Genomic DNA, 126,313 nt, shown 5'->3' with positions numbered 1-126,313 from the left:
CACACAGAGGGGAGGAAAAAATTTAAAAAAAAAAAATATCAAGCCCAGTTTTGGTCTCAATTACAGACAACAAACTATTTAGTTGGTGGATGGATTCTATACACTTTTACAGCGATACGAAAGGACAAAATATAAGGCCTAGAAAGAGGTATTTTAACAGTTAGAATTAAAACCAGGGCACAAGCTAACCTTTAAAGCTGTCTACATGAATTCTAAGAGTATTAAAGAATTTGTTAGACTTGTGACCAAGGGTCAACAGAAATCTGGGAAAACCTTAAAACAATTGAAGTTCATTTCTTGCCCTCCAAAAAAGTAACTTAACCGAGTAGCAATGAGCTGTAAGTGATCTTGATTGAGTGAGGATATTTGTGATGAGATAAAATGCATGTATTTGTGGTAAAATGGACAAGGCCTCCAGTCCTTTACAAATGTTAGAAGAGGCTACACAAAGGTAACCCAAATACCTACTGTAGCTTAAAGGCAACCTTAAACAGGTTTTAACTGAAAACTCAAGTACATTAAGGATTCCAATACATTCCACCCTCTTCAGCTTGCTTTTCTTGAAAAAGATAAAAAGTGAAAAAACAACTGTAACACAGAATTATATTAATATTTTAAATACTGAGTATTATCTTGCTGTAGAATGAGATTTAATTTGTGGAATGTTTCAGTTACTAATATTCATAGAATTATTTAGGTTGGAAAAGACCTTTAAGATCATTGAGTCCAAAGAGCTCTAAATGTTTGTCATCTACCAACTTAAAAGTGTCCGCTGTTGTAGTCTTCGGATGCCGTTTTCCTTTCACTAACTGCCTTTCCACTTTACATCTCCCAAATACCCAGCCTGAATTGCACATAGATCATCATGTTTCTGCTGTAAGGACAGTAATAGCACACCAGAAAGATCAGCATAAGACCCACGACGCTTCCGCCAGAGTGACCTCTCAGTGTCTCGTCCCAGAAGTCAGCATATTTTGTGTCTTACTTTTCAAAAGAAAAAAAAAAAAAACCAAAACCACATCAAAACCTTATGTCAACTATAGGATGGCATAACAAACAAAAAACCAAACGCCAAACCTGTACCAAATGCAAGGTAAACTGGGTAGCTTAGTTAAGTTTCCACAGTTATTTAAAAATGAGAGGGATTTTCTCCAAAATACAAGAGCTGGCAACGTTAGGATCCCCTGCCTATCAGCACACACAGAAAAACCCAGAAGGATGGATAGCACAGGGAAGTTTATCAAACCATACGGGTCCACTTTAGTCCATTTGTTCTCTATAAGTGTCAGTAAAGCCATCTACTAGCTGTCATTTAATTTGTGGTTTATTTTATGAAGATGCATGTTTATAAATCAGCTGAAAACTACAGATTCATCCTGCTTGCAAGTGGAAAAAAGTTTGCAGCATCTACCCGATTCATTTCAAAACACATTCTTCCTTTTCATCACTCCTGATTACTTTTACCCAAAGAAAAAAATGAAGAATTTGTTTACTTATACAGCATGAGTACTTTCTGAGGTTTCTTCTCCGCTGTTTTCTTTCCTTCCAATTAAATTTTGTATTCTGCTAAATGTTAGCACAACTTGGAAAAAGAGCACCTGGTTGAGCTGAACAGATTTCTGTTGACCCCGTTATATGAAAATTATACCTATAACAGTAAGAGATTAAAAGTCTTTGGCTCTTGCTTCCATTATTGGAAGCCAAATGATTTGTGACATACAAAACCTTTTATGCAAACCTTGTATTTGTTGCAGGAATCATGCCAATTTGTGCTAAACAGTTTTCTAGAGTCAGTAACTAGCTTAATGTTTCAGAACAATTACAGTATTTCACTTAAAATCTTAGCAACCACAATTTAGCCTAATCTTAAAAGTTATATTGCTTCTAGAGTTCATTCTTCTAAGAACTAAACCAGCAGCTCCACTGATATTTCCTTACGGTTATACTATGGTAATATACACATTTACATCAGAAGTCTTAATAAAACGTGTGTGTTTTAGTAAGAGGCTTATTGTAAACATTAAATACCACACTCCACCAAATTAATTTCTTGTGCAAACTGGCATCAAACATGGAATTAAGGTTATGCGTATTAGAAAGCATATCATGAGAAAGCCATGACTATGTATGTTTTACCACTATTAACTTTAAAGAGCACTATTTAATGTCATGGAAATCCGAACATGACTATTTCACGGGGAAAGGTAGTATTTCCTTCTTAGCATCACGAAATTCTAGGGTTTGTATATGCATACGTATTGTATATTTATGTATATACAAATATACACAAACACACACAAACAATTTTTTTGTCTTTGGCAGCTGAGTTTGACAAACAAAACCCAACAACAACAACAACAACAACAACAACAACGAGATTTGAACACGAGTGACCCCCTGTAGCACCACAGTTACAACCTCCTGGTCCAGGGCAACAAACTCACGTGCTTTTGGTGAACTAGGCTTAACCCTGCAAGCAGTCAAGTTAATGACAGTTGTTCCTGACTTCAGCGATGGCAGAACAGGACCTTCTATACAGCTGAAAATCTCACATTCAACCTAAAATGCTTTCCCCTCTTCCCCTTGGATTGCATTCTAGAGAAATAGCAAAACTGCCAAAACCTTGTGAAATATTTCTACACAAAAAAGTGATGTTATTCTTTGTTCCAAAACATCCACTGGCCCTTTTTTGTTAAATGCTCCGTGAATCAATAGGGAACATTTTAATAAATCCTTAGAGATTTAGATTCAAAGTTTAATAGCACCGGATACTTCAAGGACCTATTTATAAAATCAACACTAACATTAGTTAATAAAGAAGGGTAAGGCAAAGACAAAGTGTCAAATTTACAGAACTTTAACGTCATTCCATCCACTCGTTTTCCCCAAAATAATCACTGGAACTGCCCTATAAAGAAGTGAGTGAAACAGGCAGTGGTCCCTACTAAAAAGTACTGTCATTTAATGCTGGTGTTTAACACGCCCATTGCCTGCAATGGACTTTCTGCTAGGAAATTCCAATCCCCAGCATGAAAGAAAAAGTAATGTTTTGACTATTCAGTATAATATGTTTAATTTCTTAGAAACACAAAGTTAGAGACCCTGGGAAAGACTAATGTTACAAACAAAAAAACCCCAAATCTATATTACCTACATGCTAGGGGTGAGCAGACTTTATTCCCCAAACCACTAATTTTAGCTAGAACTTTCAGTTTCACTGGATTGCAACATAGACCAAACACTCTTGGGTACACAAAAAAATTGAAAGGAGTATGCCAAAGGCAATTTAAGAAAGTCTAAAACCCATTTTTAAAAGGTACTTTAATTTGTTCATTTGTACCTGTAATGACTACTGCAGTTTTAACATTAAAAAGTCAGTACTTTTTTTCTTCAAATGGAAATCATCTGTGGCATGTACAACTATTACAGTGTTTTAATATCTATATGTGTATATATATATATAATTTTTTTTAAGACACCAATGTTCATTCCTATTAAGCAATAGGTCAGGTTTGGCGAATTCCGGTGAAGAAAGTCACAGCATGTCTTCTCCCCTCAGAAACTGGCATCTCAAATAGTAACATTAAAATTGACAATAGCTCTTCACGTAACTATGTCCAAGCAGTCTGTTCATTTCATTTTCTGAAATGCTACATTTGAGACCAAAAGAAAAACAAAATAACTGAAGTTTCAACAAACATGTAAGTGATGACTAGAAATATGCCACAAAATTATTTGTACAATACATTTCTGCAGAAATAATCCCTAGGTGAAGCCTTTTTTTTTCTTTTTTTATACACATATACAAAATTTAGACAGCAATATACACATAATCACAGTGAAGACGCTGGCAAGTTCACCAATTCGTAGTGTAAATACAAAATGCAAAGCAGCCTTCAAAGAGAACAATGCTACACAGCGAGCAGAGCTAGCTTGTTAAATAGCGAACACCAAAAGTCCCCTGCAAAAGGGACGCAGTGCAAGAGAAGCAGCATGCACTTCCATACAAATAGCAGTTTATGGCTAATGGTTGACATAACTGTGGTAACAGTGACTCTCGAGTGGCTGTGCATAGTTAAACTCCTATGTCATCTGTTTTCCTTTATACCATTCCACAAACTCATCCAACAACACTGGCCCTGTAGAGAGATCAAATAACTTGCATTTTACAAAATTCTGTAAAAGGACACTGAGTGATTAAGCTCAGAAAAATAAATTATTTTAGAACACCAACATATGGTAGTACTTACAGGCTCCATCTTCATCATAGTTACTGAGGTCAAGGTTAATTGTTCTGCTGAATTCAAGAACGTTACACCATTGGTCCTTATTGATAACTTTGTATTTTGATTGCTGCTTAAGGCAAGAAACAGAAGTTACTAAAATGCATTTTCAACTCCCTCAAACTCAGATTTTCTTACAGAAAATTTAAACCTTGTGATGAATTACTATTTTAATCTCGATGCCATCTAAAACTAAACAGGATTAAAGAAACCACTAAGTAGTCAAACGAGTGTTGAATAATACATGTTTCTAATTAAGACATCTCTTAGTGGACAAAGACACAGCAATAATATTTTTTTGACAAAAAAAGTTCAAAAGCAAATCAAAACCAGATCTAGACTTTGTCCTGCATCAAATAAACCTTAACACCATAGGGATTAGGGGAAAAGGAAGAAAGGAGAGATAACCAGTTGTAAGTGCTGCTTTGGGGGTTAGTATATTCTAAATTGGAACAAAAAATTCTTAGCTGTTCATTCTACTTCTAGTTGAAGTATCAGAGAAGACAGATCAAAAAAATGTAATTCTGTTGCAAAGTTCGTACCTCTAGAAACTGGTGAAATACTGGAAAAAGGGACCATGTTTTTCCTAAAAGAAGGCCCAACATACACTTGGCAGTATTGATATCTAGGCTGCGCTGGTCCTTTTCCTGCATAAAAAGGAAAAAAGGTCAAAAAGGAAACAAGAGCACGATTTCAGGATTTTTTCACTTCCTCGACTAGCTGTACCACAGCTCACACACATAAAATAAATTAACAAATAAATAATAAATAGCAGTATCTAACAGTGCTTTTTAATAAAACACAACCTCCTAGTAGAATTTCCTTCCTCATAGCTAACGGCTTGCTATACAGAGATCCTGCTTTCTATACGCTTTCCCAAAAGACTGTCACCACAGTTGAGGCACACTCTCCTGTTTGCGACTTCAGACCTTTCTAGAAAGCGATGGTCATTAGACCCATACCCACGTGTCCACGTGTGCCTCTGCACAGCCATACGTCTCCTAAAATAGTATCCCTGCAGGTTATTTCCTGCACTATTATTACAACTACGTGAACTGTCAATAGATAGCTAAGTAGCCATCAAGTAATAGTGATCACACAAGAGAGAGCCAAGGAGGTTCTCTGTTCTGTTATTCTACTGATTACATGAAATTCAGATTAAACTAATTATCAAATGGGCAGAGGGACCATAATATACTAGCTCACTGAGACCCCTCTCAGAACTCTTCCAGTTTTAGTTCAATGTAGCAGTAGTACATCAAGGCTTAAGGGGTGATTTTTTTTGTTTCTGCTAAGAAAAAGAAGCAGCATCTGTACCCAGCAGATGGCCTAGACGATCTCCAGAGGTCCCTTCCAACCCCATATCATTCTGTGATTACATCGAAGCAGTGAAAAAGTTAATATATTTGATAACACAACTTCGGCACATCTCAAAAGTAACGTGTGTACATGTAAGATTCCATTTTGTTATTTTAAGTAGTTCATCCATCTACATTTATTGTCTTGAAATGAAACAAATTTTGGACATAAACCCAAGAGAGATGGGACATAAACCCCCACTCTTTTAGGCCTTGGTTATAGCATTAAGCTAAAAATTCAGAAATTAATGAAATCCCCAAAAGTAAAATTCCATATTAGCTACTGTAGACCATGATCTCTCTGTATGTACTCACAATTGCACACTGCAAAGTCTAAATTAAGAAAAACCAGGGATATACAGGAGTGCCTAACAGAACAGTGCAAGAGAGCTACCCAAGGCAAAGGGAATGGAGCCCTCTGCCTCACCTCTACAAGTGCAGTTGTATGTGTTACAGAATACACATCTTTATTAAAAAAAAAAAAAAAAAAAAAGCTCAAAACATGACTGAGTTGTCTTCTGTCACGTAGGAAGGATGGGGTAGAGAGAGATCCCATTTCTCAGACAACAACCGAATGCCTTAGCAACAAGGTTATCCTCTCGTCTTGCAACCCATTTCATACAAAATATAGCTCAATTCTAAAACTGTATAGACAGAATTTAGTGCAGATTTGTTTCGGAAGGTAAGTGGGGAGGCCAGCAACTCTGAAAAAATCAGAAGCTGTTTTACATTCTGGTCACTAAATCCTAGAGGGACTTCACTCAATCTGATCTAGAGGAAAAAAGTAAATTCCAGGATGAACAAAGCTTTTCAATTAGTAATAAAGCTGGAAAAAAAAAACCTGCAAAAGCATTTTTGTATTAATATGATACAACTCTTTCACTTATTTCCAACACCAAATAATTCTATAAACTAATCCTCTTTCCAAAGCCCATTTACACCTCTGTCACAAACACCTTTAAGCAGGAATCATACCGCCGTGAGAATACATTTTATTTTCCATACTTTTTGTACTCTGAATTCTCCACACACACTCAACTGTCAATGAAATCAGGCTCTGCCGCCTTTACTTTGGCCATGGTGCTTTTACACTCCTTAACAATTTAAGTTTCTACATTCTCCCTCTCCAACCACGGTTGAGAACAAACTGTCCAGATAAGCCCTTTACACCCACCTCCAACTGCCTAATGGCACATCTGCCATGACAGATGCTCCAATTTCATTCTTAACATACATTCCAGATACTCACATTCTCCTTCTTGGATACAGTGAAAAGAATATATTGACAAACTCTGATAGATGTAAAACAAATAATGAAATTTATGACAGCCTATTCTGAGATTTTTTCCTCAATATTTCAGACTTATTTAAGCCATGAAATACCCGCATCTGTATGTTCTCAAACTTGGCAATGACAGTGGCAAACAGGGAGTGAGGAATGTACTTGTGTTTAATACCAACATATGGTGTTTTAAACCACGTCCTAAAATCCATGCTGACTTAAATCGCGCATGCTGCATAAAACCTCAATGATACTTAATTTTTATTGACAAACTGACCCTAAATACCAAATCACAACAGACGCTTTCAAAAATTCTCTCTTAAAACTTCAGAGTTTAGACAATTGCATTTTGCCATGGTGCAGTTCCCTGAAACGATTACCCTCAAGATGAAAATTACACAATCTTCTGAATCAAAACCCAAAACTGCTCCCATCAGCTTTTTTCTATGAATAACTTCATTTTTTTCTGATAAAAATTACATACAGATTCACCTGCCACATCTAGATAAATCAGCCTTTGCCAGCATTCATTCTATTCTTACTGGATGCCATTCTCCTATAGACTTCCCCTGGCTCCGCAGTATTAAAAGTTCAATAATTCTATTAATCTAATATTGCTTTGACAATTGCCCTATTGATGTGCCTTTGACTTGCAGTTCTACAACCTGGGTTTTTTTTTTTGTCACAAATGATGTCACAGTATCTGTGTCTCAATGTTTAAGTTCTCTTTCAAGGCCACTATTTGTCACATCATTTTGGTCCCTCTTGAAAAAACTCCACCCACTATCTACTTTTTAAGTCTCTGCACTTACTTTTGACAGGCCATCGGCTGGCGCAGATTTGCTACTAGCAAAACATTTTTTAGTTTATTCCAAATATTTCATCAGTATCTTCAACTTCTTCGGCAATGTTACTTATTTCCAGCCTTTACATTTTATGCTGAGCGAAACTGGCAGAATAAATCTTCACAAAGCAAAGGAGGAACTAAGATGTTGATAGGGCTTTTTTCCCCTCTCATACCAATACCGTGCATTGTTATATTCAGCTGTAGGTTTCCCTGATTAAAAATGAACTACCGCGAATGTCTCTGCATGCTGACACATGGGAAGCACTGATGTACCATCAATCTGAGTTACTTATGACAAATTTCACTATCAGAATTGCCGTCAGTTCAATTTCTTCTTATTATTTTCATCACGGTTTTTTTTTTCCCTGCAAATTTTCTTGGTGCTTTTGGTTCTCCTGCAGTGAAATCTGAGCTTCAGTTTTGCTTGTGATCATTTTTATGTTAAATCTTCTGTACATTCCATCACGTTAGCTAGATGGATGTCCAAACTCCATGTCAAAATGTTAATTCAGAAAATTCACGTTCTTTTATTGCTCCCTTTAAGTAGGAATAGTCTGATGCATATTATGGGTTCCAATGCCAGGTACAATTTTATCAATATGTGTTTTATAGTAGGAAGCCTGGTATCAGGATATTGTCTAACAAATATTGAGAACATTGTTAATGACCTTCCAAGAGCCGTCTGAACCAGTATTTGTATTCTATCACATCCAGCTTTTATCATGTTCGTTATTTTTACCATCTGCAGAAATGCCTGAATTGCCTTCCTGTTTTAAATATGTTTATGCTCACAAAATTCAAACAGCAAGAAGGAAAACCAGGGTAATTATAAAGCCAGTGGAAGTAAGTGGCAAAACTCCAATATGCAACAGAATAGGGCCTAAATGATTTCCTTGAAGTCACAAAATAGCTTGAAGCAGAGGCAACAAGACATCGCAAAACACTAAACCACTGAACATCAAGCATCCTATACACTTTTCTTTCCCAGTTCTGGCATTTTGCATATATCTTTTTAGAGCACAAACAGTTCCATTTGTTAGAAGCAAACTTGAGTGGTATCTGAAGAGAAACATACTTGGAAGTACACAGTCTTTCAGTTATTACTTGTGAAAATAAGGTTTTAATTTCAGAAGCTGGTTTTCCACAGTACTTACCCGTGCAAAGTCAAACGCATATCTATAAATAAGTTTAAAATTGGTAGGCTCATTTAATAAAGATCTCAAGTAATCCAGAGAATTTCTCAATTTTTCTGTAGTGTCACATCTACAAGAAAGCACAAAGTGAATTTAGAGTCTGAATTCTTATACAGATGTCTGATGTTTTAGAAAAGAATCTCTAACATGTATCCCCATCAAAAATATAAAATACATCAAAATACAAAATACGTCACTCTGTACAAAGGCGTGTTTATGAGTCTGACTGCATAAAATGCCTTGATTAAACCCACAATGTGAAACGGATTTAGATAAAATAGCAGTCTTATGCTGGTAATCTGATAAAAATTTGTTTGGCTTTGTTGAAAATGCACTCTCCAACAGATTAAACTGAGAGCTTGTCTACACATGGCAAACAACCAGCAAACCACAGCAGCGAAACAATACTTCTATAGTTTTGCTGAAACTATAGAACTTTCTACAGATGTTTTAGTGATTACTGATTCTGTTCTGGAAGATAAGTCAAAACACAGTTCTGTCTCCAACTCTCCATGAAACGTGATTATTCCATTACATTTATGTTAATTATGCCATGAAGATAAGCTCTCAAGTGGAGAAAGCAACTCTTAGGAGGAACATAACAATGCAGAGTCACAGAAAGGGTTTGTATTATTTGGCATCTTAAACTACATCATACCAATATCTAATAGACAGACGTCCTGGGGAACAGAAACAACATCGAACTTCATGGCATTTCTGTTTTCTTGAGACTGCAGACATTTTAATCCAACTATATTTAAACATGTAGCTGTCAGGTTTCAAGTTATCCCTAAGTGGCTGTATCACCATAAATAGGACCAAAAATGTATGGCTTCCACTCCATTGTAAAGCTGTCTGCTTTCCGTGTTCTAAGTCCAAACATCAAATTGTGTTTTTTCTAAAAAAACTGGGTTTACTGTAACAAACTTAAGAAATGTTTCAAAGCACTTACTGCAGTGATGTCATTCCTTTTAACCATTCTTGTAACGTAAAGTAGCCCATGTTTTGTGCATCCAACTTCCATGCTAGTACGAGCATAACTACCTGTTTCAAAAAGAGAAAAAAAATTAAGACTGCAAAGAATTAACAAAAAGATCCACAGTTTTCAAAGAACTACCGTTTAGTAGGCTATAAGTGCTTTACTCATATAAGCAGGATGTTCAGACCTTTGCTACACTAATTTAAAAGTTAAAAAACCTGAAAGCGACAAACCCGTCCATAATGCAAACAAAGAGAAGATAAGAAAGTGCAAAGATACAGAGTGGACACCCACCCCAGTTACCGGTAGCCACTTTACTTCAAATGAGCATGCACAGTCACCTAGTGAGCAGTGCAATAAGAAAGATGAGTTGGTGCAGAAGCTACCGAAAATACAGAAAAGGTTTCCCAACACAACTACAAAATTTAAGTACCAATTTGATGACAAGTTACATTTGGCATTTGTTAAAACTCTCTAGTTGAACATCAGTTGCAATCCATGAGCTCCATGAAATCCACGTATTCTAAAGCTAACAGTGATCCCACCTGAACCCAGCTACCCCAGGGGACCACCAGCCTGCCTAATTTTGCAGGTCTGAACATGCATGTATAATTCAAGTAGATGTCCAGTAAAGCCAGGTGAACTAACGTTAACACTCATCGAAACAGAGGCTGATACATAAATACTTTGGTTTTGCCCAAAAGGAAACAGAGTCCTTTTCACATCTCACACAGGAGACTGAAGCAATAAAGAATTTAAATAAAGTGATACCATAAGATCGCTATCTTATTCAGGAACTTAAGAAACCACTTTTGATATATACATGGAAAAACTTGCAGGACAACTGACCCTGCAGACTAGAAATAAAAAATAATCAAGTCATTTAAATCTGCAACTCAGCCATTAACTTGCTAATGTTAGTGCAGCTAATCAGAGTACCTACTTATACACCCAAATGTCTGCATAAATCTCAAGGGTTTATTACAGTCATAAACTCCAAAATTAGCAAACTACACCATGTATTTCCAGTAAATCTTTCAAAACCACAATTCTCATTTTACTTAGTGAGAGGTGATGCTTTATGAATCCTGAAAAAGATGGGACTTGCATAGACATTTAAAGAGCAAAAACTGGGCACTAGGAAAAATCCTGTAAAAAGCACAACTATTCCTTTTTAAATTTTATTTACTTCTATATATACGTACATATAAAATATATATATAATTATATATATTCCCTATTTGTGTTTTGAAATGGCATAATGGGAGCGCTAATAGTGCTCACAATATTTGAAATCCCTTTCTCCCCTAGAAAACCCAAAGAAAACACTACTTTATAGTTTTCTAGCTGCTACTTTAAATCTCCAGTGTTGTCTCATTGTTTCAGACAAGAAAACAATCAGCTGGGGTTTTTTTACTTTTTTTTAAATCCCTTTCTTTTTTGGGTGTTGAGGGGTGAGAAAGTGAAGAAGAAGGGGTGGCAGCAAAAACAAATTGAGTTTTTCCAGACTGACAGCTTAGGGTTTAAAATAAAGGCAAGTTGTTTCCAAAGGTACATATAAACCTCCCTGATTTCTATTTCTTTAATTTTTAAAAATCTCCCAAGAATTTTTTAATTCTTGATGGAAAAATAAGAGATATAAGACTGGCTCATGTACATCATAACAGATTAGGCACCTTTCAAATGGACTTTGAACTTACATTTTCTGGTTCAACTCCAATGTCTTCACAAAATTTCTCCATTCCTTCTGGCCCTACAATGTCATCAGTGCCTGCAAACAAAATGCATTTTACTTGTCTCTGAGAATCAAAACAGTCCGACCTTTACAGCACAAGAGAAATGCAATCACGCAGTACAACCTGAACTTCCATACAGGGTTTTTTTTGGTTTGTTCTGACACGCAATAAATATTTCCATCAGACTTGGATACACTTAAATCTTTATCTCACCTTTGGAACAGAAAAACTGTAAAACAACTTTTCATTCCTGACAATTTCCTTTATTATACCCATTTACTGAAATAATCTTGGAAGAGTAAACTAGTAAAATCTTTAGGAATGCATTTTAGACTAGCAAAACACCCACATAATACTACCACAGTTAAATGAGTGGTTGATGGACAGTGAGTGTCATTTCTTGGCTTGGATCTCTACTGTTATCAAAAGATCATCACAGTTTTATGTGGTATTTCTTTGCTGACTTAAAAGCAAAAAAAGATTTGAAATAGAGATGTTATTAAAATGCACTACTATTAAAACACACTGTTAAATCAAGATATTTGTAACTTCTACAATACTCTATTGCAAAAAACTATATAGGTCTCAAGAACTGTACTGTGCAATTCTATTTTTTAAGTACATTTTAAGTATTTGGACTATTTTGTTATAATTATTTTACTCATGTTTGAAAGAGGTAATTTGGGAAAAAAACATTAGAGGCTGAAATGCCTACTTTCATCCAACATAAAGATCACACGTGCAAGAAAAAAGTTCTATAAAGAGAAGATCAACCTATGTTTTATTATTAGGTGACCTACTATTCTAGAAATAACAAGGTTTAATTATATCTTTTCCCATCTTCTCATGACATTGTCTCATGGTTCTGAGTGTACGCAACAATCTTGAGAAAGACTCATTCTGTAATGTAAAGACACACTAGGGGAAAAAAACAAATGGAGTCACAACTGTCTGCATATATAAAGACTCATGAAACAAGAACACGAAAGAGATTATTATTTGAAAATTCATTTTTTCAGAATGTTACTCAATACTGTAAACAGAATCATACTCTCCGCTTTTCTGTTTTATCTTGGTGTATGCATCCAAGGGAAACTCAAAAGTTCTTTCATATACAGCCTTCCTTTCATCCCTTCTTTCCATGAAAGTCTTGACAAAAATGAGTTATCCCTGTTGCTAGAGTAAAAAAATAAATCAAGCTGGTCAGAAAAGCAGAGAATCTAACAGGTTAGATTTGGCTTGAATTTGTCTGAATCTCCTCTCTCAGACTCCCACAGACAGGTGAAATCTCAAAGTATTTAATTTAGTTTATATAATCTCACTACAAGAAAAAAAACATATTTTATTACATCAAATTACATCACTCTTCACTGTGCTTAAGAAGTAGACAAAACACAACTAGCTGTGAGCAATGCTATCTAAGACAGCATCAGAAAACTGCAAGATGACCTTATTTTCTTTATCAATCACCTATTTCATTTCCTTTTGGTCCTGATGGTCATGAGATCATTTTTCCCCATACTTCAAGTTCTCCCCTTCAGAAAATCATGTGTAAAAAAATGAATATGACCAACTCCACTGTTAAAAGACCGCCTTTTGTGATGGCAGATTAACACTGCTAGAAGTAATGTCTGAAGAAAATTCTCATATACAAGGGCCAGAATAAATAGTTCAGTCTACCTTCCCTATACCTTGCGATGGAAAACTATATAAAGGCAAGACTAGTATCAGACACTGGAATTTATTCACTTACTTGCTTGAAACCATAAACACCAGGTTCAGCACAAACAAAACTAATGTTACTACCTCCCTCACCCTTTTTTTCTTCTTTTTTTTAATTTAAGATACACTTCTCCTGAAGCATAATTCTGTACTATTCAGCACTAATGTAGCAGACGACAGAAGATAACAACATTTTGGACATAATTACAGCTTTAACTATAGATCTGAATAGTAAAAGTATACATGTTCCAGAATATTTCAAGTTACACACCTTCTGTATTATTTTATAGAACAGAGACAAAGACAAAATTGCCCCTTGAACTCTTCAACTTGACGCTACACAGAACACAAGAAAAGCTTCTTTAAGACTTTCACAAAAAAAGCCTCTATATTAGAAGCTCAGTTAATGCAGCTTAATGTAGATTAAATTGTTATTAGGAGGAAAGTTGCATTTCACCCTTACCTGCATATTCATAGAACCATTCTAAGCATCTCTTACTTGAAAAAACTTCTTCCTCTGCTTTTATTCTAGTTGAATCATATTTTCTATACATACTTAAAAAAAGAAAGAGAAACAAGTGATTAGTTCATCATTTTTTTAAAAGCAATCTTTTAGTCAACAGCCACTGCAAACAGAAACGTTTCTCCTTTCATGAACCAGTGTACCCAACATTCTGCCCTTATACACACTTATTTGGAACTCTGCTTAACGGAGTAAGAATCACTGAACCTACATACTGTGTTTGCTCAGCCTGCCACACTTCAACTGATTCATAATAGTTATCCAAGCGCATGAACTTTTCCTACCACAAATACGGACTAGTTCAAATTCAACCCCAAACTGCTTTGTGTAAGTTCAAGTAAGGGTTGTGCACACCATAAGTTACCACAATCTACTGATGGGCTGCAACGTGGCTGTGGGTCTAGATCCAGAGTAACTCCATGTCACAGTCAATAGAGGTCCTACCTGTAGGCACACACATACTTTGCACATTTTGAATTACTAAGGAGAACTGCACGTACTTTTGTTGCCTCCTCAAAAAATTCTGTAAAAGGCATGAAGGCCAAAATAGACACGACCCACACGTACATTATTCTTAAGCCAGTAAGTTGGTAGCACAAAAGCACCACAGAGAACAGGTTACAGACAACAGGTCAAGAAACCTCACTCATCATGGGGTAGAAAGTTACCTGAAAAGCTAGATCCCCAGCACCCCTTCCCCCAGAGATGACCAGCAAGGTAATGCCCTCCTTCAACAAGAAGCATAAGGCATTTTAACAACATTCAGGACATCACTGAAGTACCAGTCTCCTGAACTTAGTATCCAAAACACCTAGAGCACACAAGGCACAGCAGAAGTTGATGAGTTAGTTCATAATTTAGATGAAGTAACTTCCCCATTTAGACTTTTCTGAGAATTTGTGCCTGTGAGAGGAAAGAGACTCAGCAGTCCAAGCAGCCGTTCACTGCTGCATGTGCATTCTCTGATCCATTTCCACCACTCCACAGTAGTTTGGCCGAAAAGAGCCGAGCAACAAATGGCTTAGACCAGAGGAGGTAGCCAAGAATAGCTCTGTAAGCGTTCCAGGCACGCAGCCCTTCCTCTTAGGGTGTCGATCCCTGCTGGGGAATACAAAGTGGCTAGTTGATTCAAGGAGAATCCTGAAACAACCTGACAAAATTAATTTGGAGTTGATTTCATCACCGTTTTGTCCTTCTAGAAAGACGTGTAGAAGATGTCTACAGTTATGAGCTTAGAGTACGCTGCACCCAATATCCTCCACCAAGCTCGGCTACCAGCTATGAGGAACTGTATCTAGAAGTTAAGAGCGCACAGGTCGTTCTGACAGGAATTCAAAGAACCACTTCAGGTTTATTGTCATAATTCCTATAAAGCAACTAACCATTAGAAAAGTAATACTAGTCAGAGCAAAATGATAAATTGCTACATGGAAGACAGATGCAAATGAGACTCTTCAGAAATTTCAAGATGGAAAAAAAAATTAACACTGTACTGAAACACACTGATCTGCAACAAACTGGAACACCGCAGAGAAATGCCAGCCATAGGTGTCTCAGAAACACATAGATTCATATACCTACAATTGGTAGGGTTGGGGTTTTTTTTAATTTTGAAAACACTTTTTTTTATATGAATTATCTATTTTGTATAAGCTTTACTGCAGTTGCAAAGGAACAGGCTGACAGCACTGCCCAACTAAGCCAGAAGGTATAAGTCAAAGTTGGAACAATTTTTTAAAAAAAATAAAAACAAAACCAAAAAAAAACAGGTCTGATAATTTAACATTCTCATACTTGCAGAATGAACTGTGATTATGAAAGACCTAGCCAATAATTTTAGGCTATTCCGAATTCAGAGAAATAGAAAAAAAAAAATGTCTTGAGACAAAGAAAGGAGGCGTTCTGCCACGTTGGCAAAAGTCTAATTATTCAGTATCCCCTTGTTTGTAGCAAACAAACGTGACAAACACCAGCTGGAACACCAAGAAGAAAACTGACTGTAGCAGGAGCTATTCAACATCTTTATTCTATTCTATTTATTCATGAAGTCTGCAAGAGCACTGCTGGGACCTAGGAGAAGCAAAGCTAATGTGGTTCCCAAAGACAGACATTCATCACAAGACCCGATGGTTTTTTTCTTCCGAAGGGATGATAACCAAGTGCCTCACCCGGCTTGTTCACGTAGTCCATCAACACGGTCGCTGCCAATATGCGAACAGTGGATTTGGGAATGAACCCTCAAGAAACAAATTTATTGACAGAGCTCTAGATCATCCAGGTATTTCAGAAAAAGGATTCCTGCACCTGCAAGCAGCAGAGCTAAATGCTGCAGCGAGAACCAAGACACCAACGACAGCAGCATGTGCAAGAGGAATGGTGAATGAAAACAGAAAAAACCCAGCCTTTTTTATACACTCACTGCATCTACGCACAGCAAGTTTTCACAGGACTGATATGGGACTGAAAGTCATTTGTTGTGCTTACGGCTAAGTTCATTGTTTAGGAACTGCAGGAAACAACAATACTCGTTAGTAAGTTCATGTGCCCAATGTACAGCCAAGTAACTCCAAGCAAAACGCTCCAGCCTCAAACTCATCATTGTTCAAAAAGCTCAATACCTTACCACTGGAGTTTGATTTTTGAGAAAAAAGAACTGACAACAAATCTTCCAACCTGTGCTGGTAAGAGAAACTACTTCACAAATTCAGAAAATAAAATCAGAAGGAATATGATCTTGAGCTATCCCAGTCTCTGCTACAAGTTAATTAGCCAGACATTCATTAAGAGTGCAGGTGGCACTGTATCACATTTATAATGAAAATAGACTGTGGCGTGGCCAGAAGTGTAAAACCATGCAACAAAAATGGCTGGATGATTCTCAGATGCCTTTCTCTCAACCTAAATGAACTAACAGCAGATCTCACATTCCGCAAGACAAAGGTTGTTTGAAAAGGAAGATGAGAGAAACAAGTAACGCCAATGCAGACCCAGTATTAGCGATATCCCAGGTATAAAGATGAAGCCTGTTCCCTCTCTGCTTACTCCAAACACCAAGTGAGCTTCTCTCCCAGTCTGGCCAAACCAGCAAGTTTTATTAGCAAGAGACTCCTAATCCCTGAAGTGCTGGTGAAGCGAGATGAGCAGGGAGATATAAGCAAGCAGACAAGTATCTGAGATTACAGCCTGGGACAACCTGGCTCAATTATCACTGCAATTACCTGGCAGCACAGGGTAAAAGTGATTCCAAAGACTGTCCTCCAAACTATCATTAATACACATTTGATTGTCTCAAGAACCATAGTGCAGAGGAGAAAAACACAACCTACCAGACACGTCTGGCATCCATTTTGTATCTCAGAATGTTTCTCCTATCTTTGGAATTTCTCTGTACATGCTGCAATATGATGTGCCTTGTCTTTGTGCTAAGGACAGTGTCTCTTCCTACACAGATAAATACAAATTGCCAGAGCGCACAGGGTAGGTGTCTGAATATTCTGGGAGCTCCACACACCTACTGAACAGACACCAGTTTCAAACAGCAAGTCCTCAATGCCCCACAGCTTCCTCAAGATGACCAGCAGCAGCACCTTCAAAGAGATGCACAACCATTACAGCGACCATGCTATAGTTCGGTAATTTGCTTATTCATTGATGGTCCCATAAGAAGAACTTACAGGAGCTTCAGTCACACACCAGAAGTGAAAGAACATGCTGCCCCAGAGTCTGTAGAAGGTAAAAAAAAAAAAAAAAAAAAAGGAAAAAGTAGTAAAAACCCCACAAACACCTTCCATACAGGAAGGGCCAACGAGTATACCCTGATAACTTTTGGTACCAGAACTTGTACCACCATCAGAGAATGCCAACACCAGTACAGAACTGCTAAAGGGTGTTTTCTCCACCATCAGAGCTAGAAAGGTGTGTGCAGAACTTTTTCCCAGAGTGTCTGCTATGCCTGTCACTACTGGGCAACAGCGAACTCCCAGCCTTTGTGTGTAGAATCGCCCTTCCATTTCTGAAACCCGACATGCTGCCCATCAGGAACAGCAAGGAAGAAAGAAATTACCTATGGGCAAAGAGTATATATTTGTCTCTCAAATGAGACACACACGCAGGTACAATGACACAGAAAAACATTCACTTGAAAAATAATAGTTTTTGTTAGTTTGGTGTGACACTGTCAGTGTCAGCCAGTGAGACAGTCTCCAAAAAATGTTTCTTCATATTATAACCAGTATCTTAAGGAGCATTTAACTTTTTCTTTATTATCTCTTTCTAACAGCCATTTTGCCAACTAGAGAGAGGAAAGAATGTGGGACAGGGCAGGAAAAGCGCAACACGAGATTAACCTGCCTAAATTTTATAAAAGTGATATCCAGTACTTAACCACATTTAAATGAAGTTGTTTTCTCAGAAATGCTTGCTTCTCATCATGACCTAACAGCTGACTCATAACATCCATTTTTAAATTTATCTTTGAAAGAGTCTTATAAGCTAGGGAATTTTAATATCCCTGCAATGAAGATGAGACAATGTAGTTTATAATTGGAAGTGCTATAAGTAGATGTAAACAAAATAATTAAAAAACCTGAGTGTCTAGGCCTTTCACGTTTCTTTAAATACATGATCATCCGTGTATTTCCAGATTATTTTCCTCCATTTGTAAGTAATTTGGTGGGAAAGCAAAAGCTTGAAAATTCCACCCAGCTATTATGGGTGGAAAAAGAACAAGGTCACGGTAATTCTCTTCAATCTACTGCAGTCTTCAAAGCTGGGCATCTCCTCCTGCCCTGAGCACGCTTCAGCTGTACCAGAATTTGTTAGAGCTCCACCTACCACAGCAGCAACTCCGGGCTGTGTGGCTCCGGAATATTCAAACTGAGATTAGTGAAAGCACGGAGCTTAGGTCACACAAAACATTCCCTTGATTGTGAAAGGTGTTAATAGCTCATTTAAGGGAAAAAAAAAAAAAAAAAAAAAAAAAGGAAAAAGAAAAAGCTTTTTTAAAAAGGCACCGTTTATTATGGTAAGTCAAAAGTTAAACCCTCATGAAGATTTACAGCCTGCTCACCTCAGATGGCCAGTGTCTAGTGAATGAAAAAATTAAGAAATTTATTAAGAGTAGCTTTGTTTCTATGCAACCAGAACCTATTCAAAGCCTTTGCCTCACTTTGTTTGAGCTTCAAACTGAGTAACTAATTGCTTTCAGATTATTTATATTCTGAAAGATGCAAATTTCTGATTGAAGATGCCCCCTATTACTTCCATTAATTCTAATTAATTAACTTAAAATTTTGGCTGAGAATTTTCATCAGTGCAGCACAATGAAAATACTTTTATAAAGCCTTACCTATTTGTTCACACTTATGACTTTAGCAGTGGTTTCATAAATAGTTTAGTAGGAACAAGTTGGGGAGACGGAAAAGAGATGTTTTACGATTTGCAAGGCATGACGAAGACTGTGTAAAGCAACCCTCAGGACAAATTTACTTTACTGAAAATCTCTACCTCGAGAAATAAGGACTAGACAGACATCTATGACAGCTGGAAACACAGGCTGTCTGCATGGGGCAGGACCAAACCAATTAATAACACTTAACACTAAAGATTTTGAAAACTTTCAAGGTTAGTACACTCCCGTTTTACTTTCCCACATTAATAATGTGTTTGACTATGTTTTGAAAACTTACTTTTTTCCACTATAGAGCATGGACCTTATTCTAATAAAGAAAAAAATCTATTTTTCATGTTAACAGGCCCTTATGTGGTGTCCAAACACGCATCCAGGATAAATTAGATCTAATTGCTTGAGAACGTAACTTTCAGGGAAGCAGATATAAATACTCCTAGTTTTCATCCTTTTCAGGTCCAAATACCCATAACTGTAAGATTTTTGCCCTCAGTCTGATTCTGGAATAAGAAATAGAATTATTTTCTAAATGAGACCGTCAGAAAGAAGAGAAGACATTACGTTATCCAGCTCATCTTTCCCTAAGGCAAAAGCCAGTATTTGGCTAGAGATTGCGTAGCAGATACACAGCATCAGATAATTACACAGTGAGGACTATATTCTTACCTAGCAAGTATTTTGACATTAAACTTGTCTTGCCTTTCCTAAGACTCTTAATACAGTGACAGAAAATAAATGTAGAGAAAAGGTATTTTTAACTCCCATTTGAGAATACCCTATACCGTGAGAGTTATAAGTAAAACAAAGTCAACACTGTGACACTGAGAAGAAAATACAAACTAATTCTTCAAGTCATTATGTTCTGGCGAGTGTGTGCTAAACTGTTTAGTTCCCATAGCTGTTCTTTAAAACAGAATAAATCTTACTGTGAACTAGAAATGAATACACCAAGTTCTTTTCATTATACATCATTGGGTATAAAAATTCCCTCCTGCTGATGGTTCAAGGTGACGTTATGAACACTGATTAAAAGAATTCAAGCTCTTCTTATATAAGGATGGGATGCTAAAGAACGTGTTCGGAATCTTTGTTTTCCATAATCAGTCTATGCATGAGATCAGCATTTCCACATAACTTCACTAACAACTAGATTTGTTCCTATAAATGTTTTTCCTCAATAGCCAGTGTCATTATTCCACTAATCCTTCCAAGATGAGGCTGTATCCCTAACAGCCTGGAACTGAGGGTGAAGTCTATTACAAGCTTCCTGGTATCAGATGTGTCTAAATTTATGAGTTTAAGAGCCTGTAAAAATTATCTTCTCTTTCAGCATAGAGCCCTGCTGAAGTAAACTTTCTGGAGAGAATACATATCTCAAAAATATTATGATCATAGTTGAAGAGATTATAGGAACTCACTACAAATAGTGAGGACTGAAAATACCATCCAACAAAACTACCCATGTAAGGATTAAAAAAAATAAATTTCCTTTGTATGGACATACCAGGAGGAATCATCAACATTTGGTCTCAGCTGTGATAACATCATTAATGACACTCCTTGGATAATCTTCAGACTACTACCTAACATTTTTGCACTGAAAGCAAACAGGAGACTCCCAATTACTGAATGTATTTGTTCATGTTGCCCCTATAAGTTTGCCACTGTAACTAAGAAAGATAAAAAACTTACATCATTCCGTAAGCATTCGAAGTGACAAGTCATCTCTGTTAGGAAATACAGTCTCTTCCAGAGAGCACATGTTGTATTTTTTTATTTAAGGTAGACATGCAAGAACAGACAATGACTACCTTTTTTGCTTAATACAAAATCCGCACAGGCTGATGTCCCTTGAAGATCTACCCTGAGTTACTAGTACACAGCTTCTAGGAAGTCTGCCTCTAAAACAGAAGCAATAGTAAAGAACTGGGCCAAGAAGCCCCTTATTCCATAAACTGGCACTGCACTATCCATACCATTCTTATTCTATACAGCATTCTCTGCATACGATGTAAGAGGAAACGGCTTTGCAAATAACTAGGTCTGCTACAGCACGCTGCTGCAGTGATTCCTGATTTCAGACAAACTGGGATGTCTGGCGACACTGGGAAACAGGAAAAAGCCCAAAAACCTTCAGAAGTTAAGAAGCAAGACAGATAAAACCTGGAACCACAGCAGTGAAGGATGTTCCCCTGTGGTCCATCACTGGCACATCTGGTTTCACCTCCACTTGTAAAAGCAGGCTGAGGTCTTCCTTTTAATAAAGCCTTACACGGCAGGAGAACAAAGACTAGATACATTAATTATAAATTGAAAGGCAGATATAAAAAAAACCCTTCCAATTATGCTTTCAAAAAGCTCTTAAAAATTATTATATTATTATATCTATACTACTGACAGAGTAAGAAATCAGTTTCTCATAATCTTCTTATTTGAATCACACAAATCATTATCTCTTCCTCACAGACAACCTTACTTTCTAGGGGTTTTGTGTTGTTTTTACCACCAGTGTCTTGGCAAAGTGAGGTAGAGTTAGATTTCGTGAACCTCTCTACTTAGATGCTAGAAACACTCTGTCCTCATTTCACTTCCACACTGTATGCAGAATTTTTAATAAGCTGTAATGTCCTCTGTCTACTATTTAGCTTTTATATTTTATTTTTTCTGAAAAGCAACAAAAAAAATATTAGGAACATGTACTGCTCTTTTGTTCTTGCTAGTGTTACGTATGCAAAGCAATGAAAGGGAGAGTTGAAATCTCTTTCTTCTTCTGCATCAACAGATCATTTAATAAATTCCAGTGCAGCTACAGTTGTGCAACCCTATTAAACACAATGGAGTTATAGAGGCATAATCAGAGGCTTAATTTGGCTACCAGCATTTTTCTTACTCATGCTAGAGAATAAAAAGGAAAGCACCCAGCCTGATTTCAGGCTGACAGTTAGGAGAGAAATGAGTATTTTTTACCTTCCAGAAGATACGTGTTACGGAAGCATGTGTTTTCTGAGTCACCGGTAATACATGAATGTAATAAGAGTTCAAATTCTACTGACTGACGCAGTGGCAACCAAACTTTCTGGCTGTATACGTCACTTTTCAACGTCAGGACAGTCCTGCATCTATCATGCAGGAGCGTGCAGTCCTGCACTCCCACAAGTTCTCAATTTAGCACAGACAAACAGCAGCTATCTTGAACCATTGATGATTTCTGAATGACTGAGGCTGACTGAACACACACGTACTGAAAATCCAACGCTTGCAGAACTCTCAGCTATGCAGCACCTATGCTGAAAGAATACACTGCTCGTGCAGGCGGTTATAACCCCCTTGCGCTTCTGCTGCCCAGAGGGAAGCTGAGCAACACACTTCAATCACCGCTCCACCACTGGCCATCACCTCGCCTGGACAATCTTCACCTTTCCCTTACGTGACCAGCATCAAACCATAACGTGACAGGGAGAGAGTAGCAGGACTTCCAGTACAACTACATTTGCTCTTCTGACAGGCTGTAGACTGACAATGCCCAATCCAGGTCTTATGCATGTATACAGGGAGATATTACTGTATTTCTTCGGAGTTGTTTCTGAACAAGCAAGTGTGTCTACTTTGACAGCTGGCAAACTAAAGCAAGGGGAAGTTCCCTACAAGTTTCTTGTACGCCTAGAAAAAGGTGAGATGCAAACTGAACCTAGATGTGCTTATCAATATCCCACAGTTCAACCACAGGCTACGGTTCCACATTGAGAAACCAAGCAAATTTGAATACCATTTCCATTAGTATTTAAAACACGATCATATCAGCTATTCAAGTTTAGATATTCCATCATTCTTAGCTCACAGTAAGATGACATACCCATCATGTCTACTTTTCTTAGCAGATAAATCATCTCCTGCTGCAGGTCTCCTCTTTTTCCTTGGAGGCATCACTTTACTAAAGCAGTCTGATGAACTGCAAGACCGGAGACTTCCTACAGAGGGAATTAAAAACACCAGTACAAGAAATGAAACTCTTGCAGACCAGTTAAACTGTGTCCACTAATAGGCATATTACAAAGGGAAGGGAAGGGAGGAAGTTAGTGGATATAAAAATTACAAAAGAAATGGTCTCCTTTTAACAGCAAAATCCATCTCACTTTTACATGGTGCTCTATGACCAGATTTCAGTTCAGGCCAGAAGTACCATACCAAAACGTACAGTAGTGCTACTGCAGTCTAACGAAAGGCAAGAACTGAGACTATCCTGAAGAAGTATTCAAGGCCTCAAAAAAGGCATCCTTTAGTCATTTATTCGTATCAGAACTTCTGAGAGTTATTCATTACTTTTTGAAATACAGATGTGACTCAAAAACTAGAGCACCTACCTCTAGAAAACTGAAACTTTATATTTTGAAGCCCCAAGTTTTTTGTGATACAGAGAGCAAGGGGTAGGAAATTTTGTTTGTTTGTTCTTTGGGTTTTTCGTTCATTTTCTTTCTTTTGGGGAGGTGGGCAGGGGAAGAGACATTCAGCAACCACTAGGGAAAAAAATAAGTGGCTGGCTGTATCATTTGAACTGGATAGTTCTCAAAGAACGAGGTCCTCAAGCAGGAAACAGCCAATTCAAGACACTGACGCCAATCAAGTGGCAGTCTTTCCCTCCCCTTCTCTCAGCTACATACTCCTATGTCTCTGGTGACTCTTCAGTGTGCCAATCCAGCTCAGCAAACCTGTAGATAATTAACCCAAGCAAAAAAAGAATAACAACTTTCTGTATATTAGCACAAGAAAGAGCACAGGACCAGTCCTTCTGACCACAGCAAGTTGTTAAATTGCCTTTGCTGTCTCATGAAAACAGTAGGCTAACGCTCCAGGCAAAATTTTGTACTACTTTCATATACCGAAGACCACATGGACACCTGAGAAAGGTGTGTGTAAGAGCAGCTCAAAGAGCTATCAAAGCTCTAGGTGTTACACAGAGAATTTTAAAAGGAAAGGAAGAGAGAGGTGAGGTATAAAAATCAAGACACAAAGCGATGCCAAAGAAACTTGCAAGAAAACACGAAGAACTCCAGCATGCCTAAGCTACCTTCTCCTAGCTTCAACAGCATCCAAGTTTAGCTTTGCTTTATTAAGATGCCCACAACATCTTTTATTTTAAATCACAGCACAGAAGCAAGCAATAAAACTTTGACTACTTTTTGACACCAAGGGAGCAGACTGAAATCAGAGGCCCAATTCCCAACAAATACTAACAGCAATCTTTTGCTTACCTATTCTTCGTATCTTTGAAAGTCTCTCTCCTGTTATAGGAGAAACACATGTAAGGAACCTTACAGCCCCACAGGCTTTGCTACATGTACTTTATTTTAAACATGCACTGAAACTATTATGCATATGAAAGTATGGATTTTTCTAGCATTAGGCAAGATGTTCAAACCAGTTTCTACATCAAGGTGAACTAATTTGGTTTCAATTAATAAAGCTTTTGCATTTAGTATGCCTTCTTTGTTCTTACCTTTATATTCATTTCTATTAAGAAAATTAACCTCTCTAGTTCAAGAAATACTCTTGCCAATTCAAAAATTCTTCCTATCTATTCCTTTTTTTTTTTTTTAACCCTAAAGCTCCCCCACTCCAGCATCCTCCCCAGGAAAGTACGGCCATACCTACACTATCTTTCAGAAAGAAGGTTTTAAGAGTATTCTAAATTCAAATTATAATTTAACTAGTTATTAAAAAAAAGTTCCAAGCATTATACTCCATAAACTATTAACACATCAAAAAAATCATAATGGCTGTGTCAGAAGAAAATAATTCTAGAAGCACTGTTCAGAATAAGTTACAAAAGGAAATTAACAATAATAATGTTTATCTTCTTCTCACCAATATCAGATGTAATTGAAACAAATAAGCCAGAGACCAGAAAAAAATTCACATCAAAAACACCTGATGCATTTTACTACTTGGACTAAAGAAACTAAGGAACCTGACTTGCTGAATGTCATTTGTTCCATCTGATTATGGCTGCAAATTAACGATACCACAAAACGGTGTTCCCCTAAGTTACTGAGAGTGTGATGCTTTATGGTTTTTTAGATGAAGTTTCTAAAGACTCTGCCAGTAAGTATTTTTTGAAAGCCTACACAAACTAAAAACACTTAAGATGACAGCAGAACTTAACGAATGGCTATAGACAGCCAACAGACTCAAACACACACTATACTTAATAAATGAAAACGTGTGCTAATGAACCCCTTGTTCTGGAAGGTATGTACTTGAGTACAACTTGCAGCTATCTCATTCCTTACAGAGCAATTTGATTGTTTTTAAATGCCTTTCTATTAAATTAAAGTCTCCATTTATGATGGCCATAGGCATTGGATGCTGATAAAATGCAAGGAAAAACACCAACCCCCCCATAGGGTTTGTCCAGTTTACTGGTTATTTGATTGGGAAAAGAAAAATGCAAGGCCTCTGTGAAAAAAGCAGCATAGCAAAAGACAAAAATAAAATAAATAAAAGTAAAAACGAAACAGTTATAGAACAGGAAAATAATTTTGTCAGACCTGCAACTCATACAAACCAAAGAATTTAACCCAAGAATTCCTGCTTGAAGTCTTTTCCTCAATAAATGATAGGACATTTTTAGGAAGATTGCTCAACTTGCTTTGAAGGCTTAAACTGGTAATAGACTTCACCATAACTCAATTTCTCCAGTGACTCATATGAAAAACTTGTTCCCTTTTCTTGGTTTGAATGTATCTAGTTGCAGCTCTCAAACTGACAGAAAAGGGAAGAAAAGACATAGCTCGGAAACTGGGAAGTAGCTATTAAATGCACACGTACACCCTCCTCACACACAAATACACACAGACACCAGGTGGACAAATATACGGTACACGCTTTCAGAGATTTAACTTCTTAATAACTGAGGTTTGGACCAAGCCTTCACTATGTTTTAACCTCTGAATGATCTCTAAACTACTAAAAAACACAGTATAAGAATGTTACTTTAAAAGCATTTCCTTTTGTTACCAGAATCAGTATACTGGATTTGACGGGCAGTTATAATTTCCCTCTAACAAACTCTCAAAGTTAAACCAGCAGAATATTTTTATTTTTTATATCTACCTTCCCTATACAGAGCTTTCTAATTCTGAATGTAATTTCTAGGTCTAGCCTTTCACAACTAATTACACACTTCTCAAAGGTCTGACCATCTGCAAACAAACATGCTGCTCCCTCTGACTTCATGCAAAGTTTGACAGGAACTTTACTTACCAAGTGCAGCTTCTCTGATGTGATTATCTTCAAAGTTTCTTACTCCTGGGTCTCAACTCAAGACTGGCAGAACCCTCCTAGTTCTCACTGTTTTTTTGACACTTGAAGCTAGCATTTGCAAGGTAGAGTCTCCAAATGGCTGCTGAATAGGCCACCATCAGCCAAAAGCCTGCCGAGTATAAATGTTGTTTGCCAAACGTTCTATTCAGTACTTCCAAATTTGCAGGAGACAAAGCTACCAAAGAGAAATAGCAGCTCAAGAGCTAAAATTCACCCTAAGAAATTTAAAACGATATGCAAGATAATCACCACAAGGGAGGGACACTCCTAGAATAGCAACAAAACCAGAATAAAAAAGAAAAAACAGAGGTCAATAAATAAGAATTCTATAAGCTGTGTCCCTACAGAAGTGATTTACAGACATGTAATTTTCACCTTCTCTCTAGATAATGCCTGTGAATAATCCTGCTCTCCTCTGATGCTTAAGTAGAGGGATGTTTCAAAGGAAAAAATAATTAGAAACTGTGAATGCTGAAGCAATTGGAAAGATACAGCTGCTCACTTAACGATACAACAAGACCACCACAAGCACAGTTAACAATCACCATTTTACAGATACAAGATGAGAAAACTACGATACTCATCAAAACATCAAATGACTTGCAATCTTGTTGTAAAAGGAAAAATCATCTTCTCTATCTTGAATTCCACACTACGGAATTGCTTTAGTCTCAAGTGTGTTTTCTTCTCTAAAACAACAAAAAAATAGTAGAGGCAAAAGTAATTTCCCCACACACACACAAGCTGGAAGAACAGCAATGAAGCTTGGGTTTTGTTGAAGACATCACCTTGTTCTTTTAAACGAGCCAAGTGACGACAGGAAGTGTACTTTTACTTTAGAGACATTTTAGTCCGGATAGGTAAGTCAGTCACAATTTGGTAGGTAAGTCAATCACCAAATCATGACTTTAAGCTATTAACAAGTTGCTAGATTTGTACTTATGACACAAAAACAACTATTATTTCAAATTCTAGAGAGAGAGTTTTCCAAGTTAATGCATATACATACTAGAAGAAAAAGACATTGTTTACGGAATCTGAATGCCTGCTTTTCTTACCCCTACAAACAGCTGAAAAGGCAAAGGCCCATCACGCATTTACAACCTACCTTATTGTTCAGATATATATGCACACTGAATGCTAACACATTTTATGAGGCTGTAATCATTACAGGTGACTGGAATTTTGAAGCGAGGTCCATCTTAGCTCCCAAATCACTGAAGGAATTTTAAAACTGCCACCCTCTAGCTCTTAGATATTTACAGTCTGGTTCCAGAAAAAAAATCTGGCTAATACATAGAAAAGATATAATTTGCTTAAAATAATTTAGCTGTCCAGGACATTTATTGTTAGGTCAGAAACAACTGCTTTGAAATAAGTGTAATATTTGAAATAAATGTAATATGCATTAAGAGCCCATTATAAATATTAACCTAAAATTGAAATACTCAGATTTTTTTAATTAGCTTTTAGCAATCTCAACCAAATTTAGATATGCATTTATTAATTCATCTCAAAAGCAGGGCCCACAATGTCATAACATTAACCAGGACAGTTATGTCAGAAAACAAATAGTAATCTTGAAGGATAAGGCTTGCTCCCAAAGATCCAGAATATAAAAAAAATAAATAAATAAATTTACAAAAAAAACCACCAAACCTCAAAACTAAAAAAATCATCTTTAGATGGGTTTGTTGACACTCAAAGAATCTTTTGCAACAGAGTTATTAACATGACTTTCAAATTAGTTCTGGATATAGAATCTCAAACTCACAGCATCTATGCAGTTCTATAAACTGCATAATAAAATAAATAGGTTTTGACACTTCTTACTATGCAGTCAGTAATACTGGAAAATACAAGTTCCAAAAATTTAAGCACATCGAAATCAAACAATTTGCAAAAGTAATCTTTTTTAGATGTACGCAAGGGTCTCCAGTAAGATGTTTCAGAAGTGTCAAGTCCCCTACAAAATGGACACGGCAGACTTCACTGTACTATGCTCACGATGGCCAAAATACCTCCGTGCATGTGTATTTGTCCTCACATGAGGAAAACCAAGCACACATTTCAACTGTATTTGCCTGGAAGTTATGCAAACGTCGGGGCTCCATCTTCTTCTACAAGGAGACATAAAACAGGGCAGAAGCATAAGAAATACTGGAATGAAATCTGAAGGTAAGGAGCCTTCCAGGATCAACCTCTGCTTTCGGTTCTCATTTCATATTTGTTTCTGGTTTGAGAGGTTCTTTTACAACTATCATGAAAAATTACACTCTTTACTGGGATTTTGTGCCCAAACTCATTTGATGGGCACGTTTAAGCTTTTGAAACAGCTTAATTCCAACACCACAATGCAGGCAACAGGATAACCATGAGTGTCAGTATAAAGCGGTTCATCAAAACCAGTAACATGCTCAAACACCTTCCGATAGAGATAGTAGGAGCTCTGAGGCTAATTTCTTATACTGAGCTTTATGGCAGAAGTGCTAGGCAAGAGATACCTTAAGCACGCCTGTTCTTATTGATAGATTTGTGACAGAAGGGAACTACCTCAATGCTTCACAACAGCTTTTTGTGATCAAAAGTAAACAAAGATTACAGAATGTATTTTCATACATGAAAACAGTATGTGTCTGTGTTTAGTTTTGAGCATCTGGATCACAAAGGGGAAAATTCCAAGTGTCCATCAGAAGATGGGAGAGGACATCGGTTCTAACACCACACAATAAAACATCTAACTGTCTTGAATTACCTGCCTCAGCCTCTTTTGCAGAGGTTTTTCATTTACATGATCAGCTAATTTCAAGTATCGAACCACTGACCACACCAAAGAAAAATATTTGATAGAAGCCCTTTGTGGCTAGGGTAAGATAGTTCAACCATGAAACGAAGTCACCTGTCACAGTGTGGAGGAGGGCACATAAGCCCTAAGCGAGCTCTGTCCCATCCCAAACAACGCAGTCCTGTGCATCTCTTCTCATTGCTCTAGGCTAAGAGTGTGCTAGATTTACAAGCAAGTCCCAGAAATCTCCAGGAGAAGCTGACAGCTCTCTCCACTTTCTTAAGCGCTCAAGGTAACATCAGCAAACGCAGCCAGCACCTCAAGATAGAGAAAAAAAACTTTGAGACAGATGGTAGGACAGATATGGTCAGTTTTAAAGAACAGTTCTTCTGAGTGATCAGGGCTTGAAGCCAGTAAGTTATTTTCCTTCCTTCTTAGGTATCATGCCTGAAACACAGAAAGGAAGGAAGAAAAAGAAATCAAGGAAGACGCCAGCTCACAAGTAACAAGCGCAAAAGGAGGTAACGAATGTTGCGAGACATCAAGTCACAAAGCACAACTCCTGATGAATCAAGGATGGCAGCAGGCTAGTACCAGGCACATGAGATGAAGGCCTCGAGAAATGATGACATTTTCTTGAACAGAAAACAGATCTGGACTAATAAATAGCCCGTGGACAATGACTGAAAATCTGCACAAGGAACAGGAAGAACCTGCATCAAAAGCACTGCAGGAAAAAGCTGGGTTGTTGGAACACAGCATTTACACTCGGTCACAGGCACCACAACAGCCACCAGAGCTCTTGCTTCTGCTCGGTTCTCACCAACGCTCTCTCAAGAGTCAAAACACCGTAAGAACATGGATGTTCTGCTAGCCTAAAGGGTTGAGTCCAAGGAGTGAGAGAAATCTTTCATGAAGTCTTCTAAAGTACTTATGCTAAGAAACAGTGAAACGACAGATAGTGCCGAAACCTGTGCAAGTCCTTCACAAATGGATAAAGGCATGAGCATCTATTGTGAAGATAACTTTAAAAAATCCTGGCACTTGTTTTCTGAATCTCCTTTAGCTTTCTAAAATATAATTTGCTGTGACGTTAGGAAGACTTCTTTGATGAAGCATGTTTAAATTGTTTCAATCTATTTCTGCTACATCCCTATTAAATACCTGTCTGGCGATCGTCTTGACCAACGTCCTCGGTCAGATTCTGCAAGAGAGTAGGAATGATACGGTTAAACAAGATGATGACCTTCTTTGTTCAGTAATTATTTTAACCTTTATTTGATATCAATATTAATCTTAATTACTTAAGGAGCACCTAGCTAAGACTGCAAAGCCTTTGTGTTTTCAGTTCATATTTATGTAAAAAGTGACCCTTGCAAATTTATCTAAAAAGTTCAAGGATATTCTTTAAATAATTTGAAAAAATATATTTTTTTAATCAAAACCATAATAAAACTATGTTTCAAGAATGGAAATAACTATCCATTGGATGGGGAATTTTGCATTGTTGATTGAACAATGCCATTAACAGATGCAGCATTAGAAATAATGAATTTACCATTTACCACAGAAATGGCTTTGCTAAAGGATAAATGCATATACATGTTCTAAAGAAAACTGATTAAAACCCAATTGAAATCTTGGAAACGAGTTACCCCCTTTTTTAGGCAGTGTCTTTTCCACTAAATTTGCAGGGTACAAAGAGAAGCCATATCGGCATTTCCAGCTATGGCTGCAACACAACCAAACCAATAGCAAAGCAAACAAGCAGGGACAGTCTTCAAAAAAAATCCTCTTTCCCTCTTCGCATGGTTCTAAGAGGAGAGCTTGCTCATTCAATGTTTTCCACAAGAACTGTAAGAAATTGGATAACGATGCTGATTACCATTATTTGATATATCTAGGAAAGCTTCTTCTATGGACTCAACATCTAAACCCAAGGTTAGAGAGAACACTGCTCAAACTCTGCTCTGATCCCTGGAGTATAATCTTTCACCTTTTCCTAACACTGCTTATCTCTTTAACGGATTCAAAACCAACAGCCTCTCATACAAAACGGCAGTGACAGGTTGCTTTTTTTTTTAAAGTGTAATCACTTAATGATTTCAATCCCAAAACATTCTGGACTAAAGTCCTAGCTATTCTGTTGAGAGAAAATGGCAAGTCATTACCAGCCTATTGAGGGTGTGGTAAATCTTGTGAATATTTGCCAGTGTTGATAGGTGAGAATTCAGTTGAAAATCTAGAGAGGAAAAAAAAAAAAAAAAAAAAAGAAAAAGTTTTAAACACTCTGGTTTCCAGCTGTAGCAATACAAGATCTTCATGTGTTCTGGACATTTAATAAAATCACCACACAGCTATGAAATAAAAGCCATCTCAACACGTTTTCAGCATCAACATTTTCAACATCGAGTAGAATCAGTAAGTTAAATCTGCAAAAGATAACCTATATACATTTTTCTTAAGCCATGCATGACCCTCAGCAAAACAGAACTACAGCTAAATATAAAATTATATTAAAAAAGTAAAAAGAATAAATATTTACAACTTTCTCCTTTTAAATTGGGAACCGTTATAATTTCCATGCTACCCAGTCCTTCTGTTCCATCTATTCCAAAACCAATTTAAGTACCATGTAACATTCTAAAAATGCTAGCTTTTTAAAAAGGATAATTTTAATACAACACACACACTTGCCTTTATACTAATTTCCTTGCAGAAGTAAGTTACTGGAATGCACTCACACAGTTGAAACATGACTTTTGTATAATGAACCAAACGTCACAATACAGCAGCTGCTAAAACCACAGCAAATAAAACCAAAAATAAAATATTCTGACACTTCATGAAAGAAGCCATAACATAGATGTTAACTTTGCTTCCATGCTCCAAAAATAAAACACTTGACTTTGCTTCGGTTGCAAAAAAGTTGCAAAACTAATTTTTCGCTATTCTCTTAAATCCCCTATTTTTGCTAGAAACGTGTTGAGGACAAGACTGGAAAATAAGTAATTTACAAAAAAGATCAACTGTGATCCAGCCAGAGAGCACACAAACCAAGGAGAACCTCAGAAGCTGGACACAGACCAGCTGACAGGGATCAAAGACAGCCAACTACTATACAATATTTCCATTTAAACGAAAAGTAAATTAGCTATCCCATTAGAACTTGTGTGCAAAACCACTCTAATTAAATAGAGACATGTACTACATAAGCAGCAAAGTATTTCAAGCAAAATTCTTCCGTACTTGAAAAGCTGTATGTGCCCAGTGTCACTGCCCAGTTAATGCATTAGAGCATTTCTGATGCAAGACATTTAATTTGGCTTTGCTCAGTAGCTGATGCTTGTACAAGATACAAGTAAGGTCAAAAACATAACTCCTACATTTCCATTCCTACCATTTCAAATGAAAAATACACTGAAGATGACCGAGAATCAAAGGATAAACAAAAGTCATCATTAAATATCAGATCCCCAAATCAGTGAACCACACTGCTATTAAGTTAAAAAGTGGATCTGAAGGAACTGCCTGCTGTAATTCTACTTGTCATACACATTGTTATGGAATTCTCTTGTCACATTGAATAAAAAAAAATTCAAAAGATACCTTTAGGAATCATACAATCCATTTATTATGTTTGCTACAGAGTATCATTTCACTAATTGCTACCTATGTCTTAATCCACCACCACAGCAATTCAAATTCTGCATTTCCAACTTTAGATAGACTTATCCATATAAAGACACAATCCAAATCTTCTCACCAAGATATGATAACAAGATCTTGCATCCTGAACAGGGTGCAAGATTTTCTGCTGCATTAAGAGCTCAATTAAGTTCCATTTTTGCTAGTCAAAAGATACTAAGCAGAACCTTTCGGCAAAAAAAACAACCCAGAGTTGGGTTTGCCAACCTTCAATTCAACATAAAGTGGGGGGACGGCAGGACACACCATATAAAAACCATTATGAGAAGGGCAAGATTAAAAGGTAAGATTTATTTTGTTACCTGCCAGATCAGACTAAGCGTTCTGGAATATGAGTTTTAAAATTTCCCTTGTTGCTCAGCCTAAAATCTACAAAGAACATGAGTCCTCGGAGAAAACACTTATACCTGGAAACAAGAAGCTGAAAACACTGAGCAAATATTTTATTCTAAACTAACATTAAAAAATAATTTTAGATAGCAATCTTAAAAACAAGAGAAAAAAATATTTTAAAATTATGATTATATATATTAGGTGTCGCCTTTGAAATAAAACATTCCCAGGCACTTCAAAACACATAATTCATACCAGTATGTTTCGCACATCCACTGGAAATATCCTTACAATTTTACGCTGTTACTTCAAAAGTAGGTTACATAATTCCGATGGACTCGGAGGGGTTACACAAATAAATTTTACAGCTCTTACACAACAAGCATCACACCTTAGTTCCACAAAGACTGGTTTATCCACAGGAATACTGAGGACCAGAGTCCAAAGTTTTCTCTCTTCCACAGGGGAAGCTTGCAAAGCAGGGATATTATCCAAAACCGAAAACAGCCTTCTTTTATAGCAACTGTTATAAAAGTAAACGTGAGCAGTAGCCAATGAATTAGGGAACTTAAATTACAGCTCAGGTCACCATGTTTGCTCTATCTATATTGCAACGAAAATCTCGGAAAATCTTGAAAAGGTGAAAAAAAATATTATTTTTTGGATTCTGTTTCTTCAGAAATATATCCTGTGCTCAAATAACACCATCTTGAAAATTAGCAAAGGGACAATGGCGTAGCCAACACGAGACAAGCAAGTGATTCAACATCTGGCTGCAACTGTGCACTCCGGGAAGACGCTCTCCCCCTCCACCTCCCTGACTTCCACGTTGGGGTACAGGGCTCCAAGCGGTGCCTGCCTGACCCCCGCGCTCAGCCCACTACCCCAGGGATCTGATCCGCAAAAAAAAAATCTAAACAAACCAACCCTGCCAGCTCAGCTGTCTGAACCAGGTCACCAAGGAGATGTAACACTAGAGAAGCAGAGTTAGAGCGAGAAACAGCAAAGGTCCTCCCAAAGTTCCTCCCAAAATAGTCTCTTGTGGCAGCAGCAATGTGTTAAATCAACCCAACTGTCCATCCAAGCCCCGCTACGAGAAGAGTGATACAGCACATGAAGCTAAACGCTCAGCAGCTGGTTGCATGAACTTTACACGAAGAAAGCACAAGCATGTGTGAAGCTATTTTTCACCTGAATACAAGAATTTCAAAGCACATGAACCGGTCTCAAAATATTTTGTTTTTTTTCCTTCAGAAAAAAAAAAAAAAGTATATATATAATATGTATATATAAGTGTGTATGTATACATATATATATACATACTTGTATGTGTGTGTATATATATAACATACAAGTACCACACAGTTTATTGACCTGGGATCAGAAGAAGGAAACCTGCTTGCTTCGTGAATACTGAAAAGAGATGTGCTGGAATGTTTGCTAAGACTTTAAGAGGTGTATGTCAAACCAGTGTCGGTTTTTTTCTTTAAAAAAAGAAAAAAATTTTGTTCTTTTGTTCTTTGTGTCATTTTGTTCTTTACATTATTTTTCATGCAGATGGAAGCTTATCTTTAGCAAGTACTGAAGCAATGGAAATTCCAAATGGCACTAAATACTTTGCAAGAATTCTGAATGTAGTGGCTAAAAAAAAAAAAAAAAAAAAAAAATCTGAGTAAAGTAATTGCAAATCCAGAATCTGAACACATACGCCAGAGCCAACCTGATATCATGGAATTTAAACCTTGGCTGCAGTTTATCATTAACACTTGATGTTAAGTGTAGAAGTCTGGGTTAGTCCATTAGTCACGGTCATATACAATTCAAAAGTAAAAAGAAAACAGTTTTAAAATAACTTTAAAAATAATATAGATGAAGGTTTACACTATGGACCTGACAGTTATGAAGAAACAAAAGAAACACCAGCCAGTTGGGCTTGCTTCCATTACAAACCAGACAAAAATCGTTCTACACCCCCTCATTAAGACAAATATATGAAATACAATGAACAAACAGAAAACTCAATATATCTTAAATATAAACGATATGATACAGGTGAACTGACCTTGGATACTCTTACTTTCCTATCTGAAATGAAAAAACTTCAAAGGCCAAGTCCAATTTCTTTTTTATCAGAGGCAACGATATGTTGCCAAACTATTAAAATGAATCCACAAATGAATAATAAAAAGACATTACTTCTGCCTATGCGCCTACTCACACATAGGCATGTACCTGCCTGAACAAAAACTTTAACTTAGTTCCTGCTGTCCAAATTATAACTTTAAAGCTTGGACAAAACACAGCTACAGGGTGCACTACAATCTACTAAAAATCTAGTAAAAAAAAATTAACAGCAGTACTAAACCAGATCAGCAGCTGACCCCAAGTTTCCTTTAAAAGCTTCTAGATTATTTTTCTGAGTAAACAGAAAATCTATACAAAATCTCACAGTAATAGCAGGTCTAAAAATATTTCTCCTAGACAGACATGCCATATAAATGCTATAGATAGAACTCTATATTAAAAATTAAGTATGGAAGTAGTCATAGTAATAAAAATTACTGCTAAGATACATCTGACAGTACAAATATCATGGGTAATTTTCTGTAGCCTTCTTAAAAAAAAAAATTAGACAGAAAACACACAGTAGGCATACTCACTCCTGAAAACTAAAATGGAATGTTTATGCTTTTACTTTTATTTAATTGGTCTCTTCGGTTTCAAATAACAGAACTGGGGAAAACTTGTAGTAGTACTGGAAACAATAGTTCGAAGTACTGTCCTTCTTAATCAGTTTTAGATAAACTTTACTTATCCAAAAAAAAAAAAAAAAAAGTGTCATTTAATCTTCTATGAACTACATCAATTCATGCTCAGTAGTCTACTTATGCAATTATCCTAACAGTAAGACAATTTATATTGATTAATGAACTTAGAAGTTCAGATGTGAAAGCTACATTTGGTGAAAGCCTTCAGTACTTATGTTTGGGAAGCAGAATTTTTAATCTCATCCATTACTAAATGCAGAAAACAAAAGGAAAACGTGCATCAGTTTTATTTTCATGTACACAAAAACATCACAACACCCCTGAAAACTGGGATTCCCCAAGGGCAGTGCAGAGCAGCCAGGAGCTGACTCTGCGTCACTGTCAAAGCCAGGATTAGGAATTCATTTCCGAGGTGGCTGTAGCTGAAGTGACACCCTTTAGTGGGGACAGCCCCTGCAGAAGAGACTCTCCCAGTCCGTGACACCAGGGCAAGCGTGTGGCGGAGAAGAACTGGCTGGAAAGTTGGGTCTCCCTTGATTTGGTGGGGTTGAACATCGGGCATGGTTCAGAAAGTACGGAAAACAGAAGTGAATTCCAGCCTGCACAGGAAGGACATGCAGTTAAACGGGAAGAGAAGTGGGATGATCCATCCCAGCTTGAGGAGCAGCAGGACCCAGCCACTAGAGCTAAAGACAGGGTGCAGCAGGAGGTTTCTCCTGCACACCTGCACACACAGGACCCCACCAAGCTCACAGCTACTGATGACACCAGCTGCATCCAAACCCACAGCTGCAAATTTGTGTACATTTTCCAAACATAACAGCCTAAAATATTCTGAAGCAAATCACAGAGTGATTTTTAAGCTATTAAAAACAAACAAACAAACAAACCGACCAACTACAAAACACCTGAACAACAAAATGTGGTTGGAATAACAACACACTGAAACCCACTTATTTTGAGGTAAACATTCACATTCAATTCTAACATAATCACTCAATTTATCTGCAACAAAATATTTTAAAATTACTGCATGCTACATAGACGGGAAAAACATTAATCTTTCCCCCCCCCATAGGAACAAATCCTTATTCTACTTTGGTATTTAAAAAGTACCCTGATCTGAAGGCTTGTTTACAAAAAGAGCTACTGCAGTTTAAAGCTCACGGAGGATTTTAGAGCAATTTAAGCAGTGCAAAAGTTGTGTAACGCTTTAGCGTGAATGCATTTCCATTTACCTTAAATTGACTCTGAACAAACAAGAGCTATGCTAACATATGCTGCAGCAACACAGAGGATAAAACCCCTGCACGCTGCCTCATGGGGGCTTTTAGGGTGTGTTCTGGTTTGGGGGGGGGTTCGTTGGGTGCTTTCTGTTTTGTTTTTTTTTTTTTTATAGAGAAGACCTAAGTGCATTTCTGGTGCAAAACGTTTGTTTCTGTTGCTGCAAACACCACCTGGGTACTTACTAAATGTATTTGATAAGCATTCCTAATGGAGACTCTTGCCAGAATATAATAAAGCTGGAGTGACCAGCTGTAGTTGGAAAAGAATGAGTAAAAGCAGTGGATAATTATAGCTAATTTAAATCTATTTCCAAAGCATGTATTAGCAAATCAAACAGCATTTCAGTGATTCCATCTGACTCGGACTGTGAACAGACATTCTTTTGGTCTCCAATTCAAGAACTCAGGATTGAGCTACAAAGCATTTAATGCAAAACCTAATTTTACACCCATTTAATGCAAAGCGTTCACCCAGTCTAACTCTTACTCTACCATCAAATTAATTCCAAAAAGCGTCAGTGAGTAAGTTTTGCATCATTGGCTGCTATGGCCTGAGAGTCGTTTGCCAGCACTACTCTTAACTCCATGCCAGATTAGGTGTCATCTCTCACCCTACAAAGGGCATAAAGCTAATAAAAACTTTGTCTCTCGTGCTCTAGCTAATTCAGCAGAAATGCAACCCCGCCAAGTACGCGCTACAGGGTGTCGAGCACGGTGCGGATCCCGTATCCATCACCAGGGCTCTGCAGCAGCCCAGGAACGGCGATGCCAGGCAAAAGCCAAAAGTTAGACACACACCAACCCCTGCCAGCAGCACAGCTCAGGGGCACATTCCCTAACCCACCGCGGGCAAAAAACCCAACCCTGTCAGTTGAGACTGTTTAAGTGGCAAGAGCTAACCCAGACCCGTTTGACTGAGTGGATTAGAGGGTGCTCTTACAAACCATTTCACCAGTTCAGCCAGGGAAGCGGTAATCTACATCTAATGGGCAGTAATGAGCAGCTGCAGTAGACAGTCCCACAGTCTGTGCAGCCACACATCTGCATCAAGTGACACAGAAGCATGTCACACCAGCTGGTTCCCGAGGGCCACCTGAAGCCTTGTAGCTGTAACAACATATATATATATATTTAATACACATCCACAACTATCTATATACACAACTATATATATATATAAAAAACACAGAGCAAACTGGTAATTATTTCTACTTCTTTATGAGCCCAAAGTAGAAATTGTGTTTAACCTCAGACGTATGATCTTAAATAAAACAACTTAATTGGATAGTGTAAGAAAAACGCTGGCACATTTAAAACAAGGGTTCTGCTTAAAGTCTTTGTTAGTAGTCTTAGTTACTGTAGAAGAAATAACCACACTATTAAATGCTCTAATATTTAAATTGGATACAAGAGTTGCACATTTTCATGGGATGTACTGTACTTCCTCATGCAATGCTTTTTGGCAAGCACAGGACAGACAAATTAAGCAAGCTTTCCTCTTCTGCTTGAAGACACAAACAAAACTAGGAAATAATGCTCTGAAAAAGCCCAAAGTCTTTGTTTATGATATTCCAAAGTAAGGGGGCAAAAAAAGTAAAGAAAATACAGGATTAATAATTCACTTAAAGTTAGCACAACAAACTACTCAGAAAAAGAAATTAAATCAAGTGCTGTAATTACACAAATGAAATCTCATCCTGAAACAAAAGAACGAAGAGAAGCAGTGAAAGGAAGACTGTTCACTCGCCCAACTCAACTTACTGCACGGCTTTGCACAGGGAAGACATTTCCAATTTTAGCTATTGGACTTGCAAGAAACTTTTAAGCAAACGTTTGCAACAGAAAAAAGGAAAGTCGATGTTTCTCATGTAATGTGAAATATATTCAGTATCAGAAAGCAGACTGAGCAAAAATGTATTGACAGTAATATCGTAAGAGCAGGTAAGAATCCAAGAAGGATCAAAAAGAAGGCTCAAAACAAATGTTCAGTCAAGAAAAAATCATAAGCCAACTTCTGCACGTGTAAAGACACGCTATGAACACTTCTTGTTTCAGGTGTTTAAATCAACGAGGAAAAAAACAACTACTGTGAAGCTATAGGTAATGAAGTTAGTTAATTTAAGAAAACATTCCTATTTAAAATAAAATACATATAAGGCCATGAACTACCAAAAAAAAAAAGAAGAAAAAAGTATTGAGGTGGAAGATTCAGTCATTCCATGGGACATTTTTAAAGAGAAGCCAGTAACAGCTGAATGCTGAGGAACAGTACTCTTCTTGTTTTCTGCAGAGAAATTAAATAATAATTTCAAAAAATCACTACATAGCCTTAATATCCTGTATGAGGGAGCACTGGAATATTTGTAACTGTAGCTTACGTGTGTGCATAATGAAGACCTGCACCTTTTTTTTGGACAGGGCACATGACAAAAGACACTGAACAGAAGGCATTTTCTAGAATAATTATCCTTCCAACACGAGGCAGTTATTTGGGCTGTAATGGCAGCTTTCACCCCCAACATCTAACGGTCCCGAAACATAAAGGTAAAATAAACCAGAACCACTAAAGAAATTATATAACCTTATTAGTTAAGAGCCTTTACCAGGCTGCCCCTGTCCAATCTCTCATTTTGAGAAACACGGGAGGATACAGGAAAATCCAGGCCTTACGCAGCGTTTCTGCCCGTAATTGCTTCCAGGACTCCGTCCAAAAGTGGGACCGTCATTCATTAACGCGCAACCAAAGCTTCCATTTCCATTATTATCTCCCCCACACGCAAGTTCTGCAGTAACGGAGCATCTGGCTGGTTTCACGGGGGGGGGAGGTGGGGGGGGGTGGGGAGGTGGTCCTGCCGGGCCGGCTCGGTGCCGGGGGTGACAGCCTCACCTCGCCTCCCCGGCGGGCGGGGACGGGGCCTGCCACCGCACCCCCACCGCCACCCCACGCAGCTATGGACCTCCCTCCCCCTGCCCCCCACGCCCGGCAACCTGCCCACAGCACACGCGAGAAAAAGCTCCCCCAGAACGGGCGGCGTGCCTCTCCCTTCACCCCCGCCCCGCCGCGGCCCAGCGGCCTTGCCCCGGTTCCCCCCCCGGGGGCTCCCCGCCGCCGGCGGGGCAACGGTGTCGCGACTCGCCGCACAACAAACCCCCCCCCCCGCAGTGCCTGCTGGGATTGGTAGTCCCTCACCCCCCCCGCCCACAGCCCGGCGCCCGCAGGAGAGACTCCACCTCCCACAATGCCCCGCGGCCCCTATTCCCCTTCACAGCCCGGTTCTCCCGCACCGGCCCGGCGGAATCCGCTAAATCAGCCGCCACCCCCCTACGCTCCCACACCCCCCCCGCCTCCATCCCGGGCAGCCAGCCCGCCGGGAGGCGAGGCCACCCGCCCTCCCCTCGGGCAGCCCCGGCTCCCCCACCCCTACTGAGGGCCGGTCGCGGCCTCCCCCACTCGCAATAGCCGGGTCGGGGGAAACTGCGTCACACCCTCCCGGCGCCCCCGGCCCCTGCCGCTCCCCGACCCCCCATCGGCCGCCCCACCCTGACACCGGCCCCTCCCGCCAACACCGCCGGGGGAGGCTGCCGAGGGCCGCGGGGACCCCCGCCCCCCGGTACCGCCTCTCTCCCCGCCGGTTCCCCACCCGCAGGCAGGCCCGGCGCCCGTCACCGGCAGCCTCGGCAGTGCGTTTGGGCGAGCCTCCTGGGTGAGGGGCAGGAGGAGCCGCCCCCAACCCGGCAACGGAGAGGCCAGGCTTGCGGCGGCGGGGGGTCGCCGGTGGGCGGGCGGGCGGGAAGGCGCGGCCCGGCTCCGCCGCTACTCACTGACAGCGGCGGCATCCGAGTGCATTTTCGTGCAGCGCACACACCGCCCGGCCCGGCCCGGCTGCCGCTGCCCCGCTCCCAATCACGGAGCCCAAGCACGGACACCTCCCGCCCCGCCCACCCGCCGCGCCCATTGGCTCGGGCTGCCCCCAGAGGACGCGCGTCCCGCTCTCCTACTGCGGGAGGCTCCTGCCATTCACCCTCGGCCTGCCCCGCACCGCCCTCCGGCCTCCTATTGGCCCCAAGGCCGAGCCGACCCCGCCCCCCTTCGCTCTGACTGGGCTTTGCCGCTGCCAGTTTTCCCTGGCCTTGAAAGCGCGTGCAAGGAACACCACTTTGTGTCACCCGTGGCTCCGATTGGCTACGGAAGCCCAGGGCCGCGCCCACGCCCGGATACCATTGGAGGAGCGGAGAGGAGGGCGGGGCCACCGGGGCTGACCCGCCCCGCGGAGGGCAGGCGGCCGGGAGGGAAGCGCCCCGCTGCCGGCCCCGGCGTTCCGGCCCCGCAGCGCGGGCGCCGGCGGCAGCGTGGCGTCCCCGCCTACGCCCTCAGGAGATGGTCGTCAGCCTCGGTCCCCAGCTCAGCGCTTCGCGTCCTGTGAGGGGTAACAGCCCGCCCTTGCCCTGCGGGAGGGTGAGGAGGGTCTGCTACAGCCCCCTCTGTGCGCGACGGGGAAGCATTACGGCAGAAATCACCCGTGGAAACAAAAAAAACCCAACAAAATTCCTCTAAGAGGTTAAGCTGAAAGAAAGTCGAGGCCTCAGAAGTGAAGAAGAGCCAGATTTCAGGTATTTGTGTCTCGCGAGCAAAGCAGCAGTCCTGAATTACGGCATCACACAGCTGTTCCGGGGGGGTTATGACCCCCTCCCCGCAGTCCCTGAGCCAGCCGCAGCCTGCCAGCGCAGCCCCTCACACCCAGAGCCACCGCTCCTACAGAGAAGCCTCGTTATTTTACTCTTAGGAATTCATGCACTAAGACCATGTCAGAGCAGTGAAAGGCCTCATTATCTGAAATTCTTACTTGTTTCACTAACTCCTCCAAATTATTCCTGTAGAACTTCCTGCCCCTCTCTCTGATATTTTCCTATTTGCACCATCTTTTCTTTACCTTAGCAATTGTATATTTTTTTACACTACCACCTTTAAAAAAAAAAAAAAAAAAAAAGTAATTATATCCTAAAGCAGTACAAGGTAGGTATCGCTTCTCAGGCCGTTCTGACATCCCACATGCCAGGCATTCGTGCCTGTGCGTGTCATCCCAAGCTCTTATTCCCAATAGGGGCACCATGGAGTCGCAATTCATCTGATCTGTTCTAATTCTGGATTGAGAGGAACAATTCCTTTAGGGGTGCCCGTTTGTTCACACTGACCATAAAAAGCACATAGACCGCTAGTTTGGAATAAAAACGTATACAAAAATAAATCTGCTCCCATGCCTTACGTAGTGGTAAAGTGATATAGATCTAGAGAACAGTGACGCAGAGAAACCCTGTCTGGTTGTATCCTGAAGTCAGAAAGGTTGGGGTTTTGTTGGGTTGGGTTTTTTTCCCCATTTATGTTAGTCTAAAATCAAAGACACTATTCAGCTTTACAAATCGTTCCTTAGACTATACCTTCTGTAACTACCTCTATCCGTAAAAGTGTAAAGCAAACAATGCTGTAGAGGTCTGGCAAACAAAAGTTCAAAATATTTTTGAATAGTTGAACGCACAGGTACAACCTCTGACCCTTCAAAAACTACATCCGCAAAGAAATCCATAGGGAAACACAGAAGAGACTTTGTTTTGTGCAACGTATGCTTCAGTCAGAAAAGGCCTGCCCCAGAAGCACAAGGCCCATTACAACACGCACCTTGGGACCCAACCTCCAGAAGGTATAAATATCCCCTTTGTTACCACTAGTTGCAGACTCCTGTCCAAGCCCCCAGGCTGGCAGAGGTTACCAAATCACGCCTGTATTTTCTTTCCGAAGCCCGAGTTTACAAAACACAGACACACTTCATTTCACAGAGGTCACCTCATGGGTGACCAAGCATTGTCTCAAGGACAGAGACAACTTAAGCTGTTCCAGCATTTCCCTCTCAATCCCAGCCCTCCTGGCATCCTTTCTCTTGTGCCAATGCAACTATTCAGACAGATAGCAAGGTTTATCAAAGGGCAAGACTTCCCCCATCGTCCCCAAAAAGCCTAAAAAACCCCAAGAAACTCTCAAGACTCTTTTTGGTTTTGCTCATTTGTTTGTTTGTTTGTTTTCCCAGCTGGATGAATATCCTGATCTGGCTCACTGTAGGTATGTGCAAATGCTCCCATCAAAACGCGGGAGAGGAATAATATGCCAAGAACTGCAGAGAAGCAGGAAATGCTTTTACACAGCCAATTTACACACCTAACACTGTAGACATTTATTTTTATTTTTTTCAAGGAGAAAGATGGTCACTGTTTGCATTGCTCTTTTTAACTGGTAGCTAAAATGGCAAACAAAAAAAAATCACCATAGACTGTGAAAGATACTGGCTAATATGAGAAAGGGGAGCCATTTACCTAGTTTTATCTTCTTCACTATCAGAAACATAGTGTAGAAGCACCTTTGAGAAAGAGGATCCCCCCCTCTGTTTCCAAAGGGTATCAGACTCCAAATTGCTAAAGCCACTGCATCTCTCAGATACCTTTGTGCCTCTTGCTTTGCTCGGAAACAAGCTTCAAAGTTAATTTTAGGCACCAGAATCACAAAGCTTTACGTCTTTTACAAGTCAGAGGGGGAGGAAAACTGTGTTGAAAATAAAAAACATTAGCGAAGCAGAATTTGCTGAACATGAACAAAGCAGATAAAGCTGCAACAAAGCACAGTCCAGGGCATTGTAAGAAAAGAAACAAATTGTCCACCAGAAGCCCAGCAATCGCAGTTCTAAATCATTTGCAGATATGAAAAAGTAACTGATACCCAAGTCAATACAAACAGCTCTATGTAATGCTTCTGAAAAGATCTTTCACCCTCAGAGTTACAAGGAAACACCTCAACGATGCGTTATTCCTGCCTGGCACCAGCAGAACAGTACTGATCGGGGATAAAAGAGGACCTCAGGTGGCAGAAAGTCGCAGCTGCAGATTAGCTAACTGCTTTCAAACCACTCCTCATTAAGCAATTCAGCTCATTTTAATTGCCCTGTCACAAGGACTCATACTATGCTCCTTGTTTAAGTAAAAAGGTGTGTGACAGATGTATGACTTTGACCCTGAGGGTCCTTTTGCAGCACACTGCAAACAAACATAATTTTACATACATGAGAAAAAAAAACAAACACGTTTCAGGGCTGTTGGTAGCTCATATTTAAATCCTTACATTGGATTTATAGGTGTTTTTTCAGCTTCGGTTTGAAATTCTTTAAAAAATTCTGCTTAATTCATAATTAGGAAGCTCTAAGCAACCAAGCTTAAGGGAGCAGCTCAGAATTTCTGCCTGAACCCTGAAGGTGCATCAAAACAACCATCAAAGCAACCAGTCCGGGGCCACAAAGCTCTCACACTGTCAGTAGAGGACCCTGAACTTTTCCCGTGTTCTGTTTCAGTGAGACATGGGGGAGCTGGTCACTTAAGCTGCACCCAACTTGTTTCAGTGACATCAACTCCAGTTCAAAACCAAAGGCTGTGTCCCACTTTTGTTTAATAAGCTTGTAGCTGCGACACCCCTTTTTGAAAATGGGAAATAAAAAATTCAGGTCCTTCTTAGCCCACGAGGTCTGAACTGCAGCTCCCAGGTTCAGAGCGCTCTGTGACAACACCAAGGCTGCTGGTCCTGAAGCTGAGCTTAAAATACACATAGAAATGCCTGAGTTAAGACCCCAAAGCAGGAATATATGCAAGAGGAGACTTGAGTCTCCACCCCGCTGAAGAATCCAGTACAATTACTCTCAGAAGTTGCTCTCTTACATGTTCCCGAGAGTCCTTCTTATTCTGAGATACGCACTGGGAAGCTCCTGATGTACTGCTGTCTCTTCCTGTATATTCCCAGAAACTTTAACTGACCTGCACAGAATGTCAGAGAGGATGGAAATAGGAGCACATCAGAAAAGATACTATTTAGAAGTCATATATATATATAAAATCTATACTTTTTAGCACCAGGAAAAGTTCAAACGTTTAGAAAATAACGTCTATTTTATACATTTTATCTTTTACATGCTGTATCTGAACACACAGTTAAAGACATTCACAAACTACTTCTTTCATAACATACCACCTTATGAAAGCTGAGATGAAGAGAGTACGATTAGAAAACAACAAGATTAGTCACATGCCCCTGCAGCAGGACCTGTTCTAGCACATTTCTCTCATAGTTTGAAACACAGCAATTGCGACTGAGACGTACTGCACATTTTTCTAAAGCGGGCAGATACAGGGCAGATTCAAGGACAAATAAGGTGTAGTTTTAGCTTCCCAATTCTAACCACAGTAGTAGAAGCAGCACACAAACAGATCGTGGTCGTAGTTTTCTTAGTTGTTCCGATAAAATAATGCAAACACCAACAAATAATGTACTAATCATTACATTTGCACAGTGTTTCCTGATACTAGGCATTATGAGTTCTGGATCCACCAACATTAAATTACACATGCTACGCAGAAGAAGAAGCTATTCAAACTTTAGATTCTGTCAATGTCTATGTGAATATTTCTAAGGGGGCAAACATTTCTAAATTTTGTGAAAATCCATCCAAGTATTCTCAAAGACTTAGAAGATTGCACCCAGAGATGACACACTGTCTGATCCGTTATGCAAGTCACGTTTTGGGGCCCGACTTCTTGAAAAAATACCCTGATTCTCTTTTTTAATTGTTAAAAAAATAAGGGGTTTTCAAGCTTTTTGTGTTTGTGAGTATCATTACCTGCATCTCAGATGAATAAACTACTCACATGACAAGGTATTTGCAGAGTCAGCCTGTGGAGAACGTTAAGTAATGTGGCGAGTTAATGTTATGTTTCGTCCAGGCTATGGAAAGGCAAACCTGTGGCTGGATGTGCGTCAGAGCTCGCCCAAGAGCACGCTGCAAAGAAGCGAGGACACTCAGAGCCGCTGCGCAATGCTGGTGCCAGTGCCAGCTGCTGCTGCAGGCTGGGAGAAGGGAGAGACCAGGGCTACTGGTATTTGCTGAAGAAAACTGCTGAAAGTGCAAGAAAGTCACTCCCATCACTCTGAAACTTAATTCATCCTGTCCTGCTGCAGAGCCACACAGAGAATAAGTTTAGAGGACTTCAAATCCTACCTAAAGGATACCTAAACTGGAATGTTTAATTAGATTTCTTTGGGCTTGTAAAGACAAACATAGCACACCTAGGTGAGAAGTAAATTAGTTCAACAAAGTCTGGTTGTTTTTAACTAACAAAGTCAGGCTTTCTAATACCATCTGAGATGAAGTTGTGGTGGCTATGTATTCCTCAAGTGCCTTTCAAATATCCTCGGTCCACAAAGATCAGCGAAGTGTTTCACTCTCAAAAACACAGTCCTAATGAGGGAGGACCAGGATAAAGTGACGAAGTCAGTGATGGCAGCAGTTACCTGACTCCATAGACCAAGAAACCCTGGGTAAAGACACATCCTGTGTTTGCTTACATAGAAAAACAATAAAATCGAGTATGCTCAAGCTGTTCTTAAAAGCACATGGTAGAGAATGAGAGGGAGGAAAAAAACCACCCCTCACCTCTTTCCTGTAATGTGTCCTATTCCTTTCAGTTACAGCATGTTTTAGGTATTACTGGAAAAACACACAGTACTAATACATCACAAATGTGGTTTCCAAGTTGAGAGGTTTATTTAAATAAACCATCTCACACGTTTCTCACAAGCATGAAACTTCCTTCGGCCAGCACTGAAAGTGTCCTCGTTGTTTAAGGGAAGCTCTGACACATACTGAAGGATCAGGAGTTAAATAAAAAAGACATTGCCAAGAGAGGCAGAGAAAACACAATGTTTTACACTGTGTTACATGTGTGTGTTACATAGTAGGTAATTTATTGCCTAAACCAAAAAAAGACCCATTTCTATTTAGTCCCACTAAAAAGTGTAGTGCTAGCAAAAGAACAACTCGTTTTTGTTTTATTACAGCTCATTTTAAATAAAAACTACAATCAACTTTTCTGCCTGTCGAGAAACCTTGTCGTGTTGAGCATGATTGTTTTTAATTCTTCTGCAGTGTGTTCACGTTAAGTGTCTCAATAACTAGTCAGAGGTACTTTACTTATCCCTTTGTAAAAGCATTGCAGTCCTGTCAAAAAAAGAAAGTCTGTAAAAGTCACCGCCTTTTCTCCAGTATTATGAACATCAAGCACTGCAAATTGTTTCAATAAAACTCATTTAAGAACACAACGTGGAACAGCAGAAGTAGTAAACACTGTTTCAGTAAGTCAAAAATGCACACGCTTCAAACATATAATTACTGCGTATCTCCCAATTAAAAAAAATACGCTTCTTAATTCCCATTTTGAAAAACCCAAGGCTAAACTTTTTATTGCAATAGCAGCAGGACTACAAAGTGCAGCATATATCAACAGGATACCTACACTACCACATTATTCTGCTTTGCCTCAGTCATCAAAAAAGTGTGGAAGTCAGCTGAAACTTCTTGCTCATGCTTGTTCCAATGAGGTCCCAGTAGAGGAAAGGGGTCATGTCCAGACCCTAAAGAAAAGGTGGACAGATACATCCAACTCTGACACAACACAACATACGAGACCATCCAAAAAGCGGAAGTTATTGCCAAAGCAAGTCCCCACCTTTGCTTTGCTGCGCACAAAGCAGGCATCCAGCCCGGGTAGATACTAGTTTATCAAAACGCATGTGTCTTCCCTCTCTCACAGAGATGACAACTCATTAAAGAAAAGAGTCACCAACTATTACACAGACATTCAGGGTGTTATGCAGCACGGGAGTTGCTCATTCTTAAACAATGTAGGCTTTTTGGCTGCCAGTTCAGTTTCAAGCAACAAACCTTTCTTGTTGGTCCCAGTGTTATTTTCTCATTCTAATTTGTCTGTTTAAAATATTTAGGAGTGCTCATATGAAAGTGATGAATATGCTCATAATTATGTCCATCTTTATAAGATCCAAACCTAAGAAAAATATTCAAAAAAGCAAAACCATTACAACATGATTTAACCCATGCAATTAAATCATACAATTACCACAGTATAATTAACAATCCTTCTGAATGTTCTAGATGGTTTATTTCAGAAACAGGCCACAACCCTACTTAGATATGAATCATAATCTATGTACGCTATCTAACTACAGGTCTTTGAGTATAATTGAGACATTTAATTACACTCACTGGACTAATGCCATATGCACTGTGTAAATGGAACTCCAGCTGACAAAGGTGAGCGGTGCATTTATCCAGTAAAATCCTATGCTCTTTAAGTTTTTTCTGCCAACTTCAGTGGAGATAGAATTTAACCCCTCATAGGACCAAGTACTCAGCCCTACTGTTAATATTGCACATCTTTCTTTTGAAAATTATGGTGAAAATTGTAATTTTTCATGCCATATTTATATCTGAAAGTTTTGACTACTGACTATTATGGTCAATATATTTGCAAAAGTAAAATATAGTTATTATTCAACATATCAGTGCTAAATAGCATTTAAAAGCAGTGTCATTGTACTTCAAAAGAACTGTAGTTAATTGGAAAAAGTCAAAATTATTCCTAAAGGGTATATTTATTTTTTTGCTTATAGGCAGACATAAAAGAAAGTAGGACAAGCAAAATATTCTGTGCTGAAATCAGCTGAGAAAAATCTGAATGTGAATGCTAACTTTAGGCAAGCTTCATCACGTGGAAAAGACTGGCCAAACTCCTGCTTAGACAGGAAGCCAGTGGCTGAGTGGTAAATAAAAAGCGAGTAAGCTCAAGTGTTAGGTGTATATAAGAAATGTATATATTCTGTATTATGCACGTTAGACAATTTCCAGCAATGCTGTATTTTTCTTTCTGTGGCAACATCTATCTCAAACTTCATCACTCTTCCACCGATATTCAGCACAGAATAAATACCTTTCTCCGTATTTCTCTTCCTTATGCAACGCCAGTGGAAAAAATTACAGCAATCTAGAAATAAATAACTTTTCGTGTAAAAACCTAGCCCCGTTTCCTTCTTGATATATGTAACGTACCACCTCTGGCATTCTCCTTAATTTTTCCTCCAGTTATATAGTATGTTTTAAAATGTTTAGGCAAAGAGCATTTAAAGTATATATTGTATTTTGTGTTCTGAGTAACAGTATATTAAGACCCCGATCCTCAAAAGTGCTGAGAAACATGGGAGATCTCTCATCGTCTATAAAATGAGTCACCACACCACTTGGCAAACATCCCTATCAAACAATCTTGGAAATTAATCACCTGGGTGAAATAAGCATTACCTTCAATTTATGCTACAGCACAGCAGCCTGATTTTCCCAAGGCACATGCCAAGTCAGTAGAAAAAATAGAATGAAAAATCAGAACTTCTTAACTCCTAATCTTTTGCTCAGTTTGGTACTCACCAGTGCCTCCTGCTTTAAGAACAATTTTGTTCCTAGACTTCTCTTTTTCAAGATGTTACATACGCCATCCCCTTAATTTCTTATGAGACACACTGACCTGGGATTGAAATGGATGTCCTCAGGAACTTGGCTGGGATCAGTGACAATTCTGTCATTGTCAACATAGCTATCCAAGTCATTTGGGATCCTAAATTTGGCCATCTGGACTTCTGAATCACTTAAACCAGCATGAGATATGCGGGCATAGCCCAACCTATCAGATAAAAGAAGAGTTAGTTTGAAGAAATAACTCAAGGCAATTTCACCACATCCTTAATTCATGTCTCTATTTTCCAAGAGCTATTATTTAATCTATCAACATAAATTCCATTTCCGAGAATCTCATCTTCAAAAAACTTAAAGTGCTCTATAAACACGAGCATCATTAACACAATGTCACAAGTAGAAACACTGAGAAAGCATGTTTGACAACAAAAAAAAGTTCTAGATCTAGAAAATTATTTTTAAAATCGTAGTTTTAGAATATGCATACTGGTATAAGCTCACCAACCTTTTTCACTGAAGAGATTTTGAAATTCAAGAAATGAACTCAAGCATCAATGGAATGAGTAAAGAGAAAAATTAGATTGCAAATGGGGGTTTTGTTGCCCTGGTTTTTTTTTGCTGTTTTTTTTTTTTTTTTTACTTAGTACTGTTACTTAAGACAGCTATGTAATTTACTGGTTTTACTCCCATGAACACTGCAGAATTTGCAGTTTATTCAGCATAAGCCAAATTCCATTCTGGTACATACACCACCAAGAGAATGATTTCTAAGCAACTTGGTATTAAAAGATATGGAGTGCATAGGTCCCAGGAGAGGAAAGTGCTTCAATGTGGTCTTACACAGTTAAAGTTTCCACTAAATCCAGCATAAAGGTTGGCTGGATTAGATCAGCATTTTGCATCAACAAACCCTACAATCATAGTTCAAAATTTGTATCTTCTGTGTCACATAAAAATTAGGGCTAAGCCTTCACTTTTAGAATGAAGCTGCAAAGGCAGAGATTTGAAAGAAAGTAGTTCTATGTTACTAAAGCAGATTAGATCTGAAGGCTTTTGACACAGAAGGATGAAACCTTCTTTTACATTTACAAATGTCATTTACAAATGACGTCTTTGTAAATTATATTCAGAAATACACCAATTCATTCTGAGATTGATGTTTCACATTACTTCATGATATATCTGTCCATACACAATTGTTTAGGGATATAAAACTCTTCCACAATTGCCTACAGAAAGGTGTAAAACTGATTGTCATAAAGATACTTAAAATCAATGAATAAATGACCCACTTTAACATACCTTATTACTCCACGATACATAATATAGCTACACCATCTGTCATGATCTGTACTGTCAATATCCTATGAGCGAAAGGAAAAAATAAGTCAAACAAATAAGGCAAGCTTTCCTTATGCATAGGCTTTAAATCAGTGACAGAACCAATGTGTAAACCTACTACAGAAAAATGTTCTGCCTGAAACATTTTAATAAAGTAGAAATGAAAAAACCACTTAGACAAATCAGACAACTTTTGACATCTCTTGACAGAGAACCAAACTGCACAACTCAGTTTTAAAACAAAAGAATCACAGAATTAGAGGCTGGAAGGGACGCCTGGAGATCACCCACTCCCAAGCCCATGCTCGAAGTAACTTCAAGCAGGTTGCAGCCAACTTTTTAATATCTCCAAGGATGGAGATTTCGTAACTTCTCTGGGCCCCTGTTCTAGTGCCTGACTACCCTAAACTGTGATTTTGGTTTTTTTTCTTCTACTATCTAACTGATATTTCCCTCGTGGCAACCGCTGTCCATTGTCTCTTGTCCTTTCACTGTGTAACTCCACCTTCTCTATAAAGTCTTCAGCTGCCTGACATGTTATTTTAAAAAGTGTACGTATTTTCTCATATGTCTATTTCTAAGTTACCAATTTGAAATATTAAGCTGAATGTTTCAAATATATATTATATCTAACTGCTAAAAGAAGCAGTATTTTTACATTACCTGCACATTTCCATTTTTTATTAATTCGGTGTAATCTCTGGATCCAGGAGCTGAAGTGATGTATCCTAGAAATACAACTTGCTCAGAGCTAGTCTTCAATAGGTTTGAAACAGCTATAGCCTGGAGTTTTCTGTCCAAGTCCTCTCTGAAAGAAATGGAAAAGACTTTAACATACATACGTTTTAGCTCAGAATCTTTGTCCTATAACATAGCAAACCACAAATGAATCTGCCATCTTTTTTATTGCTCAGTATTAGAGTATGAAAGTTTACACAAAGCTCACCGATTCAAAATGTTCACTATGTTCAATGAAAGCCACATGGTCGTGGTAGATGTAATTAGGGTTCTCTTTCTAACCATTGTAGGAACAACTTTTTCTGTTTTGTTTCTAATACTGATCTCATCACTAAAAAATGTGAATGTAAGTGCTTTGGTTACCTGAGGCTTTGTCTCAGCCTGCACTTGAAATTTAATTGTGCATAACAAAGAGCTTACATGGTAACAAAACTTGTATGATGGACAGATCACAATAAATATATATATAAAAATATATATATAATTTATGAAATATAACTGAAAATTATGAAATATAATTTATGAAATATAACTTAAGAGCTACGTCATCCTGTTAACACTACTTAATGACATTTGGCAGGTATTCTGCATCTCTTTAACAAGATTTACGCAACAGTTCCAACATGACCAAAAGCGATAGCATAAGTGGAACCTGGTAAAATACTGTATTGCATCCCATTCGCTGTCCTTGGATTTGTTATAACATAATGTAAAGGCAGTTCTCTTTTTATGACTCTTTGTGTTAGTAACTGTAAACAGTCCTGCAAAGTATGTTCTCTTCTATATTTTGGTAGACTCGGCTAAATACAATTGAGACAGGGAGCTGATTTTGGAATCTGTAATCCCCAAAGAAGACGAGAATTTTAATGCTGCTATGCTCTCTAAATAGCAGTACTATCGAGTGAAGCAAATGCATTAGGGAGAAAGAGCACACAGACAAGAGACAAAACCCCTGACCACTTAAACAGAAGCCAGCTCAGCAAGCTGCTCTTTCCAGAATTACACCTCTCCAGAAGACAGATTCTTTTAAATGACGCAGGCATTGCTATATTCCCACATTTTAAAAACAGTCTTTAAAAACAATCCCTAGTTATGCAGTATTCTACAGTTTATGTCATCCTAAGCAGCAGATGAAAAAAAGATGAAAAACAAGCAGTTGCGCATGCCATTTATTTATAAATTCATTCACCTCAAAACACAATCTAATTTGCGCTTGTTTCCCATGTGTCTCCTCCTATTTTCTCCTTCATCTTTATCTCATCTCTCTGTGAGGGGGGAATACAGTGCTATTTTTTTCTACTTTGACAAACAGTTTTTCAAAGAGGCAAGTCTAGTCATCCGTGTGAGGCACAAAATGAAATCCCTTTCTAGAGTTCAAATTGGGAGTGGTTTGTGACAACTGTATGTGTTGAGTAAAAGGGACATCTATAAACAATTTGCATGCCTGGAGCACAGCTTCTACACAGGGGAAGGAAATGGGGAAGCTCACTATGGGATAATGAGAATTCCTACTGCTTTCTGAGCAGGTTCTTTGTGTATTATATTCTGCAGCCAATCCATAAATTTGCCTCTCCATGAATCATAACTAATATTAAAAAAGTCCGAATTTTACTGCATAACCACAAACGTATTAGATATTGCAGCAAATAAAACGGAAAATACAGCTACATGGAGCATAACAAAACTATCCCTTATTAATATTCATTACACAAAAGTAATCAAGACATTGTTTTAAAGTAAAGAACTGAAATACATGATGGGAAAGATTAAGGTATATATTTGAGTTATTGGTATAATGCTTCCTGTCAGAATCCAGAGATGATCTCTGGATTTGATATTTCCAGTTTCATGTAGTCAGAAGGACACTGAACGGATATCTTCCGTTGCTGTTTCAACACTGCCCTTTCTAGGTGGTTTCAGAATTGCGCCTTTTCATTTTAATAAACACCAGTTGTCCATTAATGCTATCTATATTTAATTGTAACTATCTGCTCTTGTTGTGGAATGTAATAGATCTATTCCACATGCAGAAAGTCAGAAGGATGATATCCTACACCGAGATGTATCTGTAGCCCTATTACTTGTTGTGATTTTGCAGAACTATGTATCTCTAGTAACTCAGATATTAGGCTCAGCGGAGTTTTGCATAACACATCTGTCCCTTTTAAAAAATGCTTCAAAATTTTAAACCAGTAGCTATGTCATAGTGTTTCCTCCAATATGCCTTGTTAGAATCATTATTAAAGCAGCAGATTTTAAAAGGTACAAAAGAAATCCCAGAAGTTCACAAATTACAATTATGTTACGTGACTTTGCACGACATACGTAACAATAAATAAAATACACACTCTTCATTTCCAAAGTGGGCAACAACAAAATCAACCAGTTTCCCTGTGAAGTTGGCAGTCATGGAGATGGCAGGTGCAATCTCTCCCTCTGGAGATGGAAGGAGGTGATGGGTAGATTTTACGATTGGATACCTTGACAGCGCCATAATCCTACATGAGAAGAGGGAAACAGTTATGTTTCGTAGTTCACGAGCATCACAAGTGTGAACGAAGCAGATAAACACGAGCAGAAGACTAATGGTCACTGAACTCAAACCATCAGACCAGAACAGAAACCATCTGTAGCAGATTTTTCTGAATTTAGAAGGTTTTCCTCTAAAATATTACTTAAGTACATGTCTAAAACTGTATTATCAAATTCATTCCTACACTAAGAAATACCATTCCATGTATATGAATTGTTACACTGAGCCTTTCAAAATCTTCATCCTCAGACAAAACAGATATTATATATTAATTAAAATGTATTTTATTAGAAGTAGAAGCAGGTAGAAATACATTTTTAAAGTGGGACATTTCTCATTCTTTCAGCTTCTGTTTGGAATCGACCTTAAAACTATTTTGTATTTACAGGTTTTTCAAAATAGTTCATGAATAAAATTTCAGAGAATGACTTTTCTGCCCCATTCTGCATCACTTAAAGACTCTGGAACACGAACGTTACTAAATTCCCTTCTCATATTACAAAAATTAAATAGCCATTGCAGTATCACTAGGAAGTTCCATCTGCCAGAGATCTGCACATCCCCCTAAAAAAAAAGCCACATCATAAGTATTAAACTAAAATCAGACACACAAAAATCCGGTAAAATAGACATGAGCCCTTCTATGCCCATTTCCCACTATACAGCTCAAGCTGGCTTTAATGAATTCAAAATTTGTACTAATTTTCCAAGTCCTATCACATTTTTAAGACCGAAATCTAAAGTTATCATAGCCCAAAACAAAATAATGAGAAAAGCGAATCAAATATAGTACTTAGAATGCCAAACTTCCAAATCTGTACATTAAAGGGCAGGATGCCATTCCCTACATCACCAAAGCCAAAGTAGGGGCAGGCACCAAAAACTGACTATTTTTAACAAGAAAACTTCATCTGCACTGTAACGCAAAGCAATCAAAGCATGTTCTTAAAGACAAGCTCCAAGTGATTACAGTGACTGTTATTCCAATTATTCTTTGCCCACGTTCTAATTGAGTTAGTATTGGACAGGGTATTTACACTTATTTACTGTCACTGCGCATGTAAAGATGACTCACCCCCAAGTGTGATCTCTTGTGCTTGGACCAAAATCTGTGTAAAATCCTAGTCTTTCTCCCAGCCACATTGTTGGATCATTGTTCCCAATGAATGGTTTAGAGGCATCACTCTCTATAATAGTGATAAAATCTGCACCTAAAATGGGGAAGAAAAAAGAAAATCTTTCCAATTTTATAACTGTGACCTGTAAACGTGATCTATAAATCATAGAATTGCCTGGTTTGGAAGGGACCTTTCAGATCATCGAGTCCAACCATCAACCTGACACTGACAAGAACCATCACTAAACTGTATCTCTAAGCACTATGTCTACCCATCTTTTAAATACCTCCAGGGACGGTGACTCAACTACTTCCCTGGGCAGCCTGTTCCAATGCTTATTAGTCCTTTCAGTGTAAAATTTTTTCCTAATATTCAATCTAAACCTCCCTTGGCACACCTTGAGGCCATTTCCTCATGCTATCGCCTGTTACTACACAATGTCATCATTTCCCTTTTGATTACACAGGGATGGACACAAGCCCTTCAGGAGTCAATCAGGGCAAATCTTATGCTGGCAACAGAGTCATACCTGAACTTTCATTTACAGTTAAAGAGGCTACACAGCCTCTGATGGGGAGATACTCGGTGTCTGTATGCCACGGCTCCTCCCTGGTGCATAACCAGACACTGCACAGCTGGCCTGCACACACCTAGTGCGGACCATTTCAAAACCATGAGACATAACGTGCATACACAGATTAACAGCACAGTAGTGAGTCTACTGCTTTCAACTTGATGAACAACCACTACCCAGCACATCTGCACTTACCTTCATCTACCAAATCCCATTCCGCTCCCAAGGGTCCTGCGCAAGAGGGAGCAGGCGGCTGCTGCCAAGACAATTAATGAGCCTATAGCAACCTAGCGTCAGCTCCCAGGCGTGGTAACAGAAGGGTTCCCACCTCTACTGAATTGTTGACCGTCCTCAGCCACCTCACTTTCTCAGGGCACTGCGGTTCCTCCCTGTTTACACGCTGAGGTGTGGTTTTGTCAGGGGAACATGAAGGTTCCCCTCTACGTTAGCTGCAGGACACAGAAGAGCTATGCGGTCCCTGAAGGAACTGGCAGCTAAGAAAAACCTGCCCATGCCTGAAGGAAGGTGGGAACCTGCAAACTGGGCCACAGGCTGGCTGAACCATCCAGGCTCAGCTCGAGCAGCACGAGCACGGCTGCAGCAGCAGCAAGTGTTCCCGTCTTGCTCTGGTTATGCCCCCCTTGGAGCGCTCTCCTGCTCTAGGAGGCAGATCGAGTCACCACTTCATCCACAACCTTTCTATAAGGAATTAAGACCACTCTTTCCAGTACCACTCTTGCCACATAAGACTTTTTGCTTTTGAAGTGTCTTATTTAGCACTATGAAAGCCATGTTAGCTGGGAAAATGGTAGCTCAGAGTACTTCGAAGTAGATTCCCTGATTTTTGCTTCTACATCATTAGCATACATGCTGGCCACAGAAAACAATAACTGAAACCATTGAGAGAGGATGATGTTGGTTCCCTTCAGGGCAGACAGGAGTTCCAGTCACAAAAGTCATTACATGTTGCATCTTCACTACTCCAACAGAGAGCAGATGAGCCCAAGGCATGCACACCACCACAGCTTTAAAGACAATCCTGATGCTGAAGAAGTCAGCTGCTCTTTTTTCTGTGGCTCTCAAAATCAGCTACTCTCCTTTAGCAAACAAACTGTTTAAGAATCTCCAGCTTAACTCTGAATGCATTTCCTGGAAATGTTAATGTGGTATTTTACATAACAATATACATGTAATATACAACTCCAGAATACTGATTCTAGCAATTAGGAATTAAGATTTATTTATTTATATTTTGGAATTTTCTGCCTTTTTACTTAGCAATTACTTCTTTTACAAGTGATACGACAAAGAAATGCTTAATGGACATAACCAGGTAATCACTTTTGCTAATATTCATGAATTTAAACTACAGGTACCAGAAATAAATGCATTCCTTACAGTTCATAAATAAATATGTAAAGATTAACTAAGTACCCAGACATAAGCCACGAGCTATGGAATCGCATATGTACAAGAATGCCCCAAATTTAAATTCATCAAACATCAATGTTGTTTTCTCCTATCACTAGACAGCCCACAGAGCTCAGCCCTCTGAATCTTTGCTCACGGGACAAGGGAGTGAATGATGCACGAATCAACCTGTTCCCTCTTCACTAACTCCTGGGCATCTCCGCCACAAGAGCAAGGCTTGCACGAGTAACACCTACAAGCACCACTGATCAATTCATTTCAATGCACCCTGCAGCAGCACTAATCTTTGGTCCAAATTCTTCATTTCCTATAGCTAATTTTCCAACCAAAATTCTGTCCATAAGCAACAGATTAGACACCCTTCTTTACAGTAAAATCATGACGACAAAACCAAGCTACAATCACTGTTTTTCTTTTATAAATTGCTCTGGCTCAGTGATGGAAACAGACTTGTCTGTTTATCCTCTGCACACCTTGCTTAGGGCATTTTAATTTCAGACGTTTTAGGAATTACATAACACTTTACATCTAAAAGCAGAGCAGTTATGAAACAGTAAATTTGATCTAAAAGGATATTTATCATTATTTCATTCGCGCAAATAATTTCTCTCTAGACAAGCAACTCACCAGCAGTATGAGAAAAAAATCCAAATACTAAGAAAAGTGTTTCCTCCAACCAGAAACCTCTTTAGAATACATTAAAAAATTCTCACCTCTGCAAATGTATTTTTAACCGAAGTGACTGTATTGGAACAGCTCACAAATTCAGGAGAAAGCCACGAGACACAGGTTCTTGTGTTAATGCAAGAATGGACTCAGTTACCCATCTGTCTCTTCAGACAAACTCTCTCAAATATAAATGAAGTGGAAAAAAAATGTTACCTGTCTGATTAAGCAAATTAGCTGATCCTTCCAAATTAGACCATCCTTCATTGTCATATCAAAATCTAAAAGGCCAGATCATAGCAGAGAAGTCTCTTTTTGGAACCTAAAAAAGAAAAAAAAATGGAAAAAGAGTCAAGTAAAATTTGACTTTTATGTATTATACCTTTGCAGTCAACAACATCAGATACTTGGTACCAAAAAAGACAGGCAAGAAGGGATGTTTTAACCAATATATTTTCCTAATAAAGTTGTCAGGATTACAAAAGACTTTAGGTATTTTTGAGAAAAATTTGCTATTAATAAGAGGAGAAAAGTCATCACAGTTAAAATGAATGTATACAAATAAATAAATGAACATGAAAGAGATTACAAATTTTTTCATCTAAACTACCCATTTTTTCCCACATTAAAAGGTACTACAAACCTGGAGGAGTTCTAAACAGAAAGCCAACTGTATATGTATGTGTGCATGTGTGAATACACACGTGCATGCGTGTACACACACGCACACACAATTTCTACTTAGCTGTCATCACCTTTTCTGCATCTTTTCCTGCATTTGTCATCACTGATTTCCAACAGGAATACAGGTCAAGAGCAAGTTTCAAAGGACTATATCCAGACTGCCACCGAAAGAAAAAAATCTAATTCTTAATTGCAACTAAGCGCATCAAAAATTCAATTTTATATTAGTAATCAATTAAATCATAGAATGCAAACATGTTAATTTATATCTGATCAAAACAGCTCTAATTTTGAATTAAAATTACTAAATAGGCAAACGACATATTTGGACAACTTCTAAGTAATCTAAATGCTAAACTGAGGGAGCATTAAGCATCTTAATTGCTACTATCATTGCAATACCTAATTTTTTGCCAGATAGAAACCTGGAATCTTCTGATTTTTATCCAATTTCCATAACTAGTCTAAGTCTAATCTAAGTCAATCAACTTTTCAGAGAGGTTCAATTCAGAGTTATGCATATAAATATAGAAGCACAGAATTCCTTCAGCTGGAAGGAACCTCAGGAGGTTATCTGTTCAAGCTTCCCTGATATAAGATCAGGCTGCTACCAGCATCATCCAGTCAAGTTTTGAATACAATTCAAATAAACTCATTTATAAAAGTAACACTCAAATTGAATATATGAGGCAAGCATATCTCAGTTTTTCAGAACATTTTTTCCCTTCGTAGCAGCACTATAAATCTCCAAAGACTCAGACATCTCCCATGTTCAACATGAATTTACAAATTAAACTTTTTGCATCTTCATTTCCGCATTAGTTTTGCTGAATACTTGGACACTGCTACAAATACATCTAAGATATCACACACGCATTTTACTGTATATTTGAAAGTTACCATTTTCACAAACACACTACTCACCCCGTGGCCCAGCTTCTTCTGGTAAGTTTTATAACGTAGACCCAATCCCAGCAAACCAACACCAACAAACAGCCACAACACTTGAAACAGAAAAACACAGAAAAGTTGTTTTTAAAGCACGAGAAAATAATGTTGTTGTTACTGCAGTTAAACAGAACTGGTACACTGTTATTCTAAGATGTGCTATTCATAGAATGGGAAATGCATACAATTAAATTTCCACATATGCCAGTGATAATGCCATTTCAAAGTAGTGTACTTAAGAATATCTATATGTGTGCAGATACTTAGATTCTCCAACTCAACAGGCTGAGCAGATACAATGCACCAAAACTCCTCAGAATATTTATGTAAAAGTGATACCTACTGAAGAATTCATTATAGGAAATGAGCAAGAGCATCACGTAAACCTTCCAGTGTTTTTCCCCTCTGTGTTCCAGGTATGCATTTGTGGTGCACATTTTTTATTTTGTATTAGTACAATGTGTGGAAGAAAATTTAGTTTACTTCACAAGCCTTTAGATGTCACAAACATGTGACCCCTGCTAGACCTCCAGAGCAATCCTTTGTTTGACACGTTCTTGGAAGGGCATTGTGGCTTCACAGAATGCAAATTCAGAGCTTTCCTATCGCTTCTGTAGCCTTCCGAATAACCACAGTGGACGCTTAAGAGCTCTCAGGGTTTGGCACATTGTAATTTGATGACCAAAACCCCCCTGCAGTTATTTCATTTATGCAGTGGCATGTGCTATCTACAATGATTTCAGTAACTCAGTTTATTCTTTCATCAAATCTTTAAACACATATGTAATTATTTTTATGCAAGTTTTCTGGAACAATTTTGTGTAAAATTTATTTAAATTTTACCATGGATGACATCAGAAGAAAGGACATGCTGTTTACATTAGTAAAGGTCAAGCAAGCAATTTTATACTCTGCAAAATGCAAAGGTGTTTAAAGGCGAAGCTGAGAATACAAGTTTGGGCACGATGAGAAAGTACAAGAGTTACTGTTGTAATGCCACAAAATTAGCTGAGTAAGGGCTGTGATTTGTGACAGACAGTATTCTGAAGTATTTACTCACTTTTGTGAAATGTTTTTGAGTAGTAACATTCAAACCACTTGCATTGGTGCTCACGTTGCCTCTAATAGACAAACTCTCAGGAGCCATATTCTTCTGGCCTCTGAGTATATAGGTTAAAGACCTTCATAAAGATTTCAGAATCAGCCCTGAAAAGTGGTGAAGCAATATTGTCTCCACTTCCAGATGAGGCAAAATGAGGTATACAAATGATAAGTGATTTGATCCAAAGTCAGAGGAAAAAAAGACGCAGGGATTTGAACCTTCCGCATCCTGATCTCTGTAGGGTTAGCATGCCCTGATGCCTAGCAATATTTTCCTTTACCAAACTTCACAATAGTGACAGACTTTCTCCATAGAAAAATTAAGCTAACGATGAAAACAAATCTGAAGCTCGAACAATTGTAGAGAAACACTTGAAAATGTCATTTGGATGGATTCCAGAGCCAAAAAGCAGTAAAACCTCAGAACATTTTAATTTCTCTGCAAAACCTAAGGGAAAAAGCAGACCTCATACACAACATCTGGGAAGCAGGGATCCCTAGGCAGAGTCCACAGGCAGATGATGACAAAGATTTCCTGAGGACAGGTCTGGTCTGAACATGAAGCAGGGCATCAGGATCGTGTAGTGATGTCAGCCACAGCAGGCTCTGCAGACGGTCTCCTCACGCAGGAGAGGTGTCACGTTGTACGGCAGCTCCTGGGCCAGCCGAGTCCCACCCCACTGCCAGCCAGCTCACACAGCCCTGTAAAGGGTGTCACACTGAACTGCTTCAAAAGTAACATACCAAATGGGCTGAGAAATCATTTGGGGGTTTTTTGGATACACGTGTAATAAATCCCAACATCCAGAGAGGCCTCCTCATCAACTGCCAAAATGAAATCACAAATGACGCCAAATCCATCTTTAGATTTTTTTTTTCCCCAGTTCATATTTTTTTGTCTCCATTTAATACATTCTGTGTGGAATAACCTCTCTCTCAACTGTAATCATAGTGAATCAGCTCCGCAGTCAGCATATGTCATCATTGAAACTGGAATTAGGGCAATACCAACTACAAGCCTGGCTCTAAAATAAGCACCAAAAAGTATTTCGAAAACATCCAAGCAAAACACTCCACTGCCTTACTCTTTTTCCTCAGACATTATTCCTAGAGTCACAGAAGAAAGGAAGTAATAGGAAGTAATATTATACTTACGTAGTTTAATATACTTTTTACTCTTTTTGAACAGTGGCTTTTGGTTGCTTTTCACTTCAAAGACAGAGCTGAGGTCCTTCTTGGGTCCTGTTAGAAAGTCTACCCCAATACTTAACATGATAAACCCTGTGAAAATATAAGTCATTAGTTTTTTTCATAGAGCTTTAACATATTAAACATTGCTCATAAATGCACCATTTATAAACTCCCAGCTGTTGTTTTACATTCAACCTTATGGCTCCAACAACAAAGACAATTCAAAGCACAATCACAGATAAATGCCATACCCAATGCAGTAATGCAGACAGTATGAGATTTATTGATAAGAGAAGATCTGACTTCTCATTGTCACAGTATTCATCTCACCTATGCCTGCAGCACTTCAAAAATTTTCAATTTACATTGTTGTACTTGTTGACATAAGCGTTGCTTGCAAAAAAATGAGCAAATGACATTAAACATGCCACTAATGATAAATATTTCAAAAAAATAATTCGAAACAGTAGTATTGCAATAAGAATTCAAAGCTAAAAGATTATTTTAAATGCCACTGAACGCCTGTTTCACACAAAAATAGTAAAGTTCAAAATTACATTGTTTGGGGTGGGTTTGGTTTTTGGTTGGTTGGTTGGTTTGTTTTTTCAAATAAATTGCTGCTCAGATGTAATATGCCTGAAACAGCCCTATTAAGCCTGCTTTGTTCTGATAACTGAAGAGCAGACCTAATAGTAAAAGTATCTAGGTAAAGATCTCTTCACATTATGAACTCTACTCTGGACTACAGTGAGCTTCAAAATACAGTCCACCTTTGGGTCTTTCAGGCTGAGCAGAAGGGGACCTACTGACGCCAATGCAACTTACAGCTGTTCTTGCTCTTCCCTTGCAACCCAGCAGCCTAAGGACCATGGCATTACCAGCTAACTTTGTGGTCCCAAGCATCAGGCTGCATTGGGTGCTAACGGAACAATCCTCAAAACCTGTCTCGTTATTCACTATGGAAACACAAATATATTTTAACTCTGCTGGTACTACTGGGTCTCACTACTACACACTTTATCAGGCTGCTTCTGTTAGTGAAATATTTGTTTAAAACCATGTTTTCCCTTCCTCCATTCACGTACCAATTGGGACAACAATGAAAACAAAAATATTTTAATCCTTTGATCTGGGGCAAAGTAGTGAATCTTTCAGCAGACCTCCCCACCTTTGCGTATCCTAACACCAACTGCCACTGAACCTTGAGCACACTTATCCAGCACTCTCAAGCAAACATTGATTTGCAGTACAGTTTCAGGGTCTTCTGTCAAAAAGGCTAGCACGCGGTAGATAAATAATGCTAAAACGCTTCCAAGCCCCTGTTGACTGCTACAACTTTCAGCTCAGCCCAGTGACTTCAAAGTTTACTGGAATTAACCTGGACAAGAACGACTAAGTTACATCTCCATATTACAGAACCTTAAAATAACAGCTTGATATAAAATACATTGTTGATTACAGATGTCTATTATCTTTGCAAATGAACTGCTCTGTCACCAAGATACAAGTAACAAGTTTTTATGTAAGAACTACAAAAGCAATTGCTCAACAGCTTGTTGTAGAACGGTGTAAGGTTTTGTAAGGTAAAACTCCAGGTTGGGAGGCCAGTTTAACATGGCAGCATCTTGTATTCTTTTGCTCCAGAGCCAACAGAAGCAGCTGTGCTTTTTAAGAACAGACAACTAAACACACCGATAGATAAGTTTTAAAAGCCAGTAAGTGACTTCAGTGCACTAACTGTTGCAATGCACTGTGATGGTATCTTTTCTCTTCAATAGTAGTTCAGACTAATAGTACAAGCTCTTTTCCCACCACTTATAAGCTAAAGGATCCAATTACCTGCAAAGAAAATGTGGGAGCATCATGAATTGGATAAGAGCTCTGCTGGAGAAGGTATATGTCATCCTTAATATCTTTGTGGCATAGTTAATTAACTATAGAAGTAATGTTTTATTTCAGAGTGATAGCTGAAGGTAAAAAAAAAAAAACAAAACAAAACTATTACACAGTATTTTCTTGCTGCCCTTACTTGTTACGTTAGTTGTAGTGACAATCTGCAAACCAGGAAGCTGGGTCTAGTGCCACGATGAAGGGGGCACACACAAAACCTTTCTCAAAGGGAGACGGATTCAAAGCCATTAAAGTTGATGGAAGACCAAGGATCCGACCCCTCAGCATTATGTTACATCACAGTGAAGCAGCACAGAAGTTTGGAATATAATAATCTTACTTTCATTGTCACTTTTCCTGGGGCAGTTCCCTATGCAAACTGCGGCAAGAGAAAGGCAGGATATTGGACAGGAGAAGAAAGCAAGAAATAGCACTTGCACCTGAAAGAAACCAGAAGAAAACAAGCAGTTTGCCAGAAAGCCAAGCTGTAAGGGAAGAAGCGCAGCAACAAATACACGATCTCATGGTATAATTTGCAAATCTTTCATAAGCAATGGGATGGCATCAAAAAAACAGAAACTGGATTCTCAGATGGAACAAACTCGTGTAGTGCCATCAGCTGAGACGGGTTCAGTTCGCAGTTTTCTTTTTACCAAAAAGAAAGTTAGGGCCTTCTCTATGTTCCTATCCAGTCACCATGCCAGGTGAATTAGTCACACGTGTATTTCAAAGGAAGTGACAGAGAGGGATTTTATATAACAGCTTTTCTTTTGTCAAAGCATTACTCAAGAAAGCATTTGACATTCTTCTGCCACATGCTCTCCATATAACTTAAAAAAAAATAATTAAATTGAGATAACTGTTTCTACAGACCCCCAGAGTGCATTCAGAACAAAGAAAACTGCAATAAACGTGATGGAATTCTCCTCAAAACAAACCAAACTGAAACCCTGCACCTGACTGCTGTAATATAACAAACACCTATGGAGACTAAGAAACTGGAGTGACAGAAAGTGGTTTCAAAGACATTTACAAAATCTAAAACCATTGGAGCAACAAGTCAAGCACAGCACTCATTAATCCAAGGCCAGGCTGGATGGGGCTTTGAGCAACCTGGTCTAGTGGGAGGTGTCCCTGCCCAGGGCTGGGGGGTTGGAACTCGATGATCTTTAAGGTCCCTTCCAACCCAAACCATTCCACAATTCTATGATCCTTTTCAAACAAAATATAGGATAATGTGTCACATTTTAAAATGTGTCACACACTTAGCCCAAGCCAATGTTTGGTATTGTTTAAATATAATTAGTGAAATATGCCACTGAAACACACTAGTTCCTATTAAGAAAATAATTCTGGAGACAAAACCAGAAAGGGTTGGTTTTGTTTCCACCTCCCCACCTTCATCAAGAGATCATTTTGCTAAAACCTTTGTATTTGCTCTCCTCAGTTCTTCCTCACTGGCAAATACCTGACAATTTCTTTTCTCCCTCTCCTGTTTGCATGTTTCTGACACTGCAGGCTCATCGACATTCCTCCAAACATGCTGGTGTGTCCACAAAGCATAAGGTACAGCCACGGGGAAATGAAGCTCAGGTCTCAAATGCAGACTAGCTAGATCAGCAGGACGCTGCATGTTGGTCCTCAGATCAGGACTAATTAATGCACTGAATTATGTTACAGTCCCAGTAACACAGCCCTCATAAACCCCTGAAGTTTCCAGAAATGACATTGTTACCTGAAGTACTATCCTGCTATCTCGGGTAACAACATACAGGTGCATTCATTGATTGGAGCCATATTTTTAGGGTGACTGATTAACAGATCTCTTCCTCAGTTATGTATTGACTTATCAGACTTTTTCTTCATGTTGTAATTTTCCCTCAACTGAATTTCATTTTCTGCCCACATTTTAAACTATTTCTAACAGTAAAGAAAAAAAGTAATTATTGTTCGCATGTTTCACAAATTTTCTCATAGAAGCTCTTACCATAGTAAATCAAACACGAGCTGAGCATTTGGAAAGACTATTTATACACTAAATACATTTTAAACATCTGGGTGAGGCTAAAGCAAGCATATTTGTGTTTGTTCAAAGTCATAAATGTACCTAAAAGAAGATGGGAGCTTTCTCTAGCATAAATTCCTCCAGGTACAAATTTATAAGCTGTACACCATACACAGAAGAATAATTCAAGAACGTAGGCCAGCATGGCTGTAGTCATGGCTTTCCCAGGGTGCAGACAGCTAATGAAGCGTCCAGCCAGTTGAGGCCACACACACATGGTAAAGATAGCAAGAACATGGCCTGCAACAGCAGCACTCCAGGTGTGTAAATAAAGGAGACCAGCCGAGGATGCTAAACCTATGAAGGGATAAAAAAAAAAAAAAAAAAAGAATAGAGTAAGTCACAGTCAGGCATATTATCTGCCACCTTCTTTTTCACATTCTGTCTAGGAAAAAAAAGGAGAGGCTGGGAATATACCTGTGCTTTGCAACTATGAGAACTGCATCACGAGAAAGACAGTTATTCCCAATAGCCAAAGACAGAGATATCTCATTCTCTTAAAGATTGCCTATTCAACTGAAAACAGTGCAGCAAAAAGACAGCAGAGAAACATCATCAAGAGCCAAAACTGAACAGTTTCTCTAACACAGAGCTCTCCCAGCACAAGAGGGATGATGCAGTTTTTAAGAGATTAACAGCTCTGCCTGTTATGAACCTCCTTTAACAGAATACAGAAAGAATGAAACAGGTTAATGTGAAGAGAAATAATATTTTTCCCTGATCTTCTCTCCCTTTAGATAACCATGTGATGGGCAAGAAAACAACTACTAATCTTTTACTAACTGCAAGATCCTTGATTTACCACATTGCCTTTGACTGTGATGGGATTTGATCCTGAACAGAACATTAACAACCACAGAAACTCTCTATAACAGGACTTCCATTTAAAACTTTATTTTGGGTAAGAAAATAGTTACTAACTTTCACATCATGATAGCTGATGTATAGAAAAAAAATTAATATTTTACTCATGCATCAATGTTCTGAACATTTTAAAATACAATACTTGAATCTGCTAACAAACCATTCTGTACTTGTTTTAAATTAGCAACGTGTGTACATCAAAAATCAAATGCTCATACTCACATTACAATCTGCACGCACGTTTCTTAAAACTAACACCTGCACCACAAGGTAAATTATTTGGGCAACTGAAGGCTTAAGCATTGCCAACTCTTGTACCTTTATTGTGACTTTCCTGATATTTGGTATTTTATTTCGGTTCCTGACTAGAAGAAACCCAATTTGCATTAAATTTCTTGTCTTCAAGGTTGTGGAAAATGACTTGAAAACTTTGGCTTTTAAGTGCTCCAAAAGAGAAGGCAAGTAAGAAAAAAGCAAAATGTAACTTATCATTTCCTTTGGTCTCTGTATTTTGACATATCCCAATTTATCATTAAACCACCACCCAGACCTGCTTCACAAATATATTGCTCCAGCAGAATTGCCTTGATGTTCATACTATTTTATTGCCTGGAGACCTTGGCAACTTAGGAGACAGGAGGTAAGTTTACCTCCAGATGAACTGCTCATGTAATTACAAGTTATTGCACTTCCTGCGAAATTAAGAGGCCTGTGTCATCTCACCCCACAACCTTAGATGTAGCCTTATTCAATGCAGACTGTGAGAACCAAGACACTATTCATGGGAACGGAACCTCAACAGGGGCTTCTGAAGAGAACAACGCTGCTCTGCAGTGCCCTAGAGATTTGGCCTGTAACCCTTAGTCAATGGTCAGACATGCATATAGAGTCAGTGACAAATATGCTTTGATTAGCAATTTGCTTTTCCGAGATGTGGTGTAGGGTCAGAGGGCTTGAGTAAAGGGAGTAAGGTAATAGAAACAAACATTTTGCTCAGGATTTGTACCTACCTACAAGAAACCAAACAAAACTGGTGACAGAAGACCAGCTCCAAAATGACAGCATTAGTCCATGAGCCAGGCCCAACAGAACTGTACCTCTAATAAAACAATAAGGAAAAAGAAATCATACATTAATACAATTTTATAAACACCTGGCATTGAAAAAGAAGTTTCTAGACATACAACAACCACTTACCCATATGGATTAGGATCTGGACCTGTATGTGGATGTCCACTTACTGCCCATCTAGAAATTAGTGAGACCTCCCCAAATATCCACAGGGTGAGGAACATGAGGCTGCCAAAAGCTATCCCTGACAAAAGCCAGTGAGAGTGGGAAACAGTCTCTCTAACTGCATTGCCAGTTTTGTTTGCTTCTTGTTTCCTCTTGTCTCCACCTAGAAGAATAGAAATATAGCTATGAGCAAATGAGCAAACTGTCAAATCCTATTAGAAATGGTTACTGACAAACAACCAAGATCACAAAATTACCAGACTATATTACTGGCTCAGACACAAAAGCTAACTTATCTGATCATTCATCGAAATTGGTAAGACAAAAAAAATCTCTAATAACATTTCCAGGTCTGTCAGGAAAAGCTACTCACCTTATGTGTACAAAAATGACAACCTGCCCACACAATTATTCTTCATGCTACTGGAATTTAAATTAAATTGGCTTTGAAAAATCAACAGAAAAGTTATTAGAATTTGTTCAGAGGATTCTGTTCTCTGAAACACTAAACTCTGATAAGAGCAAAACCTGACACTCCCAAAGAAGCCAGAAATAAATTCCCTTCCTTCTCTTCTCCTTTTTCCATGCTCTTTAGACCCTCTCTGCTCTAAGGAGAAAGCAGCACCTTTAAAGACACATTGCTTTGTTACCTAGGAAGAAGACAGATTCCCTTCCTAATCTCCTTTCTAAATTATGATGGAAGCTCAGGCTTCATATCAAGTAACATGAGTCTACAAACAATACACACCACGCCAATTTATACCTACTTACACATAGATAAGGTCTTACCTTTCAATTAATTAATTCAGGTTATACTGAGAAGGAAGGAACTTCTGAGGATTTAACATGAGCTGCCTTAACTAACCAGCCGGACTTTGCTGTCTTTCTTGACAATACTACCTTCACAGTTTTAAAGTGTGATTAGCCCATGCCAGCCCCCACTGCTGGGTACTCTGTCCAGACACTCCAGGGACTCAGGCAAATTTTGACAAGGACAATGCATCCACTCTTCCAATTCTTTCTGTTTATTTTGTCACATCAGCTGTTCCCCAGCTTTGTCCTGTCTCCCCTTCTCTGTGAAAGGATACACACTGGCAGAGAAACTCAAAGAGCAGACTGAATTAACAAAATAACAGAAATACCACAGATGTTTCGTGTTGGAATGAGGATAACCCATTCTGGTTTTATTGGTCTAAGTTACGCCTTTGTTTGTGTTACTGTCACATTACTGATGCTGCAATTAGTTGGCAGTTCCAACACCAACTTACTACAGCTGTATGAATTGTGATATTGATTCTGCCGTGTTATGGGCAGATGGAAGTACCCCATGGTTTCTAAAGTCTGCAATGCTCATGCATCAGGTCTAAAACCAGACTGTACTGGGGGAAAAAAAAAAAAACCACCAACAACAACAAAGAATCAAACCCCCCAGGTATAATTTAGGATGTTTTCACAACTGCCATCTTTGCTGTAATATGCTTACCTGAATAAATTCGCTCCACTGCTGCTATAAAACCAAGTGTCAGTATGACAGTATTGGCAGCTTGTGAGCTCCAGACTGGGTTTAGTGATGTATACCAGATGCGAAGTACAAGGAGCAATATCTTGCCTAGCATGAAGCCCCATATCCTGATGAACCTGTAAGAATCAGTTTTGGAATAGTGATGCATTTGAATGGGAAAAAAAAAAAAACCAAAAACCATGCAACCAATAATCTTAACTTGTCACAAAAAACCAACCTTTTAATATAAAGAAATGTCATTTGCAATCCCATTTACAATCTCATCAGCATAAAAAGATACCTTTGTAAACTGTTTCCTGACCACCACGTTACTGTTTGAACCAGCAATGAGGAAGAAACACCTGCAGCCAAGATGAATAGTCTAATTGAAGCATTTGGTGCCTGGTATGATGCTAAGCTTCCTACAAACAAACACACATAGACACAGAGGTTGCTTTAATGGGCAACAGAGATCAAGTAATAAACATTTCCTGTTCAATCTTGTATGTAATTTCAATGGCTACACCATTCGTCTGAAAACATATGACACTACACATTTTTAAATAAACCAAAGAAATGTAGGTATGCATAGAAACTGGGTATATATGACAGTTACCACTATATAAGCAGTTACCACTTTCAGGAAAAAAAAAAATAACATGGAGTGATTATCCAAGATTGCAGTGATTGCCTTAATTTAAATACTTATGGTCACTGATTCCATAAATAGGATATATGAATAAAATATCTAAGCATACAGATATTCATGAACAGTGCACTTACATAAAAGCCGTAACACTATGTATCGTGACTGTTCCTTTCTAAAAAGGATACAGCTTTTGCCACAGTGCACTTACATAAAAGTCATAAATTAAGTGCACTGTGGCAAAAGCCATATCCTTTTCAGAAGCAGTCACCACACATTGCCCAAGGATTAGCAGGCAATTGCCTTACTGGGTGTGAAGGCTTTCTGTGGCCCGGTCTCAGAGTGGTCATTGACAGCCTGTGTCATCTTGTTACTGCAAACTGTCACTTCCCCAGTCACTGAAAGAGGCCGAGCACGTGCCATTTCCCAGGGCACAGCGACCTCACCTTTATCAGCAGGTTTTTTTTCCAAGTGTCTGTGGGTCACATACATTCTCCTAACTTCAGTCAGTGTCACAAATTCTGGCCCAGGACGAGTGACAAACAGCAGGAGAAGCAACATCATTTTGCTACCAGCAGTTTGCTAAGTGAGTATGAGTCAACCTCGAAGAGACTTTACGCAAGGAAGGCCAGAAATGGAGCTGCTGTTTCTGGCAATGCATGCTAGGAATTCTCCAACTATCTATTTGCTCATTCTGCTCTGAGTAAAAGATGCAAAGCTTAGAGCGAAGATGGTAAAATAAAATCAATGTGCAGTGAAGAGGTACTTGTAGGACTTTGTTGCAGAGTGTTGCGTGTACAATGCACACAGATTTCCGTCACTAAATTGTGTTGAAATCCGCAACTCTGCCTCTTCAAACCTTTCATCACTTGTGCTAGCCAGATTAAAGCTAGCGCAGGTTTGCCTACTTACAGCAGACACACCTTTTGCTGCTGAGCAGGTACACCCAAAAAGTAAATATATCTATCCAAACATGCAAATTTACTGTGTGTTGTATGAAGACACAGATTCAAATGGACACTACCACAGGGGTAGGTCGTTGCTGTCAGCCTTCTTTAAATAGAACACAAAATCAGTAGTATGAAAGGATACATATATTAAAACAAAAGTTTTGCAGAAAATAAAGGTTCCTGAAAAGGCAAAAAGAAAGATAATGATGAATAAGGGAAGAGCCTTTTCCATCAAAACAAAAAATCCCAACCGCCTAAATATTCTGGTTTTAGCTAAGCATGAAGAATTTCCAGATTTTTTGATTGTGAAATTGAAGACTGAGTATTTCCAGTGGAATGGGGTGGAGCACGCATGGGGCAGATTCTTCTGCCCGATTTCGTTCAACAAGCCCCAGAGTAAGGCCATGGACTTCCTGAGAAGGAAAAAAAGATCAAAAAGAGAAAGAAGGAAGAAGTGTCAGTTATGAAGAAGGAAAGAAAGCAGAAATAATTGAGGAATAGGAGAAACAGCAGCAAAGTATGATAGGACAGATTTAAAAGACAATGGAGTGATGAGAACCAAGTAAAAAGATATATATGGAAAGTCCTAAAGCCCAGTGCTGCCTGTGCAAGGGCATCTGGATAACTTAAAGCGGTTTGAGAACCTGCAGTAGGGAGGCAAGAAAAGAACGAGACTTACCACTGGCTTCTAAACTCTTTGCTGGAGACAAAAGGCATGAAGAACATGCTCTTACATCTTCCCCAAATGCTGATGCTCACTGTGGAGCAACACGTAAGGGGAATCAGAGTAGGTACAGTAGAGCTGGGAGAGAATATGGTGTGGATTCGCCAAGGGGCAGACAGTACTAGGACCGTTTGGGAGACAGAAACAGCAGGGGGATGTGGTCACTGCAGGAACAGTTCCTGTTCAGGCAGCAAAGGAGCATTTCTGCATCCAGAAATGCTCAGCTTAGCCCAAAAGTAAGAATGTGTACAGCTTCAGTTTCCCCATGCTCTGGAGTCCATCTATCACCCTTAACATATCCTTTCCCCAGATTACTGCTGAAGGTACTAGCTTTTTGTTTGTAGTTAACATCTTCAGGAGCTTGAGATTCAGGTGAAGCAAACCAGCAGACTTTACACACTGTTACAGGCCTGTCACTGTTCTTTACTTAGCAGAACAAAAAGTACACACATTTAAGCAATTTCCATCTCTTTTAGCAAAGTGAACTAGTAAACATAGCAAGATGACCTGAAGGACTAATCTTAACTAAATTTTGTGTTACTGTGATAACTGAAAGAATGCAGGGCGCAATTTGAAATGCTTACACTCATTACTAGGTTCTAAATTAGCAGATCTTGTAGAAAGCAATGCACTGAGCACTGCTGCAGAAAGCTGAAGTGGAAGACTGCTCACTGAAAAGCTTATTAAAAAAAGCCCCAACAAAAAAGTATTAGGACAGATATGACAGAAAGTGTAGAAAAGAAAGAACATGGTAAAACTATGCTTCATCTAAACTGATAAAACCAATTGGCTGTCTTCAGTTCTAGAATCTTTTTAGAGATAAAGAACAAGAATTCTTTTTAAAACTAAAGTCACGCAAAGAAAGTAAATAAAATGATCCTGTGCTGTCTTCTACCAGTAAAAGAAGAAAATTATATGGAAGATGATTCTCCGATTATCATCTTACATTGATAAATGAGGAGCCAGAAACTGCAGCTTCTGAAAGACACCAGTTAACAGCAGCATTTTCCCTGTAAGAAGGATGGAGACCTTTATGTCCTCTGAGTTCATCCAGGTGTTGCAAATTCATGCGGCTGTAGCTGCCAAACCTTCTCCCAACAAACTTTCAGAAAATCAACAAGAGCTAAGACTTGCACCTAAGAGGGAATCCCAGCAAGCCTTGGTTTAGGGAAGAGCATGTGTGATGGGTAGTCAGGCGGATTTATTTTGAATATGAGATGAAACTTTCCTCCTGTGCAACTGGCAATATGAGAGCCATCTCACACTCAGGATGAGCCTATAACCCCATCAATACGCTACAGGAATACAGACATATTTAACAAAGGGAAAAAAACCCATATTCTTTAACAAAAACCCCCACAACCTACTTCAGAGATTAAGTCTACCAAAAAGAACGTTTCATTCACAGCAGATTACTTTTGTAATAGCCCCAAGCTGTTCTGTAACTCCTCTTCCCTACCCATTGTTACAGACACAGAATTGTTACACAAAAGACACCTGCTCTCCTGATTTCTGTGCAATATCGAAAACCTTCTTCCTATTGGGTGTGACTTGTACTAATTTAAAAGCTTCTAGAAATAAAAGTGAAACGAGACTTGTCTTTACGCAGTACTGGGCTGAAAAACAACACAATGGATGCAAAGAATATTCCTCTGACCATATCTAAAAGCTCAAGCTAAAAAGAAAAGCATGAGTTTGAGAGAGCAAGAACTTCTTACTCCTGTCTCTTTTCAGAATTATCTGAATTTTGAAGCAATTTGGAATGTTTAGTCTTATGCCTTTATACCAAGATGGAATCTATAGCTCACTATGGTGCATACTTACCAACCATAATCAGTCTCAGAAGGGCTAGGATGTACTTATTGTTAGCCAACCTCCAAAAAGGGCCAATTACCAAGAATATTGGAGAAAAGAAGGCAACAGCAAAAAATTCCAGACCCGTGAGTGCCAGTGTCTGAAGGGGGAAGTAATAAATCATCGGTGGCAGTGCATGGTAAAGAGACCAAGAAATGTAGCCTAAAAAAAAAAAGAAAAGAAAAACAACTCATCATATATTTTCAACAGCACAGTTTCCTGGAGATTACTTAAAAATATACCATTTTATACTTCCAAATACAGACTATCAAATGTATTTGAAAGTAGTTCAAGTAGCAATAGCCACTTTCAGTGAGGGAATATTTGCTATTTCAAGTTAAATGAACACATTTTCCCAGGAAACAGAACAATGAGAAGAAAACAGCTCTTCCCCCACTCAGACAGTAGTTCCTACTTTGATCTTCAGTGAGGGAGCGCTCAATTTAGGAAATGGTTAGTTGTTCCAAGGAAACAATGCTGCAGAAATAAGTAATCCACCCACAGTCTCAGGACTCCTCAAAGGTAGGTTAGTGGCGAAACGCTTCATTCTAGTACATCGGTGGGCCGCTCTCCCCTGAAGACACCTTTTCTAGGCACACTAGCACTGCGCGAGGATTTTCTATGGATTTTTACAGGGGATGCGCCAAGCGCCTGAACCCGCAGACGGCGAGCAAGGGGTCTGGCGACCCCCCTCAGGGCTGGGACCCGCTGGGGCAGCTCAGCGCCGGCTTACCGGCACCTGCACAAACACCGAGCCGAGGGCAAGCAATAAATCCAAGAGACAAAAGGCACTAGGAGGAAAAAAGGAGGAAGAAGAAGAAGAAGAAGAAGAAGAAGAAGAAAAAAAAAAAAAAAAAAAGACCCCAAAGAAGAACACAGCAGTGGCCATTATTTACTCATTTCCAGCGGAGGAGCCTATTTGAAGCACCTGTGAAAGGCAACATCTCCTCACAGAATCTAAGTTCCACAACGCTACGGGCTCCCGGGAGAGACCCCAGCGCTGCCCCGCCGCAGGGCTCACAAGGGGGGGCAGAAGGAGGCCGCCCGCTGCCGTTAACCGCCGCCCGACCCGACCCCGCCGCGGCCCCTCGCAGCCCCCCAGCCCCGTCGTTCGCCACCGCCGCCACCTACCCAAGAGGCTCTCGGAGAGAACGGCTTCCCACAAGGGGAACATCGCCCCGTCACGCTGCCCGGCTGGGGTCGGCGGGGGCTTCGCCCCTCTCGCCCGCAGCCGAGCGGCGAATGCCGGGCGGGGCGCGGTGCTGCCGCCCGTCCCGCCTCACGGAGCCCGCCCGGCACGCGGCCGTCGGCGAGCGCGAGGCACAGCGCCGCCTGGCGGAGCGCGGGGGTCTCCGAGCGCAGCGCCCCGGCCGTGAGGGAGCGGCGGGGGGAGAAGCCGCCTACCCGGGAGAGGGGCGATGAGGCCCGGGACCGGGGGCTGGGCAGCGGCGAGCAGGAGCAAGGGGGAAACCTGCCAGATAGGGGTGATGGCGCGGTGATGGCCTGGGGAAATAGGGCTGGGCGTCAGGAATGGCTCCACTCTTTAGCCCACCAGTCTGAGCCCGTGCGCCATCGCTGACAGAAATGGCGGCTCCCTTGGGCCTCCCACTCCTGAGGGCTGAGCTTTCTTTGTATCCCAGCGGCCTGGCTGGTGAGGGAGAGGAGTGACCCCCTGTCCGAGCCTGCAGAGTGGCTGCCGAGCAGGCAGAAGCCCCACAGACCCAGTGGCTATGCCATCACCGAGGTGCTCGTGGTGATAAAGCCCTCATCGAGATGGCACCACAGCTGGAAGCGATGGTGTGGTATGAGGTGACTGTGAAGAGATGTTCAGTTAAACAAGGCATTTCTTCAGCGAGGTCAGCCTGGGTGGCCGGAGTTTATTCTTCACAGCCCCGTGACAAGGAACAGTGAGTAGATCTCGTCCCTTCACTGCTGTGTTACCAAAGGAGCGTTTGTCCACTGGATGGTCACACCAGCACCTAACAAAACAGAAGTAGAGGGCTGTCATCAGACAGGCTGATGCGGAAAAGAGGAGCTGGCTCACTCGCTAGTTGTATAAATACATGGTCGATTAACTGTTATTAACTGTCTTTTTTTGGGGGGGTGAGGGCTGGGAGGGTGTACAGATTGCTGCTGTGGTCATGTGTTAATGGTTAATGAAATGTGCTAAGGACTTCTGATAAGCAATCCTGTCTGCAGAAAGCAACAAAAGAAACATTTAGTTTGCTGAGATTCCTGGGTTGAGGCTTAAGCCACTCTGTTAATTTTAGAAGAAACCCTGAGCTGTATGAACCCAGCCATGGTCACAGCTGCCAAGTTCTGACAAAAGGATTACGTAAGCAAAATCTGAATTTTAGAATTTCTTTTTTGGCATGAAAAGTAAATTTGTAACTATGAACTAAGAACTAAAAAGCCCTTTTGCTGTTGGAATACGTCATCTTCTTAAGTTTTGTCTTCATACAGTACCCTATGAAACTGCCAGCTATATTTTCTCATTTGTGTTAAAACTGCTATCCCATTCTAAACAAACCTTATGATGTGCGTTTTCTTTCCCTTGCACCCGTGAAACTCCAAATCCATAGGAGTAAACTATAAACCCTTGACACGTGTTAAATATGACATATTACTAGCAAGAAATTCATGTCAAAACATTTTGGGGGCATAGTACTAAGGAAAAATTTGTGTCAGTAGTCTCACAATCGAGTAATTAATTTACCCTGCCATATAATGGGGTTTGGCTAGCTATAGAAACCCTGTCGAATTTTGATTGGTATTTGAAAACATATATATGTTTCAAATGTCCACAAAAAACCTGAAACATTTTGCTGGAAAAGTTGACCTTGCCAGGGGAGGAAGAATGAGACTTGTAGGTTTAATGACCACCTTTCTTTTTTCTCTTCTCCCAAGTTCCATGCAGCTAAAGGCATCTTTTATTTTCTTCATTTAAGAAAAGTCACCCCAGAATAGTCACCAAGTTCACTTATCGCTGGTTTAGGATTATGCAAGTGATGATACCATTTCATCTTGCTGTGGCATGACGCAAATGGAACTTGTAAGATGAGATCCTTGGCCAGAGTAAACCCAGAACGCGGCTGCTTTTGTAGATGCATAGCAAGAGTGTGACGCTCACAGATGTATTCAGCCAATAAATATTTGAAAGAATTTTGCAACACTTTTTGTAATTACAGTATCTTGCTTCATGGTTACATGGAGTTCCAGTAAAACTAGATACAACTGGAATCACGAACGTGACGTGCTTGTGTGGCTTCCATTAAACTCATAATGCAATGAAAATAAGGCAAATCCTTACAATTTTAGCCACTGTATTCTGAGTACTCTCTTTGAGAGTCTTGGTAACAACGAAGTTTGGCTTAAAATTTAGTAAAGTTGCATTCCAGTTCTCTCCATAGAGTTGACAAACAGATAAGCATCTGAGCATGAGGAGGGAATTTTCAGGTATAATGTGTTTTGAAATGAAAACAGACATGTCTTAAAAACAAAAGTCAATGTTTACAAGGTGCTTCATTACACATATACCTGTAGGAATGCCTTTCACTATATTTTTTTATTCTTGGAGTGCTGCATGTGTAGCTGTTAAAAAATAAAGCAATAGCATTTGATCTATACAGGAATACAGTGGTGGCAAACCAGCAAAACCAAGATAGCGTACTACAGTAGGAGTTTCCACTCACAGAAAAAAGAGCATCTTCATTTTAGAGTAGTATTTAATATACCCTTAACCTAAGACAGACACAAAAAATTATCTGAATTTAACAGAAAGTAAATTATAGCCCCAAAATTGTATTGGTATCAACAGGGGTAAACCTCTCTAAAGCTAGTGGTGGTAAAAAGCAATGCTTTATTTGGGTTAAAACTACAATACAAGCATGTTTTGAAACCCAAAATAAACACATGGAATTTAAAAGAACTGTCAGATGCCTGGGAGAAGTTATCCTTGCGTATTGCCCAGTAGAGATGTGCCTGAATAGGCATGACTAAGAAGCAGAAGAAAGTGCCAGAGAAATAGAGGAAAAAGGCATAAAAGTGCAAACACAAATTAGGATTAAGAAAGCAATTCTGGAAAAAAGCAGGGCTTGGAGTTTACAGTTGGGCACCTGCCACAGTCACTGTGGAAACACAAAGACTTGCAGTTTGCACAACAGTGTAAAGCTTCTTAATAAGCTTTGTAACCTTTACACCTGTTATGCAAAACTCTATATGCATATTCATATTCAGCATTAATTTGGTTGTCGTTTTCTCAAGGTTATTGTATGTTGGCTACAAAATACTGTTCATTTGCTACACTGGGGCTGAAGGGTAGCTTCATCTCTTGTAAATTAGCCCTAAAACACAGGACTAATAAATATTGAGACTTGCTAACCACCTTTTTCAGTAAAATGTTCTGTGGGACGTGATACACAAACATTGCCCCAGAATAATTCCAGTAATGTACTCCAGCTTGATTAATTTCAATATGTATTAAAAGTGGCAGGTTCAATTAAGTCTGATTACAGGATCTAAGCACCTATAATCCTGTTGAAATCAGCTACTGTTGCAGATCTTTACTGTAGGAAAGAAATTACACATATATCTGTGCATCCTAAGAGAAGAGAAAACTCTGTGGCTATTTTACAGCCTTCTTCACGCTGAGAAATGAAGATCCTAAAGCTTGGCTATCTGATAGTTGTCAGCCATTCATTTCTGCTAAAAGATAGGCCAGAACAAGCGTAAAATAGAAGTAAGTACATCCAAGAATCAGCCAGGACATAGAAAACCATTACATGATTTCTTGTACGTAGTGAGGACAGTTTAATATTTTACTCAGAAGTATGTTGGCTGTTTCCTGCTGTGACTTTTGATGTCTTTTCATTCACCCTCAACTCCCACTCCCATTAGCATGAGAACAATGCCCTACAGTATAATTCCCGTGCGGTTTTCCGTGCTCTAAATGTTTTCATTACTGATACATTTTTTGTAACCCCGTTCTGCGTCTGTTACTCCAGGTCTTTGTTTCTCAGGGAACAAACAAACCATGTTTATCACGCTTGGTAATAGTTCCTCCTCCTGCCGTGTGCTGTAGGGTTTCTGTTAGATACACACGCTGGAAAGGCTTTGCCTTTGGTGGATGTGGTGAACCTCAGGATCCTGGCAACCCCGCAGTGTTTTCTAGAAGGTTCTTCAGACAAGCAGCCAGAGCCCGTAAACCTTCCCCGAGTTTGGGAAGTCTCAGCTCCTTGATCTCTTTCTACTCTAACAGTTGAAAACTCCTCAGCCGAGGATTCAGTTCCATATTGTGGGTTTTTTTATTTATTTTTGGTATCTCTTGTTTTTTCCTTTGATCTGTGAGGTTGGTTTTGTTCTGGGAGGGGAAAAGATCTCTTTTGGTTTTTGTTTATTATTCCGAAGCACTAAAACTTATTGGTTTCTGTCTATCAACTTCTCTCCATTTTCATAGCTCTGAAGTACTTTCGGGTAAATCTTAAGAACAAAGAGTGTTTGAGGAACATATTCAATTGTGATGATAACCAACTTTAAAGTTAAACTGAAAAAGAAGCCTAACCTGATTTTTAATAGGCGCTTTTGCACATAGAGCCCAAGCAACCACCCTCCTGGGCGTGCACGTGCCCCATGAGGAAATTGTCATTCCAGTGCTTTTTCACTTTACAACCAGTTCGGTCTGAACCAGCTGAGAAATAACTGGTTATTGGGGACTTGCTTCACGTGGGATTTTCTTGTATATTGTAGCTTTCAGAATAGCGTGTGGCCAGTATCTGTTAAGTCTTTGCTTATGTGTCATTTCAAGAAGAAATGTTAGATGACAGGAGATGTAGGTACACTTTCAAGAGCTGTTTTAGGACATGGCTCTCACCAAACCTGTATGTGCAGAGCACATTTTGCAGCAGTAAAGCCCAGAGGTCTGGTTTGGCTGGTAAGAGTGAGAGAATACTCCGGGGAAAGGGGCTTCAAGCAGCCAAGACTTCTGGAAGCTGAAAGCCTTTTTGGGCTTAAGAAAATGAATAATGACTTATGTACTATTGATTGTGAAATTGAGATGCCGAGGTCATGCAAAAGAAGGAAGTATAATGGTGGTCTCGCAAGCTGTTCGTTTCATGATAAGCAAGGAAGTGTCGTATCACCAGTTAGGATGCTTTACTAAAAACTACTATGTCTCACTGTAAAAAAATAAAAAAAAAAATATTTTAAAAAAAGCACCAAAACCAACTAACCAAAAAAAACCCCAAAGACTTTGAAAGTTTATCTTCTATGAATGATAAAACGCAAAATAAAACTCGGGTTTACATGCTGTGTTTCATGAAGCTTATCATTAAAGAAAGGCATTGCATTTGTCCTTTCAGAGAAAGTGGAGTTATTTTTCCAGTATTCCTGGAGGAACAGCCCTCCGCCCCAGAACTCACATTTCCAGGATAACTTTTTCTTGCGATATTATTTTTGACTGATGAAAGTGTCCTTCTTTTTTAATTTACTTCTTGTTGATATCAATATTAAAACGCAGCCCCGCCTGTCCCCGTCCCTGTCCGCCGGTGACCAGGAGGTGGCGGTGGAGCCCAGCGGCGGGGGCGGCCAGCGGGCGGCTCAGCCCCGAGGGCTGGTCGATGCCCGCCCGGCCCCCGCTCCTCACCGGCTGCCGGGGCCGGGCTGCCCCCCTCCCATTCCTCCGCTGGCCCGGCGCCCCGCGGGGGGTGAGCGCTGCCCGGGGACGCGGCCCGCCGCCAGCCACCTTCCGCCCCGCGGCCCGGGGGAGAGGCCCGGAGGGGCTGAGCTCCGCGGGGCCGGATTTCTCCGGCGTCACGGCGGGAGGAAAGCCGGGGCTGGCGTGGCTCTCGGCGGCCGGACCGGGGCAGGGGGCAGGCGGCGGCTTATCAGGGGAGTCTCCCCACGGCGCCCGACACCTCGCCCTCTCCCCTTCCCCTTCGCCCAACGCCGGGGCCGTGGCTGGGTGTACCAGGCCCGGTGGCCGGGTCAGCGGAGCCACTGTTGGCTGGAGTGGACGCCTGCCCTGGGCCTGATTGCAACCACTCTTCCTTCCCAGGAAACTCCCGGCGTGTCGCACGTCCCCAGCCACATCCTTTGCCCTTAGAGCAAGCAGCTAGCGCAAAGTAATAGCCTGTTCTCGCTGGGCGTGCTGAGCTCTGGATGAGTGACCGTCAGCAGACAGCTGAGCAAGTGCTGCGGAGGCACGGCTGGGCAAGCGTGAGGCATTCACCGTCTTCGTGGTGTCCCCCCAGTTCTTGGTAGGGAGCTTTTCATCGAAGACCTAGTGCAGCTGCTCTGTTGACTCTTCTTCAAAACAAGAGCCAGGATTTAAAATAAAGTGCCACCTCAGAAGCCACGTGTGAAACATCATAGTGACTCTTCCCCTCTTCCTCAACAGACAGTCCTTACACGGCCTCTCTGAAGTTCTAACAAATTGTCTCAGTGATCATTGTACTTCAGTGACACTGGCCCTGGGCACTGTAGATCTTGGTCAACTGTATATACTGGTTAACACATGCAATTTTGGCTCTCACCTTTTCCCCCAAGTAATCTTAGAAATTATGTGGTCACCATTCCTATTTGGAAGGAGGCTTCTTAGTGAAAACAGAGTACGTGAAGTTGGCAATTCTCACACCCGAAAAATGTACCTGTCTTCTTCCATGCTGCTTCTTTATCAAACCAATTAGAAGAATCAAAACCATGAGATCTTTAAGGAGTCTAATATTAGCGTTTTCTTCTGTAAATGAGTAAATGATGCAGAACAGTTCTTGTAGAATAGGAAGAAGTTTTTTTAAATATTTGATCCTTGCAAACCACATTGATTTAATCATGCGTTATATAGGTATTTCAGTTAAACAGAAGAATAACATTGGGCAATTCTTCCCAAGGCAGCTAAGAGAACATAATTAATTGTTACACTAACAATTACATAGTTAGGTTGAGAAAACAGCAATAAGCGTTACAGTAAAAATATGTATGAAAGTTATGTTTCTTCAGTAGGTCAATGCAAATAAAGGGTTTTTTTGGGATGACAGTTGTCTTTCCAAAACACAATGCTCCAAACACTGGAACACTTTTACATTCCTCAGATAGGAGGCAGCATGTGTGCTAAGTAATAATATTAATAATTCAATTAAATAATATTTTGATGACCTTGACTCTGTCCCTTTGCTTCGTTCTCACCAGTATAGCTTTCAGCTTTCATCCCAAGTGGGAGAGGTACCAGGAAGCTGCTTGAAGGACTATGTATTTTTGGGATTCTTTGTTATGTTGAAGTGGAAGTGCAGCTGAATAACTGGAGAAACGTATGCCGTAAACAATCAAGAGGTTAATGGCAAGCTGCAAATTTTTATAACCTAACTTATACTCCTTTAATTTTTTTTCATTTTATTTATTTTCTCCAGTGACTCAACTTTCTTATCCTCATGAAAAAGATGAGCAGTTAAAATCTGTTGCAGCAGTTAGAAACCATATCAGTCAGTAGTGATGCTTTTTATGCAACCATCTGCACAGGTAGGCCTTATAAGCAGGTAAGAATAAGCAAGCAAATAAGAATAAGAAAATTTTGTGTCTTTGGCTGACATAAACCTCTTTAAGGTTTCATGCATTTTTTCTCATCTTTTATCTCCATTTTAGCATTTGGTGACGAGAGACTGATGGAAAATTAAATTGCTTTTAGTTAGTCAGGGTGAGGCAGGCAGTAAAGAGCTGTGGGCTCTCCCAGCATTATGTGTACTTTCAAACTTAAATTTTTTCAGAGACACGGGGGTCGTTGTCATTTTTGAGAGTAACTGAGAATAAAGTGCAGATTTGTGTGAATGCAATGCTGAACTGAATCTTTTTACCAAGGGGAGAGGAGGTCATGTTGCTTCTGTTCCATCACTTAAAAAAGCGTTGCTGTCTGAATATCCAGCATGCGTGAAGCAGGCATTGCTTGAACTTTATAGCTGTGTAACTGACCCCAAAATAAGTGCAGGGAGTGGTTTATCCAGTAATATTATGAATGCCAAAAACCATTCAGGTTATTAAATTGTTGCATATGTTTCCTTGTTTAACTCTGTCCTTTACAGTCACTTTAGCCTTGCTCAGTGCCACCGTTCTCAGAAGGCACCATTAGAAAAGCAGCAGTGCTCTGTATGTTGATAAATAAAGCGCCAGCCCATGCAGCAAAGCGCTAGGTAAAAATCACAGCTTAGATGTTTGAATTACTCCAGAAATCAATGGGATTCTTTTTTGCTTTTCCCTGCAGCACAATTCTCAGGCATGGAAGACTGCAACTCTAAAATTCTTTGGAATCTATTTATTCTGCATCAATTTATTATTATTTTTTAAAGCATGTTTGTTACTGGATTGTGTTTGTTGGAAATGCTAGTGTGGTTTGTGATAGGCGTGCATTGTGGGTCCTGTGGAGTCAAAACTTCAGATCCCGGCAATGAGGATAGAATAGTACAGTGAATCTGGACAGCACACTGAAGCTAAATTTTTCACCTGCAATACAATAAAAATTAAAATGGTTTTGGATGACTTGCTTGTATGTGTTCTCATTTCTTTCTGATTCAGAGTGCTGTGCTAGGTCATAATCCAGCATCTAATTGTACTTACCAACTTCCTTGTTTGAATTAGGCTGCACACAACTCTCTATTGCTAGTAAGTGATACACTGCACTGTAAGCTGTATATAATCAGGTGGCTGGACACTATCTGCTGTAAAAAAAAAAAAAAACTCCTTTCAATTTGGTCATTACTATTTCTAGGTGAACAGTGAACCTATGTTATCAATATGATACTTTGGCTGTTTACCTTTGTACCTAGCAGAAAGAGAGGTAGCCAAGCATAAAACACATAATGTCTGCTGACCAAGATCAGCAGCAGAGTACACAGAGAGAGACAATGTCTTCTGAAACAACCCAACAGGAAAGTCAGACATCTCCACTAAAGCAAACTGGATGGGTAAGCTGGGTTTCTTACCTTTTGTTTTGATGCTATTGCTAGTGAATGACTGGGATTTTGCATTGGTCGCTCTCATTGAAGAAGGAAACAGTTATCTGTTAGTTTAAGTATATAAATGAAGAGGAGAAAGGGCTATGTGTTACTCTTCCTGATTCACTACACTCAGAGGGCTAGGAGATTTTGAGTCTTGAGATAGTGGGCACTGGTTTATGCTGTGCTAGTTAAGCTAGTTACGAGCTGTCAGAGCCCTAGTGTCTGAGTGCTAGTCCGGTATAACCTGTCCCCATCAAGTTGTGCATGTGCGTATTCAGGATAGAAGGGAACAGTACTGCACAAGAACCTGCCCTCCAGGAAGATGAGCATTCCCCTCTGCTGGAGAAATCGGCTACCCACAGGGCTTCCAGTTTTACCATTTTATGCTATAAGCATGTAATCAGCCACAAGGAGTTTAAATGAGCTATGACCTTGTTGCCAACCAGTCACTGCCAGAGAGCAGCAAAAAGGGAAGGTGACCCGGGAGCCAGAAGTTACAGCAAGACAGGCAGGGGTTGTGACCTCAGGGACAAGGAGCACGGTGCCACAGTATCCCAAAAAAGAGAAGCAGAGCAAGATCCAATGATGTTAACTGAGGTCAGCCAACAGTTGGGCCAGTGATTGCCGGGCAGGTCCGTAGGAATAAGGCAAGTCTAATGGTAAGCCAGGATGTCAAGTTAGCGAGTCAAGATAGGGATCATCATTGTAAAAGGCCAGCTACAGGCATACCTACAACAGTTAGGTGAGGGGCTAAGCTTAAATGCAGCTCTTGAGCAAAGCTTCTTGCAGCTCTTTTTCCCAGCTTCAGTCTAATTCGGTATTACACAATTGTGCCCTGTTAGAGCCGACTTTGAGCCCAAGCAACCAAACGCTGGCAGGGTGTGTATGGGGACAGAAAGGTTGCAAAGCCTGTTGGTGCACTTAGGGCCGTGACACTTGTTACCTTATCTTTCACTCAGCCTGTTTGGATTTTATTGTGTTTGCTGTGACCTTGCTGTGAAACCAGTTTGGAGTGGTTCTCTAGGGTCTGGAGTGGAGTTAGTTCTCTATCACTTACCCAAGCAGCACCACCATTAACTTGGCTGGGAGCAGCGCTTGAAGAAGGATGAAGATATTATTTAGCTAAAATGTGAAATATGTGGCTGCAGCCAATAAATGCATTTCATTATTATGGTTACAAAATCATGGATCAGTCGGGCGTAAAATGAGGTAGAATCCTGTAATAGAGTAATGTGCTCTTTTTCCCAAGGTGCTGCTTGCTCTACAAAGTCTGGGTTTGCTTTCAAGAATAAGTATGTTTGTAGAGGTTGTGGTTTTACAAGAAAATGTTAAAATTTCGACTTGACAACTCGTTCTTTTCCCCAGTTTTTATTGCTGAGCATGACATCATATGGTATGGGATATCCTTTGGGTCAGTTGGGGTCAGCTGTCCCAGCTGTGTCCCCTCCCAACTTCTCATTCACCCCCAGCCTACTCGCTGGCAGGGTAGCCTGAGAAACAGAAAAGGCCTTGATGCTGTGCAAGCACTGCTCAGCAGTAAAACAGCCCTGGATTATCAACACCGGTTCGGTGACAAATCCAAAATGCAGCAGCATACCAGCTACTATGAAGAAAATAAACTCTTTCCCAGCCAAAACCAGTACACCCATATATTTTAGGTGTCCAGTAATGATACTACAAGTGCTAACGCTGATAACCAAGTCATCTCTTAAAGAAAGAAAAAATATATTTATATCCACATGTCAATACCCTGGATAGTAGAATGCAGGAGAGAATACTATCATTTTTTTTCTCACAATCAAAATGGAAAAAAAAAAAAGAAGCTACCATTAGCCTAAAAGGAGCCTGTCGGCAGGCTAATTATTAAGAAGGTGAAGCTGGTATGGTTGAGTTCAGTTAATGCCATGAATATATTTAAACTGCTCAGATATAACGTTGGCCTAGTTAGGGGAATCTGACAGAGTTTATGTTGACCCTTTTCTGAATACTTGCAAAATCTACTGTTCCTGAACTTAAATTCACTTCTGTATGGAGCAGAATTTCATTTTTAGAAACTAGCAATCTGTATTTCCTGTCATTTTTTTCCCAGAAAGCTGATGTAGTTTGTAAGAATGAAATGTCTAACAGAAATAAAGCAATACGCTTCTGGGGTAAGCAGCAGCTGAGCTATTTTAGGAAAGGATAGACCAACCAGATGAGTGGTTTTAACTTTAAAACCTATGTAGTTCTTTCTGTTTCTGTATTGTGGTGTCAAGTATTTAATCAAACTGCTAGCAACAGAACAGGGAATTTTGCTTGTTTGGTTGGGTTTTGCATTGTTATTTTATTTGGTTTTAAATAATTTGTCTTCTTTAATTGATTTTCTTTTTTCTTCCCATGAGATTAAATTCAATAAGCTAAGCCAGGTTTATCCTTTCAGCCAATGTTCTATTGTCCCAACTCACAAACTCACAACGCTGAAGAAATAGCAAAGATCCGTAAAAAATGCAGAAAGGAAAGTTTCTGGTACAGAGGTGAGTGATCCAAACTTGTTCTTATCACACTGAGAATGACTTCTTGATGTAGTTAGGCAAAACTGGCTGCAAAATGCCATACCCTTTATTATAATACATTGGGTTTTGTTGGAATATTATTGTGAGTTAACTCTGTCACCTTATTTTAAGGTGAGCAATATGTTACTATAGGGTTAACTGAATTATTTGTGTAATCATTGTAGGTAAAGGTGATTGAATTAAGCTCTTGTTTAATATGAACTTACTTTAACAATCATAGAGTTGGTTCCATTCTTGAAGTCCATTATTAAAACAACCTGAGGAATGTTTTACTTTATTGCATACTTATTCTTGCCTTTGAATGAAAGGCAGGCATGGCTCTGTCTTGGGTCTGTGAAACTCTTTAGGTGTTAGAACGTCTAAAAGGTTAGTTACTCAGTGTTTTAGTGCCTTTTAAGTCCACTAAATCAGTTTGTATCTGTATTACACATTTTCTGAAAGAAGACTGAAAAGGATTTTAGCATTTAATCAGAGCTGCTGTCATTACTAATATTGCAGTACTGAGAGGAGATATTCAGATTATGGAAGGTATTGTTTAATAAATATGTATATAATGCATTAGCTCCAGATGCTACAGCATGCCTGATGTCTGGCACTGTATGAACACATCCTTGCTTTGAAGAAATAGTAATCTGAATGAGCAGATATAATAGGTGATTAAAGCAGTATGCAAAGTTAATGTTTAGAAGACAAGTAATGTGTTTAACATTCTAAACATATGAAATATTTAACATATAAAACATTTCACATATAAAAGAGTAATGTATTTAACAAATAGGTAACAAATTTTAGGTGATACCAAATACACTCATTTTTGTTTTTACAGCTCTTCCTTTGTCTCTTGGGAGCATGCTTGTCACCCAGGGGCTGGTCTCAAAAGGTAAATATAAAAAATGCATTATGGTCCTAAGATATGAAGTTCAGACTCTAGAATTACTACTGAAATGCAAGTTTCCCTGAAGCCTGCTGTTTTTCAAGGTCAATATTCCTCTCACTCGTCACCATCATTGTTAGTGATTTGACCATTATGTATGCATTGCTACAGCCATTCTTTTGAAAGAACATGAACTGAAAAGAGAATTCACGAATTCAAAGGCTGGTGGCTAGGTTCTGTCACCATGATCACATGTATTTGAGTAGAGTCTTCTTCACTGGGGCTGCTTGTGGGGCAGAGTATCGTACAACCTGAGCAGGGGCATCAGAATTGGGTACTGTCGCTCTAACTGTTGGTTTCTTTGAGAAATGCTGGCAATGTTTTTACAGTGACCACGTATCAATATGAATGCAGCTTTGGTGCAAAGGGACAAGGAATACTGCCAATGTGAGGAGACAGAATGCTTTTTATAGAGACGTCTTGCGATCTGCAGGCTAACACAGAAGAGAATTGTGTTCTGTGTATGTGGTTGATGAGCCTGGTTCTACACATTGGAGTGTGCAACATGTAGTTTTCCTTCTGGGAGTCTTGACTAATAATAAGGTTGAGGTTAGCATTTTGGGTAAAGAGTGAAGGGCGTCCACCCTGAAGACTGCTAAGGTTGGTGTATCCCACAAGAGCAAATAAGACAGTCCTTCAGCCTGCCTCAGCAGCCGTTTACAGCAAGGGCAGGTGGGAGAAAAATCACAGGGCCTGAAACAAGAAGCAGAAAAGAATTCAGGGGTTATAAAGGGTGGGTGGTGGGAGACAGCAAATGGAGGAGGTGGAAATGGCTCAGCCTTTTCTCACTGTGTGTAGTTGCAAGCCCCGTGTTTTGTTCCAGCCACTATTACCGTGTTTCCTCTTCATCACATTCTTTTTTTTTTTTTTTTACTAAGATGATCAGGAGGACTAGGGTAGAAAACCTAAAAGCTGTGTTATACCATAAGAGGCTGATGTAAGTTCCCTGTTGCATCCTTGACCAGTGAGCTTGTAGGCAGATGGGGAGGCAAGGAGCAAAGGAAAATGTGTGAGAGGGAAGGGAAAGGATTACACATTTGAAAAGGGTGAGCAGTGATAGGAAGGGCACTGGGGTGGTCTCAGTGGCTAATATGCCACCCTCTGTCAACGGGTACTCTTCTCAGTTTCTCTCTGTTGTCCTCGCACACTTCTTATCAGCTGTGAAATAACAAGTGACCATATTAAATAATAATTTCTGTGTGTCAACAGTTGGAAGAGGGGGGCTGTTTAGAAACAAAAAGCAATTTTGTTCCTCCCTCCCCTGAAAGACCCAATTGAAAATTGCATAGATGCCAGTGGGCGAAGGCCCTTGCACTTAGCATAGACTGAATGCTCCTCTGTCTAAACGCTCCTCCCTGATGACTGCACGCAGTACACTGGCTTAGAAGGCAGCAGAGCTTCTGAGCCTCTTTAATACTGTCTGAATGCAGGGAACAGTGCAGACAGTGCTCCCTTCCCTTTGCCATGGCACTCTTGCTGTGTGCAGCCCTCCTCCACAGTATAGCACCCTCTGCCAGACATACACGCTTGCAGAGCCATAATCATAGAATCATAGAATAGTTTTGGGTTGGAAGAGACCTTAAAGATCATTGAATTCCACATGGCAGGGACACCGCCCACCAGACCAGGTTGCTCTAAGCCGTATCCAACCTGGCCTTGAACACTTCCAGGGATGGGGCATCTACAGGTTCTCTGGGCAACCTGTTCCAGTATCTCACCACCCTCACAGTAAAGAACTTCTTCCTAATATCAAATCTAAATCTCCCCTCTTTCAGTTTAAAACCATTATCCCTCTTCCTATCACTACACCCCCTGATAATGAGTCCCTCGCTATCTCCCCTGTAGGCCCCTTTAGTACTGGAAGGGGCTATAAGGTGTCCCCGGAGCCTTCTCTTCTCTGAACAACCCCAATTCTCTCAGCCTTTCTTTATAGGAGAAGTGCTCCAGCTCTCTGATCATCTTCATCTTCATGATCCTCCTCTGGACCCGCTCCAACAGGTCCATGTCCTTCCTGTGCTGAGGACTCCAGAGCTGGACGCAGGTCCATCTCCTGGTGTTAACTGGGGGGAGGTGGATTTTGTTCAGAAGAGCTAATCTTTCAGTTTTCATGTTCTGCACACTGTATTCTCCTCATAAAGGCCAAAAAGTATGATCTCTCCTCTGCAGAGGAGGAGGCTAGGTATCTGTGGTACGCTTTAACATGAGTTTAACCAATAGCCACAGAAAACTACTGAAGAACTGTTCGGGCCTGCTTCTCACAGCACAAGAAGCTGAACCCTGAGTAGGAGATTTCAATTTGCTATTATATTCACAAGGTTGGTTTGTGCTGGAACATAGGCCACCATCTCCTCCTCCTGCAGTCTTGCAGGTGTCACCAGTGGCAACCACGCTGCTTTCATGTTTACTTTCTGAACCCCTGCCTGAATTGAATCCTGCAAAGTCCAGATTTTTTTCTTTCTATGACTCTAGGACTGCACCAAAATGGATGCACTAAGAACTAGTGGAATGGAAAGTGCCCTGATGTTCCTAAATCTGAATTAGTGGACTTACAAGATTTTTGTACAGTCTTCGCCTTCAGAAATGCAAAAGCTTGTAGGAAAAAAACCTGACTTTAGTTTTGAGTGATGATGAGTTCCTCAAATGAATAAGTATTCTGACTATTTCCTTTTATTATAGGCATTTTCTCAGCAAGTCCAAGATTTGGTGCATTACCTAAGATGGCAAGTAAGTTGTACCCAATTCAAAAAGGAAAAGAAAGGTTCTTTACAGGCAATCTGCAGACCTTAGATGCATCTCTCTGAATCTCTTTTCAAATTCTTTTTGGGAATTTATGAGATATTATTGCAGTGCTTCAGGAAATCAGAATTCTGCTGTGTTTAAAAATAAATGTTTGAAATAAGTTTCTTTTAATGTAAACATTTTCAGTAGCAGCAGCTTATATTTATTTAATATATCCTCTCAAACTGGTAAAAAGTCCAATCTCACCTATAAATAATGTCAACCTCATTGATCAGCCATGCTTAGCAGATCACGCTGCTTATGGTATCAAGGGGCCATCACAGTATATATAAAATAGTATGTTCCTTTTCATATGTTCATTTGATTTAACTGTCTTGTTTATGACCATGTTGATACAGACAACAAATAAAAGCACAGAAACTGTACAGTATAGTAAGTTGGCTCTTAAATGGCAAGAAATAAAGTTGATTCCCTCTTCAGCGGAAGTTCAACAAAAAATTGAGGATGTTGAAGTAATATTTTTATTCTGAGTCTGTAATGAGTGAAAGCCCCAGTGTGAGAGTATGGCAGGCTGATGTTCTAGCTTCTTAGAAGCCCTGAGAAGATAAGTGTTAAAACTGCCATCATCAGAAATAGCATAGTGTACATACAAGGGCAGGATAAATTAGTGCTGAGATTGTGATTTAATTTCATTGTGGGCTTTCTCTGTAATCTGTTCCTTGAAATCTGAACTCTTGTAATTCCAGATAAACATGATATCATTTTCCTTTCTGCATTGGATTGGACCAGTTGCCATGTCTCGCGATAGGTAGCCAGTTTTCAGTAGTTACTGAAATCATCCCTGTAATCACTGTATAACTTCACATGTGTTTGCGACATGTTTTGAGAAGACACGCTACATACAACTCATCCTGTGATTAAAATGGAGCCAATTGCATACCCTTGATTTACGCTCTTGCATTAACAATTTTTTGTTATCTGTCTTTATAGTTGCTGGTGTCTTAGGTTTTGCCATTGGAAAGGTGTCGTACATTGGAGAATGCAAAAAAAAGTTCCAGAAGATCGGTGTTGTACCACCTGGTCCACAACAAAAAAGGTTTGTGCTTATTTAAATCATTAATCCTAGATCAAAATAGTCTTTACAACAGTAAAAATAATGTACAGCAAAACTATGAATTTAAATTTTGTGATCAGGTTGTGAGGTACTACTCTTACATCCTTAGGTTATATGTGTCAGTATTGGAAACTACTAAATATTCTTCAGAAAATGAAAATTAAATCACAGAATCACAGAATCACAGAATCACAGAGGTTGGAAGGGACCTTTTAAGATCATCTAGTCCAACCAATGAAAAAAAAAAAAAAAAAAACCAAAAACACACAACACAAAAAAACAAAAACAAAACCACCACACACGCAACCCACACACACACCACCACACCACCCAACACTAATCCATATTCCCAAGCACTATGTCAACTCCTCTCTTGAATACCTCCAGGGATGGTGCCTCAACCACCTCCCTGGGCAGCCCATTCCAATGCCTGACAACCCTTTCAGTAAAGAAATATTTCCTAATATCTAACCTGAACTTCCCCTGGCGTAACTTGAGGCCATTGCCTCTTGTCCTATCATCTGTAACTTGGGAGAAGAGACCGACCCCCGCCTCTCTACAGCCTCCTTTCAGGTACTTGTAGAGAGCAATAAGGTCTCCCCTCAGCCTCCTCTTCCCCAGGCTGAACAGCCCCAGCTCCCTCAGCCTCTCTTCGTAAGACTTGTGCTCCAGACCCCTCACCAGCTTCGTTGCCCTTCTCTGGACCCGCTCCAGCACCTCAATGTCTTTCCTGTGGTAGGGGGCCCAAAGCTGGACGCAGTACTCGAGGTGGGGTCTCACCAGTGCCGAGTACAGGGGGACGATCACCTCTCGGGTCCTACTCACTACACTGTTCTTGATACAGGCCAGGATGCTGTTGGCCTTTTTGGCCACCTGGGCACACTGCTGGCTCATGTTCAGCCTGCTGTCGACCAACACCCCCAGGTCCTTTTCTGCCAGGCAGCTCTCCAGCCATTCTTCCCCAAGCCTGTAGCGCTGCCTGGGGTTGCTGTGACCCAAGTGCAGGACCCGGCACTTGGCCTTATTGAACCTCATCCCGTTGGTCTCAGCCCATCGATCCAGCCTGTCTAGATCCCTCTGCAAAGCCTCTCTACCCTCCAGCAGATCAACACTCCCACCCAGCTTGGTGTCGTCTGCAAATGATATAAATAAATAAATAAATAAATGCAGTGTAATAGCTGTCATTAGGAAATCCATTATTTAAATGAAATTATCATACTTTTAAGTATGATAAGAACCATTTAAGAACCATTACTAGTTCTCTTTTCATCTAGTATTGTGCCTCTAAGTGTCTCATGATCTTCTGTTGTATCACTCAGCCTTTGAGTCCTCCTTTGTACCATACATCTGGCCAAATACACTGCACATACACTTTTTTTACACTATCATATTTTAACAATAATTTCAATCTCACCCCACATTCCAACCTCCTCTTCTGCGGTTTTGCCCAATGTCATGCTGTCATGCCAAACCATGAAGAGCACAAATTGCAATGGCATTTTTTTCACCTCGCAGCTCTAACCCTATGACAGATCTCAATGGTTGCCTCCTCTCACCTCCATGTTTTAGTCATTTTTTTCTAAACTTCATATAAAGTACTCTTTCCTGTCATATCACAATCTGTATTCTTTTCCAGCTCCTCCTTCAACTGCCAGTACTAGTTTTCTTTCCCAGTATGGCTTCTCATATGCACCTTTCACACACAAAATACACTTCCAAAAATCCTACCCACAAGATCATTCTCCTCTGTCTTTCCATGTCTTTCCCCCAGACCAATGTGAGCTTTTATGCCGACGAAAATACCTGACTCATAATGGGAAGATTCCTCATTGTTCATGCGTTTTTCCACATCCATTCTCCCCCCCCAACAAAAAGCTGTTACTTTCCTCACATGGTGTTACACAAAATGGCTATTTGCCACTCTTTTGTATTATACGCTTTGCTCCTAACTCTGTTTGCTCATTATTGATAGGTACAACGGCAAGGACTGTCTTTTCCTGCTTAGAAAATCCTATTATATTGTGGTGTTTGCTGGAAATGGTAGCTAAGAATAATAATTAATGGGGTTTTATTGGTTGAGACATGTAGATGTCACCTTTTGCAGTTTGTGTCCTATAAAGCAGTTACAAATACTGGGGAATTTAGGCAAGAGATTACTTCTTCAGGAGCATTTGCCAGCGTGCTAGATGGTTGTATTAGAAGAAATCCAGCAAAATTCTTGAATACTTTGTCTGCTTTCTATATTGTAGGCGTTGTCATCATACTTGCAAAGAATGTGGAGCAAAATCAGGATCAAATGAGAAAGAAGGTTCAATTCCTTCATCATCTTAGACCCAGGTAGGCAACCCTGAAATGTAAAATCAATTCTCATTTTACTTTCCGTGTTGAGTGATATTCTTGTTTGAAACCTTTGAACAGCATAGTGAAAATCATGGATTAAAATTGGAGTATTATTCAAGGAAATATTCTCTATCTGTGGTTTGTAATTTGTTTTCTTTGTTTTTACCTTATATACCTTTCACGCTAATTTTAAATCCCCCATTTCTGAGGAATTTCTGCTTTTGCTGTAGCAGACTATTGTTTATTCACCTAATCAGAATTCATTTGCATTGACTACTTGTAGGAAAACAAATATAACTCTGTTCAATTTCCAACTTTTTTAACTTAAGAATCAAATAATTATGGATAACGTTGATATTTAAAAATACATTGAAATATTGAGAATCTAAAAGCAGACACGGTTGGGGGTGGGTTTGTTCGTTTGTGTAATTGGTGGTTTGGGTTTTCATCTAGTACTGTGGTTTGGCCAGAGCCTTAGCAAGGTTAGTAGAAGGGTGGTGCTAGAGCAGCTACACGCTGGGGCAGGGGAGACAGCCCATGGGATGTTTTCACCCCGGAAAGGGGAAAGTTCCCTTTGTGGAAAAGGAGAGTTTACAGGGTGGAAGTCAAGGGAGTATTTAAAAGCGCTTTCACTCTTTGTCTATGAAAAGCAGGCCAGCAGCTGGGCTTTTAAAAAGCATTTTCACGCATTCTGCTTGTGGTACGCTGTGGCCTACATTTCTCACAGGCAGGGGAATGTGTGAAAGTGCTTGCAAATAGCTTGGCTGCCTGCGAGAGGGGAGAGCAGAGGGCCTGTTTGAAATCCTGCCATGCGAGTTTGTTATGGCTCTAGCTGTAGCCTGGAACAAAAGCCTGATGCAGAAATAGTTGGATTGAGTCTCTTTGGCATATATTATGTAGGAATTTAGACAAAGATATTGATTTCAGTCCCTTTCTTGCTCTGAAGTGCAGATGATCTATAAGGAGGAGTATCCTAGCAGAACCTGTTTCCTTACCCAGAAGAGATGTTTTGATGGATTTTTACTATGCAACAATACATTATGGCAGTAAGGATTGTCCTGAAAGAAGCCATTAGAATAAATACCTGGTTTTAAACAACTTTGCCACTACTTGAGCATTTTATATCAAGAGCTGCAAGTGCTCAGCCACTAGCAGAAAATGCTCTTTGGCTTAGGCTCACTTAATGGGGTTGCTGCCAAAATGTGCAGTGCTTCTCCTGTGCCAGCTGTGGAGATCATGAAGCACTGTGGCCCTCCAGATCAGCTCGCTCATCTAGCTGGGTATCAGACCCAGAAGGAAAGGGGAGAAAAAAAAAAACATCCAACCTTTCTGAGGGGTAACTTACTAGCGCTAGCACGAAGGAAGGAGCGAGCCAGACTTAGATAACTGTGGATGAATGACACAAATCCATTAGCAGTTGTGAGCTTAATTAAGCCCTTGTATTACTGTGCTGATTAACTGCTTTTGAAGATTTTCTCTTAAATGAATGTTTGCTTATGTAGGCCAGTATCCTCACCTGTTTCAAATAAGGACCCCAAAGCATATTTAATTAGGATGGTCACTTACTAGCAATTACCTGTGTAGTCGAATCAACCTCTACCATTTGTCAGAGTGGGAGCTTTCAGAAACTTAAATGCAACTGCATTTCTTTTTCAGCCTTTTTCCTTTTTTCAGCCTTCCTCTGTGAGCTGACAATATTTTTTCTGGTGTGTAAGTACCAATTAGCTTTTAAATAAATTCCAAATTGTCTCAAATACAAAGGAGTCTTGCAGCTGTGTGAAAGGAAGAATGCAGGATGCCACAGGCCCCTCTGTTTATTTTCCTCCTGCAATGGATCCTGGAATTTCTGCTGTGGAACCTGTTCCCTGTTTCAGCTCATACGTTCTCCAAAGACCTTGATCACTGCACTTTTTACCAGCTGCTTAGTTCTTCTTGTTTGTATTTTAAAAGGGCTACAAAGCTTAGTCAGACACATAGTCTGAAAACAACTGTAAGTGTATTTGTTTCAAATTTTAATTGCTGGAAGGAAAAAGCCATTATATTTGGCTTTTGTGTGATATTTTGAATTTGCCAGAAATCAGTTTTGATGGATCAGGTTTTAGAAATTTAGGAAAATAAATACTGAAAACATTGTATTGTTAAACAGAGAAAATAATAACCTCATAGCCTCTTCTATGTTTTAATAAAAATTCTTAATTGAGCATGCTATGCTCTAAAAATGTATGGAGACCCTACTGAGCACTACCTATGCTAAGCCTACATCGCAAGCTCTGGCATTGCCTAGGAGGACCACTCAGGTAAAATTATACTCATGTTGGCGAGTCCAAAGATAATGTCTTTTATCCTCAGGGACTTTGCAGAGCTCTCACAGGAAATCACCAAGAAGCTGCACATTTCACATCAAAAACAAGGTGCCACTCAGCTAAATAACGGGTCCTCTCATTCCATTTACAGGTGTGGTGAAGATGATAAAAACCTTAAGGATCAGCTGCTTCTTTCAAGGCTTTATTCCATAGAGAAGAAATAATGTCTTTGATTTGGTGTAAATCGGCTTGTTTGAAGTAGTTGCATAATGTTAGGCAGTTCTGTTCTTGGTAAATACCAGTTTCTTCTAATGCACTTTTTGATTTTTTCCTCTTTCTTCTCAGCATGTTTTGGTTTATTTTCCTCTCTTCGGTGCAACTTAGCTCCTAGTGCTGAAAAATTAAATTTGTCTATTGTTCCTAGATGCTGGCAATACTTTGTGTAGTGAGCAAAGTGGCATACACTGGAACGTTTGTCTTATGTGTCTAAAGGAAAGAGTGCGAGGATGTTTAAATGATGTTGCAGTTAAGCAGCTATTCGGTCTCTGAGCTGACTCCTTGTTTATGGACTGGTTTAAGAGTACTAAGCTAGAAGTTCCTTAGGGGATTGTCACACTGCAGTTACGGTGCTGAACCAACTTCTGGTAGGGCAGTTTTATGTAAAAGTCCATTTTGCCAAGGATATCAAAAGCACATGCTACATGCGTAATGAACAAGAAGATACAATATTTTGGAACAGTTCATGGTCTGTTGAGAAAAAACTAGATGGCACATGCTCCCTACAACCAGCCTGACACACAAACTTCCATGAAATTCATGGATTCAAGGACTGGAGCATCTCCCTTATGAAGAAAGGCTGAGAGAGCTGGGACTCTTTAGTCTGGAGAAGAGAAGGCTGAGGGGAGACCTTATCAATGCTTGTAAGTATCTAAAGGGTGGGTTGAAGGAGGAGGGAGCCAGACTCTTTTCAGTGGTTGCCAGTGACAGGACGAGGGGCAACGGGCACAAGCTGGAACATAGGAGGTTCCACTCAAATATGAGAAAAAACTTCTTCACAGTGAGGGTGACAGAGCCCTGGAACAGGCTGCCCAGGGAGGTTGTGGAGTCCCCTTCTTTGGAGATTTTCAAGACCCGCCTGGATGCAGTCCTGAGTAACATGCTCTGACATGCTCTGGGCAATCCTGCTTCAGCAGGGGAGTTGGACTAGATGATCTTCATGGTCCCTTCCAACTCTAAAAATTCAGCGAAATTCAGTGAAATATCTCAGAAAATCAAAAGCAGAGGCTTCCTCTAAACACAGTGAAGGTGTTTCCATGAAAATCAAATATACAGCTACTGAAAAGTTTGGGCTTCACTGTCAGTTGATGAAGCCTGTCCTCTGTGGGTTGTTTTGGTTTTTTTGTTTTGTTTGCTTTTATACAATGCCTGTGATTAGTACCCCTCTTTTGAACCAGCATTTTTACCTGGGCACAAAGAGATTCTGCAAGCAGGATATATAGAATGTAAAATTTACATTTAACAAGCTATTAGGCTAAATACTCACCACCCTGATAAGGCACTTGAAGAGTCTTTCCTAGCCAGGAGGAGAAGGGTTAGACTAAGTAGCCTCCCTGGCTTTTGCTCCTTTAAGATGTTATACCTTTCCAAATTGGTGATTGCCCCCTTGAATTCATGAGTTGCTAAGAATCCCTATCTCAACAGGGGCTTTAATTTTACACTTTTTACCTTTCTCTAGACTTTTTCCACAGCTCTTTCTCAGCAGCCTGAGTCAGGGCACACAACTGTGCCGCGTCAGACCTGATGCTCACTGTACAGGCAGGTGAGCCTTGGGAAGCGTTCAGCCGGGGCTACAGGGAGAGAGGGTTACACAGCCACAGAGAAGTCAACCTCCTTTGTGAAAATAATGTAGTTATCAGAGGTGTGCTGTGATAGCCAGCAAAACCTGCGTGGTGACATGTCTTAGCTGCTTTCCCTCCGTCTGACATCTGCTGTCAAGATACCAGCAACAAACCGCAGCAAGGTTAGTCACGCCTGGATTATCTGAGGTGAGCCATTACGTCCATCTGATGCCGAGGAGGTTGATGTGTGTGACAGAGGACCTCTCATGTCAGATTCTCAGAGGTTGTGTTCTTGTGGTCAGTGTAACCTCCTGGGGTTATGACTTAGCTACTTAACTTTGCTTTACATGTAATTTTGTTCAGGCTTCCTGTTAATTTGCTGTAATAAATGTACTGTTATATGAAAATTATTGTCTCCTTTTTTTTTCTAAATGTATTCCCATACTTTGCAAGAGGCAATACTCTGATTAGCTAATTGTGTGGATCAACGTTCATGAGTTACTATGATACTGTTATGGAAAAAAAAGGCTGTTTGTGATTCTAAGCTGTAATAGCCCTAAATTGGTGCATATCAAAGGAAAAATGAGCACAGCTTATGGGCAAACTGTTCCTTAGAAGGCCTTTAAAAGCATTTTTCCGTACTTCAGAGGATTTATGGCCAAATAATTATTTAAGCCTGTCAGGTGTCAGTCTCCACATAATACTTCTTGATTTGAGAAATAACAGGGGGTATGTTTTGGCAAAGTTGTTATTTAATTTTGTTAAAATACAATTTCTCCTGCTTTGCGCAACCAACAATCTAGTCAAGAGTGCAGCTGGGCGATAGGCCTTTCCAATGAGGTAGTAATGATGTTGCAATATTGCGTAAATATAACTTAAATTTCACAGGATTTTAAAATTTTTAAGTTAACTGTCTCTCCCAAAAGCACCAGCTACACAAGGATAGGGAAGACTCACAACACGTTCTGCACCATGTTATTTAGTTTGATAAAATTGGAGCCAACTGGCTTTGATTGGGCTGTGACTTACAGGTGTGTTGGAATTTTCCTGTTCTGGATGTGTGTTCAAGGGGTGGATTTTTTCACATTGAATGGTTTACAGGACCTAGTTAAACTTTTAAGCTTCTTAAGATTTGACAAAGAAACCTTAAAAAGTGCTTTGTAGTTCACAGGAGAAGTTCTGTAAGAAAGCGGGCGTTGGGGTGGTAGTAGTTCCTCTGCATGATGCAGAAAGGAACATTTAAATGCTTACTGATTATTTTACGTTATTACTTTATGCAAAAGGGAGACAGGAGGAGCTGGACAAAACCTCACGTGCTCTCATGGCTGGACCCTCATGATTTTTCTACTTGGGAAGAGAAGCTCCTGATGATTAACAAAGAGTGCTATAAGAACTGTAAGTTAGTATAGCTGTTTTGTAGTAATTATGCACAATTTAATGAGCTAACCTATGTTGACTGTTACTATCATGCATTCCATACAAGTAGGTTAAAGAATTTGTTTTTAATTAAAGCAGAAGTTAAATATATTGAATTTAGGGATGACCTATTTAAAAAAAAAAAAAAAAAGGAAAGATTTGAGGTAATCAGTTGCTTCCGTAATCTTTATTTCATTCTGGAATAAAAGGGAAAGAGATCTCCAGGAGGAAAAATAGTTGACCTTACAAAGGATCAAGCATTGTTTATGCAGTGCTAAAACTTTTCTTAGTATTTTCTTCTACTGATAATAGGATATACATTCCCTTTTGCCATGAAGATGTTACACAAAGGCTAAAAAAAATCCAATGAACACACATGGCTTCCTATTAATCATTTGTATATGGAAAATGGAGCTTACTCCCTTCACCCAGAGACTAGGGAGTTTAACTGTGTGCTTAGGAATATCACAGCCTAGTTGAAGTCCATGTCCTTGCTAAAATCAAGAAACAAAATATATCCTTTGGCTGTAATGCATGCAAAGTGAGTAGCTTTTTGTAAGCCTCAATCCACCATATGAAATTATGAGCAGAAAAAGGGTCAGTGTAGAAGAGGAAAGCTATAAATGACATCATTAACCTCAAACAGCTGCAATAGATTGCTTGTCTTTTGGGACTTTCAAATTAGCTATTTGAAATAATTTTACAAATCCTGTATTCCATCCAGATTTAAAAAAAAAAAATAAATTAAAAATTGTCTTTTAGAAGAGAAAGCAATTGTAGGGTAAAAACGAAGCGCATTTTTGTTTAAATCCTGGCTTGGTAATTGGACTTTAGGCAAGCCAGCTGGTCTATAATTCTCTTTTAAAACTGGGAATGAAGGGGAGATGAAAGCTCACTGTTCAAGTTTTTATAATTCCCTGTCAAAAATAAGATTTGGGCCTTATTTTCTTACATATTGAGAGCAGAATGTGAGAATGGGGGATGCTGTGCATCCACAGTTAATGGGAAGACTGGTAAGGAGAGGGCAAGCTGCGGGGCAAGAGGTATAGCCGGAGTGCGCTGGGCCAGGCCCAGTGGGACGTATGGAGGGGCGGCTCAGGCACCGCTCCGGTGCCTCTGACACCAACGCTAATTTGGGAGCAGCAGCTTCTTCCTCGTGACTGTTTCTACCAGTGGAAGAGCTGCTGGTAATTTGTCCCACTTACCCAACTGGTTTTTGGCTTCACACGCAGGAGCTCCATTTGAGAGAGCCAAAAAAAGGGATCCAACTTCTGACATCAGCATTGCGGTAGTTCCACATCTTGGCAATACTAATCCACTTTTCCTTACAGCCTTAGCTTTTGTGAAGTGTACTGTTTTCCCAAGCGTGTGCTTCACTTGAGGAATCGCCTCTAAAGCAGGTGGATTTGTGAAGTCCTAAAATGCTGTAAGTATATCTGTGACATACTATGAAGAATCATTACAGCAGGATGTTACGCCTTACAAATATATTAATGTTCTTTTGAAAGAGTGGGTGTGGGAACAAAGGGACCTGCTCCATGCTGTGCACATGCTTTAGGATGGGATGGGATGGGATGGTTTTTTTCCTTGTTGGGTTTTTTTGTTTTATATAAATCTCAAGAAAATTAGGTTCTCAATAAATAAATTAGATGCTTCTCAGCTTCTGGGAACATGCCAGGGGCATCTGGTCAACATTTTAGCAGATAATCTGATAAAGGAAAACATGACTAAGTTTCTTGATGACAGAATGATAGAAGAGCTAGGAAAAAGAAATCTCAATACTGAGAGACTGAGAAATAAGCTTCATTGTCACAGGGAAAAATACTAACTGCATCACACAGTTGGTTTTAAATTACTCTGACATTCTCAATACAGGGATCTGGGAGTCATTTTGCGTAGTTTTGCAGAGTTGCAAGACATCAGATCAGTGGTCTACAACAACCAAAAGGTAAGTAGAACGTTAACAATTCCTAGGAAAAAATTGGGAGAAAAGTAGATTATACTACAGAGGAATTCTGTGGCATATCTTCACCTTGAATATTGTGGTGACACAATATCACAGAAGGCAAAGGCAGGGACTGGGAGAAGGAGGTACCACCCACTGTAGGAGAAGACCAGGTTTGAGACCATCTAAGGAACGTGAAAGTGCACAAGTCTATGTGCACCTGATGAGATTCATCCACGGGTCCTGAGGGAACTGGCAGGTGAAGTTGCTAAGCCACTGTCCATATTTGAGAAGTTGTGGCAGTCTGGTGAAGTTCCTGTCACCTGGACAACAGGAAACATAACCCCCATTAAAAAGGGAAAAAAGGAAGACCCAGGGAACTACAGGCCAGTCAGTGTCACCTCTCACCCAGCAAGATCCTCCTGGAAACTCCGCTCAGGCACATGGAAAATAAGGAGGCGATTGGTGACAGCCAACATGGCTTCATTAAGGGCAAACCGTGTCTGACAAATTTGGTGGCCTTCTATGATGGGGTGGCAGTGTTGGTGGATAAGGGAAGAGCAACCAACATCATCTACCTGGACTTGTGCAAAGCATTTGACACTGTCCTGCATGACATCCTGGTCTCTAAATTGGAGAGACATGGGTTCGATGGATGGACCACTCAGTGGGTAAGGAACTGGCTGGATGGCTGCACTCAAAGGGTTGCAGTCAACGGCTCGATGTCCAAGTGGCACCAGTGACGAGTGGCATTCCTCAGGGGTCAGTACTGGGACCGGTGCTCTTCAGCATCTTTGTTGGTGATGTGGACAGTGGGACTGAGTGTGGACTCAACAAGTTTCCTACATTGGTTAAATAAAAATAGTAGTTGTTTTATTTGCCTCATTATTTGGAAAGAATAATTCACTTGATGGTCTTATGAACTGGAAATGTGTGCCTTGGCCAAGGTTGTTCATGTGTAAGACCCTCTGGTATTCCTTGGTTCAGGTTCTAATGCAGCTGCTCAAAGATGCCTCAAAACTTCTGCCTGGTGCTGGTTGTTCATGTCCAGTTCTTAAATTAGCAGAGAAAATACTTAAAATATAAACTGGAGGCTTCTCTGTGGCCAAACCTGCACTGGCTTCCCTGAACCAGCACAGACCCGTACGAACAGACATGAGGCAAGAGCCCGAGATAGTAACGAGATGCAAGTTGTCCCATTTATTGCCTTGAGATTAAAATCCAAACACCATTTGTTGATTTTTACAGACAACTTAGTAGGTGACCAAACTGCAAAAAGTAAAGGGGTGTTTATAGGGCTGTTGTCTCACTTCAGAGATGAGAGAGAGAAGTTATTCTGGGTGGAAGTGGGAGGGATTGGGTGCAAGCAGAGCCCTGCTGGGAAAGGTTTGGTGTCTGCGTGAGAGCTGAGGAACCGAGCGGGGTGTGCGCAAGTTGGACAAGGTCCTCGCTAAGGGCCACCAAATGCAGAGTCCAGCATGGGGAACACAAACAAGTTTCTTGGCTTCCAGCAAACAGCCAACAAGTCAGGATTTCTTCTTGAATCGCAAGGAGACAAGATATTTGCGGGTTGAGTTTCGAACAGTACAGATGTTTTCCCCAGGCTTCCACAAATCTGCTTAACTTTTGTTGAGCTAATCAAATGACTTCTCGTTTACGCTTTCCTCTTTCACGTAGATGTGTTCTGAACAACCTTACTAGGAACAAACCCCTGGAAAGCTCAGATTGTCTACTTACTCGGGACTCCAAACGTGCCCACTAATTTGGGGAAAGACAAAACCATTCAGGGGCAGGATTTTTGGTACAGCTTTACCAGCTGTTAAAGAGCTGAGGCGCCTTTTCACAACCTTCTCTCTGTGTCCGCACACGGTAGTAACAACCGACTCCTTTACACCAGCCACGCAACTGCTTATTTTTAAGAGTTTTAAGAAATCGTGAAAGCAGTTCCTTTAAAGGGTTTGTTAGAAATGTCCATAGCGAAGCATTCAGACTCATTTCCTGGTGGTTGATTTAAGGTGTAAGTTAATTTTTTTTATGTAGTTCAAATTTATTTTGCGGAGTGCTGTGTCCAGTTTTGGGTCCCTCACCACAAAAAAGACATTGAGGGGCTGGAGCGGGTCCAGAGAAGCGCAACGAAGCTGGTGAGGGGTCTGGAGCACAAGTCTTATGAGGAGCGGCTGAGGGAGCTGGGGGTGTTCATCCTGGAGAAAAGGAGGCTGAGGGGAGACCTTCTCGCTCTCTACAACTACCTGAAAGGAGGGTGTAGCCAGGTGGGGGTCGGTCTCTTCTCCCAAGTCACAGGCGATGGGACAAGAGGAAACGGCCTCAAGTTGCGCCAGGGGAGGTTCAGGTTGGATATTAGGAAAAATTTTTACACTGAAAGGGTTATTAAGCCTTGGAATGGGCTGCCCAGGGAAGTGGCTGAGGCACCGTCCCTGGAGGTGTTTAAAAGACGGGTAGACATAGTGCTCAGAGACATGGTTTAGTGATGGTTTTTATCAGTTGGGTGGATGTTTGGACTAGATGGTCTTAAAGGTCCCTTCTAACCTGGACAATTCTATGAGTCTATGATTAATGAACACGTAGGTACAATGGCCCATAGGACAGCTTCACAAGTCTTTTTTAATGGCACTGTCTTTGTGGTTAGGTCAGATTGTAAACAAACATGTTTGGAAATACAAATGTGAAATTACAAAGTGAAATACAAAGTGAAATTCTGTGGTTTTTTTGAAGAGCAGAGAGGGACATATGTATTCCAGGAAAACAGCTGGCCTGGTTATTGAATTAAGAAAAATATGTCACGTATTAGCTGAAAATAGACGTAAACATAAAACAAGAGGGTCTGTCACGCATTTCTTTCTTCACACGTTCCCCATTCTTCCTAGTCCCTCATACCTAGACACGTTGTTTTCAGCGACAATAACCCTGCCCTCAGCTCTAAGGTGCTTGGATTCGGTTAAAAACCCCCCAGAGCCATATAAGTACAGTACGAGTGAGCTGCTCAGGGGTGACGGGGTACTGGCCAAAATCAGGGGACTGGAAAAAACCCCACTCCGAAAGAAGGGGGTATCGATGGGAGACGTGGAGGAAAAGGGAAGGCCGAAGACTGAATTCCCAAATTCAGCTGTTTAGTAAAAATCAGGGCTTCGACACAACACGTCGCCACAGCGAACTGAAGGTGAAACATCAGTTTCCGACACCCTGTTACACGAACAGCTCCGAGTGTGAACTCTCCTGTATTCAGTGCTTATTAAGGACGCGATGTAAAGCCAAAGAATTCCAAATTGTTTGATGATGAACCCAGCTCGTTCCCAAATACGAGGAAAAGTGTGTCCTCGGAGAGATACTAACCAAGATGCGACAGAGTGAAAACCCTACGTTCAAGTGAGAAATCTTATGTATACGCAATGTTACCTTCAGCACAGACAGTAAACCTTTAAAACAACATCAGTTGTATATGATAGGTGCCCTTTCTTTTCTCCACTAAAAAAGGGGAAAAAAAAAAAAAATCTAACGCAGTTTCTATAAACCGCTGTGTTTGCCCACCTGAAATATTAATTTGAGGCGAGACGCTTTGAAGGAAATCCCATTTTCAGATCGCGGGCTTCTGATAATCATATCAACTGTGATAATCGTATTAACTGCTAATTATCAGTTACCGGCGCACAAAATGAGCATTCTCCAAACGCCGCGGTTTGCCAGAGCTGGGTGTGAAACCGGCACGAAGTGCTTTTCAGCACTGGAACGGCACGGGGTTAAATCCTCTGCCCCCCGTGGCTGCTCAGGACTAGCTGGTCCCCACTCGGGATTCTGCGAGGAGGACAAACGCACAGATCACCCCAAGTCCACAAAAAGGCAAAATACGTACAAAACCCACAAGGGCACCGATCCCGGTGCGCAGCGCAGCAAACGCCCCCGGGCTGAGAACCGGAGAAGGGGCAGGAACGGGAGCGTAAGGCCTTCAACCCGGCCCAGGGGTCCGGAGCATTATTAAATACCTGATTACACGCCCGTACATTTACTGGCACGACAGTGACGGCCGCAGTGAATGGGGGGACATAGAGAGACTCGCTCTTCAGTGGAGCATCCACACTGCAGAGGTATTTGCATTAACTCAGGCAGACAGGTCCTGAGACCATCATTCCCTTACCCAACTACACAACTTGCAGCGTAAACACGCATTGAGATGCCCGAGGAAAAGAAAAAGTTACTATATCCTTACTTTCCTTTACTTGAGAAAATCCAGTATTATCCTGAAGAAGGGAAGGGAAGGGAAGGGAAGGGAAGGGAAGGAAGGGAAGGGAAGGAAGGGAAGGGAAGGGAAGGGAAGGGAAGAAGGGAAGGGAAGGGAAGGGAAGGGAAGGGAAGGGAAGGGAAGGGAAGGGAAGGGAAGGGAAGGGAAGGGAAGGGAAGGGAAGGGAAGGGAAGGGAAGGGAAGGGAAGGGAAGGGAAGGGAAGGGAAGGGAAGGGAAGGGAAGGGAAGGGAAGGGAAGGGAAGGGAAGGAAGGGAAGGAAGGGAAGGGAAGGGAAGGGAAGGGAAGGGAAGGGAAGGGAAGGGAAGGGAAGGGAAGGGAAGGGAAGGGAAGGGAAGGGAAGGGAAGGGAAGGGAAGGAAGGGAAGGAGGAAGGGAAGGGAAGGGAAGGGAAGGGAAGGGAAGGGAAGGGAAGGGAAGGGAAGGGAAGGGAAGGGAAGGAAGGAGGAAGGGAAGGGAAGGGAAGGGAAGGGAAGGGAAGGGAAGGAAGGGAAGGGAAGGGAAGGGAAGGGAAGGGAAGGGAAGGGAAGGGAAGGGAAGGGAAGGAAGGGAAGGGAAGGGAAGGGAAGGGAAGGTAGGAAGGGAAGGGAAGGGAAGGGAAGGGAAGGGAAGGAAGGGAGAGGGAAGGGAAGGGAAGGGAAGGGAAGGGAAGGGAAGGAAGGGAAGGGAAGGGAAGGGAAGGGAAGGGAAGGAAGGGAAGGGAAGGAAGGGAAGGGAAGGGAAGGAAGGGAAGGGAAGGGAAGGGAAGGGAAGGGAAGGGAAGGAAGGGAAGGGAAGGGAAGGGAAGGAAGGGAAGGGAAGGGAAGGGAAGGGAAGGGAAGGGAAGGGAAGGGAAGGAAGGGAAGGGAAGGGAAGGGAAGGGAAGGGAAGGAAGGGAAGGGAAGGGAAGGGAAGGGAAGGGAAGGAAGGGAAGGGAAGGGAAGGGAAGGGAAGGGAAGGGAAGGGAAGGAAGGGAGGAAGGGAAGGGAAGGGAAGGGAAGGGAAGGGAAGGGAAGGAAGGGAAGGGAAGGGAAGGAAGGGAAGGGAAGGGAAGGGAAGGGAAGGGAAGGGAAGGGAAGGGAAGGGAAGGGAAGGGAAGGGAAGGGAAGGAAGGGAAGGGAAGGGAAGGGAAGGGAAGGGAAGGGAAGGGAAGGGAAGGGAAGGAAGGGAAGGGAAGGGAAGGGAAGGGAAGGTTTCCTTGATGCCGTAAGCCTCCTCCCGCATTTTCTCACTGGGAGACTTCTCATTCATCCAAAAATTTCATCCATTCAAAAGAAAAAGCATTTCTTCTTTTTACAGAGGGAAACCCACCACCGTGGTTTAAAAAAAAAACACCAAAACAGCTCCAGTTTAATCATCTAAACCTTCTGCCTCCTCTTACTTGCATAAATCACAACTAAGAAACTTTGTGAGTATTTTCACGATAAATTTAATCAGCTTTGGAATAGTCACTAAAAAAACCCACAGCAATGTCATTCTGGCAGACTCGCTGGTTTTTCAGCCACATCTCATCACAGCCACGAGAAGCATTCTCTGCGAGTTAAATTTTTGATACAATTTGAGGATTATCTGATTAGCACATTCCTTTTTTTAAAAGGCCAGCTTTTCTGAAAGCAATCTTCCTGGTTTGATTATTATAAGTAGTACATGGCTCTAAGCATTCTTGTTTCCCCCCCCTTTTTTTCTTCCTCATTTCAGCAGATTGCCCTGTACACCCCCCCCCCCCCCCAAAAATAATCATCTCATTCCTGCTGCTCTGCTGCCAGTCCACAAAATCAGTAAGGTCTCTGAGAATTTTCATCTAAGCTAGTTTTCATCTCCAACCAGGACATCGGAAATGCTTTTATGCGATCAACTTTGTCGTGGGTTTTTCTCGCCCATAGGCAAACCCCCCAAATAAACACAACGCTGCGAGATGGAACAGGAGAGCTGAGGATGCGAGAATCCCTAAATGAACGACAACGTTCTGATGGAGATAGGAACAGGGGATGCAATGTTCCATTGATCCGGATCTTTTCTCCATCAACACGGGGGGTTTTGTCGTGACACGCACAAACTTGAGAAACAAGGCCAAGTACACGAAACCTAATATTAACACTCAAGATGCCATTCAAACTTTTACCAGAGTTTGTGAGGTTTAACCTTCTGCACTTAAATACAGCTATTTTAAATACCTGCAGTTTCATTCAATCATCTTCTTCGGACACTAAGAAGTCAGCATATCCGTGTAAAGATGTAGCCAGCACCATGAAAACCATTTTGAAAAACAGTAAGGTATGTGTTCGGCTCCATTCCTTAGCCCTTTTTCCCCTGAAGAGCTCACAGCGTTATTCCAGCCATCACTAACCAAGCACGACAACAGCGTGAGGTTTCCAGAATATCCCTTTCAGACAAACGAAAGCGAGAGGTGAGTTCTACAGGTAACTTTTAATTTAAGTCTTGAAATTTTGAGAAGATTCAGATATTTTTCCCTTCCCAATATGTGTGATTGCATTTATTTACATATATTTTTACCTTTTGCTATACACCTGTATTAGTTATCGCCAGTTACCCTTTTCATTCTTAAACGACAGCACAAATAGTCATGACACCTCCCAATAGCCTTGCTTGCCATTTATGCAAAATTAAAAAAAAAAAAAAAATATTAAGCCTTTAATCTTCTGGCAAGTCAGGATTTTCTCTTCGTTTATTAATAGCTGTGCCTGGCAGAACACACGGAAGGTGCCGACACTCGTGACTAATCTAGATGAAGTTCAAGTTAGCTGACAGGAGATCCTTTTCTTCGGTTCTTCACTCAGCTCTTACTCATCCCAGGTATCTCCATATTTATTTACTTTAACTAAAGAAAAGAAGAAAAAGTAGTCACACACGACTTAAATTAACTGCAAAACTTTTATCTTATACAGGGCTGAAAAGTAGCATTAAACGCATTATCATTTCAAGCGGAGAGACTGTCAGTCACAGCACAACAGACATCTAATTAAAGGTACTTTAGAATAAATGGGGAGAAGAGTTTGTTAATCATTATTCTTTAATGAATTAATATTCAGTCAAGAGGCCTGCTGTGCTAATTCCTGCTCTACGGAACTCGTAATTGCTTTGAAACAAATGTAACGTGGATGAAACAAGGACAATTGGAGGAAACGGGCAAGGAATGTTACGATAAATAATGTGGCTACATAATCTCCTTACGTACGCAATTGGATGGATTCAGGATAGTTAAAGACACATTCAAAGACAAACAAACAAAAATCAGTAATTCCTACTAGGAAACTACTCAGCCGTTATTATTTGGCAGCTTCCTTTAGTGTGGGAGTGAGTCAGAGTGTAAAAAAAACCCCAGGGTACTGGTCTTAATGGATTTATTCAGAAGTACATCGTGAGTAACTGAACAAGGACCAGCAAGTGAGAAGATGCTCTCCTGGGAGTGAGCTGCAGAGCTCTAAGTGACTGCCATCACTGACAAGGCAAAGGATGGACCTACACGATCCTGCAGGAACGCTGACACGCGGCAGGCACCCCTTTATAAATCTGCTTGCAGGTTAATTACTGAGCCTCGCTGGTTATTAATACCTATCTGCAGCAGAACCAGTGGAATAGAGCAGAACGCGTGGTCCTTGTTTCGGTGGGATGTCAGCAAACAGCATAACGCACCGACAGATCTCTCTGAAGCTGACTGATACCGCAGTGAGGCACAAGGAGCGGCTCTCCCACGGTACAGTTTGATTCCTGTTTCCATTAACCGTGGGAGCTGAGCACGCTCATTCTCTGGAACACACTCCGGTCTGGATCGCTGTGCAGATGCACGTATTTGTACAGCCACAATGACCGGAGAAGGCACCGGCAGATGGAAGTTAGGGACTGCTGAAAACTAGTTTAAACGTGGTTTGTTTTCCCTTATGTCCTTGCAAAAGAGGGCAGAAAGCAACTCCTATTTGCTAGTCTGGTTCCTGGGACACAGCGATAAGAGGATGAACCCAGTGGTAATGACTCAGGATGTATAAACAGGCGTACAACACGTCCAGCGAGACACAGGAAGCTAAATCAGATCTTAGCTCACAACAGCAGCAGAATCCCTGAACCTTAGGTTTAAATGTGCTTCCACTTGTAAAACGTTTCTGAACTTTTATATTCCCTCCCTACTCTTTTTCCCTAAAAATACAGAGAGCTACTCTCAAAAGCTTATCTACAAATCCCATGCACTGCTCGGTGTAGCTCTACTCTCAAGGCCTCAGCATAACCATCAAAGGGTATAGAAAAAAATTCTTTCCTGTGGGGTGGTGAGACACTGGAACAGGTTGCCCAGGGAAGCTGTGGATGCCCCATCCCTGGAGGTGTTCAAGGCCAGGCTGGATGGGGCTTTGAGCAACCCGGTCTAGCGGGAGGTGTCCCTGCCCATGGCAGGGGGGTTGGAACCCGATCATCTTTAAGGTCCCTTCCAACTCTAACCATTCTATGAAGGGAACACAGAAACATAACAGACAGAATGCAATATTTGATCAACATTTTACAGAGGTCTTTTATAGACCTCAAATAATTAAAAATAAAATAACGAATCCATATTCTCACTTCACAGCCACAAGATTTGCCATGGAATACAGCAAGGTTTGGGATACGATGCCTAGGATTTCTGCGTATGGTTTTCAAGTGACATGTCTAGGCTTTCTATTTGCAGAGAAATATCTTGAAGAAGAAACGTGTAAATCAATGAAGTGTCAGCTGATGGAATTTAGAAGCAGTCTGAAACGACAGCTTCAATAGGTTTTTAATGGCTCGTTTGGCAGAGTCACGTGAGAAGAGGAAAAGGCTTTAATCCTTGAAATAAAAATTATAAACAACTATTGGGTAACGTTATTTCAAAACCACGTACATCCAAAGACACATGAACCAGAAAAAGTAATTTGCACAGATGAAACCGACTGATGCTCCTAAGCAACACTGTTTCAGAGCTCACTATTAGTCCTTCCAAACCTTTGCATTAATTGCCTAACCTTTTTATGCTTATTACCACCTTTTATGCCCGACAGGAGACGTTCCTACAAATCTTGTTGCAGCGTGATTGACGAGCGTGAACACTGCAGACAAACCCAAACGACTGGAGCTGACTAGTCCAGCAGTGTGTTAAATGCTGAAACACTCCTTTTGTGAACATCGTTTTTCACAGATGCCCCGCTAAATAAAAAAAAGCCCTAGCGCAAGCAGTTATTAATGACTTATGTGTCTCCTTTTCAAAAAATTGATCGAGTCAAAAAGTTGACTGAATGGCATCGCATTCTTATTTTGCTGGGTAAAGTTTTGTTTTTCACTGGGAAAACAAATCTCAATATTGCTGCCAAACACCGTTTCCTTCCTTTGAGTTTTAATGTAGAAAATGAAGCTCTACAAACAATGCCTCTATAGAAATCCTCTAATTCCACATGAAACAATTCATAAAAATAAATACCCCCTCCTTTCCAAACCATCGGCCATGTGCTCTATTTTGAGAGAACAATGCTATCTAAAACACCCCCCCCTTCCAAAGCTGAACCTCCTCAGTATAGCCCTGAGCTCAGAGAATTCTTTGGTGAAAGAGGTTGCTCAATATATATTCAATAAACCAAAAGTTACGAGGTTTTGAGTCTGGCACCAAGCAATACGGCTGAAGAAGAGGAATTATAATTTGCTATTGGAAGATCAGTATTTTTGAAAAACCAATTAATTTGAAATACGAAACTGCAGACCACATCACACATCAGATACCTACAGATACTGTAAAAATAAACTGCTTAAAGGATAAGCAGAATTAAGCCATTTTTAACACTATTGCCAATATTTGAATTTACTACATATTCCTATAAATCAGTGTATTACCTTCCTTAGCTGGTTTTTCCTGTGAAAACTTGCTCGGAGTTTCTACCTTTGGTGGTTGCATTACCTCATACGTCTCTCTGTGTCTATTCCTTAATTCCTCATATGTGATGCCTTTTTTTTTACGACTTTCTTCTGGAATTGGAGCAGGTTCTGGAGAAAAAGAAAAACAACCCAAACACCAAGATACTAAAAATGGCATCACACACCAAAACTTGGCTACAACCTGTTTGAGAACGGCAGTTAATTACAGCTCAATCCCAAATGAAAAGGAGCATGACAGCTGCAATTCTAAATGCAACTGGGAATGTCTGCGCTCTTTAATTAATCCACTCCTTTTATCCTTTTCATTTTGTCAAACTGCTTTGGAAGACTGGCAGTTAACTCCTTTTCTTCATTTTACCCAATGGAAATCCAAACAACCACGTGGTAGTTGATGGATAAAACAGGTCTGGTCACTTTATGTAAAATCTATGATAACCATACATTTGCTATATTTATGATTTCTGAAGAGAAATCGAGGTGAAGCTCAAAGGTTTGCATTCGGGCTTTAAATTCTGCTTTCAAAGAGTTAGGACTACATCCATCGTATGTCACCTGATAAACATTATATCCTTTTATCTACATTTATGATGCAGAATCTTGGTTCTATAATTAAGGTTCTACCAACTATTGATACTTGTGATGAAGCGTAATTACGATTTCCTTGACACATTTACATCCGATACTTGTATGTAACTAGAACTGAGTTGCATGAAAGGGCTTTTTTTTTTTTTTTTTTTTGTGAAGTAAAACCTTTTCCATAAAGCGGTTAAAAAATCCAAACTAATTCAAAGTGTGAAACTCAGCGTTTGAGAGGAACTTCCTCCTTTGTGTACGAGGGAGACCTGAATTCAGGAGCGTGTGTTTCCCCTGCAGTAGCCGAGGACAGAGTTCACGCTGGAGGGAGGGGAACAGCTGCACCCAACAGTGCTTGAAAACCATTTCAGTTCTCCCTGAGAAAATCAGCTGTTGCCGCACAGGACACAATACGCCTTCAGTTCTCAGAAGATTTAAATGTTTGTCACATTATTAAAAAAAAAAGAACAGTTTAATGTCACTGAGTTCTAGTAGTACACAGTGACAGCACCACCTCTGGAGAAAACAACCTCAGAAAGACTAGGAGAGAAAGGGCAGGGACTATGGGAGGCATATTCATCTTCATTTCAATGAAAAAGAACATCAATTCAGGCTGAAGGTTTTTTGCAGCTTTAGTTTCACAACAGATTAAAGCTTGTAAGTTAATTTACAGTCTTTACTTGCAATTAGAGCTAAAAAACATAAAAAAAAAAATCCCTGAATTTAGTTTACAGTTAGAACACAAAATTATATATATATATCTTCGGTGTAAAAACAATTCTGGGAACTTCAAGCTGTTTCATTCAAACCCGCTACATTGTACCGTGTATGTTTGCATGGGATGAAAATAGACAGTTTCGGAAGAGAAATATCTAAGAGAAAGGCAAGAGTCATTGTACTACAAACTGCTAAATGCTAAGAGCAAACACACCTTGAGCAGTGTAATCAGTAATTCCCGTAGGTGAAGATTCATTCAGGGAAGCACTGAATGGAACGGGTTCGTAGCTTGAGAGGGCTCGATCTGTTGAACTATAATCATCTGAATAGCTAGAAGGGAGCGGGAATCCAGCTCTTGGAGAAGAGGATTCAGTAAATGACTGAGAAGGCATGTCTGAAAATTCAGATTTCCGACTGGAACGGCTGGAAAATAATACAATTAAATATTAAATACAGAAATACTAAAGTTAAAAATGGAACTATGAGAGTAACATTAAATGCAGTTCAAGAAAATGCTCTTTTATTTCAAATGGTTTAGTTTCCAACATGAATTATCGTCACCTGAAAACCTCCAGAAGAGAAGACAAAAGAGACGAAGTATTTTGCACTTTACAAGACAAAAATGACAATCCCTCCCCACCCAGGCAGTCTTCGGACAGAAAAAAAAAGCATCAGGCACAAACGGCAGAGGGTACGCCCATGTAACTAGTGACAGCACGGACTATAGTTGTTTTTAAAGGCCTTTTAGGAAGAATTTGCAGCTTAAACCCCTTCATCGTTAGAAGCTGCTGTAATTGATCAGTACTGAAGAGCAGAAGAAAAGCATGAAGAGCTATCTTGGGGAAAATTAAATGATGGAGGTTTATTGAGTTGCTGAATTCAGCAGAAACATTAACAAATTTTCTCTTAAGAGGGAAAGGTAAGATAAATAAAGAATATTCTGGAAACTGATGCCTGATACTGTAAAGCATTTGCTACATACTCAGAATGGCGCTGCAAGCCACTGCACAACATGTCTCTTTATCAAGACAGACACCACTTGGTGCCACCAAGACGTCTCTACAGTATTTATTTTCTTACTTTGAACTTCTGCTTAGCTGTACTTTTAGTTTCATATGAAAAACGTTTGCAATTAGTCTCCGTTTTATTCTCACAATGAACAGAACTAAGCCATTTTATTGCGTCAATTATATTTTAAAGTATATGTAAACACAGCTTTAAAGACCTACCTAGCCTTTTAGCTTCCCACCTACTTTAAACAGCAAATCAGAATTACCAAAATATATTAATTAGTAGATGTATAATGACCGTGAAAATGTAATGACTTCTATTGCTAGCTTAAAAGAGTAGCATGTATGGACAGTAATGCAATTTGAATGAATTTAAATTAATCATTCAACCAAGAAAAAAAAAAAAAAGAATTTATCACTTAGGAAATATAATTTTACAGGTACAAAAGAATGGGCCATTAAAGGTTGAAGGGACTTATTGGTGCAGCAGATGATGGCATTTGAACATGTTCTTCCATGGAGTAAACACAGTTAACAATCATGAGAATTTCTTATTAGAAACTGGAGGGAGGTGAAGAGACCACTCCAGCTTGAATTCAGCTGAGTTTATACAGTAAATGTATAAAGTGGCGATTCATAAAGGTAAATCTTGCAGACAAAACTGTCATAAATCTGAATTTATAAAGTAATTAAGAATTTAATCAAACCCTTTATAAACTTTTAACAAATCTTGGCACATACCTAGCAGGACTACTTCTCACTATCCAAACACAATTCTCCCAGTTTTGAATCAAGGGTTTAAGTGAGATATTCTGAAAGCAGTTTGCAATTAAAAACCACTTGAGGTAGAAAACATTTTGGAACAAAACAGGAAATAGTTTTAAGAACCTGATGAGTTTCTCATATGTACAGCATAATGCTGTTACAGATGTAAAGGATTTAAACAAACAGCAGTAAGTTTGACCACCATTCTTCTTCCTGCACTGATATTGTTTACCGAGCTCTTTCCTTTGATAAACACTGAAATCATTTCCACCCTCTTCCTACTTCAATCAAACTAAACTATGGGAAAAACTTCCAGAACGTAACACTATTTGATTTCAGTTAACTTAGTTTACTTCTAAACTAAGGGGGCAACTTCTGCAGTCACACTACTGGAATTAAGTTCCACAGGAAAACACCACCTAAATTTACAGGGAATCCATTTTGCTAAGTAAAATGTTTCTTTTTCTACTCCTCAAAGTGATCAGGTGTATGTAAAGAGTTCAAAATGCATGCTTTACAGCTGGCCAACTGCTACAGATACAGCTTCCTCAAAGTGCCAAGATGTGGCGTAACATAGGAAATAGGGAAGGGGCAGCTCGGAAGATCTTTATAGCTGCAAATGTAGCCTTGATCTGTTAGTGTTTAAAAGGTCCTATTCAAGAATAAGTTTTAAAAAGAGAATTAAATTCTTACTTATGTGAACTATGTCTCTGAGCTTGTCGTAGAACATCTCCTATTGGGGAATCCTTCAGTTGCTTAAATTTCTCGCTACAGATTGGTATGTAGGATATCTTTCCAGCCAGGTATCCACACATTCCAGCAACTTTTTTAAAAGAAAAAAAAAAAAAAAAAAAAAGATGGTTTTATATGCTGTATTATAACATTCAACACAGGTTTAAAATAATCACTTTCAAATAAATTATACGGTATCTTAAATAAATGAAAAAAAAAAAGAGTTTAGATCTAACCCCAAACCATGCAGTAATCATCTTTCTCTGCTTCTTTTGCAGACAAAGAGTACTAAAAGCAAATGCAACAGCTGACCAGAGACACAGAGCAATGACTGAGGCATAGCATGAGCGTCAGATGATTTCAGCTAGTACTTGATGAATGAAAGGTGACAAAAAAAAACCAAAGGAAAATAATTGCAATCAGTTTTTCCCAACAACCAGAAATACCAATTAACTATCAAAGATGATAAAACAGTGGGGAATAAACAAAGGTAGTAAATTCTGCTAATTTAATTCATTGGAACATTCAGATCTTGAAAAGGTTTTCGCTAATATGAAGAGAATTCTAAATAAACTTAGCATTAGGCTCAGCATCTTCTGAAGAGGATCCTATGAAATGGTTGCCAGGGGGCAAACAACTGAATTAGCCGAACCCTTGCAATCTCCAGGCAAGTGCTTCAAACTTAGTGCCTGAGCTGTTTTTGTCTGCTAGACAGGACATAAGAATAAACCACCACAATAGCTCTTTCTGGGCTTAAAAACTGATGATTTCCATCAGCTGGCTCCTTCAAATTTTATGAGAGGGTCAAACGGAGTATGAAGAAGCATGAAGGATTCAATGGCAATTAACAGAAAGCTTTGTTGTCGACTTTGTAGGAGAAAAGGACTAGACCCTTCTTTCGTATCAACGAGTATTTTCTAAACACGAACCAAAGACTCTCAATCATCTTTAAGTCAGGGAACAGTTAATTACCAGTAACATTAATCCTCTGAGGTTCTCAAACTGTAGATTACATCGTCTGGGAATCAATAGAAAAGGGGATTTTACCCTACCCTGCTGTACTGGTGCTGAAATTGTGATTCCTGTTCTAATCTCTGTATTTTCAGGAGGAGGTTAAAAATCCTTTTTCGAGGGAAGAGAGAAGAACAGCCACAACTGTGAGCGAAGTTTACAAATGAGATATGTAAGGGTTTGGCTGTTTAGCAGGTCAAAAAGAATTGGAAGACACCTCAAACGCTATAAATATGTACTAAAGGGAAAAATTGCAAGCCCCTAAAAGGAAAAATGGCCCGACAAGAATTCAAACTAAATATTTAGCAAAATAAAGCTAAGCAGCAAAGGTGATTAATCCTTGGCATAAATCACACAGAGAAAGCTTCCTTTCCTTGAGGCCTTCCAGTCAAGAAAAGTGGAAGCATCTCTCTGTAAGATGTTTCACCCGAAGTAATTATTGGCTAAAATACCTGGTTTCTCTTATTACAGAGCTATGAGCCAGGTGATCCACATTTTCAAAGGTAGCACAGCAAATTAGATACTGTTGCTCTCTGCTGCTTCTGTATTTGTAAAAGAGGTCAGGTCCCACTGCAGGCTGACATGACGTGGGACATATGGATCTTACCCTTCTTTGCCAAAGAGGGATAGAGGAGACCGGTAGCTCTATGCTGTGTTGAAGGGGATGCTGTCAATTTAGTGTACCAGTCACGACTACCTCTGTTAAATTGTCAGGGTGCCTGGGAGGCTACTGAGAGAAGTTATAAGTAATTCCTATCTAGAACATGAAACACCTCTCAGATTCCAGATAAAACCAAGAGGGGCAAATCAGGGAAAGATGCATCGTGGAGACTGAAAAAGACCCAACCCAGCTATGTCAGTTAGATACAGAAGACCCATTACTGCAATCAGTCATAGATACTCTTCAGAAAGAGAATCATACAACCACAAGTGACACACACGTATAAAAGGCAGACTATTGTAACCAACCACTAGATGCAGAAGCAGCGTGGTTAGATCAGTGACACCAGAAAAGCAGGAACTCTCTTGCTACCAGCGCTGCCTGCAATTGCTCCTTTCAGAACTTGTGGAGGAAAAAGAACTAAACAAAACCACAACTGCACTGCTTCCTTTAATCAGATTTCACTGCAGGAGGAATGCGCAGTTAAATTATGAGACATAATTTGGACCTGTAAACTACGTCCCTGGCAATAGTTTTCAGGAAGATCCTGTAGACAGTAGGGGCACCTGACCTAAACAATATGAGGATGAAACGAAAACTGCTTAACTCAGGCCTTTTACACTCCAACTATCTCCCAGAAAAATCCCCGTATTTAAAATACACATAAATCACTCTACCAACTGAAAAACAACCAAAACAAATTCTTTTGGTATAAGATGGTCCACGTGCTATAAAATGGTAGGTCCACATGCCTACCAGTGTACATCCAAAGGAGAAGGCAGAAGTATTTTGGCTTATACCCTTAACGTCAAGAATAGCTGGTCCAGTCCAGCTGCTCCTATTTTTCCCCTTGATCTCAAAACTATTACATAGGAGGAGTGCAGCCCTCAGAAACGTGTAGGAAGTATCTGGGAAATAGCAATGCTATTTTTTATTAGAAATGTTTGTGTTATTAACATTGTTTGGGGTTCAAAGAGAGCAAGTAGAATTTAGTATAAACAAATGGCCGCCCTAGTCTCTCACATTCATTTATCTGCTTAAACACCACTTCCTTCACCACAAATCATGGGTTTTACCTTCTTCCCACTGGAGTAAACTCTAAGAGTAACTGGCTATATATGGGCAGATTGGCAAGATGGCAACTTCCTGTTTTACTGTCATGTACTACATTGAAAAGGTTAATTTATTAATTTTTTTTTTTTTATGATACTTAATCCAAAATCATTCACAAGAAATAGCTGTTTTCCTACAATTGTACATACATAATGTCCAGGAAAAAACTGGTACTAAAATAGCTTGAATGCGACAAGTGAGCTGCATGAATAAAGACCTTCAAATTAGGAAGGGAGGGGTGGGTGTACTCTGGCAAAGTAATTTAAAGTAAGCTTGTACGGTATTTATTTACAATGTTTTTAATCTTAAATTCTTACATTACACTTGTCAAGCATATTCAAAACTTGCCCAAAACGTGCTGCACAAAATTGAGGATGGTGAATAAATGAAACGCTCTGCCTCTTGACATTGAGTAAGTTTTTTTGCAGCGTGAGATGCTGCAGTTCAGAAACAGAACGAAAAAGTTGCTGACCGACAGAATTAACTGCAGGAAGATGAAATTTATTTATCGGATGTATCAGATCATTTACTCCGATCTTCAGGCACAGCTCTACCCATGCAAGCACCGAGTGGAGTGACAGTGAATCAGCCGGTCTCATAGGAATTACATCATTGCATCAGCGTAACAGACTCCAGAACCGAAGGCGTGAACACGAGCGGGATTTATACGTAGCTCTTACTTACATGCAACTTTGGTAAAAGAGCCAAATCTTGAGCTGTCTCTTAGAATACCTGAAAATGAGGATCAAAGTAAGAAGTTATTAAGAATTAGGCTGAAAAACATCAACTGTAGCTATGTTTGCAGGTTGCTCTTTTAGACGCAACGTTGAAGAAAATTCAAGGAAATCTAGCGACTGAATTCCCCATGAAATTATAAAGATCTAAGAATTACCTCTTTAATTATATCACACACGGTACTACACACATTGTAGAATATAATGTTTCATAATCACTGAGATATTGCATTTGTCAAACAACATAAAATGAACATAAATTTGATTTCAGCTTAAAGTTTTGCTCCTTCTTTAGTTTTAGGAACTGCAAGTCATGTAGCTGAAAAGTCTAAACTTTTAATTACAAGTAGATTAGACATTATTTTATTATAGTAACTTTATAAACAGCAGAAATATATTTCATCTGAGCAAATCCAAATTAACCCAAAGAATGTTTACACTTTACCTTTCCTAATTAAGAAACTAGTAGCAAGCATGCTCGCTGCAGCCAAAGGAAAAGCTGTAAAGAAGAAGAAAAGTTGCTTAAAATATGATTATCAGTATTTTCAACCACATTTAACAAAATATGCAATAAAATGAGAGTTGCTAGGCCGTATAAGCTCATCTGTATAAGAATGTAAGTGTACGTATATAGTTAACTATATATAAATTATGAAATGTTCTCAACTCGAGCTCTTAAGACCTACTACAAATTATACAGTTCCGGTTAACGAGTCATCGTGTCTTCATTAGACTTCATGCTTCCTGAAACACAAAAGCTAATGGCAGGTGGGATAAAGCTCTAAAGACAAGATTTCAGCTCTGGCTACGGCTGCTACAGCATCAAGGTGGAGCAGAACTTGAAACCAGAGACGCACACACAGCTCTTTAGGACGGAAAGCATGTACACAGAGGCCAGTGCCTCTAAAAATTTTTGATAACCAAAAGTCTTGACTTTTTTTTAACATAAGAACATTGGAAAAAGTCTAACTCTTACAGAGATATAAATTAAATTGATTAAAATTAGGTAACTTGTTTTATTCACCAGCAAATTAAAGAACAGGGCAGCTTTTTCTGTAGCTTACAGATCAAACTATATGCCTCAGGGGTAGGGTCAGGAATGCAGAGATGACGACAAACACGGAAGACATTCCTGCCCATCGCAATCAGCTTCACAGATCACAGCGGGTTTTATCATGTTAGAGGAGTCCAGGTGGCAGGAAGCGTTTGAAGGCAGCAAGAAACAAAAGGAATGCTTATGTCAAGCAATGGTAACTATGAATTGGGAAGATTAACTTTGAAACTATTCATAAAGACCACCACACCTACGTAAGATACAGTGGCACTGAAATAATGAACATGACAGAAGACTAAAGTTAATTAAAAATTTAGATGTGTCCCAATGAAATTACATTTTAAGCAAGTCTGAAAACGTAGATGCTACAAAAAGGCTCAATGACTTTACTTTACCTAGGGGAGAAATTTCTGCAACAGCGCTAGATTTTACAGTTTTGAACGCACAATCTGCTAATTAAGTTCATATTTGAAGATTTTTTTTTTTATTTTTTTTTTTAGAATTTGGACAGCACAATATTAAAAGATACTTTGCAAACTAAGAGTTTATTCCTACACAAACTCTGACAGGTTAAAACTAGCAGGTCCAACCAGCATTTTAGGGTAAATATGACTGGATGTCACTTTTAAGAAAAAGTATTGGCTCCATGGTTCACAAGCAAGGTCACAGTAACACTTCAAAATAGAGAATAAAATCCTCCAAACTATTAAAGAATAAAACTTTGATGCTTTTAGAGATTCTAGATCTAGATTTTCCAAAATTTACAGTTCTACATTTTCTAGATATAGAATGGCCGGGCAGATTTGAAGCTAAATTGTAAGAGGAAAAAAAAAATGGGGGAGGTAAAAAAACCCCAATCCTAACGAACTTATTACCGAGGACTTCAGTCTAACCCTTAGAGGTTTGAAATGACTTACAGGTCCAACACAAATATTCCAGACATCAAAGACAGGTTATGCACTTTAGTGGAAACAGCTGCTAGTATGTGAGCGTATAAATGACCTAAAATGGTAACTAGAAATTAAAAGAATAATAGGTAAATGAAAATTGGGTTCATACATAAAAATGTATAGGAATGATTATTCAAGTGTAGAAAAAAAAAAAACAAAGGCAGCTTAATAAATTGGAAAATATCAATGCTTTTCACTGCTACAGGCAAATGGGACTTTTTCTGCTTCAGGAACAAAATAAATCGTAAGAAAAATAATCGAAGGCTGATATATCAACAGCACATAATTAAGCATAGCAATGTAATGTACCCTGCCAAAGCAGGGTCACCCAGAAGAGGCTGGGCAGGAACCCATCCAGGCGAGTTTTGAATATCTCCAGAGAAGGAGACTCCACACCCTCTCTGGGCAGCCTGTTCCAGTGCTCCATCACCGTCAAAGTAAAGAAGCTTCTCCTCATGTTGAGATGGAATTTCCCGTATTCCAGTTTGTGCCCGTTGCCCCTTGTCCTGTTGCCGGGTACCACTGAGAAGAATCTGGCCCCATCCTCTTGACACCCGCCCTTTAGATATTGATAAGCATTGATGAGATCCCCTCTCAGTCTTCTCTTCTCCAGGCTAAAAAGATTCAGGTCTCTCAGCCTTTCCTCATGAGACGTGCTCCATTCCCCTGGTGATCTTTGTAGACCTCTGCTGTACCCTCTCCAGCAGTTCCTCATCTTTCTTGAACTGGGAGGCCCAGAACTGGACACAGTACTCCAGATGTGGCCTCACCAGGGCAGAGTAGAGGAGGAGGATGACCTCCCTCGACCTGCTGGCCACGCTCTTTTTAATGCACCTCAGGAGACCAGTGGCCTTCTTGGCCACAAGGGCACATTGCTGGCTCATGGTCATCCTGTTGTCCACCAGGACTCCCAGGTCCCTCTCTGCAGAGCTGCTCTCCAGCAGGTCAGCCCCCAACCTGTACTGGTGCATGGGGTTATTCCTCCCCAGATGCAGCACCTTACACTTGCCCTTGTTGAACTTCATCAGGTTCCTCACTGCCCAACTCTCCAACCTGTCCATATCTCACTGTATGGTGGCGCAGCCTTCTGGTGTGTCAGCCACTCCTCCCAGTTTTGTGCCATCAGCACACTTGCTGAGGGTACGCTCTGTCCCCTCATCCAGGTTGTTAACGAATATATTGAATAAGACCAGATCCAGCACTGACCCCTGGGGACACCGCTAGTTACAGGCCTCCAACTGGACTCTGCGGTGCTGATCACAACCCTCTGAGCTCTGCCATTCAGCCAGTTCTCAATACACCTCAGTACACAAATGTACAGTAATATCTGTGAATAACAAGAACTGATACACAGGAAGCCCACATCTCTTGCAAAGGGACATTCAAACAATATGTATTTAATGCAGTGAATACAACAATCCAGGTCTGTGTAACACAGAACAATGAAACAAAGACAGGAGATCTAGAAAACAGCAGTGGGCTTTAGGCTCTACCAGGGACAGAACGGCACAGTACACAACGCCCCCAAAAAAATCTCTCAATTACTGTTGTAGTTCCCTAAAGTGAAATTACTGAAGAAACTTCTAAATACCTTCAGTATTGTTATATCTCCAGTCTCTGTATAAAGACGTACAGAGCAGTAAGTTACGTTGCCCATCAAGAACCCACAGCGGAACACCTCAAGAAGAACAACCAACCACCTCCCCTCTTGTCCTCCAGGAGAGAGATTATCAGTAAGCCATAACACATCATCACCTTACTACTAATGAACCTGACTCTTTTCACTTAAGAAAATACAATGGCCAGATTTTAGCAAACAAGCTGAAGGTTTTCAGGTATTTGAATAAAAGTGAAAGATGAGAATGCCAAAACAATGGAGAAAGATAAAACAGAACTTTGGATCGTTAATTCAAAATCACAATGCCTTAGAAGTTGCCCCTGGCTGCCAGGAGAAATAAGAGCCCCACTGTGCTAAATTTAGCAAATCAGCTGCTAAATTCTTCATCCATCCTGGTTTCTACAAAGCCACCTACCAGCCTCAGGAAGAATCTGCTAGGGTGCGATAAAATAGTGGGTAACAATCACATCGGAAGGCTCGGGCAAACCTCTTGACTGGGTGTATAAAAACCAAGCATGTCTTGAGCCTTTGGATTACAGAAACAATGTAATGCCATCGATTCTCAATGTTTTGTGAAAAAAACCAAACCAACATAACCTTGATAATTCAAATAAATTAACATGAGACACAAAGTATTCTGTGAAAACAATGTAAGTTTATTATTCCTGTATACTAGCTGTAGTACAGAAACCATTACTGACTGCAGAATCATGCTTGAGAATCCTGCCTTTTCTTTACAGGCAGAAAAGCCCAAATGTCTGGCCATGCACAGACACAGAAATTTTCTCCAAAAGTAGAGCTGAGTGACTACTCATACATTGTTCTCTTCACAAGTCTTCATAAAGATGGAAAGCAATGGTTTTAAGCTCAACTATTTTATTCTTGCATTCTAAAGATAACAACAAAAAACGGAAATAAAAATGTAGAAATAACAAAAAATAATACTCAGATATATGAATAAATGAGACACTCCCTTAATTATATCTATTTTCAGACTTTTAATAAGCTTATTAATTTAAAATATGAAGGGATCCTGTTATAAAGTATAAACCTTACAAAATACGTTGCACCTTTTACAACGTTCCTGTTCTGCAAACTGTAAATCCTGCACGGATCAACATCTACCGGGATGCAATTTCAGCCCGTGTAAAGCTTGTTAATGAACTGTTGTGACATACTGATCCGGGCCCTCCTTCCTTAATGCCTCAGATAATAACAAAAACTAAGGGTGGAAGAAAAGCAAGCCAACTTTACCAGCAAACCGAACTCACCTCTATACCGGGCACTCTCTTCAGCACATTCCTTGAGGAGTCTTCTTTCCTCCTCTGTCGGCACATAAGGCTTAGGGACTTCCCTCTTTCATTAGGGAAATAAATTAGAAGAGAATGAGCGAAAGAAATGTTTGGGGGGATTTTTCAATCTAAAACTTTATCTAACTTTCACACCTTGTAGCGCCTGCATTTTCATACAGCTGTACTTAAAGAGCTGGTGCCTTTTGTTGAGAAATACCACACGAAATATATAATTTTAAAAATCCAATGCCTCTGCAAAACACACGAGAGCACAAAATATTTTGTGCACGCTCAAACCCTAACTCAGTCCACTCCTTTTTTTCTTCCAAAAAGCCTGCTTTCCTCCTCGCGACCAGCTTTCCGAGTTAATGAATGTTTATTATTTATTCTGAACTAATGAAAGCTTATTAAATCCCTGTTTAGAATATTAGCCAGTGTTTTAATGACACAATGCGTGCTGTCCATTTACATGCGTATATTCATTGTTTGTACCAGCAGATGAGGCGGTTTTTCTACTAGAGGTACGTGACCCTCCACGGTCGCCAAAGGAGACACACAGCCAGATCGCCGACCGGCGGAAGGACACCGGTACCAGGGAGAACACGGAAAACCCCACACGAAAATCCGTCGGAAGGGCCTTAAAGGCACTGTCCCCGTGCCGGGGCGGCCGAAATGCTGACAGGAACCCCCACACACACCCCAGGCCCGCAGAGGCCCAGCCGCCTCCACAGCAGAAACAACCCTCGCTAAGCCCCAACGAAGAAGTTTCCCACACAGGTCTGGCGGCTTTGTCCGTCCCCCCCAAGAGAACAGCACCGAACCGAGCCGACGACAAGTACCTCGGAGGGGTCACCCACCTCCCCGCCGCCGGGACCCTGCCCGGCCTCCATGGCGGGGCGGGGAGGGCAGTGAAGAGCGATGGCTGACCCGGAAGTGGAGCCGAGGTTGCGCATGCGCGGAAGCGCACAACGCGGGCGGGCGGGGGGAGGCGCCCGATCCCGCCTCGGCAGCCCGGGGCGAACGGGCGGCTCCCCCACCCCCGCCCCGTGAAAGGTTGTTAGGCCGTAAGCCTGCCCTTCGGGGCTTCCTTTGCTCCTTAAATCCCCAACCTGCCCTTTGCGGCCTTGTCTTGTGGGGTAAACCCGGCGGAAAGGCCCGGGCGGGGGGGGGCTAGGGGTAGGCCTCGGGGTGCTGGGAAAATGGCGGCGGTGCTGAAGTGAGGGGGCTGTGGGCCAAGGGCCGTGCGTTTATTCGGGCGGTGGAAGGGCTTAAGGTTAGCAGCTGAGGCCTGGAGCGTTCATTTGCAGTCGCGAGTGTTTCCTTCCTGTGCTTTATCTTGTTTCCTTCCTGCCTTAAGAATGCCACCCTCTTAGCGCGTTTGAGAGCAGGCGCTGCTTCAGGAGCGGTGATTCCCTTTAAAGGTAATCCTGACGTGGCTGGGTTGGTTTTGCACAGCGTTGGTGCTTCTTGGCTTTGTAACTGACTTACTGGTTTTGATAAATGGCAACAAAAAGCCTTTATCTATCAATGCCTAGCTGCAATGCTAGATATGTTACCAGTAGGTATGTTAACTGGTTGCTAAAGATACATGGCCAGAACTAGCTGGGAACCAGAAAGGGTACCTGTTACCGAAACGAGGTTATTTGAGTTAGGGCCAGGCAGGTACCTGGTGGGCAACTGCCTGAACTTGAAAGTGGTAGAGGTTTGGTGGGAGATTAAAAGGAAGCCGTGTGCTTCCCTCTACCTAATCCTGTGGAAATGGCAGCTTTGTTCGATGCCTGCAGTTCATCAGAAATTGGGAAAAGCTGAGGAAAAAATAAAAAGATTTTTTTTTCTCATAGCATGATGTATGCTGTCACGTTTTCTTGTAAACATTCAGTACTGTGGCTTGAATTCACCGTATCCTGATCTGCCTCTACTTGCCTGGAATGCACCACTCCCTCTCAGCCTTTCCTGGAGTGAGCCATTGTCTCTTCACACTGGAATTCAAGTGAAGAGGCTTAAATTGCTACTGTCTGATGGCTGTACAGAAAAAGGCCATGCCTGAAGATAGGAGAGGGAAGGTTTTAGAGATTGAACGTGTCTGAAATTAGTAGGGAATGTGGATGCAAAATGCCAGAAATTAGTAGAGAATGTTAACTATAAGATGAACACAGAGCATGCAAAGGACCTAGAACAAATGAACTGAAGACCGTGTGTAAAGTAGTAGCTTGGCTGCCTGGAGTGGCCAGCTGCACCAGGAATGCTGTAGAAGAGATGGGTTTCCGAGTATCGGATTCATGAAATAAACCGGGAGGGTAGAACCTGGAACTGTGTGTTGTGGGGTTCTTAATTCATAGCTTTCATCATAAAACAAAGAAGTTCCTAATTTCCATGAGATGGCTCTGCCTGATAACATAGATTACTTCCAACTTTCATCTCTGCCAGTCACCTGGGCCCATCCTAATGAAGCACTCCCCAATACATGGACATCAATTATGTGCATTATTAATCGAAAGGCAAAAGATTTTGGCCTCATCAGCTCACAACAGTTTTATTTATGGGACTATACATGCTTACTGAGACAATTTATTTTGTGCTTCTTCCCACTTCGCTTTCAGTACGTTCTAGGCAAAGACTGTGATGGTTTGTTAAAGTGTGGGTTTTCGTAGGGGAGGAGATTTATGGACTGCACCTTTTCTACACACAGAGCTTCAATGGGGAGGAAATGAATTTTGGTCTCCTTCACTGAAGGAAACAATGACTGTGAGCGTTTGTTTTGCCTCTCCATTGTGAAATTAACAGTTATCCGTTCAGTTTCCTTACTTCACTAT

The 126,313-nt window shown here is 40.2% G+C and overlaps 4 protein-coding genes across 7 annotated transcripts; 1 reads left to right on the top strand and 3 right to left on the bottom strand.

Annotated features, from left to right (window-relative positions):
- Window positions 1-3,051: 3,051 nt before the first annotated feature.
- DCUN1D4 (defective in cullin neddylation 1 domain containing 4) lies at window positions 3,052-41,480 on the bottom strand. 4 transcript variants are annotated; one of them, XM_074154229.1, is made up of 12 exons: window positions 41,353-41,449; window positions 31,607-31,677; window positions 30,600-30,639; window positions 24,580-24,609; window positions 23,184-23,298; window positions 13,864-13,955; window positions 11,643-11,713; window positions 9,916-10,007; window positions 8,925-9,033; window positions 4,826-4,930; window positions 4,251-4,353; window positions 3,303-4,139 (listed from the first exon to the last, which is right to left on the bottom strand). In XM_074154229.1, exons 1-12 carry the CDS (start codon window positions 41,375-41,377, stop codon window positions 4,084-4,086), a joined length of 909 nt encoding a protein of 302 aa, XP_074010330.1. In that variant the 5' UTR covers window positions 41,378-41,449; the 3' UTR covers window positions 3,303-4,083. The 4 variants fall into 4 exon arrangements, with proteins under 4 accessions (XP_074010331.1, XP_074010333.1, XP_074010330.1 ...); XM_074154230.1 differs by lacking the exon at window positions 24,580-24,609 and having other exon boundaries at window positions 3,052-4,139; window positions 41,353-41,480; XM_074154232.1 differs by lacking the exons at window positions 23,184-23,298; window positions 24,580-24,609 and having other exon boundaries at window positions 3,059-4,139; window positions 41,353-41,436.
- Window positions 41,481-48,368: 6,888 nt separating this feature from the next.
- On the bottom strand, window positions 48,369-75,163 carry CWH43 (cell wall biogenesis 43 C-terminal homolog). The gene is given in 16 exon segments (XM_074154871.1): window positions 48,369-48,456; window positions 49,987-50,142; window positions 51,237-51,298; window positions 51,939-52,083; window positions 54,362-54,511; window positions 55,622-55,757; window positions 58,552-58,657; window positions 59,944-60,023; window positions 62,224-62,349; window positions 66,257-66,511; window positions 68,089-68,177; window positions 68,276-68,477; window positions 69,798-69,952; window positions 70,117-70,237; window positions 73,960-74,151; window positions 75,121-75,163. Coding segments are annotated over 16 exon segments (2,106 nt in total).
- Window positions 75,164-83,873: 8,710 nt separating this feature from the next.
- OCIAD2 (OCIA domain containing 2) lies at window positions 83,874-93,636 on the top strand. The gene is made up of 6 exons (XM_074155173.1): window positions 83,874-83,933; window positions 86,386-86,479; window positions 87,345-87,398; window positions 90,129-90,176; window positions 91,182-91,287; window positions 93,555-93,636. The coding sequence occupies exons 1-6, from the start codon at window positions 83,874-83,876 to the stop codon at window positions 93,634-93,636; spliced, it is 444 nt and encodes a 147-aa protein (XP_074011274.1).
- A 13,150-nt stretch (window positions 93,637-106,786) lies between these two features.
- Window positions 106,787-124,453, bottom strand: OCIAD1 (OCIA domain containing 1). The gene is made up of 8 exons (XM_074154681.1): window positions 124,340-124,453; window positions 123,480-123,564; window positions 119,032-119,085; window positions 118,537-118,584; window positions 115,029-115,158; window positions 112,775-112,983; window positions 111,229-111,378; window positions 106,787-108,217 (listed from the first exon to the last, which is right to left on the bottom strand). Exons 1-8 carry the CDS (start codon window positions 124,451-124,453, stop codon window positions 108,180-108,182), a joined length of 828 nt encoding a protein of 275 aa, XP_074010782.1. The 3' UTR covers window positions 106,787-108,179.
- Between the last annotated feature and the right edge of the window lie 1,860 nt (window positions 124,454-126,313).

Source organism: Numenius arquata, chromosome 10, assembly GCF_964106895.1.
Source record: "Numenius arquata chromosome 10, bNumArq3.hap1.1, whole genome shotgun sequence".
In the NCBI taxonomy this organism is placed as follows: Eukaryota; Metazoa; Chordata; class Aves; order Charadriiformes; family Scolopacidae; genus Numenius; species Numenius arquata.
This window is presented reverse-complemented; position numbering and strand designations above follow the sequence as displayed.

Bases quoted from the DNA above. Each gene is read 5' to 3' on its own strand.
- OCIAD1 (XM_074154681.1), bottom strand. From the start codon at position 124,453: ATGCGCAACCTCGGCTCCACTTCCGGGTCAGCCATCGCTCTTCACTGC. The intron at 123,565-124,339 runs GTACTTGTCGTC...CCCTAATGAAAG, and splicing joins AGGTGGGTGACCCCTCCGAG to AGGGAAGTCCCTAAGCCTTA. The intron at 108,218-111,228 runs GTAATACACTGA...TCTTTTCTTTAG, and splicing joins GGAAAAACCAGCTAAGGAAG to TTAAAGTAAATAAATATGGA.
- DCUN1D4 (XM_074154229.1), bottom strand. From the start codon at position 41,377: ATGCACTCGGATGCCGCCGCTGTCA. The intron at 10,008-11,642 runs GTAAGTTCAAAG...TTTTTGAAACAG, and splicing joins TTGGAGTTGAACCAGAAAAT to GTAGTTATGCTCGTACTAGC. The intron at 9,034-9,915 runs GTAAGTGCTTTG...GCTTTCTTGTAG, and splicing joins AAAGGAATGACATCACTGCA to ATGTGACACTACAGAAAAAT.
- OCIAD2 (XM_074155173.1), top strand. From the start codon at position 83,874: ATGTCTTCTGAAACAACCCAACAGGAAAGTCAGACATCTCCACTAAAG. The intron at 83,934-86,385 runs GTAAGCTGGGTT...TTATCCTTTCAG, and splicing joins CACTAAAGCAAACTGGATGG to CCAATGTTCTATTGTCCCAA. The intron at 90,177-91,181 runs GTAAGTTGTACC...CTGTCTTTATAG, and splicing joins TGCATTACCTAAGATGGCAA to TTGCTGGTGTCTTAGGTTTT.